Raw genomic sequence first — 136,521 nt, forward strand, 5'->3', positions numbered from 1 at the left:
TCTCTCTCTTCATTCTCTCTTTTGTGTTACTATAGCTTGGGCCCCATTGTGACATGGGCCTTGCTCCTGTAAAACTAATAATGATGGAGATTTGTGCAGGCTTAGCATTCTTTCCCCCTTTCAATGCAGGATACGGGAATGACGGGGGTTAGGGGGAGTTAGGGAGTGAGAAGGGTGAGGGGATATGTCCTAGTTTGAGAGGGAAAATGTTTTTTCACAGACAAGTGGCTCCTTCCCTGGAACACGCAACATGCTTTTATTCTTTCTGGTTGACCGCCTACATCATCCTTTCAATATATAACCTTCTCAGGAATGCATAGTCAAGGCACTCCCAGGGACTTTCTTACAGTACTGTCGTGGCCAAAAGTTTTGAGAATGACACAAATATTAATTTTTACAAAGTGTGCTGCCTCAGTGTCTTTAGATATTTTTGTCAGATGTTACTATGGAATACTGAAGTATAATTACAAGCATTTCATAAGTGTCAAAGGCTTTTATTGACAATTAAATGAAGTTGATGCAAAGAGTCAATATTTGCAGTGTTGACCCTTCTTTTTCAAGACCTCTGCAATCCGCCCTGGCATGCTGTCAATTAACTTCTGGGCCAAATCCTGACTGATGGCAGCCCATTCTTGCATAATCAATGCTTGGAATTTGTGGGTTTTTGTTTGTCCACCGGCCTCTTGAGGATTGACCACAAGTTCTCAATGGGATGAAGGTTTTGGGAGTTTCCTGGCCATTGACCCAAAATATCAATGGTTTGTTCCCCGAGCCACTTAGTTATCACTTTTGCATTATGGCAAGGTGTTCCATCATGCTAGAAAAGGCATTGTTCGTCACCAAACTGTTCCTGGATGGTTGGGAGAAGTTGCTCTCGGAGGATGTGTTGGTACCATTCTTTATTCATGGCTGTGTTCTTAGGCAAAATTGTGAGTGAGCCCACTCCCTTGGCTGAGAAGCAACCCCACACATGAATGGTCTCAGGATGCTTTACTGTTGGCATGACAGAGGACTGATGGTAGCGCTAAACTTGTCTTCTCCGGACAAGCTTTTTTCCGGATGCCCCAAACAATCGGAAAGGGGATTCATCAGAGAAAATGACTTTAACCCAGTCCTCAGCAGTACCTTTTCAGAATATCAGTCTGTCCCTGATGTTTTTCCTGGAGTGAAGTGGCTTCTTTGCTGCCCTTCTTGACACCAGGCCATCCTCCAAAAGTCTTCGCCTCACTGTGCGTGCAGATGCACTCACACGTGCCTGCTGCCATTCCAGAGCAAGCTCTGTACTGGTGGTGCCCCGATCCCGCAGCTGAATCAACTTTAGGAGATGGTCCTGGCGCTTGCTGGACTTTCTTGGGCGCCCTGAAGCCTTCTTCACAACAATTGAACCGCTCTCCTTGAAGTTCTTGATGATCCGATAAATGGTTGATTTAGGTGCAATCTTACTGGCAGCAATATCCTTGCCTGTGAAGCCCTTTTTGTGAAAAGCAATGATGACGGCACGTGTTTCCAAGCATAGTTGACAGAGGAATAACAATGATTCCAAGCACCACCCTCCTTTTGAAGCTTCCAGTCTGTTATTGGAACTCAATCAGCATGACAGAGTGATCTCCAGCCTTGTCCTCGTCAACACTCACACCCGTGTTAATGAGAGAATCACTGACATGATGTCAGCTGGTCCTTTTGTGGCAGGGCTGAAATGCAGTGGAAATGTTTTTTTGGGATTCAGTTCATTTGCATGGCAAAGACGGACTTTGCAATTAATTGCAATTCATCTGATCACTCTTCATAACATTCTGGAGTATATACAAATTGCCATCATACAAACTGAGGCAGCAGACTTTGTGAAAATTAATATTTGTGTCATTCTCAAAACTTTTGGCCACGACTGTATATCATGCATTTCCTATTTCCACAAATGAAACTCATTATGTAAAATGTATGCATACAACAATCATAACTGAATACAGGCATACATACACATTAACTCTAACATACAGTCCATACTGGAAATGTACTATATGCTGTCAGAATTAGCCCTCAATGTTTTTCCTACTCTCTTTACACATACAGTACATTCTCAAAGACAAATACTGTATACCCAAACTCAAGGATGGATGTCTCTCTCTATCTCTCTCTCTCTCTCGCTCTAGTTACAGACACATGGGGAAACAATATACCATTCTACACATCTTTCGGTCTTCTGTTCTCTCCCCTCCCTCCTTAGGGCTCCCTCCTCCCGCTCCCTCCCTCCCTCCTTCCCTCGCTCACTCATAGGCAGATGTGCTTGTCGTGCCAGCAGACTGATTTAACCCTCTCCTCAGAATAACTGATGCACAGACAGCTGCCTTTCACTTCCTCTCCTTGACTCCCCTAACTATTTCCCTCTTTCCTTTTCTCTCCACAGTAGCTCTATTCATTCTTTCTCCTCCTTTCCATTCCTCTTTCTGATTTTCCCTTGCAGTTTTCCCTGCTCAGACGGCTATAAAGACTTGTCCTGTAGCAGAGCTTGTGTAATCGCTGGCTTCACAGGCACATGAGAACAGGAGCCCCTGCCTCAACACCGGCCCAATAAGGAATACCAAGCACTGGACTGAACAACACAGCGTTGGAGGGAAGGACAAAACATAAGGCATACAAAGAAAAACAGGCCACCTTTTTTAAACTCCAAGGAAGAAGGATACAATACAGAATACAAGGACTGGCGGCAGAAGAGACGAAACAGTGTGAGGAGTACAGGAAGAGTTCAGCGTTAGACCATGCCTGGCTGTCATGTCCGGATACCGCTGGTGCTATGCATGCTGGTGCTGTCCTGTGGGTCAGGAGGCGCCCGGCGGATCAGGAAGAGAGGGCTTAACCAAAAGGTGGGGGTTAGTTAGAGCTGATATGAGTACCTACACTGTTGCTGCAGCAATGTGTGTGTGTGTGTGTGTGTGTGTGTGTGTGTGTGTGTGTGTGTGTGTGTGTGTGTGTGTGTGTGTGTGTGTGTGTGTGTGTGTGTGTGTGTGTGTGTGTGTGTAAGAGAGGGAAAGGCTGGTGTAAATACAATACATACTCTGTTTTAGCAGGGTGCAGAGGGGTGTAGTTTGAAGGTTTCACACTGAAAACAGTTTAGGAGCTGAGGTGAGCTCAGTAGAGGTGTGTATGTCTGAAGATAATGTGCTTGAATTCTATAAAAAAAACTCACACAAGACTACAAAATAGAAGGTACAGAGCAGGATGCGTGTGCGTGTGGTATGAGTGTATGTGTTTGTCTGAACCTGGTGTAAAGGATGTTAGGGTTATTGGGGCAGGAACTCAGTGGGCCTTAGCTCGTTAACTCAGCTCAGTGCAGGTTTGATTGATCATAGTTAACGAGGGCCGGTGCACTATGGTGCCCCCCTCTCTCTCTCTCGCTCTCTCTCTCCCTCTTTCTTTCTCTCGATCCCCTCCCTCACGACGGATGGCCAAACTGACATTCTTCAAGGACGCTGCTTCAAAGCCACTTTAATTGGAACATGCTGAGGTGGCCGTGACCTAATGCTTTATTCTCCTTCTCCCTCCAAGCCTTCCACTTCTTTCACTTCCATCACTCTCCATTCACAACTCCATGGCACCAGCATGTGCAACACCTGTTGCCTTCCCTTGCCTTTCTTTCTTTGTCTGAATAAGCCAGTAATGGTTGCAGGATGTTAGGTGAGCTTATCCGACTAGTTTAAATATTTGAGTTATCTTACCGTACAGTGGATGGCAGTCGGTTTCAGGTTTCAAGTTGTATTAGTCGTACAGTATGTACAGGATACACATGGTATACAACGTCCAACGAAAGGGTTCCGTCTTGACAATGCATCAACAATAAGAAATAATCAAATAATCAAATATGAAGATAAAGTAAATGGTTCAGTAGAACATAATATTATAATAGAGGAAGGCACAATATATAGTCCAATATTTACACGTGTATTGGGGAGGGTGGGGGGTCAGTATATAAACTGAGCAGTGTAATAAGTGTCTGGTAGCAGCAGTTGTGATGTGTGTGTAGCATGAATGTATGTATGTCTCTGTGTGTGTCCTGTGGGTCAGGAGGCGCCCGGCAGATCAGAAAGAGATGGCTTAACCAAAAGATGGAGGATAGTTAGAGCTGAAATGAGTACCTACACTGTTGCTGCAGCAATGTGTGTGTGTGTGTGTGTGTGTGTGTGTGTGTGTGTGTGTGTGTGTGTGTGTGTGTGTGTGTGTGTGTGTGTGTGTGTGTGCTATGGTGCGGAGAATCAGTGCAGGTGGTCAGTCCAGTTCAAGTGTTCAGCAGTCTGATGGCTTGTTGATAGAAACTGTCTCTGAGCCTGTTTGTATCAGACCTCATCCTTTGATACCTTCTGCCTGATGGTAAGGGATCCAGAAGTGCTTGTCGGTCGAAGGAAATTATTGCCCGGACATTCTGAGCTAACAAATTCGAACAGGAACCAACAAGACGCGCACCCTCCTCAGTGCTGCAATCTTATCTTGTCCCCTCAGGTCAGTAGTCGTAGTGTAGTGCTGGCTCAGATTAGTCCAGAACTGGGGCACTGGGTCACCTCAGGTCAGTAGTCGTAGTGTAGTGCTGGCTCAGATTAGTCCAGAACTGGGGCACTGGGTCACCTCAGGTCAGTAGTCGTAGTGTAGTGCTGGCTCAGATTAGTCCAGAACTGGGGCACTGGGTCACCTCAGGTCAGTAGTCGTAGTGTAGTGCTGGCTCAGATTAGTCCAGAACTGGGGCACTGGGTCAAATCCTTCTGGCACTTTGCTCCGCTGTAATTGCAGCTTAAACTGCAAAGTTCATAAGTGCCAAAGTTCTTGAGTGAGATGACTCAAATTAACTGCACTGTTTAATTAAATGATTTCATGTCATTGCCAGGCAGCCCCCAGTGACCCCTCTCCATTAGAGTGCCCACAGAGTGGTGTTTAATGGCTGAGGCAGGAACTCAGTATTGACTGCATGGACACCTTGTTGTGAGGCCATTTATAAGCTATTGTCAATATCATTGCCCTTGTCATTCAATCATCACACAGCTTTTGAAAGCCCTGGCATCTTATTCATGTAAACCCTTCCAGTGTGCTCAGTCTTAGCAATAGCAGCACTATGGTTTCATGAAGGCTGTGTGAGGAGTGGAGGAGTGACAGACAGTCATGCAGAAGACTGACCACAGAGAAACAGAGCATGGCCATTGTCACAGAGGGGCTCCTGTGTGAGAGCAGCAGACAGAGGGAGGGGAGAGATGGGAGAGGTGCAGGAGGCAGAGGGGCACAGGGTGCAGCTCTCTTTCTCCCTCCAGACCAGCAAAGTAGAATGAACAGCCGGCCAGCACAGCCGGCCAGCACAGCCAGAAACATGCAAACATTCTGCTAGCGTGGGGAGAGCATTTCAATAACCACAGCTGCCACTGCTTAGACAGCACCCAGAGAATGTTGATGCAAATTTTGGAGTAAAATCAAATCAAATCAAAAGTAAGTAACAAAAGCAAGGATTAATTTTTCTGCGTCATTTTTGGACAGAAAGTTTCTGATTTTTGCAATGTTACGTAGATGGAAAAAAGCTGTCCTTGAAGCAGTCTTGATATGTTCTTCAAAAGAGAGATCAGGGTCCAGAGTAACGCCGAGGTCCTTCACAGTTTTATTTGAGACGACTGTACAACCATCCAGATTAATTGTCAGATTCACCAGAAGATCTCTTTGTTTCTTGGGACCTAGGACAAGCATCTCTGTTTTGTCCGAGTTTAAAAGTAGAAAATTTGCAGCCATCCACTTCCTTATGTCTGAAACACAGGCTTCTAGCGAGGGCAATTTTGGGGCTTCACCATGTTTCATTGAAATGTACAGCTGTGTGTCGTCCGCATAGCAGTGAAATTTAACATTATGTTTTCGAATGACATCCCCAAGAGGTAAAATATATAGTGAAAACAATAGTGGTCCTAGAACGGAACCTTGAGGAACACCGAAATGTACTATTGATTTGTCAGAGGACGAACCATTCACATAGACAAACTGATATCTTTCCGACAGATAAGATCTAAACCAGGCCAGAACTTGTCCATGTAGACCAATTTGGGTTTCCAATCTCTCCAAAAGAATGTGGTGATCGATGGTATCAAAAGCGGCACTAAGATCTAGGAGCATGAGGACAGATGCAGAGCCTCGGTCTGACGTCATTAAAAGGTCATTTACCACCTTCACAAGTGCAGTCTCAGTGCTATGATGGGGTCTAAAACCAGACTGAAGCGTTTCGTATACATTGTTTGTCTTCAGGAAGGCAGTGAGTTGCTGCGCAACAACTTTTTCTAAAATTTTTGAGAGGAATGGAAGATTCGATATAGGCCGATAGTTTTTTATAATTTCTGGGTCAAGATTCGGCTTTTTCAAGAGAGGCTTTATTACTGCCACTTTTAGTGAGCTTGGTACACATCCGGTGGATAGAGAGACGTTTATTATGTTCAACATAGGAGGGCCAAGTACAGGAAGCAGCTCTTTCAGTAGTTTAGTTGGAATAGGGTCCAGTATGCAGCTTGAGGGTTTGGAGGCCATGATTATTTTCATCATTATGTCAAGAGATATAGTACTAAAACACTTTAGTATCTCCCTTGATCCTAGGTCCTGGCAGAGTTGTGCAGACTCAGGACAATGGAGCCCTGGAGGAATACCCAGATTTAAAGAGGAGTCCGTAATTTGCTTTCTAATGATCATGATCTTTTCCTCAAAGAAGTTCATAAATTTATTACTGCTGAAGTGAAAGCCATCCTCCATTTGCGAATGCTGCTTTTTAGTTAGCTTTGCGACAGTGTCAAAAAGAAATTTCGGATTGTTCTTATTTTCCTCAATTAAGTTGGAAAAATAGGATGATCGTGCAGCAGTGAGAGCTCTTCGATACTGCACGGTACTGTCTTTCCAAGCTAGTCGGAAGACTTCCAGTTTAGTGTGGCGCCATTTCCGTTCCAATTTTCTGGAAGCTTGCTTCAGAGCTCGTGTATTTTCTGTATACCAGGGAGCTAGTTTCTTATGACAGATGTTTTTAATTTTTAGGGGTGCAACTGCATCTAGGGTATTGCGCAAGGTTAAATTGAGTTCCTCGGTTAGGTGGTTAACTGATTCTTGTCCTCTGACGTCCTTGGGTAGGCAGAGGGAGTCTGGAAGGGCATCAAGGAATCTTTGGGTTGTCTGAGAATTTATAGCACGACTTTTAATCTTCCTTGGTTGGGGTCTGAGCAGATTATTTGTTGCAATTGTAAACGCAATAAAATGGTGGTCCGATAATCCAGGATTATGAGGAAAAACATTAAGATCCACAACATTTATTCCATGGGACAAAACTAGGTCCAGAGTATGACTGTGGCAGTGAGTAGGTCCAGAGACATGTTGGACAAAACCCACTGAGTCGATGATGGCTCCGAAAGCCTTTTGGAGTGGGTCTGTGGACTTTTCCATGTGAATGTTAAAGTCACCAAAAATTAGAATATTATCTGCTATGACTACAAGATCCGATAGGAATTCAGGGAACTCAGTAAGGAACACTGCATATGGCCCAGGAGGCCTGTAAACAGTAGCTATAAAAAGTGATTGAGTAGGCTGCATAGATTTCATGACTAGAAGCTCAAAAGACGAAAACGTCATTGTTTTTTTTTTTGTAAATTGAAATTTGCTATCGTAAATGTTAGCAACACCTCCACCTTTGCCGGATGCACGGGGGGTATGGTCACTAGTGTAACCAGGGGGTGAGGCCTCATTTAACACAGTAAATTCATCAGGCTTAAGCCATGTTTCAGTCAGGCCAATCACATCAAGATTATGATCAGTGATTAGTTCATTGACTATAACTGCCTTGGAAGTGAGGGATCTAACATTAAGTAACCCAATTTTGAGATGTGAAGTATCACAATCTCTTTCAATAATGGCAGGAATGGAGGAGGTCTTTATACTAGTAAGATTACTGAAGCGAACACCGCCATTTTTAATTTTGCCCAACCTAGATCGAGGCACAGACACGGTCTCAATGGGGAAAGCTGAGCTGACTACGCTAACTGTGCTAGTGGCAGACTCCACTAAGCTGGCAGGCTGGCTAACAGCCTGTTGCCTGGCCTGCACCCTATTTCATTGTGGAGCTAGAGGAGTTAGAGCCCTGTCCATGTTCGTAGATAAGATGAGAGCACCCCTCCAGCTAGGATGGAGTCCGTCACTCCTCAGCAGGCCAGGCTTGGTCCTGTTTGTGGGTGAATCCCAGAAAGAGGGCCAGTTATCTACAAATTCTATCTTTTGGGAGGGGCAGAAAACAGTTTTCATCCAGCGATTAAGTTGTGAGACTCTGCTGTAGAGCTCATCACTCCCCCTAACTGGGAGGGGGCCAGAGACAATTAATCGATGCCGACACATCTTTCTAGCTGATTTACATGCTGAAGCTATGTTGCGCTTGGTGACCTCTGACTGTTTCATCCTAACATCGTTGGTGCCGACGTGGATAACAATATCTCTATACTCTCTACACTCGCCAGTTTTAGCTTTAGCCAGCACCGTCTTTAGATTAGCCTTAACGTCGGTAGCCCTGCCCCCTGGTAAACAGTGTATGATCGCTGGATGATTAGTTTTAAGTCTAATACTGCGGGTAATGGAGTCGCCAATAACTAGGGTTTTCAATTTGTCAGAGCTAATGGTGGGAGCCGTCGGCGTCTCAGACCCCACAACGGGAGGAGCAGAGACCAGAGAAGTCTCGGCTTCCGACTCCGACTCGCTTAACGGGGAGAACCGGTTGAAAGTTTCTGTCGGCTGAATAAGCGACACCGGTTGAGCATTCCTACAGCGTTTCCCTCCAGACGCCATGAGAAAGATGTCCGGCTGCGGGGACCGTGCGAGGGGGTTTATACTAACGTTACTATCTGTACTTGCTGGTGGCACAGACGCTGTTTCATCCTTTCCTACACTGAAATGACCCTTGCCTAACGATTGCGTCTGAAGCTGGGCTTGCAGCACAGCTATCCTTGCCGTAAGGCGATCGTTCTCCTGTATATTATGAGTACAACGACTGCAATAACAGTAACACTCCTGTTATTGTGTCCCATCCAGGGGGATATAGTCTACTTCTGACATGTGTCTGGGCATGTTCATGAAGTTCTGAACTGTACTAAATCTGTACAGTTCCATTCATTTCCCTCGATGGGGACAGGCTTTTGTCAGGCTCTGAAATTAGATTGGCCCTGTAGATGCTCAGCAAATCCTTGGCCTTCCTGTTCTGTTTCTGCTCTGGGCCGTCTGCCTTGGCCTCTCTCAGCATTTTATGTCCTCCCCAGGTGATTCTCACACCTCTGTTTACCATGTCACAGCTACAGCTCTTTATCCATGGTAGCTATAAGGGAATGAATCCCATGGAATTGGGCTGTCTGTGTACTAAAACGTCAGAACGAACCAAATTGGAACAGGCATCCTAACTTTGCACATTCCAGCATTGTGGCCAAGTTCATTTACAGTATAGGCTATTCCAAGATGGCTGGACTCAATATAGCAGATAATCCCATTTATTGTAGCCAGTAAATACCACTCTTGTCTATGAGTAGGACAAAAATCAAAAATATTCGTAACAAATACAAAACATATGGCCTTGCCATATAGTAATATATTGGAAAAAATATTCTGGAAGAAATCCACGGGAGGTAAGGTATGTTTTATACTTGGTTTGAGTATACTGCTGGGTAGGTCATAGTTAATACACTTAGCCCACTGGCAGAGGTGGTCAGGTGATGTGGATTTTGATAGGCATTCTGAACGGTAATCCCAGTCAGATGATGTGAGCATGGTCTGGACATTACTGTACACCCTCAACTAGATTCAGCCGCAGGCCGATTTTTTCATGAGTGGATGGGTCAGGGGGCCGGAACATAGCTACAATTAATTTATAGACTGCAAATTGACCGCAAGAAGCCCAAACAGATATATCTGACTAAAACATAATTTCACCACCTCCCCAGCATTTGTCTGGCTACACTCCATCTCTTTATAGACTAAGGTCAGACCCTGCCAGCTGTCAGTCAGAGTCGGTGCAGGAAATGAACTAAGTGCCCAGGGGCCACACAAAGTCTAGAGCAAGGCTGGTCTAGAGACCTTTCACGGCACAGGAGAACTCTGCATGAAAGAGGCTGGATAATGCATGTAGTTGTATTACGTGAGAAAGGAGGCTGGAGAATACATGCAGTTGTATTACATGAGAAAGGAGGAGATACCGATCCAAATAGCATAGCCATAAGTATGACTAGCATGAAATAATCAGTGCAATCCATTTGAGCTGTATGACAGTATCACATTACACATAGTCACTGGAGAGGCTGTATGGTGTGCTTCCTGGAGTTCTCGGAATCAGGAAGTGTCAGATCTAAGAACTAGATACAATACAGACCTCAATGGCCTGATCCCAGTTTACATCACAGTCTGGAGCCAAATTTGGTTTCTGATTGCTTTAGACCACAGCTGTAGCGCTCAGCTTTGAAATCCCTGCTCTGGAAGACAAAGCTCCCAGTAAACACCGGTATAACAGGGCTGCCGGCATCTCTGTGGCCCAACAGGAAGATACCAATAAACAATAAATAAACAATGTGGGACTGAACATCAAACAGACACACGCAGCACGGCACAGTGCATCGCAGGGTAGGGCAGCTTGGCACTCAGACAGACAGACTGATAGACAAGATCCAGACACTACTTCCTCTGGTACTGAGATCTGAGGGGAAACGATGGGAACTGAGCATATAATGAACCATGGTCACTGTAACTCACATTATCCATTCACAGAGATAATCAGTCTCACTCTTGTACTTTGAACCTGGAGTTGCATTTGTAAAGATATAGGATGACGTGAGGATAAAAGTGAATGGCCTACTTTGCGTCCCATAATTATGTGTTGATAGGATTAGAATCATTTTGTAGACAACAGAATTATGACATTTGATTGGCTTCTCTTTGACTTTTCCACTGGTTTTGAGATACTATAGGTTAGGTTAATATGACTAGGCCTAGAAACCCTCAGGAGACAGACAGTCAGAAGATCTGAGAGATGCTTGTTCCAATCTGGCCAACGTAGACCATGGCTGCTAAAAGCACAAATTCTCAGAATGAAGAGAACCCTGATGAAGTCAAGAGCACAAAAGATTAACTTTAAGGAAGGTGAATCACTGTAAAGTACATAAACAATCTGGAAGTGGTCCTAAGACGTAGTCAATTGGCATCAAGATCAATACCCTAACCAAGGCACAGCCTGAGGACGCACTGTGGTCACACTGACAGGGAGGGCCAGAAAGTAGTGCCCCTGTGTGTTGCCACGCCAACGCTACAAGTTGATTCAGTCACTGAGCCGTGGTGAGACCCAGCACCCCACCCACCATGCTGGCAGCTGATGAAGCAAACGATTTGTGTGTTTATTACAAATACGCATTCTGTGTGTCACAAACACCCATACCAAACATTTGCTTTCATTTTTACGGTTGATTTGGAAGAGCAGTTGCTTAGTCTGCCATATAAACAGTGCAGTTTTAACAATTCTGTGCAGTCTGCAAGCGCATTAACTACTTAGTGAGAGGGCATCCACTTCGAGAGCAGCAGGATGCACACCTGAATTTACAGTCTCTGCTATGGAGCTCCATGCTATAGATGAGCTTTGGTTCTCTCTTGGCCAGACAATGCGGAACATTTGGATTCTGATTAACTACTGCTTGATGAAGGATGATAGAGGAGAGGAATATGTATTGGCAGCGTGAGCCTCCCAGATAGAGTCTGGTTGGCACTGTACAATACCTCAACTGCAACTGGAAACCTGACCTCACTGGATCTGCTGCTGGGCCAGAGCAGCTCCTCTGTGGAATAACACTAGAAAATAGGAAAGTGGTGTGGTTAAATGCACATCACATACAGTGACCACAAACCTAAATAAACCTACGTTTGACCTATGACCTCCTCCAGAGCTCACAGGAAGTGCAGCCTCTAATGGGCGAAGTTCAGCACATGGGTGCATGGAAATAGTTGTAGCTTATTGAACCAAGCAAAGCAGTAAGCACAGTCATGGCTGTATTACAGATCTGATTATGTAAGTGTTTCACAAGCTCTTTACAAGCAATCACAGACCACCACTGTTCAGGAGAGGGGGAGAATGTGTGTGGGTTTGAGACACAATCCCAGACCACCACAGTTCAGGAGAGGGGGAGAATGTGTGTGGGTTTGAGGCACAATCACAGACCACCACTGTTCAGGAGAGGTGGAGAATGTGTGTGGATTTGAGGCACAATCACAGACCACCACTGTTCAGGAGAGGAGGAGAATGTGTGTGGGTTTGAGGCACAATCATAGACCACCATTGTTCAGGAGAGGTGGAGAATGTGTGTGGATTTGAGGCACAATCACAGACCACCACTGTTCAGGAGAGGTGGAGAATGTGTGTGGGTTTGAGGCACAATCACAGACCACCACTGTTCAGGAGAGGTGGAGAATGTGTGTGGGTTTGAGACACAATCACAGACCACCACAGTTCAGGAGAGGGGGAGAATGTGTGTGGGTTTGAGGCACAATCACAGACCACCACTGTTCAGGAGAGGTGGAGAATGTGTGTGGGTTTGAGGCACAATCACAGACCACCACTGTTCAGGAGAGGTGGAGAATGTGTGTGGGTTTGAGGCACAATCACAGACCACCACTGTTCAGGAGAGGTGGAGAATGTATGTGGGTTTGAGGCAGGCAGGACCTCCTTGACCTCCTCCTTAAAGCTCCGCATTCTCAGCTCACTGGTCACGATAACAACACTCACCCGTAGCACACGTTCCAGCAGGTATATCTCACTGATCATCCCCAAAGCCAACACCTCCTTTGGCCGACCTTTCCTTCAAGTTCTCTGCTGCCAATGACTGGAACGAATTGCAAAAATCGCTGAAGCTGGAGACTTATATCTCCCTCACTAACTTTAAACATCAGCTATCTGAGCAGCTAACGATCGCTGCAGCTGTACATAGCCCATCTGTAAATAGCCCACCCAATCTACCTACCTCATCCCCATATTGTTTTTATTTACTTTTCTGCTCTTTTGCACACCAGTACTTCTACTTGCACATCATCATCTGCTCATCTATCACTCCAGTGTTAATTTGCTGAACTGTAATTACTTTGCCACTATGGCCTATTTATTGCCTTACCTCCTCACGCCATTTGCACACACTGTATATAGACTTTCTTTTTTTCTATTGTTTTATTGACTGTACGCTTGTTTATTCCATTCCATTCTGTTGTTTGTGTCACACTGCTTTGCTTTATCTTGGCCAGGTCACAGTTGTAAATGAGAACTTGTTCTCAACTAGCCTACCTGGTTAAATAAAGGTGAAATGAAAAAATATATACATTTTAAAAAATTGACAGTGTATCACATATGGAGATCTCTGGCTCATGTACACAGCCCTATTTCCCTCCTTATTGAATTACTCTTGAATTCTTCATCCCCACACATGTTGAGTACTGACAGGCACGACAGCTACATAACACTGAAAACATAACAAATAGAAGCTGATGGAAAAAGTTGCAACAAGTATGTTACAAAAAAATCAGTTACTGCCACCTGCTGGTCAAAAGGATAGGACAAGCACACTTACCATTATTTATCTTTGTAGGCTTACTGTAGCTATTATGTTGGAAATGATCCAGGTCTCTTTAAATTTCAGTCTCAGGATAATAGATTGCACATTTCTGTGCAAACAATAAAGTAATTATCTTATCTCATCTCCTCTCAGGACTATGAGTATCCGAACCAGCAGTCCCAGTCCACCCAGCACCAGAAGAACGACCGCTGCCCACCCCCACCTCAGATGCTGCCAGAGCGGGCCTGCGAGGTGCCCGGCTGCCGCTCTGACTCAGAGTGTGAGCGCCACAAACGCTGCTGTTACAACGGCTGCATCTACGCCTGTCTGGAATCAGTGCAGCCACCACCAGGTAAGCACCATAGATCTAGTATACAGTACACCTAACCATACTTATCGACCCATTTGACAACACACATGGTCATATACAGCGTGGGCATGGTTCTAACCATTGGCACAAGGATATGCAGTAAAGTACTGACGATATAATTAGGATCAAACTTTCCAATGACGCGTGTTTGTGTTGATCAGTGCTGGACTGGCTGGTTCAACCCAAGCCTCGGTGGCTGGGAGGGAATGGCTGGCTTCTAGACGGTCCAGAGGAGGTACTGCAGGGTGAGTAGCCTGGAACCATTAAACCCACCTGAACTCTACATCATCAGTATGTGTATTTAGTTGACCTCTGACCTGTGTCCCCCCTTCCCTCTAGCGGAGGCATGCAGCACCACAGAGGATGGGGACGAGCCCCTTCACTGTCCCACCGGCTACGAGTGCCACATTATCAACCAAGGAAACCCCGCCGTTGGCATCCCCAACAGGGGACAGTGCATCAAGTCACGTGGTAACTCTGGTAAGGTCAGATTCAGTCAACACTCATTCGATGGAGTTCTAAAAACTGCCATAAACTAACTGGAGGTGCTCTTTCTCTTCCAGATGGACGTCCCATGAGGCAAAAGTCCTACAAGGACTATAAGGATTACTTGGGTAGGTGTGATGATCAACTGTCCTGTATACTCAATCATTATACTGCATTTGGATCAACTACTGGGGTCTCTTTCACACGCCTGTCATTTCTCCACCATAGGAACTGGAAGCAGCTCTAATAATGCTGTGGCCTATGAGAAACACCAGCACAAACATCTGGGATGAGGTAGGTCTTACTGGGATAGAAAACTAGATCTAGATGGCATTTAGAAAAACAAAAGGACAGAATATAGCCTATATTATTTATTTTTTTAGGGGTAGCCTATATTATATAGCCTATATTATTTGCTAGGGCTGAGAATTACCAGGGACCTCACTATATGATATTATCACGATATTTAGGTGCCAATAAAATATGTATTACGATTTGATGTTCCAAAGATATTGCTCTCCATATGTCTGCTGCAGAGAGACGAGAGAGAGCATAAGTGCATTTGCTTTGATCAGTCATGGAAATAAAAGTGGTGAAAACATGTTGGCTCACTATTTTAAAAGATGGGGAAGAAGCTATAGGGTGAAAAATACAAGCATTTTGGCACAGGTACAGACGATTTAGCGCCAGCTAAAAATATATTGTCCAAAATAATATTGCTCTACGTAACAGTATCGATTTTCCCCTCATCAAAATGTTTTTCCTATGCCAGAGCTATCAAAGGAAAATCTAACAAGCTACAATAATTTCTGACAGATAGTACAGTGAGGGAAAAAAGTATTTGATCCCCTGCTGATTTTGTACATTTGCCCACTGACAAAGAAATGATCAGTCTATAATTGTAATGGTAGGTTTATTTGAACAGTGAGAGACAGAATAACAAAAAAATCCCCAAAAACGCATGTCAAAAATGTTATAAATTGATTTGCATTTTAATGGAGGGAAATAAGTATTTGACCCCCTCTCAATCAGAAAGATTTCTGGCTCTCAGGTGTCTTTTAGACAGGTAACGAGCTGAGATTAGGAGCACACTCTTAAAGGGAGTGCTCCTAATCTCAGCTTGTTACCTGTATAAAAGACACCTGTCCACAGACGCAATCAATCAGATTCCAAACTCTCCACCATGGCCAAGACCAAAGAGCTCTCCAAGGATGTCAGGGACAAGATTGTAGACCTACACAAGGCTGGAATGGGCTACAAGACCATCGCCAAGCAGCTTGGTCAGAAGGTGACAACAGTTGGTGCAATTGTTCGCAAATGGAAGAAACACAAAAGAACTGTCAATCTCCCTCGGCCTGGGGCTCCATGCAAGATCTCACCTCGTGGAGTTGCAATGATCATGAGAATGGTGAGGAATCAGCCCAGAACTACACGGGAAGATCTTGTCAATGATCTCAAGGCAGCTGGGACCATAGTCACCAAGAAAACAATTGGTAACACACTACGCCGTGAAGGACTGAAATCCTGCAGCACCCGCAAGGTCCCCCTGCTCAAGAAAGCACATATACATGCCCGTCTGAAGTTTGCCAATGAACATCTGAATGATTCAGAGGACAACTGGGTGAAAGCATTGTGGTCAGATGAGACCAAAATGGAGCTCTTTGACATCAACTCAACTCGCCGTGTTTGGAGGAGGAATGCTGCCTATGACCCCATGAACACCATCTCCACTGTCAAACATGGAGGTGGAAACATTATGCTTTGGGGGTGTTTTTCTGCTAAGGGGACAGGACAACTTCACCGCATCAAAGGGACGATGGACGGGGCCATGTACCGTCAAATCTTGGGTGAGAACCTCCTTCCCTCAGCCAGGGCATTGAAAATGGGTTGTGGATGGGTATTTTAGCATGACAATGACCAAAAACACACGGCCAAGGCAACAAAGGAGTGGCTCAAGAAGAAGCACATTAAGGTCCTGGAGTGGCCTAGCCAGTCGCCAGACCTTAATCCCATAGAAAATCTGTGGAGGGAGCTGAAGGTCCAAGTTGCCAAACGTCAGCCTCGAAACCTTAATGACTTGGAGAAGATCTGGAAAGAGGAGTGGGACAAAATCCCTCCTGAGATGTGTGCAAACCTGGTGGCCAACTACAAGAAACGCCTGACCTCTGATTGCCAACAAGGGTTTTGCCACCAAGTACTAAGTCATGTTTTGCAGAGGGGTCAAATACTTATTTCCCTCATTAAAATGCAAATCAATTTATAACATTTTTGACATGCGTTTCTCTGGATTTTTTTGTTATTCTGTCTCTCACTGTTCAAATAAAACTACCATTAAAATAATAGACTGATAATATCTTTGTCAGTGGGCAAATGTACAAAATCAGCAGGGGATCAAATACTTTGTTCCCCCTCACTGTAAATGCTGATACTCATCACAACAGATCAATGTCTTTCTCGTATCCCTCCTTAGAGCATCGGATACCTCTCCACAGAACCTCAGCTATCAGAGCCCAGATACCAAACCTCTCAACAGAACACAACCAAACCTGGTAACCTCACGGTGCGTTACATCTCTCATGTCTGGCCTGGGAAAAGGATGAAAACAAGGCTACATTTCCTACCTCTTCTCTAACTGGTATACTCCATTTTGTTGTAATAATGGTCCAGGCATGGTTAACACACAATACACTACTTTGAGAGATTTACACACACACACGAAACGTGTTGTGATTTAGTCATGGGTAAGGAATAATGGCGTTATGGTTGAAACAGAAAGGTATAAGACACAGTAAACATCGAAGCACTTTTCATTCCATCTCAAACTGGGAAATAAAACACGCCATTATTCTATACACTATCTAAGTAGATCCACTGCAAAACACTCCACAACCAGACACACACACACACACACACACCTGCCACCTAGGCAGACCAACGCTGATCTTTCTCCCACTAATAAGTATTTTCACCAATCAGATCAGCTCTGAAAAAGATTTGTGAAAAGAAATGCGATTGCTCAAAACTAGTGGAAAAAATATCAAAATTGGGCTGCCTGTGTAAATCCAGCCATTGAATCCTAACCCGAGGCCCATTGAGGGCTGGTCAATAGGAAATAAGAACCATGTGCTGCTGTTGGCCCGCTCACCTTCAGGCGAGCAGGATGAAGGTCCCATAAACACACAGGATTTATGGTTATCAGACTGAAACCCAGAACCACAAACAGACTCCATACATTCATGTAATAACTTCACAACTGCCCTCCACTCTACTGACAGCTTGAACAAAGCCTGTCTGTCTATCATAGTGGGAGAGCAAACTAGGCCTTACACCAATGATCACATCATTTATCAGAACATCGGAGAGTTCAAACTAGCGAAAGTGAATGAAATTGATCCTATTCCATACAGTATTTTCACAAAAATGTGCTTTAGTATAATAAAAAGTGAGTGTTTAGGAGTCCACATCAAGTATCCATGTCTGTATTTGAGTACTATATGAAATGGTGCTCAGTTTCAAGGCTGCCTCTTCTAACAGGAGAATAAGCTGGTCTACACACAAAGACTGAATTCCACAATTAATAAGCTAGAGGTATGAACATGATGTAACTCTGAGTGAAACAGTGATATCCAAATGTTGTCAAACTGGTGCTGTAATGTTGCTTTGTGTATTCTAAATAAACTTTGTTTGAGGTATGCTCAGCTATTTACATGAATAACTGAGAAACGTTACACTAAAACCTAACCATTAACGCAAAAGCACGATTTACCATTCTTGCTAACTTTAGGTGACTACCTTGGGGTAGATGACAAAACAGTCTGTACATTACAGTAAATATTTAATTTATTAATGTATCAAACAGTCTTTACAAAGCATGGGTCAGGGGTGAAGACACAGGCTGTGTTTCGATTCCCTCCCCTGCTACCTGAACTGGCATTCTTTTAAAATCCAATGAATGTATGTCCACCTCAGGGAGAAGGGTAGAGAATTGAAGTGCAGCCACAGACACACATAAAAACACACTTCTCCTCCATGTTTATGTGGCAAACTTTTTCTGTCGGACTGGAGCGGGCAGCTGAGATGTGATGGCCAGGAGAGGGCGCTCCACCACCACCAGAGACTGGTCATCCAACAGGCTCACACACAGCAGGTCCTACACAGGACATATCATAGGAACAGACACATGAATAAAACATACTGATTTGACCCGTTCTATTTACAGGATTTAAACATCACTGTATATAGGGTATATCCAACAGAATCCTGATATTGTCCCAGTTTGGGTTTGGGTTCTACCTGGCCAAAAAGAAGAGACTCTCACCTGGAAGGTTTTGCATATTTTGAAAGCATGGAGGTGACTGGGCCTCTCCTGCTCTGATAGGCTCCTGAGGGTGATCTGATTGTAAAACTGGGTCTTCTGGTCAGGGAGGGGCTGAGGGGGAGAGAAGGGGACAGCGTTAACCTCACAGGCCACTTACAGCAGGTGTATTCTAAATGTTACATTCAATATGATCCACACTAGGCCACTAACACCAATAAGGCCATTATGACAAGGACATTGATGAATAAACACTTGAAAGAAAACCAAAAAGGAAGATGCCTTTGGGAAATGCAGGTTTCTTACCAGACTTTGGTCGATTATGCAGAACATGTGCATGTCGTGCAGGACAACTTGATTTGGGTTTTTCTGGTTGAAGGTGACGTGGGTGACGGGTGTGTCCCGGTCTAACCACACGTTGTGGAGCCCCTGCTTCTGCAGCTTTCGGCTCCAGTCTGTGTACTGCTTCTCCACTATAGAGTACTCAAATAACTACAGACATACACCACAGAACAGTCAGCATAACTACACGTGTCAAGAGTACTAAACCCTAAACCTACAGGGGAAATGACAACAATTTCAACAAGATCAATCCTGTAAAAAGGTATAATTGAGAGATACTAATATCTACAACTGCAGTGGCAGTATGAGAGGTGGCAGTATGAGAGGTGGCAGTGTGTTTACCTGTTGGTCAGCGTGCACCATGGTCAGGTTGTTGGTGGTGGGGTGGATCCCCATGGCACTGGGACAGGAACCATAAACAGGTACTATACAATGGAGCTGGAACACAAGAACAGGGCCATGAGAGGCTGTCATCGGTAGCAGATTATACAACTTTTACAATGTTACTTGTAGTCTAACAAGCAGCTGTAGAGCCTGGCTGGATCAGTGGATAACCCACCCACCTTTAGTTTCTGTAGATTGTAGACGTGGATCTCACAGTCACTATTTGCGGCCGCCAGCCACTTCCCATCTACACTGGTCGTCATTAGGTGAATGGGCTGTCTGGACCCTGGAGAAGGAAACGTCACAGAGTGAGACCATGCTGCCACAATCAGAGTTTAGAATCGGAATTATACAAAAGAAAGCTTTGGTTTTTCAGTGAAGAACAACCAAATTAAGGTGACATATCGGAGGATCCACTGACCTGACTTGGGCTTGAGGGTGTGCACATACTTGCACTCAGACTGGGTAAGAGCAATAACGAGGACTGATGATTGGCTGGAGGCAGCAAACATCTTGGAGGAGTCCAAGGAGAAGCAGAGCTGGTGTGCAGAGCGCAGAACCTTTGGGAGTTTGGATACCTGGGAGGGGGTGACAAGTGAGGTAGTTCAAATATATTCAAAAAAATATATATATTGCTGGCTACACTATATATACACACAAAGGTATGTGGACACCCCATCAAATCAGTGGATTCGGCTACTTCAGCCACACCCGTTGCTGACAAGTGTATAAAATCGAGCACACAGCCATACAATCGCCATAGACAAAGATGGCAGTAGAATGGCCTTACTGAAGAGCTCAGTGATTTTCAACGTGGCACTGTCATAGGATGCCAAGTCCGTTTGTCAAATTTCTGTCCTTCTAGAGATGTCCCGGTCAACTGTAAGTGCTGTTATTGTGAAGTGGAAATGTTTAGGAGCAACAACGGCTCAGCCGTGAAGTGGTAGGCCACACAAGCTCACAAAAAAAGGACCCCCTCCCCAACCCCCGAGTGCTGAAGCGCGTAAAATGTGTCTGTCCTCGGTTGCAACACTCACTACCGAGTTCTAAACTGCCTTTGGAAGCAACTTCAGCACAAGAACTGTGTCAATAGCTTATCATAGCCAAGCAACCACACACTCCTAAGATCACCATGCGCAATGCCAAGCGTCGGCTGGAGTGGTGAAAAGCTGTGGAAACGCGTTCTCTGGAGTGATGAATAATAGTTCACCATCTGGCAGTCCAACGGACGAATCTCAGGAGAACGCTACCTGCCTGAATGCATAGTGCCAACTGTAAAGTTTGGTGGAGGATGAATAATGGTCTAATTGTTTTTCTGTTTTTCATTGTTCGGACTAGGCCCATTAGTTCCAATGAAGGGAAATCTTAATGCTACAGCATAGAATGACATTCTAGACAATTCTGTGCTTCCAACTTTGTGGCAACAGTTTGGGGAAGGCCCTTTCCTGTTTCACCATGGCAATGCAACCATGAACAAAGTGAGGTCCATAAAGAAATAGTTTTTCGAAGTGGAAGAACTGACCTCAACCCCATCGAACCCCTTTGGGATGAATTAATAATGGCATAGAAATAATGTCTGGTCCATTGGAATGATTGCAAATATCACCGTCCCTTGGAAAACTGAACACAATCCATGATCAGATTCCACAAGCTCAAATGACAATCAACAAGAACAGGATTTTATGAATTAGTCAAACAATGAGAAATCAAATCTGTAATGTTGACTTTAGATCACAATAGAGGAAATCAGTTCATAACCAGAGATCAAATAGTAGAAGAAATATCTCAATATATGAATACATTTTGTTGTCATTGCCACTACTGCCAGAGCAACACGCATGATACAGTAGAGGCGAGGAAGCTGACTTTATCCACATTCAGGATTTGGTAATACCTTGGTAATACTGATGTTATTATTGTCCGTCTGCAGCCTGTAGATACGCACGCAGGACACGGTGGAATAGGCTAGCCATCCTCCACAGGAGGACAGGGCACTGCAGCAGATATGATCTTCACCCTGGGGGGCAAAGGTCACAACAATACTACAGTTAAACAGCATTGCTTTAACATTATGAACTCAGCAAAAAAAGAAACATCCTCTTTTCAGGACCCTGTCTTTCAAAGATAACTTGTAAAAATCAAAATAACTTCACAGCTCTTCATTGTAAAGGGTTTAAACACTGTTTCCCATGCTTGTTCAATGACCCATAAACGATTAATGAACATGCACCTGTGGAACAGTCATTAAGACACTAACAGCTTACAGACGGTAGACAATTAAGATCACAGTTATGAAAACTTAGGACACTAAAGAGGCCTTTCTGACTATGAAAAACACCAAAAGAAAGATGTTTAGGGTCCCTGCTCATCTGCGTGAACGTGCCTTAGGCATGCTGCAAGGAGGCATGAGGACTGCAGATGTGGTCAGGGCAATAAATTGCAATGTCTGTACTGTGAGACGCCTAAGACAGCACTACAGGGAGACAGGACAGACAGCTGATCGTCCTCGCAGTGGCAGACCACGTGAAACAACACCTGCAGAGGATCGGTACATCCAAACATCACACCTGCGGGACAGGTACAGGATGGCAACAACAACTGCCCGAGTTACACCAGGAACGCACAATCCCTCCATCAGTGCTCAGACTGTCCGCAATAGGCTGAGAGAGGCTGGACTGGGGGCTTGTAGGCCTGTTGTAAGGCAGGTCCTCACCAGACATCACAGGCAACAACGTTGCCTATGGGCACAAACCCACCATCACTGGATTGGCAAAAAGTGCTCTTCACTGACGAGTCGTGGTTTTGTCTCACCAGGGGTGATGGTCGGATTCGAGTTTATCGTCGAAGGAATGAGCGTTACACCGAGGCCTGTAGTCTGGAGCGGGATCGATTTGGAGGTGGAGGGTCCGTCATGGTCTGGGGCGGTGTGTCACAGCATCATCTGACTGAGCTTGTTGTCATTGCAGGCAATCTCAATACTGTGCGTTACATCCTCCTCCCTCATGTGGTACCCTTCCTGCAGGCTCATCCTGAAATGACCCTCCAGCATGACTATGCCACCAGCAATACTGCTCGTTCTGTGCGTGATTTCCTGCAAGACAGGAATGTCAGTGTTCTGCCATGGCCAGCGAAGAGCCCGGATCTCAATCCCATTGAGGACGTCTGGGACCTGTTGGATCGGAGGGTGAGGGCTAGGGCCATTCCCCCCAGAAATGTCCAGGAACTTGCAGGTGCCTTGGTGGAAAAGTGGGGTAACATCTCACAGCAAGAACTGGCAAATCTGGTGCAGTCCATGAGGAGATGCTCTGCAGTACTTAATGCAGCTGGTGGCCACACCAGACACTGACCATTACTTTTGATTTTGACCCCCCCTTTGTTCAAGGACACATTATTAAATTTATGTTAGTCACATGTCTGTGAAACTGGTTCAGTTAATGTCTCAGTTGTTGAATCTTATGTTCATACAAATATTTACAAGTTAAGTTTGCTGAAAATAAACGCAGTTGACAGTGAGAGGACGTTTCTTTTTTTGCTGAGTTTAGAAGGGTCATGAACGGTCATGGTGGAAAAATTACGTAAAATGGTATTTTAGTGATTTCAAACTCTGTTTCCCGGGTCAAATTTTCTCAGAACATAAGGGAAGGGATAATAAACATAAAACTTTGATTTAGCTACATTTTCTGTGTCTTAATAGCCTTGTCAGAGGAAGTTTATTTTTTTGCTGAGTTTATAAGATTCACTGTATACTGTGCTCAGATAAGCTAAGAGGAAAGGCCAAAGGGTCTGGTGATCTTGGATGGTTCTACTGATCAAGTTGATATGCAGCAGCCATGTAGCTACCTTTCTCTTCAGAAGGAGGAGTTTCTCCGGCTTCCTCTTCAGAGGCAAGCGGTCTCCTGGCTTCCCTGAAAGGAAGACAGATGAGTCGTCAAATACCGCACACAACAACTATACCTACTAGACAAGTGTGATGACCACTGCCTTTTGTTTCAAAAGAGTCAACGATATTGACGGTATTTCTCCCATCTTCCTAGACAGTGTGTGTGTGTGGCTCTCACCATGTCCATCACTATCTCCCAGTCTCCACAGCTCCAGCTGACCAGGGAACTGGAAGAGCAGTAGTCCTGCCTTCTTTGCACAGGATACTAGATTCCGCTGGAAAAAAACAAAACAGGATCAAACCCAGCCTTAAGGCAATTCTATAATAATAAAAAACACATGTTCATAGTTAATAGGAATATTCCATTGAATTCACTATTCAGAATCAATGCAATGGATATTATTTGCAACAACTCTGACACCAGAGTCATTTCTGCCATTTCTGTACTCACGTGGGGAAAGTGGATCTTCCGAAGTCCTGAAGCGTGTGACATCTCATCAAACTTCTCCAAGAGGGGTCTCACTACAAGGTGGGTATCCATGCCTGAGAAAATAATGTATCCAGAATGAGTCTTTATGCAGTCAATATAAAGCAACATTTACTGTACTACAGTAGCATTTCATCTTCCTCCATTTGAGCATTAGTACTGACCTCCAGAGACGATGGCAGTCTCGATCTCAGCCAGGGCTCTGACATCATGTGTGTGGTTCTTGAAGGTCCTGGTTCTGACCCACTCCTTGTCCTGCTGCAGAGTAGGAGCAATGAACTGGAACTGGATCACAGTGCCTTCTGACGTCCCTGCCACCACACTGCTCTCGTCCTGTCAATCAAACACAGCCAAGTCAGGAAGGAAGCTCCATTCTAGTGAAACATAAACAGTAGTTGTGTCAAAGAAATACATGCCTTCAGACATGTCAACCTGCTCTATCCCCTCTGAATAAAAAGAGACAGAGTGCACCAATCCGGAAGGAGAGATAAGGTATTTGTTAACGCCAGGTGTCCATCACAGAGAAAATCCTCTCACCTTAGAGACAGACAGTGCCAGAACATCCCACTTGGTCACCAGGTGTGTTTTGACAAGCGTGCCGGTGTGTCCGTCCCAGACTTGGACCTTCCCAGCAGAGTCCCCGCTGACGACAGTATGGTCTGACAGGAAGGCCACGCTCCAGACTACTGTCTCCCGACTCTTAGAGCCTCCAAAGCCCCGGTCCACCAGGAGCCTCTGTACAGCATGACCTGAGACAGCAAACACTAGGGTTCAGGATCAAACTACAAGTAGCTACATGGACATCAGTGTACTGACAAAGACTGCAACTTAACGCCACAACCTCACTGGCCTATTGGAACAAGTATGAATTCATCACTACTGGTCGAATGTAAATTGATTATTCAAAGCAGATCATAGCTCACCAGTTGGAACATCAAAGACACGGATCATGTCCATCATGCCAGCAGCGATGTGTGTGCCAGAGGGGTGCCAGGAGAGGGATATGATGCGACCTGAAAGACAGGATTAGAACGTTTAACAGGGCTGCACTACAACAACAGGTTTAGTTCTCAACACCCATGGGCAATGTCCCTAATCCCATTGACAGTGTGAGTAAGGATGCCCATATAGCATAAGAAAGGCTGCAATCTAAGGAAGGAACACATTTTTAGACAATTGAATCAAATCAAATGTATTTGTCACAAACACATGGTTAGCAGGTGTTAATGCAAGTGTAGCAAAATGCTTGTGCTTCTAGTTCCGACCATGCAGTAATATCTAACAAGTAATAACCTAACAATTCCACAACAACTACCTTGTACACACAAGTGTAAAGGAATGAATCCGAATATGTACATACAAATATATAAATGAGTGATGGCCGAACGGCATAGGCAAGATGCAGTAGATGGTATAGGGTACAGTATATACATATGAGATGAGTAATGCAGGGTATGAAAACATTATATGAAGTGACATTGTTTAAAGTGGCTAGTGATACATTACATCAAGATGGCAAGATGCAGTAGATGGTATAGATTACAGTATATACATATGAGATGAGTAATGCAGGGTATGAAAACATATAGCAGCATTGTTTAAAGTGGCTAGTGCATTACAACAGAATGGCAAGATGCAGTAGATGGTATAGAGTACAGTATATACATATGAGATGAGTAATGTAGGTTATGAAAACATTATATAAAGTGGCATTGTTAAAGTGGCTAGTGATACATTTAATTACATCAAGATGGCAAGATGCAGTAGATGGTATAGCGTACAGCATATACATATGAGATGAGTAATGCAGGGTATGAAAACATATAGCAGCATTGTTTAAAGTGGCTAGTGCATTACAACAGAATGGCAAGATGCAGTAGATGGTATAGAGTACAGTATATACATATGAGATGAGTAATGTAGGTTATGAAAACATTATATAAAGTGACATTGTTTAAAGTGGCTAGTGATACATTTAATTACATCAAGATGGCAAGATGCAGTAGATGGTATAGCGTACAGCATATACATATGAGATGAGTAATGTAGGTTATGTAAACATTATATAATATAAAGTGGCTAGTGATAAATTGATTACATCAATTTTCCCATTATTAAAGTGGGTGGAGTTGAGTCAGTATGTTGGCAGCAGCCACTCAATGTTAGTGATGGCTGTTTAACAGTCTGATGGCCTTGAGATAGAAACTGTTTTTCAGTCTCTCGGTTCCAGCTTTGATGCACCTATACTGACCTCGCCTTCTGGATGATTGCGGGGTGAACAGGCAGTGGCTTGGGTGGTTGTTGTCCTTGACGATCTTTTTGGCCTTCCTGTGACATCGGGTGGACCATCTTACCTTTTTGTCTGTCCAGATTGCGCTCAAACTGTATGTGCTCTTCAAGTACTTCAAATAACTTCACTGTCCCATCTTCACATCCAATCTAACAGGTGAAAAACCAACATTTACAATGTTTTAATAGCAAAAAAATACACCTACAGCAGGCATACTTTGAATATTTCTGAAAATACATTGATTCTAGAGGGGTAACTGACCGCTAATTGTGTCCCTTGAGTATTGCTGATGATGGTCCAAATGGGGCCCCCATACGCCTCCATGGAGTACTTGGGTCTTAGGTTTTCCAGGTCATATTCTGCGATCTCTCCATTCAGGCCAGCACTGAAAAGGCGTCCTCCAACCCAACACAGAGACTCAATGGATCGGGAGTCTTTCCCTGGGATAACCTGCAGATCCAAAACAAGTGTTAATGGCAAGTTTAGCAACCACACTGAGGCAATTTCTGTCAACAATGTCGATCAACAATGGCCAAACGAGAGCGGTTCAAAGTCTTTTTTAAATGTGCTAGACTGTAATGACCAAACATTACAAAATGTTTCTTTACATTCTGAACATACCATAAAATAATTAAGTAAGCTACTAACTTTTTCCTGGAAATAGTGGTCAGTGAAGTTGAAAATCTCGACACTCCCATCCATTCGTGCAAGGGCTAGTCTCTCTGTGTGGGCATTGAATGCCATGGCTCTGATCGCTGTGGGCATGTAGTCGAAAAACCGAACCCGGTGCACTTTGAACTCCCCCATTGTTGCGTATCTAAGAAAACAGATACATGTTCAAATTAAAAAAGAGGATCAATAGTTTTGCATGTAAAACAGGAATGTTAGTTAACGTTAGTTAACTAGTTGGCGGATAAACTACCATCATGCTAAACATATAATTTGAAATGTAAGCCGCAACAAGATAACTATCAACTACATAACTAGCCTACTTGGATAAAGATAGCTAGATAAAGTTAGCTTACTATCTCACAATTTGGCCGGTTAGCTAGCTAAGCTCGCTGTAACATTACACTGAAAGAGCACAGCTTGCCTATCAACAAATAATTACATTATTGGCAAGTACCGATATATAATGAACATAGAAACAGTAAAACAAATACGCTTACTTGTATCGCCCCCTTCTTTATTATTTTCTTCAATTTCACCAAACGTTCATTGCTAAGAGTTTCAAACGTTGAATTACAGCAGACACCACGTTGGACACCTTTGAACCGGAAACCCTAGATGTAAGTGACTCGACTGTGCGCCGGAAGAAGGTGGTACATGTTGCTGGCGGGAAAAACATGAAAACAATCAGGATTTGTCATCGACAGAATAAGCGTTAACGCATCATTATATGTACCTAACAATGTCTAGTTAAGTGCCTATGTAGCATCTATCTTCTTCTCCTCACCCGCTCTGTGTTTTAGTTATCTTTCTGCGAGCAGTACGATGGTTCAAATAATCATAAATTCAAGGTAAGACTTGCCAATCATCTGCATTTTTTATAAATGGTCAATTCACAGGTTCTGTCTGTCTCGTCGCAGTATTAAACATTGATTTAGAATAGTGTACCTTACCTAGCTATTTATTTATTTAATTTCATAAGATGTTAATGAACAGAGTTAGATCTGTCAGCAGTATACCACCCTGCATCCCACTGCTGGCTTTCTTCTGAAGCTAAGCAGGGTTGGTTGGTCAGTCCCTGTATGGGAGACCAGATGCTGCTGGGAGTGGTGTTGGAGGGCCAGTAGGAGGCACACTTTCCTCTTGTTTAAAAAAATATCCAATGCCCCAGGGCAGTGATTGGACCCTGTGTTGGGTGCTGTCTTTCAGATGGTTAAACAGGTGTCCTGGCTCTCTGTGGTCACTAAAGATCTCATGGCACTTATTGTAAGAGTAGGGGTGTTAATCCTGGTGTTCTGGCTAAATTCCCAATCTGGCCCTCATACCATCATGGTCACCTTATCATCCCCTGTTTACAATTGGTTCATTCACCCCCCTCCTCTCCCCAGTAACTATTCCCCAGGTTGTTGCTGTAAATGAGAATGTGTTCTCAGTCAAATTACCTGGTAAAATAAGGGTTAAAAAAATAAAACATGTGAGTGTCAATCAGTCTTCTGTAGTGTGTTAAAGATTAATTTATGTTTAGTGACTGCTTGATGTCTAGTTATGTAATTGGCGAGTATGTCTGTTTCTACTCCCCTATCCATCGCTGTCCAGTGTGGATGGGACTGGTCCTGCTGAGTGGCTTCTGGTTGAACTCCAGGGGGAGATGGTGTCCAGGCAGAACTCTGGACTGGCTGGGAACCTGATGGGAGATCTGCTCTACACCAAAGAGGTACAGGACAACATGGCACTATAATATAGTGGTAGTACACTCTTCTCTTACCTCACCTCTTTCCACTCTGAGATGTTGTTTATTGTCTTCACCTGTATCCCCGCCCCCAGGGTGTGCCTGTGCTCATCGTGGGACACCACATCCTCTATGGAAAGGTGGTCAAACTGGAGAAGCCCTTCGCTGTCCTGATGAAACACTCCGGCCTCCCACAGGGGGACGAGGTTCCCATGGAAACCAACCATCAGAACCCCACCACCTACTCTGTCGCCGCCCTCATCAAGAAGAAGCTCATTTTCAAGACTCGCCCAAAGCCCATCATCACTAATGTGCCCAAGAAAGTGTAGTTAAGTACTTGGTCGTATGCATTAGGGCTCACTGTCGCAAAACCCTTTTTACTGAAAAATTTGACAAGTTCAGATTGTCTCTGTTTTAGTGTTCCGTTTTGTGCCTGATGACCCTGGTCACCTCTGTGGGAGGAAAGTTCACGCTGCACTCTTAATGACTTCAAATCCACAAGTATGGAGCACACAGTGAAAGACTGTATTTGGGACACACCCCTCTGGCTTGAGGTTATGGACCATCTGGAACTAGACTGTGTGCATATTTGTTTAGATATGTAAGTGGTTATGCTCCTGGAATTTGCTGTATGTGGTGGTGTATTAGTAAAATCAAGATATTTCAATCATTTTAGCATTTTTGTGACAGGATTTAACGTGTTGATATGCCATTTGTACTGTGTTTATTTTCAGATGGGAAAGAAATCAGTACAACAGTGGAATGAGAATGTTTTTATTCAGATACAAAAACATACAGTTTTTCAACCGCTGTACAAGTGTAAAAAATAAATGTTCTGATTGAAATTGAAATACAAAACCTTTTGCCAAAAACATGTTTTTTTATACTGCATTTAAATATGTTCATAATGAAATACATGGGTGGTTACAATACTTTATTTTCAGCTATTCTATACCAATGAAACTATATTTGTTATGTTGTGTATCAATAGCCATATGCTGTTGCTTGATTCTGAGAGTTGTTTTTTTTTACCATGCTACTGTGTTAATGTTATCTGTTGGTTAATTACTTCTACATGACAGTTACACCTACCTGTTCTAAATCTACGTATCATTCCTAAATGGTAATATAAAATAAGTCTTATCTCTCGTCCATGTAACTACACAAATACCAGTGTAGCAATGTTGAGCTCTAGAGACCAAACTACACTGAATTCACTGACCATGATGTGCTAGCTACATCATATTATAAACATGATGTAAACAGCTGTCGTTACATGAAATGTCAGAACCCCATAATTCCTTTTAAATATAAGCCGGTTCTTCACCCCATCATTCTTGCGCATCTTCAAAATATCTTTGAATATGTTCAGAAAATATATTACTTTGCAATATTCTTTGAAACATTGCCTTTTGTAAACATTGAATGATGTATGAGCTGAGCTGCCATGGCTTTTTGGTTAGGCTCAACAGTTGTTCTGCGGCATTGAGAGAATGCTTTGAAAAGTCTGGTATAGATTTTAGGTCACGTTAAGACTTATTGAATAGTTCTATAATTATATACAAACTAGTTCTATTATAAGAATGTTTTTCCATGTAAGATATGCCTACAAAATATGGGTGGACATCTACTGTCACTCAGCGTTATGAGACCCATTGATTTATTGTCAAACATGAGTGGTCGGAAACTGTCACAGCTCAAGGGCCTGAGTGTACATCAGAGGCAGGAAGTATCAAGGAAATCAAAAATGGCATTAAAGACAATATTGTAGACTGAGCAGATGTTCAGCCTGACAGATAGGCTACTATAACAAAGATTGTATATGATATCTACACACCATACAACTCAATTTCAGACAACAATCACAGTCATCTCTATTCTATTTATGCCTCTAATTTCTTCATGTTATCCCAATATCTATACCACTGTGAGTCTTATTACACAGTCACATTACATACACCCTTGAAAGTAGAGGGAAAGGTAGGCCACATATAGGTTTGAAGACAAGTCAGATGAGTAAAAGAGATCAGTTCGCTGTCTGTACACAATTCTAAACACTAAATTCAGTGTTCCTGCATTCTGTTCTGATTTCTGAAAGAGGGCCAAATGGGCTGTATGGGTGTGTGTTTAAGGGAAAGGGAGGTCCCTTCTTGGCATGCAGATAGAGGTATAACCATAAAAGTAAAAAACACAATTTTTACTCATGATGGCTAAAGGGGTGATAAGGGATTTATGTTTAAATGTAATGATTAAATAATTCTACCCTGAAACTTAACTATGTGATTATTAGTTTATGTAGCATGTATAATGAATAATTAAAGTACTAAATGTAAGTCTCATAAGGTTTAGTAGAGACCTGTGAGGAAGAGAAATGTATGTGTGTATGAGTGTGCCTAAGAGAATACCGAGAACAATTAGACTGTGTTTGACTCGACCTGGCGAGAACTGAGAAACCTATGATAGGACAGGGAGTACTTCTCAAGGTTCCTCTAATCTCGGGGGAATGGAACGGACAGCGCTGGGTAGTGATAAACAGTGGTGAGAACTCTGGGGAGGGATACAACTCACCTACTGTTCATGTGTATGTATGTGCGTAGGATATCTACTGTTTGTGTGGATGTATGTGCATAAGTAGGAAATGAACTATAAAATGAATGTCTCTGTATTATGAACTTCAGAACGTTCTCTGAATAAACTGTACGAACCTTTTGCATAAGCTGAGTCTTTGCCTAATTATTATTAACCCAGTGTCTTACAAACCTTGGGGATTAGTAAAAGTTTATTGATTGTTAGTTATTATCATTGGGATTGAAAATTCTCTTGACAAGGGGCCAATTCATCCAGCCACACAGTAAATCACTTCCCCCCTCTGCGCATGGCCACTTCCACCCCCACTCACACTCTCTGGCCTCTCAATGGCCTTGTGACTCCAACACGTTTTTAAATGCACCGCCTAAAACAAAACCCATTCATGACCGCTTAAATTGCGAGTATACTTGCATTCAGGAAATAACTTCAAAGTATAGCATTTTTGGGGGGAGCTGTTTTATCTGTTTAACCCCAATTTCAGTATGGGAAAAACTAAAAAAATGGTGTGTTCACAATTCATGGCCACCAATACTTGAATGAATTGCAAACAATCTTGTGTCTCGTGTCAAGGGACATTATTCCTGTGGTTAATGTTGAGGTTGCAGTTTTGAGCCCCAACAACAGCTAACTCTGATTTTCAGCCAAGACAACACTGCAAATGCATATGGATGGCCGCCTACCAAGTTTGTACTTTAATATCTATTCAGACTGTAAAAAGGGAAAGAAAGTCATAACACCTTTGATCTCCTCTGTGTGGTCATGGAACTATTCTGTACTGTCAAATTGACCTACTGCACCATTGGTAGAGAGAGGCTGAGCCACCCTGTAAACAAGCGTTATTTCTTGTGTCTTGTTTGCACTTTCAAGTTATGCAATTCTCACTGAATAAAATAATATTAACACAACTTAAAAAGCACAAGAACGTAAACTTCCACGACAGTATCTCCATTCTCCAACAACAAAAACATGTCAACTTAGACATGGCACCTACACTAATACCAATGGCCTTGATTAAAGGGGATCATGGTTTTCTATTTTCTTATTCTGGATTTAACAACTAATAACAGAATTGTGGAGTTAGTACTTGTATTATACTAATGGTAAGGCATGCGTCAAAAAACAAGTGGTCTTTGGTCATAGCAGTTTACATGATGGAATGAATGATGGATTATCCTCAGTTGGTAAATTATATCCTGTATTGAGCATTGATACTGTATGTAATGTGTATACAACGTGGCAACCATACAATAAAATGCCCACACAAAATTAACTGACTCATTCAATTGGATGTAAATATCCTTGCGGGCGATTGAAGATTGGACTATTACCATATGAGCTTTTATCTTGGGCACTGTTCAACAGCACCAAAAATGTATTTATGAGTTATGTTATGTATAAATGTTGGATTGTCTTTAAATTACTTTATTACAGAAATACAACTGTAGATCATTGTGTCACCTGATTGAGGCAAAGAGGGCCCTCCGTACATGTGTCTTACTGTCTCTATGTTCAGTTACTCCACTCATGCTGGAGACATATGAACACTGCTTCATACTGTTCATACTGACACATATACTTGTTTCGATAAGCCCAAACCTCCAGGCCTGTGTCATAGCGCTTACAATCTCTTGTAAACGGGTTGTTTGATAATGTACTTTATATCTATGGAAATCACCATGCCCTTGTAACTCATGACCACTGGTAGAGCACTCTACAACACATTCATACCACATATGTCCCTTAGAACCAGAGGTTTAGCACCATGGAGACAGAATGGCATGAGAGGGGTGGGGCCAAAGACTGGCTCAGCTGTTCCAGCAGCACCATTGAAACATTGACAATTGATCCATGTCTTATGCCTCTGCATACGGCAGGTGGTATTGCTCCTCCCTCTTGTTGCAGCGTTTGGCTACTATAGCCAGGTAAAGAACCAGCAGGATGACCCAGTAGCAGGCGTACAGGATGGCCCCAGCGATGAGTAGGGCTTTCTCTGTCTCACTGAAGGGCTCCTGGGTCTCACAGTAGATGGTGTATGCCACCCCACCCAGCAGCACAGCTCCCCACACTGTGACAGGCACTGCCCCAATGAAGTTCACCACAATCTTCCTCCGCCCTGACGTACCCCAGCCAGCCTTGTTGATAGTGAGCAGGGCAAAGATTTTGGCTGGCAGCAGGCTGGACATGTAGAGGAGGGAGTAGAGAGACATGAAGATCATGACCAGACTGCCCCTCAGGAAGCATGCGTAGGTAGCCTTCACCATGCCAACCAACTGCACTGTCAACAGGAAGAGAAGGATGTTCCACAGGCGCCCACGGTAGAACAGGTGGATCACAGTGGCAACCAGGAAGAAGGGGAAGAAGCCTGTCACCACAGACTCATAGGTCATCCAGAGGCTGTGCTTGTGGAACCAGAGAGCGTTGTACAGCCACTCCCTGAAGTAGGACTTGCTCCAGCGGGTCTGTTGGTTGAGCCAGCGGAGGTAGCGCGTTGGCGTTTCAGTCTGGCACTGGGAGCGAGCGGTGAACTTGGTCTTGTAGCCGAAGCTGAGCACGCGGTTGGTGAGGTGGCGGTCGTCACCGAAGCTGCACTTGCTGCCCAGGAAGGTCTGGTGATACCAGGGCTCCAGGAACTGCTGCAGCAGGGAGTTGCGGTACATGCCCAGGGGACCACTGATACACTGCACACAGCCAAAGTAGGACTGGCAGGCCCGCTCCACGTTGAAGGCCATCCAGTAACGCACACTGCTCAGGAAGGAGAGCCACGAGTCATACTTATTCAGGATCTGAAGGGAAACAATAAGAGGACAGGAGAAACTGTTGCTGATGATTGATTCAGTGTACTAGTATAGGAAGGAAGACAATAACACCAATGTGAAGGGTCTTCTTAGAGAAAGAAGTCTCTCACCTGAACATCTCCACCTACTCCCCCCACCTTTGCATCCTCTTCTAGAATCTTCAGCATCTCTATGGTGCACGCTGGGTCCAGAACTGTGTCTGAGTCACACACCTGCAAATGGCACACACATGGGGGCCTTATTTCTACCCTTATAATATAACTGACATGAAGCCAAGTTGGTGGTAATGTGTATTGGTTTTGACAGTGGATTAATCTGATTTGCTTATCCATCACACAATAGGCTATTGATCTTACTATTGATGTTATGATAGCTGTTGGGATCATACAGTATGTCTACAATACACACTGATGTGGTCTACATTAACAAATGAGCGATTAACTGTCTATTGATGAGTGAGAAATACTCAAGACAGCAGCCTAGGGCCACAGCAGGTGTTTCAGTTCCATTGTGTTTTATCAGATGCCAGTCAAGTTACCTGAGAGAAATTAGAGACTGCTGACAGCACACAGGTGTTCCAGAAGCACACAGGTGAGGGTCAGCTGAACAACTGAACTTCGAGCCTGACAATGCAGTAATGCACTGTTTATGGCTCAATGTGCATCTTTGTTTTTATAACAATCCACAAGCCCAGGAGCAATACAGAAATATCAGTCCGTTGCTATAATATGTAATAAAAGTGTGTGTGTGTTTTGTGTGTGTGAGTATATGTGTGTGTCTGCATGTGTGTACGTGTTCACAGCTTTGTGATATTGTTCTCTAATCGAAGAGCATCAAAACAAGGCCTTGTGCCAATGTCTTCGGAGACTCAGTCACAATGAGATTTCTATCAAGCAGGACAGAGGACACACTGATGCAAAATTCAACCACTGAGAGAGACTTACCTGCATATAGTCCACAGAGTCTCCCAGGGCTTTGAAAGCTGTGTACATCACCTCTCTCTTCCCTCCCCACTCCTGCATGATACAGGAGTAGCGACAGTTCCTCACCAGCCTGGCCACACGTGCAGCCTCCTCCGCATGCAGGGACGCTGCTCTGGCCCCCCCTCCGCCCACCCCTCCACCCCCGTCACTGTGGTAGTTCCCCTTCCACACCACGCTGCCGGCCTGGTCCGCTCCACCCATCACTTCCTGAAAGATGTCCATCATGTAGCCGTCCTCCAGCCTGTTCCCGTCCACCACCAGCACCACCTTCAGGCCGGGGAAAGAGATGTGGCGCACGCTGCGGAGGCACTTCCTCAGGTAGTCTGGGTCCTCCTGGTAGGCAGCGATGCACAGGGCCACGGAGCGCCGCAGGTGCTGGGGCCGGGCGGGGCTGCGCATGTGTCTGTGCTCCAGGAAGGCAAACAGGCTCTGGAGGAAGAGGTGCAGAGACAGGATGGCTCCATACAGGCCGAAAGACAGGTGATGCTGCTCTGTGTGGATGAACTGGTAGCCAGTCACGTAAGCCAGCAGGATCCCAAACAGGACCACAGCGGCGAAGAGGGTAGTCGTCACGATATGCAGCACAGTCCTACAGCGAGAGGGCATCTAGAGTGAACAAGAGAGGGATTGGATTCATGATTCCAGAAAGAACTGATGGACGAAAGACAGAGCTCATCCACTGTGCACAGACGTTCAACGTTTAGTTTTTATTTACATTTGGTTGAGTTGTCAACTAACGTGAATTCAATGTGAAATATATATTTTTTAACCATGTCAATGGATTTAGGTTAAAAAAAGACTACAATTACATATACATTTTAGTCATTTAGCAAACGCTCTGACGCAGAGCGATTTACAGTGCATTCATCTTAAGACAACCACATATCACATTCATAGTAAGTACATTTTTCGTCAATAAAGTGTCTATCAGCAAAGTCAGACCTATCAAGGGGGAAAGAATGGCAGTGTTACTTCACAAGTCTTTTTTTGTGGGGGGGGGGGGCTGTGGGATTATTTAAGATATTCTTTGAAGAGGTAGGGTTGTTGCAGATGTTTTCAGAAGATGGGCAGGGACTCTGCTTTCCTAGCTTCCGGGGAAGCTGGTTCCACCATTTGGGTGCCAGGACAGAGAAGAGCTTGGACTGGGCTGAGCGGGTGTTGCCCTCCCGTAGGGGTGGGAGGGCCAAGAGACTAGAGGTTGCAGAATGGAGTGCTTGGGTTGGGGTGTAAGGTTTGAGCATAGCCTGAAGGTAGAGAGGAGAAGTTCCTCTTGCTGCTCTGTAGACAAGTACCATGGTCTTGTAGTGGAGTTGTCAACCGTGATGGAGAGGTCTTGGAACAGGCTTCCCTGGGAGGAAGAGCAGCTCTGTCTTGTCGAGGTTGAGCTTGAGGTGGTGGGCCGACATCCAAGCTGAGATATGTGCCAGGCATGCAGAGATGCGCGACGCCACCTGGGTGTCAGAAGGGGGGAAGGAGAAAAGTAGTTGAGTGTCATCCCTTCCTTAATTACTTTTTTTCAAATTCAATTAGTTCTCAACTTTGATTCAACGTCATCACATTGAATTTTCCTGTCTTATCTGTCACACTCTTCATAACCAGTCTTCTTTTGAAACATAAATAACTATATGCACTGTTCATAACACTAAATATGTAAAGATTAAGATCTAAACATTATTTAAAAAATTCCAAATGAAAGAATGTGAATGACCCCACCTACAGAAAGCTGAATAAACCTGGGGAAACAACATAGCCATTTACAACCTTTAAACAATAAATGGAAACGAGACCAGTTCACTGAGTTAGACATCTGCTGTTGCCCCCCCCCCACAGGTTAATTACTTTAATTAAAGACCAGGCAGGGCATGGCCGGCACTCAGGAGTGGCCAGAATGGAGAACAATCCCCCCTTTCATTGATGAAATTACCTCCCTGTGCCCCCTGCTTCGGTTCTGCTGGAGCAAGACGGCCTTCATTCACAGACCTCATATCATAACATCCACTTGTAGGGAAAGCACTGGCAGAAATGGAATTCATCAGGTGAATTTACATCATGGTCCTCAGGCAGTTTACCACTCATCTTTTCTATACAACCTGCATTCAATGTAATAATTTACATTTACATTTACGTCATTTAGCAGACACTCTTATCCAGAGCGACTTACAAATTGGTGCATTCACCGTAATACTCTGTAAGCTACTTGTAGGCATTGTCAGTACTGTACACCACCAGGATAAGTAATACACTACCTGAACAGAATTTCCATAATATTACATTATTCCATTAATATTACACCATGCCTGATATTGCATCTAGAATTGCTTATGTGAAAGTGAGTGCAGATTAATTCAGTGTCCACTGACAACACATATACAGTAACTATTCCCCTCTGAGGGCCAGTCTATGATCTGGGGACCATGGGGGACAATAAGAGGGTGAGGCAGCCAGCACGCCATTAATACCCCCTGGGCATACAGGAGATGACAGACAGGCAGGCAGACTAATTAGAGGGCCACATTCACTTTGGTGGGGGGGAGGGGGGGGGCTGTTAGCAGTCAGGATTAGAGAAGAATAGAGAGGGGGCTCCATGTCAAACTCTATGGACTGAAAATCATGTTTCAGGTAGAAAGATGGACTTCCAAGTTGGACTGCACAGCCGATGACTAAAACAATGAATAAATGAAACAAAGAGTAGTTACTGTTTTTATGGCATCTTGAAAATGTAGAGTAGTTGAGTAGTGTCACTGACCCCTGATACAGAAATCCATAGAATTCCAGCCTTTGCAGTGGCACATCACCAAAACATACTGTATAATCACCTGGAATTTCTGGACCCCACCCTCTTTTTCAATCTCTCATTAACATCTCCTAAATGAAAAGAGAGAAGAGAGACCGCCCTGGGCACAAACTGATTAAATCATATGTTCTTTCAACGTAATATGTCAACGTATTGTGACATGGAATCCACATAGAAAATACATTGGATTTGAAAAAAGTCTTCAATGTAAACTGTTGTTTTGAGGGTGAAATTTCAACCACAGCATTATGCCATCATGGTAACCAATTGACAAACCTTCTATAAAATATGTTGAATTTGTACCTTTGAAACAAAATCAGTTCTTCAATGTAATATCTGCTAAAAGCAAAAAACAGGGAAGCACCTCCTACTGAATCTATCTACAGCTACCCTTTGGTCTCCCATCCAGGGTTTTAACCAAGCCCAGCTTTGCTTCAATATGTATCACTGACTTTTACCAATGTGCTATTGTGAGGATGATTGCTGAGATATATCCACTTATTCACCGTTGCTATCAAAGTCATTCCAAAAGGTAGATTTAACAGAGCAAATTAAATGTAACTATACTTTATCACTCATATATCATCAATGATGCTATTAATCCTATATAGCATTTGGAAAGTCATCAAAAGCTATTGTATAAATTCAACCCAGGGTTGAACTAAAAAGAGACAAGACATACAGGCCTAAGGTTTCAAGCTTTGGCTGATTTCAAATAGAATCTACAAGTTAGTAGTAATCTACAAGTTAGTAGTCAAAGTAATTTAGGAGACTCTTTATTCAGAGCAACTTACAGGATAAATTAGGGTTAACCTTTACTGCAGTGGGCTAAGTCAAGGTCACAGAGAGTGATTCTTGGTAGTCATAAAGAAATCTACTTTGAAACACACCTCACACACATGGTTATAGGCAACAACAAAAAAAGAAGACACCTGTACCATGTCAGATACAGAGTTGAAATGTATTACATTTTGGGTTTGCATCCCAGTATTACACTTTATACAGTACAGTACCAGTCAAAAGTTTGGACACACCTACTCTTTCAAGGGTTTTTCTTTATTTAAAAAAATATTTTCTACATTGTAGAATAATAGTGAAGACAGCGAAACTATGAAATAACACATATGGAATCATGTTGTAACCAAAAAAGTATTAAACAAATAAAAATATATTTTATATTTGAGATTCTTCAAGGTAACCACCCTTTCTTTGCCTTGATGACAGCTTTGCACACTTTTGGCATTCTCTCAACCAGCTTCATGAGGAATGCTTTTCCAACAGTCTTGAAGGAGTTCCCACATATGCTGAGCACTTGTTGGCTGCTTTTCTTTCACTTTGCGGTCCAACTCATCACAAACCATCTCAATTGGGTTGAGGTCGGGTGATTGTGGAAGCCAGGTCATCTGATGCAGCACTCCATCACTCTCCTTGGTCAAATAGCTCTTACACAGCCTGGAGGTGTGTTGGGTCATTGTCCTGTTGAAAAACAAGTGATAGTCCAACTAAACGCAAACCAGATGGGAATGCGTATCGCTGCAGAATGCTGTGGTAGCCATGCTGGTTAAGTGTGCCTTGAATTCTAAATAATTCACTGACAGTGTCACCAGCAAAGCACCCCCACACCATTACTCCTCTTCCTCCATGCTCCACGGTGGGAACTACACATGCGGAGATCATCCATTCACCTACACTGTGTCTCACAAAGACACGGCGGTTGGAACCAAAAATCGCAAATTTGGACTCATCAGACCAAAGAACAGATTTACACCAGTCTAATGTCCATTGCTCGTGTTTCTTGGTCCAAGCAAGTCTCTTCTTCTTATTGGTGTCCTTTAGTAGTGGTTTCTTTGCAGCAATTCGACCATGAAGGCCTGATTCACACAGGCTCCTCTGAAAGATTGTGTCTGTTACTTGAACTCTGTGAAGTATTTATTTGGGCTGCAATCTGAGGCTGGTAACTCTAATGAATTTATCCGCTGCACCAGAGGATTTTCCTGGGTTTTCCTTTCCTGTGGCGGTCCTCATGAGAGCCAGTTTCATCATTGCGCTTGATAGTTTTTGCGTCTGCACTTGAACAAACTTTCAAAGTTCTTGAGATTTTCCACATTGACTGACCTTCATGTCTTAAAGTAATGATGGACTGTCAATTCTCTTTGCTTATTTTAACTGTTCTTGCCATAATATGGACTTGGTCTTTTACAAAATAGGGCTATCTTCTGTTTACCACCCCTAACTTGTTGCAATTGCTCAAATGCAATAAGAAGGAAAGAACAAGGCACACCTGTTAATTGAAAGGCATTCCAGGTGACCTCATGAAGCTGGTTGAGAGAATGCCAAGAGTGTGCAAAGCTGGCATCAAGGCAAAGGGTCGCTACTTTGAAGAATCTCAAATATAAAATATATTTTGATTTGATTTGTTGAAGAATTTTTTGCTTACTACCTGATTCAATATGTGATTTTTCATAGTTTTGATGTCTTCACTATTATTCTACAATGTAGAAAATAGTAAAAAATAAAGAAAAACCCTGAAATGAGTCGGGGTGTCCAAACTTTTGACTGGTACTGTACATCACAGAAAACTGAAATAAAACGAAACCATTTGACATAGAAACACTGGATTTTCAGAGGGTTTAATTATTCATTTATTTGATTAATTATGAATAACATTCCACGTGTGAGGCCGCTAGAGAGCGATTTGGTCATTTTACTATGGGCTATGTGCCTTGCTCAAGGGCACATGAACAGATTTTTCACCTAGTCTGAATAGGGGTTCAAACCAGCATCCTTTTGGTTACTGACCCAATGCTCTTAACTGCTAGGATACCTGCCGCTAGGCAACCTGCCACCCCGTTTAAAGTTTGATTTGATTTAGGCCTATTAATTAACTTAGATTTTTGGTTGGAGACTTAAATCTCATACACCTACCAATTATTAATTTGTAGACAAACTGGAATTCAGTGGCACAGACCGAACTATCCAAGGATACATCTCCTTCAAATGATGATATTTGGTTGCATTGAGAACCAAACACAATTCAAAATCACTTTTGCAATAGAGTAAATATTAACTTGTCGACCAGTTAACAAACAATATGTTGGATTCAGGTGGGACTATCCGAGCAGTAGACACATCTCCGTTAAATGTTGATATTTGGTTGCATTGTCAACCAAACACAATTCAATATTACTCTGTAATACAATAAATGGCCTAAAACTAGGTCTATCTTACAAACTAACATAAAAGTATTTATTCAACTTTAAAATGATTAATACATCCTGGCCACATTTTGAGGTTGTTCTGACAATAAATGTGTTACGTAATTATAGAAAGCGTGCATGTTCAAGTGCATGTAGGTCTCTGGAAATCTTCACAATTGTTATAATAATCTGCGCAGAATCTCAAACGACATTAATCACTTGCACAATGTACTTAAATAATCTCAACTGCAATTCAAGACATTTAGTTGTGCTAGTAGATGAAGCACAGTGATAATACATGAAGTTGTTGTTTAAACAAAATATCTAACATTGTATTCCCATTTGAACTTTGTTGTGCTTTTAATTGGTTGAAAGCGCAGTGATATCGCATTCAACTGACAACTAAACCAAAAATCTGACATAGATTTTCCATTGGAATTAGTGCGTTTTGGTGCTTGAAAGCATACTGATAACACATTGGGAATTCAACAAACCTTTGACTGTCTGTGAGTGGATGAAAATAGTTTGTAATCTCATTGATCAAAGTATCAACCAAATATTACCCAATTATTGACATGGTGTGCCCAGTGGGACCCTTCTACTACAATGCACTTTCAAGCACTGAGTATAATTCTACATTTCGACAACAGAGTTGAGGGAATACCTGAACAATATTGTTAAGTCCTTAGAGTAGTGAGTGGTCAAAGGCAAGTACTCACTGTGGTGGTAATGGTGACAGCTGGAGAAGCAGGATTTCAGTTCATGATCAAGGCTTTTTCTGTCCCTGCTAGCTAAACATACATCTCCTGGAGTATCTCCTGGAGTATCTCCCCTATCTTGGATGTCCCATTCAAATGAAGAATCTGCTGTGTAATCCAGTGGCTCTAGGGTGAGCTGCAGTTCAGCATTCACAGAGGAGAGCCAAGCACAGGCACAGGTAGCTACTCAGGTCCCAGGTAGGTATTTGTAGGTGTAATGTGCCCCTCCAGCAGAATGAATGAATTATATTCTCAGGTGTGATGGCAGGCTGGTGCAGACTGAATGAGCATTTGGGCTGTGGGACAGGGGCCATCTACAGAGGCTAGTGAAGAAGGGTAGGAGGGAGGAGAGGAGGGAGGGATGACAGAAAGCAAAGGAGGGGGAGTGGATGACCATGTGAAGGGAGAGATGGATGGGGCAAGTGAGTGGAGTCTCTTGATAGCTGGGTTTCAACTTGACTCTTCATCAATCTACTCTATCAATACTGTAACTCCCACAGCCTTGCTTTCATGAGTCATGGTTCATCCAATCAGAGACAAGCCTGTGAATCAAATCCCTGGAGTTTTCTCTGAGAAACCCAGTGGACCAGAGATCTTTCTGCTTTCCATGCACAATAGACTCAGCTTCTTGCCGTATGTATTTAGTAATATTGTCACCATGACTCAGAATTTGATAATATATCATCTTCAGTTAGGCCAATTTATAACAATTCACATCTATTCCCCACTAGAGGGCTCTCTTTTAATCTCACAATACATTTACAATGGCTGAGGCACTTTCAAGGAGTACACAAAAAGCAGAGACTATATGGCAAAAATACTAATGGATCTCTTTTCTTAAATGATTGAATATAAAGTAATCGTTCATGTTCCCCCATACAACGAGACATGTGGTTGCAGTTGTCCCCCAGAGTTTTGGTAAAGCAGCCAAAGCACCTCTGTGGCAGACTGAGCTGAGGTAGTTGGTAACTGGGCCAGTTAGTTAAATAGAAACCACTGAGAAACCAGCACCGCTTCCCATGAGGCCTGATGGCAAATCCCAACAGGGCCTTTTCAAATGGCCACCAGACCCCAATTTGGAGTCGTCCAGTGATGCCATGGAAAGTCAAACAGTCAACGTTTTCCTTGGAGAGGTCACGTCTTCAAACGGAATTCTGAGGCGTTGCTGTTGTTTCTTTCCAACGTTCCGCCGCCAGCCAGGGAACCAACCACTGTGCTCTACCACAAAATACATCATTCTGTACCATACACTTTCAAAAAACTAACCTGACACAAGCCGACACACACACGCACGCACGCACGCACACACACACAAAGAGACATTCATCTCCTCATAAACAGAATGTGACTCATTCTTTACCCCATGACATACTCCCTCTATTTCTAATACTTACATACAATTAAACATACATATATTCTGAGATGGTAATGTTTGTTTCAAACTAAATGTTACTTTCTACCTTTCATCTGACATCCTTTTTTGGCCATCAGCACAGTGAACAAGCACATTTTCTCCATAAAATATTCTGAATACATTTGCTTTACACAAGGCTCTCTCAAAATTTTTATGTTTTTACTTACACAGAGGTTTCAGAAACGTACCATTCTCTCTCTCTCTCTCTCTCTCTCTCTCTTTCTTTCTTTCTTTCTTTCTTTCTTTCACACATAGTAACATAAAACATAGTATTGTCCCATACCTTCCTGATCCAGTGGACTGCTCAGGCTCTGTCTCCCCCACTGGAGTCACTCCTGCAGCTCCGTCAGGCCGCCTGTGTGTCCGTTAGTCCACCCCCGGCTCCCGGTCTGCCCCACTCAACCACACTCTGCAGCACAGCACACTACTTGTTCTGCTTCCCACTCACACTACATCTTTATTCCAGCTCGCTTAATTCGGGAGTCTCTCATCCAAAAATACAGCTCTACTTCACTCTCAGCCTCCTTCTCCTCCGCCTCCCCTGTCCCACCTCCCCCTGCCCCTCCTCCTCTCCCTCTATCTACCTGTACAGTCTCAGGGCATGAAGGCCCTCAGATCCCAGTCTCACCCAACAGCTGAGAGTTTTAGGCAGAGATAAGTGTACAGGAGGATAGCAGATGAGCTGATCCAATCCCTGATCCTGGTTGGATCTCACCCATCCGGTCTTGAGTCCATGTCTGCTCGGTGGTCTCTCCCATGGGCAAGCGGTCGGGCCACAATGTGGTAGAGGTTGGAGGTCTAATACTGGGTCTCTGTAGCCTCCTGCCTGCCTGTCCTTCAGTCGCCCTCTCTGTTTTGATCTCGCTTCCCTGCTGCAGTGGAAGCTCCACTCTGCATCCCTTTGCAGCACAGCCCAAATCCCTGCTCCCCTCTCCTCTGTCACACTGTCCCGGCTCGGTGCATAGCTGCCCAGACTGATGCTGCTTTTCCTCCTCTCCCCTTCAAGACCCCTCTACCCTCTCACTAGCTCCCCCTCCCTGTCCCAGCTCACTGCAGTGTAGCCAGCCTCCAACAAGACTCAGGACTGTTCAGGCAGACCCCCTCTCCTCTCCTCCACACTGCCTGGCTCAAAGCATCCTTTATGGGCTTATTTATTTACCCACCCCTCCTCTCCTGCGCCGGTGCTGCCGACAGCCTGCATGTTCGACACAGGCTGATAGACTGAGGGAGAGAAACTGCAGAAAGCTCTGACACACACACTCAGTACATCCTGTAATCACATACACTACTCAAGTCATACCCTGAACACCAAGTTACCAATTATCTTATAACACATACTGTATACAGTATACAACTGTGTCTGGTCCCACTTACTCTCTCACACTCACACTCCATCTCCTGCTCAGAGGGTGTGGCAGTACTGTAATTAGTGTAAGAGCCATTTCATGGATAGCAATGGCATGGGGCCTGTGGGGTGGTATGCTACCTGGCTGGCTGTGTTTCAGGGTTACTGCCCTGCGGTGAGCTGAGGTGAATCAGAGCATAGCATCACACTATCAGAGCATCCCTCTCACTGTGTGAATGTCCTTGGCAGTCAAGCTGAGGAGACAAACCCTGGCAGGCTGGCACACACATAATTTCTGCATTTCTATGTCCGGCTGCATGACTTACCTGAACCTCATGTTGCTTATAAAGGTAAACTCAGCCAAAAAAGAAACGTCCCTTTTTCAGGACCCTGTCTTTCAAAGATAATTCGTAAAAATCCAAATAACTTCACAGATCTTCATTGTAAAGGGTTTAAACACTGTTTCCCATGCTTGTTCAATGAACCATAAACAATTAATGAACATGCACCTGTGGAACAGTCGTTAAGACACTTTAAGCTTACAGACGGTAGGCAATTAAGGTCACAGTTATGAAAACGTAGGACACTAAAGAGGCCTTTCTACTGACTCTGAAAAACACCAAAAGAAAGATGCCCAGGGTCCCTGCTCATCTGCATGAACGTGCCTTAGACATGCTGCAAGGAGGCACGAGGACTGCAGATGTGGCCAGGGCAATAAATTGCAATGTCTGTACTGTGAGGTGCCAAAGACAGCGCTACAGGGAGACAGGACGGACAGCTGATCGTCCTCGCAGTGGCAGACCACGTGTAACAACACCTGCAAAGGATCCGAACATCCGAACATCACACCTGCGGGAGAGGCACAGGATGGCAACAACAACTATCCGAGTTACACCAGGAACACACAATCCCTCCATCAGTGCTCAGACTGTCCGCAATAGGCTGAGAGAGGCTGGACTGAGGGCTTGTAGGCCTGTTGTAAGGCAGTTCCTCACCAGACATCACCAGAAACAACGTTGGCCTATGAGCACAAACCCACCGTCACTGGACCAGACAGGACTGGCAAAAAGCGCTCTTCACTGACGAGTCGCGGTTTTGTCTCACCAGGGGTGAAGGTCGGATTTGCGTTTATCATCAAAGGAATGAGCGTTACACCGAGGCCTGTTCTCTGGTGCGGGATTGATTTGGAGGTGGCGGGTCCGTCTGGGGCGGTGTGTCACAGCATCATTGGACAGAGCTTGTTGTCATTGCAGGCAATCTCAACGCTGCGCGTTACAGGGAAGACATCCTACTCCCTCATGTGGTACCCTTCCTGCAGGCTCATCCTGACATGACCCTCCAGCATGACAATGCCACCAGCCATACTGCTCATTCTGTGCACGATTTTCTGCAAGACAGGAATGTCAGTATTCTGCCATGGCCATCGAAGAGCCCGGATCTCAATTCCATTGAGCACGTCTGGGACCTGTTGGATCGGAGGGTGAGGGCTAGGGCCATTCCCCCCAGAAATGTCCGGGAACTTGCAGGTGCCTTGGTGGAAGAGTGGGGTAACATCCCACAGCAAGAATTGGCAAATCTGGTACAGTCCATGAGGAGATGCACTGCGGTATTTAATGCAGCTGGTGGCCACACCAGATACTGACTGTTACTTTTGACCCCCCCCCTTTGTTCAGGGACAGATTAACAGAAATGGAATAGTCACGTCTGTGGAACTTGTTCAGTTTATGTCTCAGTTGTTGAATCTTATGTTCATACAAATATTTACACAAATTTGCTGAAAATAAACGCAGTTGACAGTGAGATGACGTTTCTTTTTTGCTGAGTTTATATCTACTGTTAGGCAAATTCCTTACAGTATTAATGTAACATCTCTCTCTCCATAGAGAATGATAAGCTATTTGATTAAGTGCCTCACACCATAACCATAACTGTATACATGAAATTTGATCTAAATAAAGATATAAAAATATATCGTCATGGCATGTTTAGATCGAAAGTATTTTCGGTACAGTCCTCAATTCAATACATTTATAATGGCAAGTATCACATAACTAGCCAACTGCTTACAAGAATTGACCTTGTTTATGGTTATGAATACAGGACTACAGTGCAAGCAGGGTAAGCTCATTGCTGGAAACTAAAAGTGCTGTGCTGGTGAATTCATGGTTAGTCCCTAGTGGCTCGGAGTCCCTGCTCCTGAGCTACTTTCAGCTCCACTGGGCCATCTGCCTAGAACACAAACTACAACAGCCTGAGGTCACCGTAAAGAACAACGCTCAAACAAAAGAACATGCACTTGTTCATACAAAAGGAAACTCATATTCCTTCATTTTATTTCACTGTAATGGGATTTTATTCAGAGGCACACACACACACACACTATCAGCTGATCATCATCACCTCTAATTTTGACCTCTAACCTCTGTTTATAAGATTCATAGGGACATACAGGTGTAGTTTCCAGAGAGGGGAAGTTTGGTGCCTCTGCAGAAGGCCTAGATCTGTCATTGTGATAAAATACCCTTAATTCCCTATGGTCACAATGATAGCATGACACAGACTGGCTTGGGGAAACTCCATGTACTGCAAACACTGAGAAAATGACCAAGAGAGGTAACTCGGTGTTGGTTGAGAAAGTCATGTTTTACACACAGTTCAGCTATCATTCAATGCCTGCCCTTTCACCTTCAGCGGGAACTTGGACAAAAAGGTGGAATGTTGTGCCCAGTCTGAAACTATCCCCTAGTTCCTACTCCTGGATACTCCTAAAATGTTCTAACACAACACTGGTTAGTTGGTGTGTGTGCGCTCTTCTGTGGGCTCATGTTCCTCAATTCTCATGGCAAAACCACTATCTTCTTCTCCAGCTTCTGTGCAGGGAAGATGAACCTCCTCATGACATCGTCAAGGTCCTCCAGAGCCAGCTGAGCATGGAGCACTGCGACATCATCAGTGTCTGAGCGCACCACCCACTTCAATGCCCGGTACAGGTCCAGCAGAACATCACTCAGGACCTGGAAGATTAAGAGAGACAAGAAAAGGTGAGAGAGAAAGATGAAGGGAGAGAGATTAGAGGGATGTATACAGAACTGAATAAGAGAGTGATCTCATAGAGACATAATGAGTGTGGTGTAGGTAGGTAATTAGTGTTCCTGGGAGCACAAGGTAGACACAGGTCTTCAGCCATCAGCTGTTTCTTCTCAAACACCAGGTTTTTTATTTATTTATTTTACCTTTATTTAACCAGGTAGGCAAGTTGAGAACAAGTTCTCATTTACAATTGCGACCTGGCCAAGATAAAGCAAAGCAGTTCGACACATACAACAAAACAGAGTTACACATGGAGTAAAACAAACATACAGTAGAAAAATAAGTCTATATACAATGTGAGCAAATGAGGTGCGAAAAGGGAGGTAAAGGCAAAAAAGGCCATGGTGGCAAAGTAAATTCAATATAGCAAGTAAAACACTGGAATGGTAGATTTGTAGTGGAAGAAAGTGCAAAGTAGAAATAGAAATAATGGGGTGCAAAGGAGCAAAATAAATAAATAAATAAATAAATACAGTAAGGGAAGAGGTAGTTTGAGGTTTGAGTCATCAGGTTTAAGGTCATGTCTGGTCTACCTAACTGATATTTTCACATGGACTCGGTGTTATTGCCACCACAACAGCGGCACACACAGCTACAGCAATTAACCAAATGACAGGACCTTGAGAAAGGCCTGAGAAACTTAACCAAGGGAAAAGTGTGTTGTGAAGACCAGTTACAGATTTGAAAAGTCCTACGACCAAAAGACAGCTAACTAGATATTGGCAAACGTCGTCGAGAACCAGGCATCTCTAAATCGGTAAGCCAGGTGAAGTCAATGGCAGAAAGTAGCGGGGGGGGGGGGGGTTCTTGAAATGTAACATTCAGTCAAAAATGTAGCCACTGGACCATTCTAATACAAAATTCTCCAGACTTTCAAAGGAGTGGACAATGTGGTTTGGAGCTATGCTACGCGGGACTAGATACTGGCCTATACGAAGGAATCAAATGGTCAGTAATGCAAAGGTCGGACAAGCAGCCTAGATAGAATGGAGAGTGAATAACCCTATAAAATAAAGGGGTAAAGTTAACAGGTTCGTTGTCCAAAGTGTACTGACCCTTAGCAACACATCAGTGTCCAGTCCTGGTCCTAGACAGTCACAGGAGTTAGCTGTTCTTTTTATTCAGCGTTTGACTCTCTGGTTGGACAGAGAGTATGTCATACAAGATGAGCATGGACTTTCCCCAGATAACGTGGTTGTTACAGTGCAAGTCCAAAACAGGATGCTTTTACTAAGTCTCCTTCCTGTTCTTGGTGAGAATCTGCCAACAGTCTGTAATCACACTGTGGAGCATGGTGACACAAGATTAGAGGACCAATTGTTTCAAAGAACAGGCTCTGAACAGATTCTACTGTTGAACACACCTGTTTTCACACTTCTACTAGTGTTTTCAGTATGCCGGCCAGTGTATAGCACTAGAGGTGATAATATGGACATTGTTTTCTTCCTCCACAGAAAGGGTTCCTCTACTAGCCCATATTGTTTTCAGCAATGTCCATATTTGGTGTACACATTCTGAGGCCCTGGCTACACAGGGATGTTGTCTACATGACATCTCTGAACTTTTGGTTCTACTGATACAATGAAACTAAGCGTACACACACGGTTAGCAGAGAACCAACTATTGAGAGATCAAAATAACCAGTATTGCCTGTAACCCCTTGAGTCTTTTGCCCAACGTTTTGTGTGCAGTCCCTCCTTCAATCAATTTAAGATATAGAACTCTGAAAATTCAGAAACTGTCACAGCATTAACGCACAATTTGAAGACTTTCCCAGGCAACTCATCAACAGTGGCCAGTCCCATCACACATTGTGGAAAATCCCTGGCTGTTATCATCTATCAGTTTTGTATTAGTGTGGGCTCTCCATTAGAGCCTGACCAATTGATCGGTTCGCTGACATTATCAAACAATATTGGCTTGTTAACGATCTCGGACGATATTTCCACCAATAACCAAAATTCAATAGATAGGGTGGAAAAAAGGGAATCTCATGCTTATCTGAACACTTGTGGCCATTCTTTTAATGTGTCAATATTGTCATAATGTAAGAAATCAACATTTGAAGCATATTTCTTTGACTTTTAGATGGCAATTTTGAGAAGCCTGTGTGGAAATGTTTTACTTTTTCCCATTGTAAAACAGTATATCAGCATATATCGGTATCTGTAAGTTTTCCCCCCCCAAAAAACATCGTAATCAGCCCAAAAACCATATCGGTCAGGCTCTGTTCTCCATAAGCAGATTGTTAACTCAGTTTAAACAATCAGGTTTGGGGGGTGGAGGGAATCTACTAATGGAAACCAATGTGAGTTACAGTGGCACAGGCTGGCACCAAGGTAACATACCTACCTACCACATCAAACACACACCTCCTGAGTGTGGAACCAGGTGCAATGAAATCAGTTAGTGTGGAAGCAAACCTACTACACCTGATTCACGTGCTCTAGGGTCACAGAGTGCAGCACACACCAAAATACTTCTGATGTAAAACCATTATTTCACTATAACTAAAAATATCCTGTCTGGGCAGTAACTCCATATTTATAACCATGCATGACATAATAACAGCTGAATTCAGGGAGCTGTACTGTACAACACTGGTACTTGCTGTAAACTGTGGTGTGTGTATTGAAGGTTGTGTGAGGGAGAGAATTATGATGTCTACAGAAAGGTATTCCGGGATAAACTATAAAGGTGGCTTTCAGACTGGTGTTCCAAATAAGGGAAGAGGAAATGACTGGTCCACTGTTTTCTTTAACTGCTTTCACATAGGAGTTACGGAATTTTGCCTGTAAAAAAAAAAGGACAATGTTTCTTTGTCCCCCTTAAAACAGGCCTACTTTTATCACATTCTTGCCTGCATACCCTTTTTATACCTCTCGTGTGCATGCTGGGGATGAGTGGTAGTAGTGGTGTGCAGATGTGGGAGGGTGTCCATTTCAATAAATCCATTTAGAATATACACGACCATTCAAAAAGTTTGGGGTCACTTAGAAATGTCCTTGTTTTTGAAAGAAAAGCATTTTTTTGGTCCATTAAAATAACATCAAATTGATCAAAAATACAGTGTAGACATTGTTAATGTTGTAAATGACTATTGTAGCTGGAAACGGCTGATTTTTTATGGAATATCTACATAGGCGTACAAAGGCTCATTATCAGTAACTATCACTCCTGTGTTCCAATGGCACGTTGTGTTAGCTAATCCAAGTTTATAATTTTAAAAGTCTAATTGATCATTAGAAAACCCTTTTGCAATTATGTTAGCACAGCTGAAAACGGTTGTCCTGATTAAAGAAGCAATAAAACTGGCCATCTTTAGACTAGCTGAGTATCTCGAGCATCAGCATTTGTGGGTTCGATTACATGCTCAAAATGGCCAGATACAAAGAAATTTCTTCTGAAACTCGTCAGTCTATTTTTGTTCTGAGAAATTAAGGCTATTCCATAAGAGAAATTGCCAAGAAACTGAAGATCTCGTACAACGCTGTGTACAACTCCCTTCACAGAACAGTGAAAACTGGCTCTAACCAGAATAGAAAGAGGAGTGGGAGGCCCTGGTGCACAACTGAGCAAGAGAACAAGTACATTAGAGTGTCTAGTTTGAGAAACAGCCGTCTCACAAGTCCTCAACTGGCAGCTTCATTAAATAGTACCCGCAAAAGACCAGTCTCAACGTCAACAATGAAGGGGCGACTCCGGGATGCTGGAGCCAGACACCGATTAACCAAATAGCCTAAACAGACGGAGATTCAGTGAAACAAAATGACATTGATTGATTTTCAGACAAGTCAGTGAAGTCACAGGCTTTTGGTTGGGAGGTGGTCTAGGCTACTTACTAAGCGACCGCGAGAAGAGCAAAAATAATAAACTTGTTAAACTACATAACATGGGAAAATGTTCTAATAAATTAAACAAGATGATCATGGGCAGCATTCACCTCAACTTAACATTTTCCCATCCGAATTGTAGCCTAACTAATATCCAAACTGAGATTTAGTAAAACTAAAATCAACTTTTTTTTATTTATTATGACATTTATTGATTTATCAAGACGAGTCCCCACACTTGTCTCAAAGCAGCGCGATGGCGCTGTCCCAATCTAAACGGTGATGAAATTGTTGTTTAGTTGACCACAAGCATGCGCAGACCAGCTGGCTGGTGTGTTTACGGGCATATTCAATCTCTCCCTATCCCAGTCTGCTGTCTCCACACGCGTCAAGATGGCCACCATTGTTCCTGTACCCAAGAAGGCAAAGGTAACTGCACTTAATGACTATCGCCCCGTAGCACTCACCTCTGTCATCATGAAGTGCTTTGAGAGACTAGTCAAGGATCATATCACCTCAACCTTACCTGACACCCTAGACCCACTTCAATTTGCATACCGCCCCAATAGATCCACAGACGACACAATCGCCATCACTCTGCACACTGCCCTATCCCATCTGGACAAGAGGAACACCTATGTAAGAATGATATTTATTGACTATAGCTCAGCATTCAACACCATAGTCCTCTCCAAGCTCATCATTAAGCTCGAGGCCCTGGGTCTGAACCCCACCCTGTGCAATTGGGTCCTGGACTTCCTGACGGGCCGCCCCCAGGTGGTGAAGGTAGGAAACATCACCTCCACTCCGTTGATCCTCAACACTGGGACCCCACAAGGGTGTGTGCTCAGCCCCCTCCTGTACTCCCTGTTCATCCATGACTGCATGGCCAAGCACGTCTCCAACTCAATCATCAAGTTTGCAGACGACACAACAGTAGTAGGCTTGATTACCAATGATGACGAGACAGCCTACAGGGAGGAGATGAGGGCTTTGGGAGTTTGGTGCCTGGAAACAACCTCTCACTCAACATCAACAAAACAAAGGAGATGATCTTGGACTTCAGGAAACAGCAGAGGGTGCACCCCTCTATCTACATCGATGGAACTGCAGTGGAGGTGAAAAGCTTCAAGTTCCTTGGCATACACATCACTGACAAACTGAAATGGACCACCCACAAGAAGAAAGCGCATCAGAGCCTCTTCAACTCAGGAGGCTAAATAAATTAGGCTTGTCACCTAAAACGCACAAACTTTTACAGATGCATAATTGAAAGCTTCCTGTCGGGCTGTATCACCGCCTGGTACGGCAACTGCACCGGCCGCAACCGCAAGGCTCTCCATAGGGTGGTGCGGTCTGCCCAACACATTACCGGGGGCAAACTATCCACCCTCCAGGACACCTACAGCACCCGATGTCACAGGAAGGTCAAAAAGGTAATCAATGCAGGTAGCCTAGTGGTTAGAGCGTTGGGCGAATAACCGAAAGGTTGCTGGATCGAATCCTCGAGCTGACAAGGTAAAAATCTGTCGTTCTGCCCCTGAACAAGGCAGTTAACCCACTGTTTCCCTGTAGGCCGTCATTCTAAATAAGAATTTGTTCTTAACTGACTTGCCTAGTTAAATTTAAGCCACTGCCTGTTTACCCTGCTATCATCCAGAAGGCGAGGTCAGTACAGGTGCATCAAAGCTGGGACCGAGAGACTGAAAAACAGTTTCTATCTCAAGGCCATCAGACTTTAAAAAGCCATCACTAGCACATTAGAGGCCGCTGCCTATAGGTATAGACTAGGAATCACTGGCCACTTTAAGGAATGGAACACTAGTCATTTTAATAATGTTTACATATCTGGCATTACTCATCTCATATGTATATACTGTATTATATACTATTCTACAGTCTCATTCACTTAACAATGCTTACATATCTTGCATTACTCATCTCATATGTATATAATGTTTTTCTATACTATTCTACTGTATCTTAGTCCGTTCTGCTCTGACGGCTATCGTCCATATGCATTTAGTCTTAATTAATCCCAACTTAGATGTGTGTGTATTGGGTATATGTTGTGTAATTTGTTAGATGTTAGGTATTACTGCACTGTCGGAGCTAGAAGCACAAGCATTGCTACACCCGCAATAACATCTGTTAATCACGTGTATGTGACCAATAAAATTTGATTTGATGCGGGTAGGTTATTGCTTCAAATGTTATATAAGGATTTAAATGCTTTGGGTGTTTCAGTAAGCAACAATTTGATACATGCCTTCAATTGCATTAGCCTACTGATTGGACTGATCATGTTAACATCATACTTTCAAAATCTTAGATAGCAAGCAGTCATCATCATGAATCAAATTTGCCCACAGGGACCGCCACACCACCTTCCTCTTCAAGTGAGCACAGCACAACAAGTTGCGTCCAAGAATGTATTGTATGCTGCTACATAAATTATGCAATATGCCAGTGAGATATGTATACTGTAGCTAAGAAAGTAGGACTAAATGTTAGTTGTGTAGTAATCTGTTAGTAGCCCATGTGCCTCACACTAATCATTTGGTCCCTTTCCTCCATCATAATTTAGCCTACTGTTCTGACTTGGTGGTGCACATGTAGCCTATAGCCTGTTTTAGAGAAATGTAATCATTGAATATTGTAAGAGCTTTCATTTTCTGATTATATGCCCCCTTTCTTTATCCTATGGTTCTGACTTGTGTACAGGCAGAATACTGTAAGAATGGCTCATATTCTGAATTCTGTCACTGTGTTTCAAAAGTGCTGAACAAATAGTTATATTGACTACGTCCATCCTAGCTCGCTCATTAATGCTTTACTCTAAATTACGGATTGCCTCTTATCCGCTCGTCGTTCCCTTATGCCATAGTTTGTACATCTCAATTGTCAGTAGAAACCACATTTGTTTAAGTCAGTCAGCCATATCAGCTGTTACTTTAAAAAGACAGTAAATGAGGCTGAATGAACTGATTCGCTGCCAGACAAGGCTCTGCTGATAGCCAGGTGTAGCAGTGGTAAGGATTCACTCCATGGTACTGAAAAGAAAGCTCTGATGTTGGGACAGGTTTATATAGGCCCTAACAGTTTGTGGGCACCGTTTGTCACTGTTATAGTTCAATTCATGTATTGTTGTGTAGTGGCTTTGCTGGCATGCATCAACAATTTGTGGGGAATTTGCCCCACCAAGATTTACATGCTAAAATCACCACTGACTGTTAGCATGAAAGTGATATTTGTTTCTCCATTCCAGCTGGCTCCAGGATTCCACATGTAGCCTAAACACAGTGATGTTCACCAAGACACACAGAGGTCTGCACGGGACTGATTTCTTCATCCAGCTCCCACCCACAGCTTTTCAAACCACTCCTGTCTGCTCTCGCTGGCTTTCTGTCCAACTCCCACCCGCTCCTGCAAGAACTAGTCCCACAATGTTAATTAGGTGCATGTGACGCAGCTCGCTTGCCAGCCATGGTCCCAATAATTTTGTGCCCTATAGGCAATATCAAAATGCTAAAAAATAACTGAAGAAATAGGTTACATTCAGTGGCGGTCGGTGCAGTTTAAGATGAGGGAGGATGATTATTTTTTTAATGAGCATGGCCTTATTTCTATTACAGCATATTGGATGACAAAGGAGCTGATCATGGACTACAGGAAAAGGAGTGCCGAACAGGCCCCCATTAACATCGACGGGGGTGTAGTGGAGCGGGCCGAATAAACACACGTTTGGACCATGATTGGTCTAAACCTGTTGTATTCGGCGCATGTGACCAATAACATTTGATTTGTCATTCATATTCCATTCACCCAATTCAATGTTACGTCGATAGGTTAAGGCTACTTCATGATTAAAAAAAAAATCCCTACACCCATCATGAGGTTGCTACAACCTAGCCTATGAATGAAAGTTTACAACGTAGGTGCACAGGGTGAAAGAAATTTGAGTAATCAAGGGGACAGACATTGACACATACCGCCTTGCACACTCTTGCCTGCATCTAGCTGATCTAGTGTGTAATCATTAGTCCAACAGTTTGAAACGAGAGTTTCTATTGGACAAATTCAGGTATGTTTATCCCTGTTCCATTTGCTTCCGTTTAAGAAAAGTTTTTCAACAGAATCAGCGGAATGAATACACGCAAACACAGTTCACTTTCATAGCAGCCAAATACAAACAGCATGATCCCTTTGATCATTGTATAATTCCTTCTCAAATCTACACGTTCTTCTCCTCTCACCCTTTCACTTCGCTTGTGGACTTCAGTGGACTTCACACAACTGTCTGACCAGGCGAAAAAAGCCTTTTCAAGCCAAACCTTCTGCTAACCGCTACACACAGCTTACATTGTCACCATATTAATGTCATTGTCAACATAGCTAATAGAACTAACATGTTAGTAAACCACCTACAATCATGTAGTACAGTCAGCAGCAAACAGTTTAGCAGTTCCACCGGGGCCCGCTGGTGTCAATACATTTATAAAACCAAAAGCTTACCTTGACGAGTTAGTGTTGGATAGCCATAGCCAGCTAGCCACCAAGTACTAAGTAATGTTTTGCAGAGGGGTCAAATACTTATTTCCCTCATTAAAATGCTAATCAATTTATAACATTTTTGACATGCGTTTTTCTGGATTTCTTTTTTGTTATTCTGTCTCTCACTGTTCAAATAAACCTACCATTAAAATTATAGACTGATCATTTCTTTGTCAGTGGGCAAACGTACAAAATCAGCAGGGGATCAAAAACTTTTTTCCCCTCACTGTACTATCAAAGAAAGAACAAAACCAACTCTACTTTCCTGGACTGAGAACCAACAGAGGGAGATGTGGAAATCCTTCTAATATAAAATGTATCTCCCCTAAAGTTATTAGAATAAACTGATCATTGCTATTCATCCTGAAAGTCCACAGAGATCAATGTGGACTTTTGTTCTTGCAAACCAGTACACACCTGATTCAACTAATCATTGACTTCAATTAGTTGAATCAGGTGTGTTACTGATTGATTAGAACACAAACCTGAACCCACAATGGATAAGAAGCCATGCAACAAAGACCATAACGCACACAACTTTCAATAAATGATCTGAAAGCTGATTCACATTTGCTGTACTGCTTTTATTGTTAATTAGTTCAACTTGTCTTGCTAAAGCCCATCTTCCTCACTACTGTGTATTAAAAAAGGTACAGGTGGTGGACCAAAAAACAGAATCACTTGGATGAATGAAAGACAACAATATGACAATTCCCCCACCCAAAGGTGCATAAGCAGTCTTCAAATTGTCATCTTCTTGGCTCTCATTTGTTCACATTTTTGTCCACCTCTTGTAGGTCTTCTATCCTTCAACCCTGATCTTATTCTTCTCTCTCTGCATCAACGACTACCTGTCCACTCCAAAAGTCTTGGAGAGAGTACAGAGGATTCTCTCGTGGTAAAGGCACCATAGCTAGATGCATAATATGCATACCTGTAGTTTTTGTGTGTTTTAACCAACAAATCTGAGAAAAAAAACATTGTTTTTTGTTAATTGAATATTAGGGATATCAACACACTATCCCCATGTGTTTCAATACAAACCAGGCTTAATATGAGCATACTGAGCCTAATAGGAGCATTCTGGGCCTAAAAGGAGCATACTTGGAACATACTGGGGTTAATTGGAACAAGTGTGATTTATGGTGAAAAAGACAGAAGAGCAAAGTCTACTCATAAAATATTTGGAAACCAATGGTCTGGGCTATAAATATAAAACTATATACTACAATATTATGCTAAATTAGTATTGATCATATTGAACAATATTTTTTTGTCATTTACACTCTGTATAGAGGGAGTGCTTTTTGTGCTACTGTACCCTTTAAGCCCAACTAATTGTCAATGGCATCTATGTATAACAATGCAAGGTTGATTTAACAGTAAAATTAGACAAAATGCTTTGAAAAAAAAATGTAAGCTGAGAATGCCTGAAATCTATTATCTTGTTGTAGTTCACCAATTTATGTTGCTACTGTGTAACTGTGACATGCATGTATGACTGCTAGCATGAAAAACCCATATTTCAATTGGCAAGAAATAGCAATGAACTCTCATGAAACATGCTATCATATATCAACACATTCTAAAATATCTGAAGATGTTATTTATCTGAGGGTAGCCTCAACACAAGTTTTTTTGCAGCTTTGAAATTAGCCATTAGTGAGAACTTACACATAAAAGTCAATACCTTAACAATAAAACAACTGATTGGCTTAGAATAAAATAAGTTTTGGGCGTAACAACCAAATTAATTAGTTGAAACGTAAAACAGCAGAAAAGTTTTTTTATTTTATACATTTTTTTTGCATCCAACGATGGAAGTGGGCTTAATGGGAAAGTGGGTTTAATAGGTATGCTTACCCTACCTTTTAGAACGATTTGCAGATAGAGACAAATAAATGGGCAAACATTGTTTATTGAAAAGACGCAACGTTCGCTCACCATGGTATGCGCATTGCATCTTTTCCTTTTTAATGATAATCACATTTTTTGACTGCACCCCGACTCACGTTAGTTAAGTGCCCACCACTTGTTTCCATTATCAATATTTATTTACCGACACGATAGTAAAACTATAGTGTAATCATATTTAAGTTAATTTCCTTGGGAAGATAACTGCCATGTGATTCACTGCCTATGCATAGGTAGTGGACGCATCAATTCGGGCTACAAGTGTAGGCATAATGAAAACCGCAAAATGTCATTACAAAACACACGTCTCTTTTCATTCATTAAATTGCGGATGCACAGCGCACTGTTGGGGTTTGGATGCTGGAATTATTTAGTGAGAGGACGAACATGCACAGGTAGCCTACAGGAGCCCCTTTTTGAAGTGACTTTTTGACAATCGGATGAAAACATAATGTGTTTGTCCCGTACCGGTAAGAAATAAAATCTACATATACCCCTACTTTTAATACAATAGGTAGTCCAATGTTAATGCATACAAAGCAGAATGACAACCATTTCAAAATATTCTGCAGGACAAAAAACCCTCCAAAGTTGTCTGACCGCCCGCTTCTGCCCGCAGTATGAGGACCGCAACGATCTCTGTCGCAACCCGCCGCCCACCAACACGCATCTCCACTCACTAACATGTCAACTACATTAGATTACATTTTGTAAGAGGTCATACCAATGACAATTCTTTACTTCTTATGACTGTTCAACAAATGTGTGTAGGAGTGCTCAACAAATTTGTGTATCCATGTGGTTCTTGTACCTGTATGAGTACAGACAACTGCTCTAGTACTGTACCTCGGTGGCTTTGTCGCTCAGGCCCCTGAGCAGCAGGGCAATGACGTGGACAGCAGCTCGCCGCACCTCTGCCTCCTTCTCTGTCTTTATCAGTGCCGTCAAACAGGTGCTCAACTAAGGAAGAACAAACACAGATAAATACACACTCTCAGAGGCTGAAATAGAGGATCTATAAAGGAGCAGTGACCTTGCCAAGGTCCACAGTGCTGTGTTTACTGCTAGTGCGCCGGGTTGATTAACATATTGGTAGGATAGACACACACACACCGACGGCAGGCTGGGATTAGGCTGTAGCAGAGAGCAGAGAGCCATGGCTCTCATGAATAGGCATCCCTGTTACTCAGTCTGACAGAGATGCGTATTCATGAAGCAGAGTCTGCAGTGCACAGCCCTCGCTAACAGACCCCTTGCCGTCAAAGCAGCTTTATTTAGGGCCCTGACCACTGCAGCAGGCAGACAGGCCTTCCACAAGCTGCCCTGACACACACACATTTCTGTCAACTCAAACATTGACTAGAGCGGACGAGCGTTTGAGTGAAGTGATTCCGGCCCTTCCCCCTCATGCTCTCCCCACCAGTGAAAAGCCTGATCTCAGCACTGAGGGAGGGGCTCTTTAGGAGAGGACACTCCAACACACAATACTGCTGAGCTGGGAAAAATGTGTCATGGGCAGAGGCACAGGCTAAGAGGGGCAGTAGGACAAGACAGCCACAGTTCAGTTCTCTCCCTCTGAAGAAAGTGAACCGTGACCTTTAACCTTGGGCAATACCTGCTGTTCCCTGACGCCGGACCCCTAGCTGAATCCCACCCTGACCCCAACCATCCTAAGGCTATAAGTGTAGACAACAGTACGCCAAGACAGGGGACATCTGGACTCATTAACAGATTTAAGAGAGGGAGTAGTTACGTTATATATATATATATATATATATATAATATTTTATATATATATATATATATATATATATATATATATTCAGGTTGATTCATTGACAGATTATTTTATTAGTCACATGCACAGGGTCACAGATGCATTTGCAGGGTACAGTGAAATTCTTATGCTCCGAGCTCCAACAGTGCAGGTACAACAGAAGTGAATGAAACAATACAAATAATAATACACTAAGTGTACAAAACATTATGACATTGACTGACCAAGTGAATCCAGGTGAAATCTATGATCCCTTATTAATGTCACTTGTTAAATCCACTTCAATCAGTGTAGATGAAGGTGAGGAGACAGGTCAAAGAAGGATTGTTAAGCCTTGAGACATGGATTGTGTACGAGTGCCATTCAGAGGGTGAATGGGCAAGACAAAAGTGCCTTTGAACAGGGTATGGTAGTAGGTGCATGGCGCACCAGTTTGTATCACTGCAATACTGCTGGGGTTTTCACACTCAACAGTTTCCTGTGTGTATCAAGAATGGTCCACCACCAAAAGGACATCCAGCCAACTTGACACAACTGTGGGAAGCACTGGAGTCAACATGGGCCAGCATCAGTGGAATGCTTTCGGGATGGCGTATCGCTGCAGAATGCTGTGGTAGCCATGCTGGTTAAGTGTGCCTTGAATTCTAAATAAATCACTGACAGTGTCCCCAGCAAAGCACCTCCACACCATCACACCTCTTCCTCCATGCTCCATGGTGGGAACCACACATGCAGAAATCATCCGTTCACCTACTCTGTGTCTCACAAAGACACGGCGGTTGGAACCAAAAATCCCAAATTTGGACTCATCAGACCAAAGGACAGATTTCCACCAGTCTAATGTCCATTGCTCGTGTTTCTTGGCCCAAGCAAGTCTCTTCTTCTTATTGGTGTCTTTTAGTAGTGGTTTCTTTGCAGCAATTCGACCATGAAGGCCTGATTCACGCAGTCTCCTCTGAACAGTTGATGTTGAGATGCGTCTGTTACTTGAACACTGTGAAGCATTTATTTGGGCTGCAATTTATTTATTGAGGCTGGTAACTCTAATGAACTTATTCTCTGCAGCAGAGGTAACTCTGAGTCTTCCTTTCCTGTGGCGGTCCTCATGAGAGCCATTTCCATCATTGCGCTTGATGTTTTTTGCGACTGCACTTTCAACGTTCTTGAAATTTCCCGGATAGACTGACCTTCATGTCTTACAGTAATGATGGACTGTCGTTTCTCTTTGCTTATTTGAGCTGTTCTTGCCATATTATGGACTTGGTCTTTTACCAAATAGGACTATCTTCTGTATACCACCCCTACCTTGTCACAACACAACTGATTGGCTCAAATACATTAAGAAGGAAATAAATTCCACAAATTAACAAGGCATACCTGTTAATTGAAATGCATTCCAGGTGACTACCTAATGAAGCTGGTTGAATGTGAAGAGTGTGCAAAGCTGTCATCAAGGTAAGAATCTCAAATATAAAATATGTTTTGATGTGTTTAACACTTGTTCGGTTACTATATGATTCCATATGTGTTATTTCATAGTTTTGATGTCTTCACTATTATTCTACAATGTAGAAAATAGCAAAAATAAAGAAAAACCCTGGAATGAGTAGTGGTCCTCACCTCCTGAGCCCAAGGCCCCAGGGCATAGTTGAGTCTCTGGCAGAGCTCTCCCAGGTTGGACAGGCAGCTAGCGCGGACACTGTGGTCCTCGTCCCTCGTCCCCCTCAGGAAGACCCCGATCAGGGGCCGGCCATGGTGGGGCGCCAGGTCACCTGAAACACAGGAAGGAAGATGATAAGGTTTGTATTCTTATTAACGATTATCAATACTGTACTATTGGCTGCCAGCAAAACTGACTACTGGCTGCTGACAGTGCTGAGGAAACTTCCCCACGTTTGGTCTGTCCTCCAATGCACCTCAGGAGGACATGGCATCACACTACCTGCCTATTGGTCCAGCTGGTGAAGTTGTTTTAATCTATACAAAGAGCTGACTCATTGTTTTTTTTTTTTTTTGTTTTTTTACAAAAGGTGGTTGCTAAATCGGCAAAGAAACTAAAATAGAGAAGACGCTTTACTCCTTTCAGTGTGTGTAAGTGTGTGTGTGTATGTGTATGTCTTACTAAGACAGCCCCCACTGACAGTGCAAAACCTGCTATATTCCACAACATAAAGCAGTGGGAGTGGAGCCATGGAGTTGGCCAGGTTGATGGGTGTCCAAGTAAGACTCAGATGGGTGGACTGGGCCGTGGTCCCAGCAGCTGGCCCAGTCAGACAGACCCACCATGAGAGGTATCATTCAGCCTGCCCTGGCCTCCACCATCCAGAAACCCATACACACCAGTTCAGCTGGCCACTCCTCAGTCAGAGCCATGTTTCAAAGGATGGTCTTTTATTAACTGCCTTAATAAAAGAGAAAACAGGTGTCGGTTTGTGAATGATTGTGTGTTTTATCTAGGTCAGCAGGCCTATATTTGTCCAGTTGCTACTCTCATGCTCCCCTTGCCCATTTACTACCATCTTTTCCTGACTCATTCTAGCTCCTTTGTCCAGTCAGTCAAAACTGTAACTGTACATTTACATCAGTCTCAGACCAAGATCTGACCTGGGCCGAAGAATCTCAAGAATTCCTTTGATGGAAATGGATTAATGTGCAATACACTGAAAAAGCAAAGGGAAAGTGTTAGTACTCGCTTACATGAGTGAGTGTTAAATTATTTTGAGGCCTATTTCAACAATGAAAAAGCTTTACCTGCAAGGATATAGCATAACATTTTAAATTCTTAACAAAAAATTTAAAACTTTGATTTTGTAATGGGTGCGTGCTGGTGGCAGGGAAGTCAGGTGCAGGAGAACGAACTTGGTATAAACGGAGTCCTTTAATAAGTGCTCACATAACTCGGAAAACCAAAATATACAAGATAATAAAAGTGGGTACAAAACCTATCGCGCACCAGAACATAACTTGCACATCACAAACAAACAATCACCGACAAGGACATGAGGGGAAACAGAGGGTTAAATGCACAACATGTAATTGATGAGATTGGAACCAGGTGTGATGTAAGACAAGACAAAACCAATGGAAAATGAAAAATGGATCAGCGATGGCTAGAAGGTCGGTGACGTCGACTGCCGAACACCGCCCGAACAAGGAGAGGGACCGACTTCGGTGGAAGTCGTGACAGTTTTTATCCCTCCATAGCATTGGTATGCTATGTTCCGCACTTCAAATAGCAATTACAGGCGCGCACCAAACAGTTTCCACAGGACCTGACAGAGATCAATACAAAATACTCACCAGAAAACCTTTTTGTATCATAATCAGTTCTATCATGGCAAAAATCAGACTTCTCTTTCACTGTTGCTGTTAGCCAAAACTACCTGAGAATAGCAGTCTGTCCGCTGTTGACCTCATTTTGCATTGTAGAGTCATTTCTGTATTATGAATTTGCATTCCGGCTATCCGGATATCCCAGAAAAATATAATAATATTACTTGAATAGTAAAGTAATTTCAAATGCCCATCTGTAGTACGTGGGGGGGAAACAAAAATAAGATGGGGTGCTAATATGGTTCGATTCAGAATATGGGGTTTGGCGGACGGGGGTATTTTCCCAGATGCATAAGAAAGGGGAGAGTGATCCAGAGGAGTGACAAAAGATTCCTGTGGGTATCTAATGGGGCGACAAACCAGCTGAGATGATGTTCTGTTAGGCTAGTGGAGCAGGGCCAATTAGAGACCGTCGCTGGTCTGTCTGGGTGCCTTTCACATCCAAGATAAGGGAGGGGAAGGGGGGCATGCCGAATAACCCATCACTTGTCCCGGGAAAATGGTACTATCGAGATCTGGCAGACAAAACCAGGGAGAGGGAAAAACCACAAACACGGAATTCTAGCAGAGAGGGAGAGGTTTCGACAGTCCCCTCAGTGTGGAACAAGCATGTACTGTCTGTTTTACGACTGTTTTATGACTTTATAACTATAATTGGGCCTCATACACCATTAACATAGACCAACACACATGTATGCATCATTCAAATGGAAACACTAACATGAGTAAGCAAATTCACTATCATTCATTCACATGTCCCTCACAAAACTACCTATGAATCTGTCAAAACCTAGTAAACTGTGTCATTGAGGCTAGCTGCAGGCGCTTCCTTCTCTGTGTGGTCAAATCCACACACCAAAAGATAATATTCTCATTGAGATAATGAGTCTATTGCTGGAGCCTCTCCCAGGATGTGTGGTGAGCAGGTTTTTAGTAGGTCAGTTAGCTGTGTTGATAATAGTCCACTCACCCATAGCCCTGCTAGCCCTCATCAGCACCTCTCCAACCTTTAGCCGTGTCTCCAGGGACCTCTCCTTCTGAGAGGATGGACCATTCTGGTACTCTTCCTGCAGGCGCAGCAGGATCCTCTCAGGAAAGAAGTCAGCCAACACCGCCAGGCCTGCAGGGAGGAGAGGGACACAGAATGGGTCACTGAGAAACTCTAAGCCCAGCAAAACCTATATACCATGAAGAAGATGGCCACTGCAAGTTAATGTCATTCCAGTTTCTAGGGCAAATTAGATGATACAACAGTTGTATCCTAGTTATACTTGCTCCAACTTGCTAAAGGAAAGCTAGCCGAAGCCAAAGGTTAATATCACCCCACAAAACTAGAGTAAAAGACCAAAGGTTTACACATGTAAGGTTAAGCACCACCTGGAGACCATTGACTTCCTACCTTGAATGGCTGACAGATACACAAACGTGTCCTCATGCGCCAAGTTCTCCAGGAAGAGCTGGAAGACAAAGCCATTACAGGACACATTACACCAAACTTTCCCATCTGACATCCTATAAAAATTTGAATTACACCACTACATCATTTTCTTCATGGTGCTTATAATTTGTCCCAAAACAACCCAACACAAAGAGAAGTACAATAGGAAGGAGATTAAAGAGGATCCCCACCCGCCACCAGGTACTGGACCCCCTAGGCTGAGACGGGGGGGTGCACACAGAGGGGGTGCTCATTACACTGAATACTAAATGAGATCCAGACGCAGTGTGATAATCCAGTCCCCTCAACCTCACCACCCCTCAGCCAGATTAACAAGTCCCCATAGACCACACTGCATTGCCCAGGGTCTCTGATCAACTTCCCTCATCTATTAAACATCCTCTCCACCCAAACAGACAGTAACCCCCACAGAGACTGGTTCTGCTGCTGCTGTCCACGCCTCCAGGGCCTGCATGAGTCTACGGTGTTAGAGGAAGACCCCTCTCAAGGGAGATGGAAACCCTGGAAGTCAGCAATGGAGGTAGAAAGATAGATAACACTGAATCAGAGGGAACCTATTAAACCCATGACTGCAATGGGTCCCCTGGTTGATACACAGTCAGACCACAGACATATTCTATAAGCTACATGCTATATCTACTGGTTCTCCACCGCTCTACTCACCGTGAGGACTTTCTCCTGATTCTGAAGAGCCTCCCTGTCTCTGTTCTGTATGGCCCGGGTTAAGGTTCTCAGGGCCACTGCTCTGGTGGGGACCTCAGGATCACATGCCCCGAGCAGGCAGTCTGAGAAGGCCCTACTGGGGGTGCCACTGGAGGGCTCACAGCTGCTACTGCTGCCACCCCTCCCACCTGACTGCCCCCCATCAGGAGCAGACACCCCTGCAGGACCCTGGCCAGCCCCAGATGATACCCTCTGGGATGGATGAGTTTTCTGGGCCAGACTATCACCAGAGCTGCTCTGTGTTCTGAGGTTGGGGATACAGGTCTGAATTGGGGCTCGGGTGTTAGGCGTTTGAGTAGCGTGTGTGCTGGGGTTGTTATGAAGGGTAGGTGAGTAGAGTCTTGTTTGGGAGACTTGCGAGGGACTTGTTTGGGTCTTGAAGTTTTTCTTGGTAGGCACGTTATTGTCCGTTTTGGGACTTTGATATTGAGTGGCTCGTGTCACGTTGTCAGGTTGGTAGGCACCGTGTGTGGCAATGGCGGTTCGCAGGTCTGAGGCCAGCTCCTGGATGACCACCTCAGGGTGCCTCTGGGAAATCTCCTCCAGTGGTGGGAGGAGCCTGGACATTGAGGAGTAGTCCTCAGCACTCAGCTGCGACAAGGAGAGAGAGAGAGAAACATCAAAACAAAATGCCACATATCATACAATATGATACCATACACATCTACAGTAGTATCAATGGTAAAGCCTGTTGCCTGAACAGAATGGTGTGTGTTCCCTAGCTGCGTGTGCAGTACCGGTGAGGGTCCTGACAGCAGGGTGGCCACCAGGCCCATTCCCATGCTGAGTGTCTGGGTCTCAACTGGACCCGCAGCAGCCTGGACCTGGTCCAAACCCACACAGGCCCTCTGCAGCATGGACACGATGAATTCCACCACCTGGGAGAGGACACACAGACAGACGTATCAGATACAAGACGGACAGACAGACAGACAGCTGCATGTATACAAACCACACATTTCCTACCATGAGGTGCATATTAAGTAGAGCTCTTAAATTCTCACACCCACAGATTTAAACATAAAAGTTTTAAAATGTCTCTGCAAAAACCCCTGGCTGAGGGCCCTCAAGATAAAATAGCTAAAAATACTGCTTATCAACTGAACTGAAGCCAGTTTATCAGAGAAGTTTCCTAATCTGAGAGTGAATGGTTTTCCTCAGGCAAAATGGCACAGCACTAGCCCTGGGTCTTTTACCTAATCAGAGATAGACCACACTATTCTTAGAGCTCTTAAAGTATTACTCATCATGCCCTCATTCCTTAATAAGGAGGCCCAGAGGACCAGTGTTCTGTAAAGCCCTGATGCAGAGGGAGAGACAGAAAGACTTAAAGTTAAAGTTTGATAAAAGCTCATCACAAAACTACAAGCGGAAAGATGGTGAACGTAAACTGAGATAATAGCATAAATGATGGGAGACTGAAACTTTAGAGTTGGAGATAAATAGTTAAGCAGTGAAAAGCAAATACTCAAGTCAATCAACTGTTGGCATCTGACATGATCCAATCTTGAACAGGAGCAAGGTTATTGAGTTTAGCTGTGGGGTGTATACCAGTAGTTACCTGGGTTGGCTTGCGCAGCAGTAGAGTGTGTGGTAGGCCCTCACACATGACAGCCAGCACCTGCAGTAGGGCCAGCTTCTGACTCCTCCCTGTAACGTTCCCTAACAGATGCTGCTCCAGCTGCAGTAGTGTCATGGCTGACGTGTCCACTTCCTGCTCCTCTTCCTCCTCCTCTGCAGCCCAGCAAGTCAGCGCCTGCCAGGGAAGAGAGCGTCCATATTTACACACCAACCCCACCTGGGGAACGCAGCAGGACAATACTGGCCAAAGCCATAGGCTGCCTCTCTGTCTGTGTCTCGGTGTCTGTCTGTGTCTCGGTGTCTGTCTGTGTCGGTGTGTGGTACATTAGCTACCTGCAGCAGCTCCAGGAAGAAGTCTCCAGGCAAGTCGCTATCCTTCATCTCAGCCAGCAGCTGGGCCATACACTCCACCCTCCACTGCTCCCCAGACACCCTCTCATAGAGAGCATCATCCTCATCACTGAGACATGAAGGGTAGAGGAGACCGACACACATGATGGGAGAGACACGGGGCATGATTGTATATTTAAATGCGTTTTTTCTAACATGACTGGATAGGGGCACTTGCAGTTTCCACTACATTACATCCATCAATCCCAGTCATCAGATCAGTGATAACAACCCTCCGCCCAATGAAGGGGTTTTACTAGCAGCTTCTCATATGGGAGCCTTGGAGACCAGTAATTGTGTGGTGTTGAATGCCAGTCACCTGATGGTCTCTGAGGGGGTAAGCTGTGCCCCTCCGTCACTACCAGGGGTGAAGTGGAAGCCAGGGGCCACCCCGCCTGCCCCTCCATCCAAGGCACACAGCTGCTGTAGGGTTGAGAGGGCTACAGGAAGCTCAGAGTTGCCAAAGTACCAGAGCAGGATCTCCTGACAGGGGGCACTGTGGAGCACACAGCATACACATACACAGGGAAAAGTTAGAAACGACCTAAAAAGCAGAGACTGATCCACGACAAGATACAGGTGAAACCATTGTTATATTGCTGAAGTGACCATCACAAATAGGGCTTAGTACTATATAGTCTCAATATCTGTCTGGCTAGTACTATATAGTACTAGCCAGATAGAGAAATACTCAGCAGTTGAAGCATTTCAATAACAGAGAACTGACCGTAGGTGGGAAGCATTCTTTTTGGTGAAGCAGTACAGATCGAAGAGAACAGGAATCGCTTCTCCCAGAGCCTTCAGCAAAGGAGCAGACGGGCTGTTCCCCACCACACAGATCTGAGCGAGAGAGAGAGATGGAAGGAGAGAGTGATACAGTAAATCTCTAGGTTTGGCCTTATACATGGTTGAGTTAATCGTCTGTGTTCCACTCACCTTAAACACGTCCTCCGCACAGCGCGTCAGCTCCCATTCCTCCACTGTGACCTGGGTTTGACCCTCCCCTGACAAATACAGAAATACTCAGTGGCTGGAGCCACCCAAACTGTGTCTGAACCTAGAGGTTCATGTTCAGCATGACGTAAGCAAGCACTTACAGCCAGCAGACATCTTTAATCGTGAGCCAGGATTTCCATAGCTTAAAAAAACCGATGAATTCAGCGAGGGACAATACCTACAGAATAGAGGATAATTGTTTTCACACACACATAATATATAGTAACTGGGGCAGGATTGAAATAAAACGTAGATACTTTTCACAACACAAAGAGGCTAAGGATGAGTCTCATAGAGTAGATGTGTCATGTGTTGGTTAATTGGATCAATGAGGAGTTCTTTGTTGATGCAGATTTGCTGTGTACTATCTATCTGTCAGAGCAGCAGCCAGACCACAGGCCTGTTAACAGCAGGGGGACATCCATATTCAATTAGCCCAACTTTACGGAGTGCTCCTCAAGCAATACCACAATTTACACACACAGGCATGGGCACCCATACATGTACACGCAAACAAACCCAAAACACACACGCACACACACACACACACACACACACACAAATACCAAGTGTCATTTTCAGAGTGGTAAGGACATTGACCGGCAGACTCTAGTTAAAAGCCAGTGGAGTCTATCTCTGCAGCAGTGTCAATTTTCCTGATGCACAGACCAAATAATTTGATAGAAAGCGGTGAGCAGCTGCAATCAGCTCTCATTAATATGGAGTTGGTCCCCCCTTTGCTGCTATAGTATCCTCCACTCTTCTGGGAAGGCTTTCCACTAGACGTTGGAACATTGCTGCGGGGACTTGCTTCCATTCAGCCACAAAAGCATTAGTGAGGTCGGGCACTGACATTGGGCAATTAGGACTGGCCCGCAGTCGGCGTTCCAATTTATCCCAAAGGTGTTCGATGGGGTTGAGGTCAGTGCAGGTTAGTCAAGTTCTTCCACATCGATCTCGACAAACCATTTCTGTTTGGACCTCGCTTTGTGCACGGGAGCATTGTCGTGCTGAAACAAGAAAGGGCCTTCCCCAAACTATTGCCAGATAGTTGGAAGCACAGAATTGTCTAGAATGTCATTGTATGCTGTAGCTTTAAGATTTCCCTTCACGCTACAGCATATAGCTGAGCTGTTGTTGCACCTAGATGTTTCGACTTCACAATAACAGCACTTACAGTTGACTGGGGCAGCTCTAGCAGGGCAGAAATTTGACGAACTGACTTGTTGGAAAGGTGGCATCCTATGACGGTGCCACATTGAAAGTCACTGAGCTCTTCAGTAAGGCCATTCTACTGCCAATGTTTGTCTATAGAGATTTCAGGGCTGTGTGCTTGATTTTATACACCTGTCATCAACGGGTGTGGCTGAAATAGCTGAATCCACTAATTTGAAGGGGTGTCCACATACTTTTGCATATATAGTTTAGGTAACTAATTAGTACATTTGTTCTCTCAGAGATACTGCACAGCTTGCACTGACCTGCCATCCGGCCACAGCGGTGAAGGGAACTGAAGAGGGGAGTGAGCAGGTACTGCAGGGCAAACATTGGGCAGTCCTGCACCATGGTGAGAGCCGCCCTGGTGGCCACACGCTGGAACTGCTGAGCTGTCAGCTTGTCTCTGAAGTGCAGGAGCTCCAGAATCTGACCATTATGACAGAATATTATTACCAGAATGAATCTAGAAATGATCATGACTTTTATGCTGGTATGTACAGCAAGTTCAATTTCCATAAATCTTTAAAAACATGACAGGTTCACCTGGGGGCAAACTTGACTGTAGTAGCTGTCTGAAGATAGAGACTGCTGAGGGCAGGCTGCTAGAATCCTGGCTACACCATCACATTTCCTCCAATCAGACTCTCCTCCTATTAGAGATAGAGGGAACAAAACGTGAAACTGCATTATTATAAAGCGGGTAAGAATGACACTTATGGGTCACTCATCACAACTGATAATACCTAAGAGTTTGGTAGATGTTTCTTGCCCATCTCATGGCTATCCCAGGGTTTTCTAAATGTTCCCGCTACGTCTCCAGCTGAGCTCACCTGCACCTCCCTCCAGGATAGCCCTCAACACAGACTGGACTCCATTGGGCTGCATCAGCCTCTCAGACAGCAGCTGCCCACACAGATGCCTCAGCCATGGGGGAGCCTGGCTCAGAGGGCTCCTATTGCCACCACTAGTACCAGGGCCTGGAGGGGCCTGAAAGGGCAGAGAGACATTTACATTTTAGTTAATTAGCAGATTCTCTTATGCAGAGCGACTTTGTTTATTCATCTTAAGATAGCTAGGTGAGACGACCACATATCACAGTCATAGTAAGTAATGCCCTTTTAGTGTAAGAGCTGTTTGGAATTTTGGCTTGCATGGTGACCTTAGTTAATAAACTAATAAGAAAGAGTTCTAAACCTCTTTGCCAATAACATATAGTTTCCAGTATCCCCTCCCAGACAGTCCTAGCAAAATTATTGCTTGAGAAATGCTCTATGCTAATGTATCACATGGGTATGTGTGAAACTTACTCCTCAGCCTGAAGTGTCCCCACTGTTTCAAAAGACCGGCGCCAGATGACAGGTCAGAGCAAGCTGGTAAGATGCTTGAGGAGCGTGGTCCCGAGTGCTAGCAAGGCAGGGGACCCGAGTTTGCGCCAGGTATGGCCCGATTCGGGAGGAAGTGGTACTCGCTAAGCAAGCAGCGTGACTTCCTTTACACTAAGAAGCTATTTGTGTTTATTTTTTACCATTTGAATTGAAAACACAGTAAGGTACTTAATTATTTCCCAGAAATAATTTGATATTGAGATAAAACAGTTGCATTGGACCTTTAAGATACTCTTTGAAGATCATACCAGAGTTACCATCAGCAGGGTCAAAAACAACCAGATGTTTACGGTTTTCAGGAAAAATGGAAAGAGCCTGCGGCGAGATTTCTGCTTTCAGACGTTAACAAGGTGATACTCCATCTTAACTCCTCCTCCACATTTACTGGATTGGATGAATAGTGCATTAGAGAACCTCCCTCCACAGTTTTTTCTCTCTAGTTATGATCAAAAAGAAAGAAAGGCTGCTCAGGCGTTTCTTTTACGCCTGCTACATTAGGTTACACCAGAGTAGACAGACACAGCACCATATACAAGTACATACTGACATGTAATGGTGTACATACTGACATGTAATGGTGTACAGACACTTCACTGCGCTCTACCTGTTTGGGACCGCCTTGGAGAATAAGCAGCTCTTTGATAACGATTGGCTGGTAGACTTTCCCCAATAGTTTTTGAAGAGCCTCCCTGCAGTTCTTGCATTCCTCCTTACTGATCTCCTACATTATCAAAAGAGAGATCATATGGATTTAGTGAGATGCAAAACCAGCTGTTCACAGCTGAGCCTGCTCGTTCCTCTGGTTAATACTTCCACCATCTAGTGGCAAAAGGGTGTTATGACAATCCTATCTGTCACAAGTTGAATAACTGACTTCATAATGGCAAATAGGCAAAACAGGAAACTACATGGGCATCTTATTTTGCTGAAAAACTGATATCCATATCCATGACATCAAGTTATAATAATACCATTCATATTCAAGATCGGCAGGCCAGAACAGTGAACTACCTTCTCTTCCCTAGTGGTGTTTTTCTCAGGGCGGTGGGGGCGGTATCCTAGCTGGCATAGTGCTGCCATGACATCTCCCAGGTGGCGAGTGTAGACCATTGTGGCCAGTGATGACAGCACAGACAGCTCCAGCAGAACAGCAGTGGTGGTCAGGAGACGGCGCTCAGGGACAGGGGCCACATCATGACACACCAACCCCTCCACCAACTTCCCAAACGCTGACCTGCGCCCCAGGGGCACCCCCACCCCCGGGGCCAGGTAGGGGCAGAGGCCCAGGGAGACAACAAATTGAAGAGCTGCACCAAGTGTCTTCTGTTGGGCCACGCTCAGCACGTCAGGAGTCAGTGGAGGGGCCATCTCAGGGGTCCGCAGTCTGGACATAGCTGGACTGGGGGCTTGGTTGAAGAGCTCTAGCTGGAGAGTGAGGTTACGAGCCAGGCTTAGCAACAGCAGCAGACACTCCTGAACAAAGCTCCATGTGATGTCCTCTGTATCGGCGCAGATCCAGGGCACCCCCGCCCTCACCTCCTCCCGCAGGCTGCGCACCTCGTACAGGCCCTTCTCCCCCTTCAGACGCTCCTCCAGCAGGGCCTGGTTGGCTTGGAGTGCAGCCATCAGTGCCTCCTGTTCAGTGTGTTGAGTACCATGCACTGTGGTCTCTGGAGGGGAAATATAGGGTCAGCAGACACACATACACCCAGACAGATTTAGTCAAAGCCCATTGATTGAGCTGATTTACCAAGCAAGCAAGTAACAGCGCTTTTTCTTCTGACATGGATAAAATGAAATGCAGTATGGCGGATCAAATTAAACGTAGACAGCGTTCCCGAATCATATGTGGCTAATCTAGCTAGCACTGTACACATATATGTTAATGAGGAACGTATTTAGCTAAATCACACTGAATGTTAACTTACCTCCGATAGGTTTAGTGAGGACACTAAGTGCAGACAGTATGGCTGAAGTCATATTTATGTTTTATTTCGCTACAGCAGAGGTCCTGCAGTTTTCACGCTACTCATTTTTACCCATGCTGCTAAAAACACTTGTCGCCGAAAGTATACGTAATATTGTGGGTAGCTCAGGAGTGCATCCGATTGGTCATAATTTCATAGATCTGAAAGCATAAAATAGGGATAAAGAAATGGCGGACGCCTAGAAGGAATTGCAGCCATGACGTTGGCTATAGATCAGGGACTTCAACTACGCTGATTCTCTATTTGTTTTATTTGTATGGCTATTAATGTAATAATGCAGCGCTTTCCTTTGCGCGGTTTTTTGGTTTAGTCTATATAATAACGTTATTATACATTATGACCCCCCTGAAGCTTAATCCATATTTAATCCTAAAGGAATTAACCTTGTCTACTGATCAAGTGGTTTATTGGTCAAGTGTATAGAAAATCTGTCATTCTTGAATGTGTAGGCTGGACTAAATAAAGCAAGAGGGGCAGATATTTCATTAGGCATATTTATTAAGGAATCAACAATAAAATCCCATAAATGATGCTACATTTCTATAAATGCATCACTACCAATCAATATCCATGGATATATATATATATATTATTATTATTTATTTTTTATTTTTTATTTAATTTAACCTTTATTTAACTAGGCAAGTCAGTTAAAAACAAATTCTTAATTACAATGACTGCCTACACTGGCCAAACCCGGACAACGCTGGGCCAATTGTGCGCCGCCCTATGGGACTCCCAATCTTGGCCGGTTGTGATACAGCCTGGATTCAAACCAGGGTGTCTGTAGTGACGCCCCAAGCACTGAGATGCAGTGCCTTAGACCGCTGCACCACTCGGGAGCCTGTGGCGCAGCTGATGGGAAAACAGCAACAGAAGAACACATTGATGTTGAAAGGAATAGGCTGGCCTATTAACAAAAGTCACCACAAACCATATATAAATAAACAGCTTGAGAACATAGCTAGTTCAATAAATAGTCAATCTGACATGACAATAGTCAATCAAATAAATACTATCTTGCAACATAAATACTGTACAAATAATTTTGTCTAATATAAAAACGCATGTACTCTCGATAGCTTATTATCCATAAGCATATTAAGTGTAATACTTTCAATAGCGTAAGTGCATTTTAAAAACAAACAACCAAATGTGAAACATGTCAGGACAGTTTGTGTAAAAAATGTCTTCTATGAGAGGCAATCATATCCTACTCCTAACACAGGTGCAGGCAATGGGCACTTTGACAAAGTGTGATGTAAGTGAGTATTTTTCTGGGTTGTTCAGGCATACGGTCTTCATCAAAACCATCTGGGTTTGCTCTATAGGCACAGAGTTATATGCATGATGTTGGGCCCCGTGGTGTCTGGGCCCTTTAATGATGAGGCATCCCTGGCATAGACATTCAGCAACAACAATCTTCTCAGGGAATCGTCCCTCCATGCTATCGATGCTAAGGGAAAAGTGGCAATCCAGTTATCAAAATAGCCAATTATTAATCAATAAATAATGCTATCCGAAAATGTATTTCCCAACCATATGGCATGCACATTTACTCAAATGATGTTACTGTCAGACTGATAATATTATGAATGCATGGTTAAAACAATGTTCGACCTATCAAAAGGTATTTACTTCGAGTAGAAAGAGATGCCTTACCTGTACCGCCAGGGGGAGACTGAACGATTGTTGTAGTCTACTGACTGTGAACGAAGCACAGTGGGGCAGGTCTTCTTCATACCCAGTTTGTGATACTGTGTTTCATCAATATGAACATCTGTCTGGTACCGGTTTCGGTGAAGGATCTTGAGAGCTCTATGCTCCAGTTTTTCTGTACTGAAGCATCCCTTATACTTGTGTGCCTCTGATGTCCATGTACATTTAGCAATAACAAGTCCAAGTAAAATTAGAGTCTGCAAAGGAATGATGAAATAAATTAATCAAAAACATTTGGAAATTTCCATTTGAATAAGGCCTACCCATAAAGATGGATCAGAAGGCAACCCAACATTAATTGAGGTGTATACACTTCATTCCATCAGGGCAGTCAATCTCTCACTTACCTGCATAATCTTGAAAAGGCCTGGCATGTTAAAATATCAAATATCTTGGTAGTAGAGGAGCCCAGGTGCTTTTGCTCGGTTTGTGCCATCATGCCCATGCTCCTACAGAATTTATAGGCAAGTCCACTATCTGCTTGGGGAAACCCGCATGTAGGAGGAAATGGAATATTGAGTTCCCTGCATCCTCTTTCCTACAGTGAGTGTCTACATTAAGATTACATCACCTGTTATTAAATTAATTTATATGAGCTCATGTGATTTATACTATAGCTTATACACATATAGATTTTTTTTATCTGATGTAATTACTATATTGACGCTGACGATAGATCTAATATCAGACAACCTGCATCCCCTAGTCATTTATGACTGACAGTAATCTTACTGATATGTTCTCAGTCAAGACAGAAGCTAGGAATTATGAAGAAATGTAACAAAACTGTTCATTAATACATACAATGCTAAAACTGATTCGATCTGCATCCATCTATAAATGTAGCCCAATTGTGGCTTATGCTACTACACCTTTTCACAGTTTTCTACTAATAATAAATGTAACATACTGTATTCAATTATACATTTTTTAAATTATGGTTAATTTAGTTGTTAGACCAATGGGCTTTTGCTTTGTTGATGATTTTGCTTTGTTCATCAGAGCATGATGCTTAAATTCTCATTACAGTATATTTAGCTGCTTCACTAGACAGCCTCATCAGCCTTCCTACAAGACCACAACTTTCTCCTGCAGCCTGGGTCTTCCCACTCTGATGCAATCAGTGGTTTTCATCAGGACAGCCACTTAAATGGTTTATTCTTTTTTTCAAGTGTATGATTATAGAGAACAAATTGACAATGATGTGAAGTATTGCTTTTTTTCTCCAGCTCTTCTCAATTGATAAACTGTTTTATTTGTCCCACATTTTTAGTTGACACAGGAGTGTATATTTGTGCGTTTGTGACAAAAGGCTTCTAAATAATCTATTTTGATAAAGCAAAACCATCTGAGCCTTTTCCTTCTCTCCACACCCCCCATCTGATGATTTTCCTTCACTACCATCAAATCAAATCAAATTGTATTTTGTCACATGCGCCGAATACAACCGTAAAATGCTTAGTTACAAGCCCTTAACCAACAATGCTGTTCACACTGAGCAAGTCGATGCCACAGATTCCCGAAAGTATTTTTAATTTGTGTTTTTCCTGATTTAATTCTTTCCAAAAAAGGTGGTTCTTGAACAGCATGAGGTGTTTGTACAGCAGTGAGAGATAGGCATACAATAATGCCTTATCAGTGCATTGTAATAAACTATCAGGTGAGATTGTCAAAATGCCAGGTATTCTCACCATCAAGCCAATACATAGGCAAAGAGAAATCTGGAAAGGACTCCACATGGTACAGTAAACTAGCAGAAGTCAACATGCTTCATTATAAATAGGTAGTTTTCTTTGTGATAAAGTAGAAGTTCCCTCCATCTGCAAGCTAATGAGCAGCAGATAAACTACTAGTGTGCTTCTTCTAATACATTCTGGTCATGATGAAACTGACCCTAGACTATCAATCTGCCGCTGAGTAACATGTCTAAGAGATACAAATTCACATCTGCCACTTTGAAAAGGCTCGGTGAAAAGATGAGTCTAGCCCAATAAGGGCAAGTACCATGAATTTTCCGATGATCAAATCCCTGCCCCAAAGAGCAAACATATTAAATCAATAGACTTATACAATGAAACTTTCCAATGCTGGTACCTTGAACTTTCCAATGTTTGTTTCACTTTCCAATAATCAACTGTTAAATCAGTAGACTTGCACCATTGACCAGTTCAGCTGGGCTCACATTTCCACCTTGACTTTCAGTAAATTATCATGACATGTCACCTACATGGAAACACATTTAACCTTAACCCTCCCGCTGTCCTCGGGTCATTTTGAGCCTCCCGCTGTCCTCGGGTCATTTTGACCCTCCCGCTGTCCTCGGGTCATTTTGAGCCTCCCGCTGTCCTCGGGTCATTTTGACCCTCCCGCTGTCCTCGGGTCATTTTGAGCCTCCCGCTGTCCTCGGGTCATTTTGACCCTCCCGCTGTCCTCGGGTCATTTTGAGCCTCCCGCTGTCCTCGGGTCATTTTGACCCTCCCGCTGTCCTCGGGTCATTTTGACCCTCCCGCTGTCCTCGGGTCATTTTGACCCTCCCGCTGTCCTCGGGTCATTTTGACCCTCCCGCTGTCCTCGGGTCATTTTGACCCTCCCGCTGTCCTCGGGTCATTTTGAGCCTCCCGCTGTCCTCGGGTCATTTTGACCCTCCCGCTGTCCTCGGGTCATTTTGAGCCTCCCGCTGTCCTCGGGTCATTTTGACCCTCCCGCTGTCCTCGGGTCATTTTGACCCTCCCGCTGTCCTCGGGTCATTTTAACCCTCCCGCTGTCCTCGGGTCATTTTGACCCGACACTACAGCAGTGAAAACAATCACCTCCATGATATTATGCATCTTGAAATTTGATGACTTGTCCTAGACTGACCCCAGTAGTGCAAAAGTGAAGGGGTACATGTCCTTACATGTCCAGACATATGGAGCAGTGAAAACAATCCCCTCTAGGATATTATTCAACTTGACATTTGATGACTTGTCCTAGACTGACCCCAGTAGTACAAAAGTGAAATGTTGCCTTTATTCATGTATCCGTGTAAGCTGTAGGAAACAACAGATACTAATATTGTCATGGGTACATGTCCAGACAAGTCTGTACATGTCCGGACATGTGGTCTTGTCCAAGGTGCTGAAGCCATGACTGTGTGTTTCACTGCTGAACAGGTTCTAGAACACAGTTTTTCAAATGTCCAGCAAGACTACTCTGATTCTGAGGAGGAAGTGGAGGATGTGTCAGAAGATGAAGATGGGGAGGAATACAACCCAGAGCACGATGCATCATCTCCAGAAGAAGAGGAAGAAAAACTCCCTCAAGCTGAAAGAGAGACTTTCCTGTCAAAAAATGGCAAAATCAAATGGTCCTCAGCAGCATAGCACAACCAGGGCAGAATGGCAGAGCATAAGGGCCTGGAGATGACCCCGGGACCCACAACGTATGCCGTTTCCCATGCCCATGACATGGCCTCGACATTCTACCTGTTCATCACACAGGCAATAGAAAAAAAATCATCCTGGACATGACAAATCTGGAGGGTTTTCGAAAATATGGAGACAGCTGGAAAGGGATGGATGAGACTGTCCTGCATGCCTACATAGGGCTGCTAATCTTAGCAGGTGTATACAGGTCCCGAGGTGAGGCTGCAGCTAGTCTATGGGATGCAGAGAGTGGAAGGGCGATTTTCCGTGCCACCATGCCACTCAAATGCTTTCACACTTACTCAAGACTACTACGATTTGATGACCGTGAGTCAAGACCTGCAAGACGTGCGACAGACAAACTGGCATCCATAAGAGAGATCTGGGACAAGTGGGTGGAAAGGCTACCAGTCCTCTACAACCCAGGGCCTGACGTGACAGTGGATGAGCAACTGGTTCCATTCAGAGGTAGTGTATATAGGTTATCTAGGTATATCTAGGTTTCTTCCTAGGTTCTGTCCTTTCTAGGTTTTCCTAGCCACCGTGCTTCTACACCTGTATTACTTGCTGTTTGGGGTTTTAGGCTGGGTTTCTGTACATCACTTTGAGATATCAGCTGATGTAAGAAGGGCTTTATAAATAAATATCAATTTATATCTCTTCTTGCCAAAGGACGTTGTCCTTTCCGGCAGTACATGCCCAGCAAGCCAGCAAAATATGGGATCAAGTCATGGGTGGCCTGCGACGCCAAATCCAGCTATGCTTGGAAGATGCAAGTCTACATCGGGAAGCCGACCCGTGGAGGCCCAGAGAAGAACCAGGGGATGCGGGTTGTGCTTGATGTGACAGAGGGGTCACAATGTCACGTGACAATTTCTTCACCTCTTATGAACTCGGACGGCAGCTCCTGAAGAGGAACGTCACCATGGTTGGCACAGGTCGAAAGAACAAGCCTGAGCTCCCACCTGCACTGCTTGCGTCAAAGGACAGAGAGGTCTTCTCATCAAGGTTTGCCTTCACGCCCACCACCACTCTAGTTTCCTACCTCCCAAAGAAAAACAAGAATGTGTTACTTCTGAGCACACTGCACAGAGGCTGAAATTAGCCATCACCAGGACAGGAAGCCCGCCATGATCCTAGACTACAACTGCAACAAATGAGGTGTGGACAACCTAGATAAGGTGATTGGAACGTACAGCTGCAAAAGGATGACTGCCCGCTGGCCCCTGGTCATCTTCCACAACATCATTGATGTTTCCTCCTACAATGCCTTTGTGACATGGAGAGAGATCAACCCTAGCTGGATGCCTCGTAAGCGCAACAAGAGGAGGGTGTTCCTGGAGCAGCTGGGAAAGGCACTTGTAACTCCATTCATCGAAAGAAGGTAGCGTCTCCCCCGCACAGACGCATTTGCATCAGTTGTGAAAGCTGTTCAGAGGGCCAGATCTCATGATCAACCTGAGGAGCCACTAGCCACTGCCCAAGCTGGGGCAAGTAAGAGGTGTCAGATCTGCCCACCAAAGGACTCTAAAACACATACTGTGTGCTGCAGATGTAAGAAATATATCTGCAAAGGCTGTGCACATGCATACTGTCACACATGTGCTCATTGGGGGTTTAGTCAAGGCGGGTCAGTTTGACCTGGAGCACACGGGGTGTATACAGAATATGAGGACAACGGGAGGGTTAAGATAGCTAGGAGGGACAACCACAAATCTCAGTCATTATTAAAGTCAGTGCTAGTAGGGGCAAAAAAAGTTCATTGTGAAGCAGAATGCATTCGTGATGTCCTTGCCCCACCCTTGAAAGCACCAAATTGTGTCCTGCCCATTGACATGCATACGATCTGCAGTAATCATGATGAGATAGTCCAGGTGCTTTAATTATATTTGGTAGTGAAAATGTATGTTAACATACAGTACATGAAGCTCCATCTCTTGTGAGAAACAATATGAAACAAGCGATTGAAGAATTGATCCATCAAAGTCATGTAGGATCGTGGAAACGTAGCAGAGTGAAGGTGTGGAGAGAAGGAAAAGGCTCAGATGGTTTTGCTTTATCAAAATAGTTTATTTAGAAGCCTTTTGTCACAAAAGCACAAACATACACTCCTGTGTCAACTAAAAATGTGGGACAAATAAAACAGTTTATCACTTGAGAAGAGCTGGAGAAAAAAAGCAATTTGTCAATTTGTTCTCTATAATCATACACTTGAGAGAAAAAAAAGGGTGCTTGTCATATGCTCACTATGATTGAAAACAGTATGTAAAATACACACTGTAAGATAACACAATGCACAGACCTAGAAGAAGAAAAGGTTAAGATGGTTAAGTTGTGACCACCATGAACAAGAGGTCCTTTGAGCGTGTTTGACGTTTCTCAGTCTGAATGAATACAGATGCTAAATGTTTGTACAGAGAACCAGTTGGGAGCCTAGAAGCGGTTTCCAGGATTTTTTGAATCAATTAGGGCAAGACCAACTCCAAACCCAAAATAACAAAAAATCTAATAAAAATAAGACATGAGAGATATGAGACAGTAAAAGGGGCAGACAGAGCGAGTGGATCAAAAGTATATAAATTCACCTTATCATTGAGACAATGTCAAGATTCTCCTTTCTCATTAAACAGACAAGAGAGAGCAAAAATGACACCCTGCTACTAAATTTCTTCAGTACTGTAAAATCATCAAGACAACCTCTCTCTGAGGGCAAACAAGCAAAAATGTTTTGGTGGCCATTTTGTTGAGGAACAATTACACAATAGCCTTTACATTTTGGGACAGAAACCTTTTTAAAATCTCCAGAGAACGCTAGGCGTCATTAATGGGATTGGTGATTTATGTCCCTTGATGCTTGATGTTGCCTGGGTGACGTGGGCAGACAGGCGGGCGGGCAAGGTGAGGGTTATTTCCCAGGGATCTTGGCCCTCTTGCGGGCGATGGCGTCCTCCACAGCTTTAAGCTGTTTCAGCAGCTCCTCACGACGGGACAGTGTGCTGCTAGGCTTGCCTGAGCCCGGGCCGACTGGGGGCTGCTTGCCTGAGCCCGATGACAACCCCCCTGGACCTTTCCCAGACGACTTGGGTGGTGGGGACAAAGGACGTTTTCTAAACAGGGAAATCACAAGGTTGGGTTTAGAGCCACACGCCTACGACAATTTACAAGGGTTATCATGGGGATACATCTACCAGGGTAGAGATGATACCTGTAGATTTGGCTCACATTGTATGAGTTTTCTACATGGTGTGGCACCATGGTCACATGCCCTATGTATTATAGGTGTTTATAAACTGGGTGGTTCTAGCCCTGAATGCTGATTGGCTGACAGCTATGGTATATCAGACCATTTGTATGGCAAAACATTAATTGTTTTAGGTTTATGGCCAATATACCATGGCTAAGGGCTGTGTCCAGGCACGCTGCGTCATGCATAAGAATAGCCCTTAGCCGTGGTATATTTGCCATATACCACACTCAGGCCTTATTGCTTAAATATCATATACTTCTGGGATTCCACTTTCGTGACTTGTTCCACATTCAAAACAAAGGCTTGTGGTTGCGCTAACATTTTAAAATGACATCACTACTGCAGTGGAGAAGGGCAGCACCAACAAAGAGGTGGCAGGTTAGGGTCGTGTGTGTGATCTGGGGTGAGAAGCAGCACAGAGGGCACTTACCTTTCTCCCGGTGGGGGCATGGGACGAGGGCCCTGGCCTCTGGGCCGGTCCATTCTAGGAGAGAGTGGGGGCCGTCCAGGCATCCTCCTGTCACCACGACCTGCAGGACATCGAGGGGAAGTTGATTACCAACAATACAACAGGGACGTGTGGACAGATCATAGAGAATGCAGCCTATTGTGAGGTTTCTCTGGTGTTGGATTTCCACATTTGGGTTTACTGAACCACATATTTGTGTGGTGTGCATGTCTGTGTGTGATTTCCTTGGGAAGAACACATTCATCCCTGACTTTTCTGGACAGTTTGAGGCCCTCACCTCTCTCAGGAGACATTGCTATCCTCTTGCTGAGGGGAGAGGTCGGCCTGTCCTTGTCTGAAGGCATGTATCGCTTCCTGTTACCCCGCTCTGCCTGCTGCTACAAAGTGAGAGAGAGCCATGGTTCGTCAGACATTCAACAAGCAACAAATGCAAAATGGAGTACATTAAATTGAGATCAAATCACATCTTCAATGGTGGTATTCAAATAATGTTAGTATATCAGTTAACCGAGAGTAAATGCTAGCGAAAACAAAAGTATTGTATACAGAGGCTTGATAATAATAATATGTCTACTTATTCAGTCTCACTGATAACATCCCAAGAGTATGAGGAAGTCAGACACTGACTGTCCTTCCTCAAAGTCAAAACCCCGTAATGACATCAGTGTCACAGGGTGTGATATTAGTGTAACTCGTATCTACATCTCCAGAGAACTTCGAAGACTCATCACTTGTAGTCTACCTGAGTTGGGGTAAGAGAAGTTGACTTCCAACAGTAATCCAGTATTAGTCACCTTGTTGAGGAGCGTGAGTTTGATGTCTTTGTGCTGGCCGTAACCTCCAGGGGGACCCACGGGGGGTCCATGCGGCGGGTGTATGGGGTGGCCGCCAGGACCATGGCCCCTGCTGCCAGGCCCAGACCTGGGCATGGGACCGTGAGTGTTTCTGGGAGGGAGGCCTGAGGGATCCATCTTTCGCCGGTCCTCCCTGGGGGGATGGGGCTCATCTTTCTTAGTGGGCTTCCCTGTGTGGAGAGCACTACGTATGTCACCAACAACCACTAAATGCTGCGATTGTGTTATAGCTGTGTCACACCAACCTAAACACAATACAGAGTGAGTCAAGAGTCTATAACAAAAGCCTGACCACTACCTTTGTCCTTGTTGGGGCCCCTGTCCCGTGGTGGGCCCCTCTCCTTGCGGGCATGGGGGTGTCCTGGGGTTGGGGAGCGGGAGCTGGCTGACGACACAGGGCTGGCCAGGTCGGCGTACATGTCATCTGAGTCAGCGCTCCTCACAGAGCTGCTGCTGGAGGCCGAGGACACGCTAGACACACTGCTCACACTCAGAGACCTGCACAGAGACCACACAGAACACAGGGAAAGAAGACTCAGTGCTGCGCCACAAAAACACATTGTTTACACGTAGTTTAACTCATACATCACAGTAAAAATATATATATTTTAGAATGAGAAAAAAGTAATGATTACAACACACACGGACAAGAGGGTAACAAATGAGTGAATGGTAGGGCAACATGGAGAAGAAATCAATCAAACAGATGAATTACAGTCAAGATGAATGAAGAGAAGCAGAGGTACAGGGAAAAGAAAAGGCTGATAAAATTGACGTAGTACCTGGATTTTCTACAAAGTTGACCAGTGGATAATAGCAAGAAGAGAGAAAGGATTCAATACATGTCCGTTTCAAAGTGCTTTACTAAACACCATAATTGCCAGCTTTTAAAGCAATCATATGTCTTTCTATATGTAGTTTGTTCAGTGTGATATGAAAAGAAACCAAGTAACAATCATATACACATCTTGTCGATTTGGAGGATTACCAATATCCTAATAATTAAGCTGTGGGCGGATAAGAGTACCTGTTCAAAGGAATACCCGTTCAGCATTACTTCCTCAGACGTTACGTTATACTTTATTCTGTATTTGTGTGTAAACCAGTGCAATGCTCATTAATCCTGAGGTGTAAAGTACTAAAGTAAAAATACTTGAAACTACTACTTAAGTAAAAATAGTACTACTTAAGTCGTTTTTTTGGTATCGCTACTTGACTATTTAAATTTGACAACTTTAACATTCCTACATTCCTAAAGAAAATTGTATTTTTACATTTTCCCCTGACACCCAAAAGTACTCGTTACATTTTGAATGATTAGCAAAGACAGGAAAATGGTCTAATTCACACACCTGCTTCGTTTGTAAATGATGATTGAGTGTTGGTGTGCCCCTGGCTATCCGTAATTTAATAATAATGGTGCCATCTGGTTTGCTTAATATAAAAATGTTATACCTTTATTTAACTAGGCAAGTCAGTTAAGAACAAATTCTTATTTACAATGACGGGCTACCGGGGAACAGTTGGTTAACTGCCTTGTTCTGTGGCAGAACAACAGATTTTTACCTTGTCAGCTCAGGGATGCGATCCAGCAACCTGGCCCAACGCTCTAACCACTAGGCTACCTGCCACCCCATTCCCAATATAAGGAATTTGAGTATATTTTAGCAATTACTTTTAGACTTTTACTCAAGTAGTATTTTAGTGGGTGACTTTCACTTTTACTTCTATTAAGATATCTTTACTTTTATGCAAGTATGACAATTGGGTACTTTTCCACCACTGCATTTACCCAGTAGTGGAAGTAGGATCTGTTATTTCTACCTGGACTTCTTGGATCCGGAAGGTGAGATGGATGCAGAGGAGGAACGGGATCTTGAGCGAGAGCTGGAGCCAGAGTAACTACTGCCACTCACACTGCCACTGACCGTCTGCCTGGAGCAGGGGAATAGAAAGACAGGAGAGGGGGGAAAAAGGTATATATTTGAGTTAATGAAAAGATCAGCATACTTTTAATAGTAGATTGTACATCACTGTAACAACGCATCAGTCCCATTGCATAATTGGCAAGGGTTTATAGGTCATATTCATATAATAGAAAACAAACTATTGTCCCTGTAGAGGAGGAATGGAGTGTGGTATCACATATGATGGAAGATTTTAGTCAGAGCAGGAGTGTTGTTGTAGAATGACTGTGAGAAGGCCACTTCTGGTGACTTTTTAAAATGACATTCTACTCCAAAATGCATGAACATTTAATTATGTTGCCACCAACTGAAATAGAACTGATGGGCGACTCTGCACTGTAGGGAGATTATGAGGAGCAAGCGGTGGCTGTGTGCCCGTGGCGCTCATTCGCTCCACTGCTCTCTCTGTTTACTTATATACATTGTAACGTGTCACTGATCTTAAAGGGATGCAGTTTGAAGTTAGTGTTAGCGCAATGACTTGAGTCTAGCACAGCTAGCTGTTCCCATAGACCTCCAGTCAGTGTGCTAGAAACAGCGCAAACGCTTGTTAGCGACTTCCTTTTAACTGCACACAGAGACAAATGGTGTCCATGAGTTCATGACTTAATTGCCAAAATCTCACCATATCCCTTTAAAAGCGCATCCCGGCAGATTTCTTTTAAATATAGGAGAAACACTAACATAAACTGACTGACAATACAAGTTCACCCGAGAGGAAAACCCAGGAAACAGCCTACAACAGCATGTCTTCAAGTCCTACTCATCTTATCAAGCTGTCCTACTCCTCTTATCAAGCTAACCAACTCTGCTTGCCAAACTAAGCAACATATAATATTTTGTTAAACCATGAACAGACAGAGTAGTGCCAGGTTATGGTTGTGGATTACAATCGGCACTACGTGAATAGTTCCATTGAAACTATTCTGACACCACAGGAGATCTGTGCAATCAATTATATTACTGTACTTCCGCGTCCTCAGAGCATGCGCAGACCAGCTGGCTGGAGTGTTTACAGAGATATTCAAATCTCTCCCTATCCCAGTCTGCTGTCTCCACTTGCTTCAAGATGTCCACCACTGTACCCAAGAAAGCAAAAGGTAACTGAACTAAATGACTATCATCCCATAGCACTCACTTCTGTCACCATGAAGTGCTTTGAGAGGCTAGTTAAGGATCATATCACCTCTACCTTACCTGACACCCTAGACCCACTTCAATTCTCATACCACCCCAATAGATCCACAGACGATGCAATCACCATCACTCTGCACACTGCCCTATCCCATCTGGGCAAGCGGAATACCTATGTAAGAACACTGTTCATTGACTATAGCTCAGCATTCAACACCATAGTACGCTCCAAGCTCATCATTAAGCTTGGAGCCTATCTCTGTGCAACTGGGTCCTGGACTTCCTGACGGTCCACCCCCGGGGGGTGAAGGTAGGAAACAACACCTCCACTTCGCTGATCCTCAGCCCAGGGGCCACACAAGGGTACATGCTCAGCCCCCTGTTCAACCATGAATGTGGGCACACTGCCTGCCACTGTGGGCACACTGTCTGCCCTCCAGGATACCTACACCACCCGATGTCACAGGAAGGCCAAAAAGATCATCAAGGATATCAACCACCTGAGCCACGGCCTGTTCCCCCCGCTATCATCCAGAAGAAGTCGTCAGTACAGGTGCATCAAAGCTGGGACCGAGAGACTGAAAAACAGCTTCTATTTCAAGGCTATTAGACTGTTAAATAGCCATCCCTAGCCGATTACCACCCGGTTACTCAACCCTGCACCTTAGAGGCTTCTGCCCTATATACATAGACATGGAATCACTGGTCACTGTAATAATGGAACACTAGTCACTTTAATAAATGTTTACATACTGCTTTACTCATCTCATATGTATATACTGTATTCTATTCTACTGTATTTTAGTCAATGCCACTCAGACATTGCTTGTCCTAATATTTATATATTTCTTAACTCCATTCTTTTACCTTAGATTTGTGTGTATTGTTGTGAATTATTAGTTATTACTGCACTGTTGGAGCTAGGAACAAAAGCTTTTCGCTACACCCGCAATAACATCTGCTAAATATGTGCATGTGACCAATTCAATTTGATTTGCCTGTTCTTGTGCCAAGTGACCATGTATAGTCGTAGCCAAAAGTTTTGAGAATTACACAAATATTAATTTTCACAGTCTGCTGCCTCCGTTTGTATGATGGCAATTTGCATATACTCCAGAATGTTATGAAGAGTGATCAGATGAATTGCAATTAATTGCAAAGTCCCTCTTTGCCATGCAAATGAACTGAATCCCCAAAAAACATTTCCACTGCATTTCAGCCCTGCCACAAAAGGACCAACTGACATCATGTCAGTGATTCTCTCGTTGAGTGTTGACAAGGACAAGGCTGGAGATCACTCTGTCATGCTGATTGAGTTTGAATAACAGACTGGAAGCTTCAAAAGGAGGGTGGCGCTTGGAATCATTGTTCTTCCTCTGTCAACCATGGTTACCTGCAAGGAAACACGTGCTGTCATCATTGCTTTGCACAAAAATGGCTTCACAGGCAAGGATATTGCTGCCAGTAAGATTGCACCTAAATCAACCATTTATCAGTTCATCAAGAACTTCAAGGAGAGCGGTTCAATTGTTGTGAAGAAGGCTTCAGGGCGCCCAAGAAAGTCCAGCAAGCACCAGGACCGTCTCCTAAAGTTGATTCAGCTGCGGGAGCAGAGCTAGCTCAGGAATGGCAGCAGGCAGGTGTGAGTGCATCTGCATGCACAGTGAGGCGAAGACTTTTGGAGGATGGCCTGGTGTCAAGAAGGGCAGCAAAGAAGACACTTCTCTCCAGGAAAAACATCAGGGACAGACTGATATTCTGCAAAAAGTACAGGGATTGGACTGCTGAGGACTGGGGTAAAGTCATTTTCTCTGATGAATCCCCTTTCCGATTGTTTGGGGCATCCGGAAAAAAGCTTGTCCGGAGAAGACAAGGTGAGCGCTACCATCAGTCCTGTGTCATGCCAACAGTAAAGCATCCTGAGACCATTCATGTGTGGGGTTGCTTCTCAGCCAAGGGAGTGGGCTCACTCACAATTTTGCTTAAGAACACAGCCATGAATAAAGAATGGTACCAACACATCCTCCGAGAGCAACTTCTCCCAACCATCCAGCAACAGTTTGGTGACGAACAATTCCTTTTCTAGCATGATGGAGCACCTTGCCATAAGGCAAAAGTGATAACTAAGTGGCTCGGGGAACAAAACATTGATATTTTGGGTCCATGGCCAGGAAACTCCCAAAACCTTCATCCCATTGAGAACTTGTGGTCAATCCTCAAGAGGCCGGTGGACAAACAAAAACCCACAAATTCTGACAAACTCCAAGCATTGATTATGCAAGAATGGGCTGCCATCAGTCAGGATGTGGCCCAGAAGTTAATTGACAGCATGCCAGGGCGGATTGCAGAGGTCTTGAAAACTCTTTGCATCAACTTCATGTAATTGTCAATGAAAGGCTTTGACACTTATGAAATGCTTGTAATTATACTTCAGTATTCCATAGTAACATCTGACAAAAATATCTAAAGACACTGAAGCAGCAAACTTTGTGGAAATTAATATTTGTCATTCTCAAAACTTTTGGCCACGACTGTGCATGGAGGTTGGTGATCACTTCCAAAGCGCACTACGTAAATGAAATGAACATAAAAGCACAAATATTAGTACTTAACTACTTTTCACATCCTTTCGATATTATAAACCACTAAAAGTGGAGATCAAAGAAAAGCATTCATACAGTAGCCTATTCAAAATGTACGCATGCATGGTATGAATTTAGGTAAAGGATCATGTCCCACTAAATAGAAGGAGTCAAGCAAAAGTGTAAAAATGCCATTGACTATGAATCATTGCTGAACAAAATGACTAACATAAAAAGTGTGGTCAAGTCATTTTACATGGGAGGACAATGTGTCTTTAGAGCTGCAGGACCACTGGACAAAAAGTTTTACATGAGGTTTTCCACAGGGAACACCACGCCACACAAAGTGTGAGCCTAGTGTATTCTACCAAGGCAGGCAGAGAAACCACAGCCAGTGGCTCGCCCCCACGCTGTCCTTTCCTTCCCTTCTACAGCACAGCACCAGACCTAGGTTCTTTCCGATGAAGGCCCAGCCACAGCGTCACCTGACCCTGAGACAGAGGATAGCTCTTCCACCAACACACAGCAATGCTCCCGGAAAAGGCCCCTCCTGATGCTAATCTAGCTACCATACAAAGTGTCTTTGTGAGCTGAGGGATACCGGTCATGCAAGTTCAATAAAAATAAAAAACACACCCACACACACACACAAATACGCCTGGTATTAGGCCTACCTGTGAAATACAGCCTGAAAATAAGGTAAACAACTTGATTTGCAAAAGATCAAAATGAGACCCAGTGAAGTCTCTAGCTAGTGGAGCAGCAACGGAGTTCACTGCAATAAGATAATATACTCAACAAAAATATAAACGCAACATGCAACCATTTCAAAGACTTCACTGATTTACAGTTCATATAAGGAAATTATTCATTAGGCCCTAATCTATAGATTTCGCAACTGGGAATACAGATACCAGAAAACCAGTCAGTATCTGTTGTGACCACCATTTGCCTCATGCAGCGTGACACATCTCCTTCGCATAGAGTTGATTAGGCTGTTGATTGTGGCCTGTGGAATGTTGTTCCACTCTTCTTCAATGGCTGTGCTAAGTTTCTGGATATTGGCGGGAACTGGAACACGCTGTTGTACACGCCAATCCAGAGCACCCCAAACATGCTCAATGGGTGACATGTCTGGTGAGTATGCAGGCCATGGAAGAATTGGGACATGTTCAGCTTCCAGGAATTGTGTACAGATCCTCAAGAAATGGGGCCATGCATTATAATGCTGAAACATTAGGTGATGGCGGCAGATGAGTGGCACTTTAGGAAACAGCAGAGGGAGCACCCCCCATCCACATTGACGGGGCAGCAGTGGAGAAGGTGGAAAGTTTTAAGTTCCTTGGCGTACACATCACTGACAAACTGAAATGGTCCACCCACACAGACAGTGGTGAAGAAGAAGCAAAAGGAGGCTGAAGAAATGTGGCTTGTCACCTAAAACCCTCACAAACATTTACAGATGCACAATTGAGAGCATCCTGTCAGGCTATATCACACCACAGGGCTCTCCAGAGGGTGGTGCGGTCTGCACAACGCATCACCGGGTGAAAACTACCTGCCCTCCAGGACACCTACAGCAACCAATGTCACAGGAAGGCCAAAAAGAAAATCAAGGACAACAACCACCCGAGCCACTGCCTGTTCACCCCGCTATCATGCAGAAGGTGAGGTCAGTACAGGTGCATCAAAGCTGGGACCGAGAGACTGAAAAACTCTATCTCAAGGCTATCAGACTGTTAAATAGCCATCACTAGCAGAGGGTGCTGTCTATATACACAGATTTGAAATCATTGGCCACTTTAATAATGTTTACATATTTTGCATTACTCATCTCATATGTATATACTGTATTCTATCCTATTCTACTGTATCTAAGTCTATGCATTTCTCATCTCATATGTATATACTGTATTCTATACTATTCTACTGTATCTTAGTCTATGCTGCTCTGACATTGCTCATCCATATATTTATATATTCTTAATTCCATTCCTTTACTTAGACTGTGTGTATTGGGTATATGTTGTGAAATTGTTAGATATTACTTGTTAGACATTGCTGCACTGTCGGAACTAGAAGCACAAGCATTTCGCTAAACACGTGTATGTGACCAATAAAATTTGATGACAATGGGCCGTTGGATCTCTGTGCTTTCAAATTGCCATCGATGAAATGTAATTGTGTTCATTGTTCATAGCTTATGGCTGCCCATACCATAACCCCACTGCCACAATGAGGCACTCTTTTCACAACGTTGACATCAGCAAAACGTTCACCCACACGACGCCATACAGGTGGTCTGACGTACTGCCAAATTCTCAAAAACAACATTGGAGACAGCTTATGGAAGAGAAATTAAAATGATATTCTCTGCCAACAGATCTGGTGGACATTCCTGCAGTCAGCATGCCAACTGCACGCTCCCTCAAAACTTGAGACATCTGTGTTATTGTGTTGCATGACAAAACTGCACATATAAATGCAACATGTAAAGTGTTTGCCCCATGTTTCATGAGCTGAAATAACAGATCCCCGAAAATGTCCATACGCACAAAAAGCTAATTTCTCTCAAATTGTATGCACAAATTTGTTTATATCCCTGCTAGAGAGCATTTCTCCTTTGACAAAATAATCCATCCAAATGACAGGTGTGGCATATCAAGAAGCTGATAAAACAGCATGATCGACACAGGTGCACCGTGTGCTGGGGACAATAAAAGGCCACTCTTAAATGTGCAGTTGTTTCACAAAACACTGCCACAGATGTCTCAATTTTGCTTACTGCAGGAATGTCCACCAGAGCTGTTGCCAGAGAATTTAATGTTGATTTCTCTACCATAAGCCACCTCCAACGTTGTTTTGGAGAATTTGTTATTACATTCAACCGGCCTCAACCGCATACCACGTGTAACCACGCCAGCCCGGGACCTCCAAATCCGGCTTCTTCACATACGGGATCTTCGGAGACCAGACACCCGGACAGCTGATGAAACTGAGGAGTATTCTGTATGTAATAAAGCCCTTTTGTGGGGGAAAACTCATTCTGATTGGCTAGGCCTGACTGCCAAGTGGGTAGGCCTATGTTCTTACTGGGGAAAACAGTGTTTGGTTTCCACCAGGCATAATGGGACACATCTCATCCAAAAAGTTCAATCAAGTTTGACAAAAAGCACCTGGAAGAACATCAAGACCCTTGGAAGAATGTTCTATGGACAGATGAGTCAAAAGTATAACTTTTTGGATGACATGGGTCTCATTATGCCTGGTGAAAACCAAACACCGCATTCCACAGTAAGAACCTTACACCAACGGTAAAGCATGGTGGTGGAAGTGTGATGGTTTGGGGATGCTTTGCTGCCTCAGGACCTGGACGACTTGCCTTAATAGAAGGAACCATGAATTCTGCCTGTATCAGAAAATTCTACAGGAGAATGTCAGGCCATCCATCTGAACGCTGAAGCCGAAGCACAGCTGGGTCATGTAGCAAGACAATGATCCAAAACACACAATCAAGTCTACATGAAAATAGCAAAAAGGTATACACATTTGAAATTTTGCAATGTCCTAGTCAAAGTCCAGACCTAATCCCAATTGAGATGTGGCAGGACTTGACACAAGCAGTTCATACTTGAAAACCCACAAATATCGCTGAGTTAAAGCAGTTCTGCATGAAAGAGTGGGCCAAAATTCCTCCACAGCGATGTGAGAGACTGATCAACAACTACAGGAAGCGTTTGGTTGGAGTCATTGCAGCTAAAGGTGGCACAACCAATTATTGAGTGTAAGGGGCAATTACTTTTTCACACAGGAGCATTGGGTGTTGCATACCTTTGTTTACGAAATAAATGAAAGAAGTATTTAACTGTTGTGTTATTTGTTCACTCATGTTCCGTTTATCTAATATTAGGTTTTGGTTGAAGATCTTTTAACATTCAGTATCAAAAATATACAAAAGTAGAGAAAATTTGAAAGGGGGTAAATACTTTTTCACAGCAATGTACATGAACTAACAGCTTCGGGGAATTAATGTAATTTTTTAATTAATTATATAGACTAGACTGAAAATACCATTATTACAATATTTTTTTCACTGGCCAAAGCGGGCCACTGACATGAATGATTAACTGGCCCGGAGGGTTTCCAAAACATCCCTAGGCAAGCGGGCAGCCCTGTATGTCGAGCCCTGTTGGTATACACCGTATATCATTGGAAAACCTTGAGATTTCAGGTTGGCTGTGTTGAATGTGACAAAGGAAGTTGTGATAGACAGACGGCCATCTCTGACCAAATGTGTACTTCTGTCCTACCTCCTGGGTGGGTTGTGCTGCTGCCGCTCCTTCCGTCGGCCCTCCCGCAGGTTGAGGGGTTTGCCCCCCTCCCGAGGTGACATGGGTCGGCCACCCTCCCGAGGAGGCATGGCTCGGCCCCCCTCCCGAGGCGGCATGGGTCGGCCCCCCTCCCGAGGCGGCATGGGTCGGCCTCCCTCCCGAGGCGGCATGGGTCGGCCCCCCTCCCGAGGCGGCATGGGTCGGCCCCCCTCCCGAGGCGGCATGGGTCGGCCCCCCTCCCGAGGCGGCATGGGTCGGCCCCCCTCCCGAGGCGGCATGGGTCGGCCCCCCTCCCGAGGCGGCATGGGTCGGCCCCCCTCCCGAGGCGGCATGGGTCGGCCCCCTTCCCGAGGCGGCATGGGTCGGCCCCTCTCCCGAGGCGGCATGGGTCGGCCCCCCTCCCGAGGCGGCATGGGTCGGCCCCCCTCCCGAGGCGGCATGGGTCGGCCCCCCTCCCGAGGCGGCATGGGTCGGCCCCCCTGACCATCCCGAGGAGGCATGGGTCGGCCCCCCTGACCATCCCGAGGAGGCATGGGTCGGCCCCCTTGACCCTCCCGAGGTGGCATGGGTCGGCCCCCCTCCCGGGGCGGCATGGGTCGGCCCCCCTGACCCTCCCGAGGCGGCACGGGTCGGCCACCCTCCCGAGGCGGCACGGGTCGGCCCCCCTGACCCTCCCGAGGTGGCACGGGTCGGCCCCCCTGACCCTCCCGAGGCGGCACGGGTCGGCCCCCCTCCCGAGGCGGCACGGGTCGGCCCCCCTCCCGAGGCGGCATGGGTCGGCCCCCCTCCTGAGGTGGCATGGGTCGGCCCCCCTCCTGAGGTGGCATGGGTCGGCCCACCTCACGGGGCTCGCGGGAATTGCCAGGCTTAGCCCCCTCTAGGGTGGGTTTGGGGGGTTTCCCAGGCTGGCCTGGCAGTGGTGGGCTTGGAGCCTTCTTGGGGGGAGCCTTCTCCCTACCAGGAGGGGAAGGTGCACCAGGTTTCGACGGGATGCTTGAGGATGATAAGGCATTGGTTTGTTGTTTGGCATGCAGCATTCACACACGTCACATCCATGAGGGAAAAACACATGCTTTGTTCAAGAGACAGTGATTCTACAGACTAATACTAGAAGCATGCTAGCTACATGTCTAAGATGAACAATACAGCATGTGCATTACATGCAAACTACCCTATTATTATGTAAGACTTTGAAGTACTAATATTGATTGACTCAGTATCTATATTGACTCGAAACATGAAAAGAAAAGTACATATGATCTGTGTGAGTTGTGTATGGAAGTGCACAGCACAACTGATGAATATACAGTATGTCTATGGATGAGTATAGCTTTACCCTTTGGGCCCTAGGGCCAGCGGGGCCGCTGCTTTATTCTTGGCGTTTCTCTGTGCTGAAGGGGTCGGAGAGGGAGACGAGGAGAACGACCTGGACCTGCAGTGAGAAACAGGAGGCCACGTTTAATACAACCCTAAGTCATCTCCGATCCATGATACATATCAGCTCTCTTATGGGAGACCTGAGATTACAGGTTACCATGCTCTCAGTGAATGGGTGTCCTATCCAACAGACAGTGTTGTGGGGGTGGACAGACAGACAGGCAGAGTGTGTGTTATGGACCTGGAGCGGCTGCCGCTGAAGGAGCTGTGCTGGGAGGAGTGGCTGGAGTACGAGCTGAAGGACGAGGTGCGAGAGCGAGACCGGGATGAACCGGAGCCTGTGTAGGAGGAAGAGCGGGACGAAGACCTGCAGAACAGAACCCACAGTTAACCTCACTCTTTAACACACACACACACAGAAACCCATAGTACTCAAGTAGATATAAATGACTGCAGAATAAAAACGTTGTTTTAAAGTGTTGATTTAAGGTGTTACCAGAGTACCAGACTAGAGGTAAGGCTGAATTGAAAGCTACCTAGAGGAGTTGGACAGTGAGACAGAGGATCCAGAGGGCCGGTGACGCCGGCGGCCCCGCGGTGGTGACCCGGACATGCCCGGACGTATCCTGGGGGATTTAGACCGGCGCCAGGGGTCCTTCCACTCATCTGGCCGCTTGGACATGGGCATCAGCTCTGTTTTGAGAGGCGGCTCCATCATCGGCCGACTGGGAAGAGGGGTTGAGAGAGGCAATCAAATCAATCACACGTTTAGCAATAAAGCATCACAAATGAATGAGACAGAATGATACAAAATAAAAAGGTTCAATACACTGTTTTCATTCCTCAGTTTATGTTCATTACATAGTATGGCATGACATCCCTTCAGTTATTCCCAGGTAAGAGAAACAAAGACACTGAAATCACAACATGATGCGTTGCAACATTCCTGGAGGAGATGAGCGCAGAACAAGCTGTCACGGACCTTATCTGATGACCCCCCAAAAAACTATTCGCACATTCAAAACATTCTGCACTAAAGACTGTTTCTGTGACGGCAAAAGAATGTTCAGTGACGGCACCAGTCCAGTCACTGACTGATTGGAGGTTAATTAAAGGGATGCGATGTTTCACTGTCCTCTCTGGAGAGTCTAAGGTATGGATCAGAGCTGTTTCAACACTGGGAATCTCTCCCATTTCCTCGGCCAAATATTTGGACAGGCGCTCAAACAGAAAGTCTCAACAAACCCAGAGCCAAATCTGATGCTGCAGTGTAAACACACAGCCTAGACTACATCATATGCTGATGCCATGTTATGCACTCATCTAGGCCATCATATCACAGTTCCAGTACTTGTACGGCTGGGTATAACCTAAATGTAGGCCTAACCTCTTTTGAATTGAAAGACAACAGCTCTTTGTTGCTTCTTGTGTGTGGCGAAGATTCCGGTATAGGAGTTTCCCAACCTGAACATTCGCGCTTTCATACAAAGCTAGTTAATAAGGTTTGTTTACCAGAATGTTTAAAAATAGGTGTGGGGGCCTCTCGAGTGGTGCAGTGGTCTAAGGCCCTGCATTGCAGTGCTAGCTGTGCCACTAGAGATCCTGGTTCGAGTCCAGGCTCTGTCACAGCCAGCCGCGACCGGGAGACCCATGGGGCGGTACACAATTGGCCCAGCATCATCCGGGTTAGGGGAGGGTTTGGCCAGCCAGGATGTCCTTGTCCCATCGTGCTCTAGCGACTCCTGTGGCGGTCCAGGCTCATGCACCCTGACACGGTTGCCAGGTGTATGGCGTTTCCTCCGACACATTGGTGCGGCTGGCTTCCGGGTTAAGCGGGCATTGTGTCAAGAAGCAGTGCGGCTTGGCTGGGTCGTGTTTCGCAGGATGCACGATTCTCAACCTTTATTTTATTTTGCGTGCAGGGTTCAACATTAACACGATGGCAAGTGGATCTTGTCAGTCACTGGCTCGACAGGGCCACTAACTTTACAGAGCATTTTTGCATTCCAGTTCAACATTTACTCTTCATTCGGAACATATTCAGACCCCTTGACTTTTACCAGTTTGTTACATTACAGCATTATTCTAAAATTGATTAAAAACAAATCCTCAATCTACAACACAATAATGACAAAGCGAAAACAGGTTTTTATAATGACAAAGCAAAAACAAGGCAGAGTTCATCTCAGCCTATGCTACCCTCCAGTCCCTCACCTTCTTGGCGCTGACGGAAACATGGATTACCACAGAAAACACTGCTACTCCTACTGCTCTCTCCTCGTCTGACCACGTGTTCTCGCATAACCCGAGAGCATCTGGTCAGCGGGGTGGTGGCACTGGAATCCTCATCTCTCCCAAGTGGACATTCTCTCTTTCTCCCCTGACCCATCTGTCTGTCTATCTCCTCCTTTGAAATGGAGGAAAAGTAGCCTCCCTGCGGACCTGGCATCTTTTCATGCCCTCCTCTCTACATTTTCTTCCTCTGTTTCTGCTGCTAAAGCCACTTTCTACCACTCTAAATTCCAAGCATCTGCCTCTAACCCTAGGAAGCTCTTTGCCACCTTCTCCTCCCTCCTGAATCCCCCCCCTCTGCGGATTACTTCGTCAACAATTTTGAAAAGAAGGTTGACGACATCCGATCCTCGTTTGTTAAGTCAAACGACACCGCTGGTCCTGCTCACATTGCCCTACCCTATGCTTTGACCTCTTTCTCCCCTCTCCCTCCAGATGAAATCTTACGACTTGTGACGGCCGGCCACCCAACAACCTGCCTGCTTGACCCTATCCCCTCCTCTCTTCTCCAGAACATTTCCGGAGACCTTCTCCCTTACCTCACCTCGCTCATCAACTCATCCTTGACCGCTGGCTACGTCAATTCCGTCTTTAAGAGAGCGAGAGTTGCACCCCTTCTCAAAAAACCTACACTCGATCCCTCTGATGTCAACAACTACAGACCAGTATCCCTTCTTTCTTTTCTCTCCAAAACTCTTGAGCGTGCCGTCCTTGGCCAGCTCTCTTGCTATCTCTCTCAGAATGACCTTCTTGATCCAAATCAGTCAGGTTTCAAGACTGGTCATTCAACTGAGACTGCTCTTCTGTGACACGGAGGCTCTCCTCACTGCTAAAGCTAACTCTCTCTCCTCTGCTCTCATCCTTCTAGACCTATCTGCTGCCTTTGATACTGTGAACCATCAGATCCTCCTCTCCACCCTCTCCGAGTTGGGCATCTCCGGCGCGGCTCACTCTTGGATTGCGTCCTACCTGACAGGTCGCTCCTACCAGGTGGCGTGGCGAGAATCTGTCTCCACACCACGTGCTCTCACCACTGGTGTCCCCCAGGGCTCAGTTCTAGGCCCTCTCCTATTCTCGCTATACACCAAGTTACTTGGCTCTGTCATATCCTCACATGGTCTCTCCTATCATTGCTACGCAGACGACGCACAATTAATCTTCTCCTTTCCCCCTGCTAATAACTAGGTGGCGAATCGCATCTCTGCATGTCTGGCAGACATATCAGTGTGGATGACGGATCACCCCCTCAAGCTGAACCTCGGCAAGACGGAGCTGCTTTTCCTCCCGGGGAAGGACTGCCCGTTCCATGATCTCGCCATCACGGTTGACAACTCCATTGTGTCCTCCTTCCAGAGTGCTAAGAACCTTGGCGTGACCCTGGACAACACCCTGTCGTTCTCCACTAACATCAAGGCGGTGACCCGATCCTGTAGGTTCATGCTCTACAACATTCGCAGAGTACGACCTTGCCTCACACCGGAAGCGGCGCAGGTCCTAATCCAGGCACTTGTCATCTCCCGTCTGGATTACTGCAACTCGCTGTTGGCTGGGCTCCCTGCCTGTGCCATTAAACCCCTACAACTCATCCAGAACGCCGCAGCCCGTCTGGTGTTCAACCTTCCCAAGTTCTCTCACGTCACCCCGCTCCTCCGCTCTCTCCACTGGCTTCCAGTTGAAGCTCGCATCTGCTACAAGACCATGGTGCTTGCCTACGGAGCCGTGAGGGGAACGGCACCTCCGTACCTTCAGGTTCTGATCAGTCCCTACACCCAAACGAGGGCACTGCGCTCATCCACCTCTGGCCTGCTGGCCCCCCTACCTCTGAGCAAGCACAGATCCCGCTCAGCCCAGTCAAATCTGTTCGCTGCTCTGGCACCCCTATGGTGGAACAAGCTCCCTCACGACACCAGGACAGCGGAGTCAATCACCACCTTCCGGAGACACCTGAAACCCCACCTCTTTAAGGAATACCTGGGATAGGATAAAGTAATCCTTCTAACCCACCCCCCACACCAATTTTTTTTAAACAAAAATAAAAAAATAAAAGATATAGATGTACTATTGTAAAGTGGTTGTTCCACTGGATATCATAAGGTGAATGCACCAATTTGTAAGTCGCTCTGGATAAGAGCGTCTGCTAAATGACGTAAATGTTTCTACAACTTGATTGGAGTTCACCTGTGGTAAATTCAATTAATTGGACATGATTTGGAAAGGCACAGAAGGACAACCATCTCTGCAGCACTCCACCAATCAGGCCTTTATGGTAGAGTGGCCAGACGGAAGCCATTCCTCAGTAAAAAGCACATGACGGTCTGCTTGGAGTTTGCCAAAAGAAACAAGATTCTCTGGTCTGATGAAACCAAGATCAAACTCTTTGGCCTGAATGCCAAGCATCACGTCTGGAGAAAACCTGGCACCATCCCTCCGGTAAAGCATAGTGGTGGCAGCATCATGCTGTGGGGATGTTTTTCAGCAGCAGGGACTGGGAGACTAGTCCGGATCAAGGGAAAGATGAACGGAGCAAAGTACAGAGAGATCCTTGGTGAAAACCTGCTCCAGAGCGCTCAGGACAGACTTAGGGGCGAAGGTTCAACTTCCAACAGGACAACAACCCTAAGCACACAGCCTAGACAATGCAGGAGTGGCTTCGGGACAAGTCTCTGAGTGGCCCAGACAGAGCCTGGACATGAACCCAATCTAACATTTTTTGGAGAGACCTGAAAATAGCTGTGCAGCGACGCTGCCCATCCAACCTTGAGAGGATCTGCAGAGAAGAATGGGAGAAACTCCCCAAATACAGGTGTGGCAAGCTTGTAGCGTCATACCCAAGAAGACTTGAGGCTGTAATCGCTGCCAAAGGTGCTTCAACAAAGTACTGAGTAAAGGGTCTGAATACTTATATAAATGTAAAATTTCATTTGCAAAATGTCTAAAAAACTGTTTTTGCTTTGTCATTATGGGATATTATGTGTAGATTGATGAGGAAAGTAAACTATTTAATCAATTTTAGAATAAGGATGTAATTTAACAAAATGTGGAAAAAGTTAGTGTTTGAATACTTTCCGAATGCACTGTATATTAGGATGAGTTGTGTTGAGAATACGGTATACATACACAGTGAGTAAACAACAATATATAAACAGAATATGAGGTGACCAGCATTTAATAACTATATATACACAAGGGACATTAGTCTCAACGTGCAGAGCTGAAAACCGGGAAGGTAGCTGGATAGTGATGGGCCTGGAGAAATGTAACCACTCTGAAATTCATGGACACCTAAAGGACTCTCAGACCATGAGAAACAAGATTATCTGGTCTGATGAAATCAAGATTGAACTCTTTGGCCTGAATAAAACCTGGCACCATCCCTACGGTGAAGCATGGTGGTGGCAGCATCATGCTGTGGGGATGTGTTTCAGCGGCAAGGACTGGGAGACTGGATCGAGGGAAAGATGAACAGAGCAAAGTACAGAGAGATCCTTGAAAGGTTACTGGACCTGTCGGGTCAGTAACTGGCCGATTTCGACTCATCCTTACCACATATGGGATGTGCAAATTCATGCTCTCTCCCCCATGTAGAAATTAGACTGCAACCACAGCACACATAACACGTACAACCAGGTACCTAGAGGCGGGACCAACAGCAGACTGGAATCCACAGATCTGTGCCTCGACACAATCCTGTCTCGGAGCTCTACGAACAATTCCTTCGACCTCGTGGCCTGGTTTTTGTTCTGACATGCACTGTCAACTGTGGGAACTTATATAGACAGGCGTGTTCCTTTCCAAATCATGTCCAATCAATTGAATTTACCACAGGTGGACTCCAATCAAGTTGTAGAAACATTAAGGATGATCAATGGAAACAGGATACACAATTCCTTCGACCTCATGGGTTTGTTTTTGTTCTGATATGCACTGTCAACTGTGGGAACTTATATAGACTTTGTCAAAGACTTTAGCCACCCTAGTCATAGACTGTTCTCTTTGCTAATGCACGGCAAGCGGTACCGGAACGTCTAGGTCCAAGAGGCTTCTAAACATCTTCTACCCCAAAGCCATAAGACTCCTGAACATCTAATCAAATGGCTACACAGACTACTTGCATTTCCCCCCTTCTTCTATGCTGCTGCTACTCTGTTATTATCTATGCATAGTCACTTTAATAACTCTACCTACATGTAGATATTACCTCAATTACCTCGACAAACCAGTGTACCAGCGCCGGTACCCCGTATATAGCCTCGCTATATAATTATTTGTTAGTTTTATTTCTTACTTTTTTTTAGGTATTTTCTTTAAACTGCATTATTGGTTAAGGGCTTGTAAGTAAGCATTTCACTGTAAGGTCTCCATCTGTTGAATTCGGCGCATGTGACAAATATAAATTGATTTGACTCAATTTCGAGTCTCATAGCAAAGGGGCTGAAAACTTGTGTAAATAAGGTATCTGTTTTTGTTGTTTTTTTGTATAAATTTGCAAACATTAAAAAAAATTATAATTCCGCTTTGTCATTACAGGGAATTGTGTGCAGTTTGCTGAGATGTTTTTTTTTATTTCATCCATTTTAGAATAAGGCTGCAACATAACAAAACGTGGAGAAAGTCAAGGGGTCTGAATACTTTCCGAATGTGTATGTGTACGTATATATATTTTGATTTGTTTACACATTTTTCGTTACTACATGATTCCATGTGTGTTATTTCAGAGTCTTGATGTCATCACTATTATTCTACAACCTAGAAAATAGTAAAAATAAAGAAAAACCCTTGAATGAGTACAGTCTGATATTTCAGACTGTACAGTTGAAGTGGGAAGTTTACATACACCTCAGCCAAATCCATTGAACTCAGTTTCACAATTCCTGACATTTAATCCTCATAAAAATTCCCTGTCTTATTAGGTCAGTTAGGATCACCACTTTATTTTAAGAATGTGAAATGTCAGAATAATAGCAGAGATAATTATTTATTTCAGCTTTTATTTCTTTCATCTCATTCTCAGTGGGTCAGTAGTTTACATACACCCAATCAGTATTTGGTAACATTGCTTAAAACTTGTTTAACTTCGGTCAAACGTTTTGGGTAGCCTTCCACAAGCTTCCCACAATAAGTTGGGTGAATTTTGGCACATTCCTCCTGACAGAGCTGGTGTAACTGAGTCAGGTTTGTAGGCCTCCTTGCTCACACACGCTTTTTCAGTTCTGCCTACACATTTTCTATGGGATTGAGGTCAGGGCTTTGTGATGGCCACTCCAATACCTTGACTTTGTTGTCCTTGAGCCATTTTGCCACAACTTTGGAAGTATGCTTGGGGTCATTGTCCATTTGGAAGACCCTTTTGAGACCAAGCTTTAACTTCCTGACTGATGTCTTGAGATGTTGCTTCAATATATCCACATAATTTTCCCCACTCATGATGCCATCTATTTTGTGAAGTGCACCAGTACCTCCTACAGCAAAGGACCCCCACAACATGATGCTGCCACCCCCGTGCTTCATGGTTGGAATGGTGTTCTTCGGCTTGCAAGCCTCCCCCTTTTCCTCCAAACATAACGATGGTCATTATGGCCAAACAGTTCTATTTTTGTTTCATCAGACCAGAGGACGTTTCTCCAAAAAGTACAATCTTTGTCACCATGTGCAGTTGCAAACTGCAATCTGGCTTTTTTTGGCGGTTTTGGAGCAGTGGCATCTTCCTTGCTGAGCGGCCTTTCAGGTTATGTCGATATAGGACTCGTTTTACTGTGGATATAGATACTTTTGTACCTGTTTCCTTCAGCATCTTTACAAGGTCCTTTGCTATTGTTCTGGGATTGATTTGCACTTTTCGCACCAAAGTACATTCATCTCTAGGAAACAGAACGCGTCTCCTTCCTGAGCGGTATGACGGCTGTGTGGTACCATGGTGTTTATACTTGCGTACTACTGTTTGTATAGATGAACGTGGTACCTTCAGGCGTTTGGAAATTCCTCCCAAGGATGAACCAGACTTGTGGAGGTCTACACATTTTTTTTTAGGTCTTGGCTGATTTCTTTTGATTTTCACATGATGTCAAGCAAAGAGGCACTGAGTTTGAAGGTAGGCCTTGAAATACATCCACAAGTACACTGTCAATTAGCCTATCAGAAGCTTCTAAAGCCATGACAATTTTCTGGAATTTTACAAGCTGTTAAAAGGCACAGTCAACTTAGGTTATGTAAACTTCTGATCCCCTGGAATTGTGATACAGTGAATTATAAGTGAAATAATCTGTCTGTAAACAATTGTTGGAAAAATTACTTCTGTCATGCACAAAGTAGATGTCCTAACCGACTTGCCAAAACTATAGTTTCTTAACAAGAAATGTGTGGAGTGGTTGAAAAACAAGTTTTAATGACTCCAACCTTTGTGTATGTAAACTTCCGACTTCAACTGTATGTATGTACGTACGTATATCATATATATGGGGCAATTCAGCAATTAGGATTTGTTATCTGTAATAGTTATGATAAATTAGGCATTGTTGCGATCTCTTGGTATATACATAAATACAGTACAAAAATGTAAAATGCCCATTCCTAGTTTCAACAAAGGATTGCGGCTTTAAACTATGTGTTGGGACCCAGCATGTGATAGGTGGGTCACGAGTTTTGAGAATACTTCTATAAATCACACATTTCCTTTTAATTTAAGTAATTGGAGGACTATTTGAGTCATGAGAGAATAGTCAATTTCTCATTTGGGTCTCAAGCCTAAATAGTTTAAGAACCCCTGGTCTAGTGCAGAGTTTCCCAAACTCGGTCGTTCCCCCCCCCCGGTGCAAGTATTTGGTTTTTGCCTTAGCACTACACAGCGGGATTAAATAATCCAAGCTTGATGATGAGTTGGTTATTTGAATCAGCTGAAGAAAAAAATAAAAATAAACATCCACGGGGGGGGGGGCTCCAGGACCGAGTTTGGGAAACCCTGGTCTAGAGAACATGATACCTGTAATAAAGGACATGCTACTCACTTGGGGGGCATGTTGGTATCGGTGGGGGACCTGGGGGGTCCTTTAGGCTGCTTGTCCTCCCCCTCCTTCTTCTCCCGAGGTTCACGTGGAGGCCGCTCCCTGATGGGTCTCTCCTTCTCATCACGCTTCATGCGATCCCTCTCCCACTCCTCCTTTCTGCGCATTCTCTCCTTCTCTCGCTCCCTCTCTCTTTCCCTTTCACGTTCTCTCTGCCGGCGTTCTCGCTCGCGGTGGTCCCGCTCACGGTCACGATGGCGCTCTCGCGGGTCCCGCTCACGTTCACGCTCCTAACGTTCATACAGGTGGGTTTGTAAACACACTGCCATAGACCTCCAGCAAGGCTCAACCTGCTTTACGCTTTAATAGCGCATTCAAGATTCTCTTTAACCAAAAGGCTTACAAGTAAAATGCAAATCCGACAAATTTAATATCGGTTGTGCATTTGTGTTTAAAGTTGTGTAGTCCTTGGGTGGTGGATGTCTCTCTGAGTGTACTTACACTGTAGTGGTAGGGCAGAGGGGTCTCTGTGTACTGCACTCTGAAGTTCTCATACTGTCCCCCTCTCCAGAAGGCCTCCATCTCATAGTCATAGTATGGATCAGCATAAGGGTCGTTACTGAAATGACATCACAAACGAGGACAAATCGAACAATAGAGATAAATAGCTGTGCAGCTATATACACCATCTATATAATTTAGGGTTCATTTTATTTGTATATTTGAACAAACCCATAATTAGACATGTATTGACAAATGAATCATAAGGCCTAGTGGTGTGGGGTGATCATTATAACTGACCAGCTGTTTTCTCACAGCAGAGCAGGAGCTGATAATCAAGCAGGGAAACGTAGAGATAAGAGATGCATGAAAAGAGGATGTTACTACCTCCCCTACATTGTACTTACGGATAGATTGGGTCTCTGAACTCCAAGTCACTACGGGGGAAGAAAAGGCCAAAAACGGTTTAAACAGAGAACATCGTCTAAAACAATTCTTAAAAACATCCACCAAGATTTTTTCTCTCTATCGAACCATAGCTCCTGAGCTTACCCTGGGTCTCTGATTTCTCTGGTGATGCGGTAGCTGCGTTCCCTAAAGAAATCATTCTCCTTGTCAAAGTCTCTCTCATCCTCTCCAATGGTCACGTTAAAGCGCTTCTCCTCAAAGTCTGGCTCCTGCTCTTTGCGTATGGTAGCTTTTTTCAACACCTAGAGGAATAGGACAATTTTTACACAAGGAAAGTCTGGGATTTCACCATAACCCGCTGACTGAACAAACCCAGAGGCTAAACACACATGCACACGTTTATTATTATAAAGACGCTTCACGAGCCAAATGTAGCAGGGGAACCCTCTCAGAAAACATGTCAATCAAAAAAAATCAACATACTCAAAATCGGCTGGTGCTGAAAAATAACCTGTACAGAAGAGGAGTACATATATGCTTGTAAGAGCTGAGAGGGTGTTGTACCTCTTTGGCATGTCTCAGACCCCTCTCCCAGGCACTCTCCACAGGAGGCTCCACTGGAGGAGGGGGTGGAGGGAGCTCCTCAACAGCAGGTCCACCCTGAGACAGGGAAACAGATGTAAACACAATACATTTACCCAATGCAGAAACACACACACACACACTCTTCAGGTCCAAATACAACGGGCCAGAGGTGGTGCATACCCAGGGGTTGCTTCCAGGAATGAGAGGGTGGGGTGCTCCAGGTGGTGCCCCATTGGGAGAGAAGGGGTCTGGCTTAGAGATGAGAGAGTAGTTGCCCTTGTCGTTGACCCCTGGATGGATGAACCTACAATTCATACTCCATGTGCAGTTACCTGGAAAAGAAAAACAGAGCTGTATCATTTTGAAAACAGATACATGGGAATTGGAAAAAGCATATTTTCATTGAATTCCAATACTTTGAAGTAAATTGTGTTTGGGTGTAAATTGACATCCATCATCGCTGTATGTGGCTTAGCTCCTAATAATATTCCATTACCACATTATCTTCATTTCAGTTATGAAGTACAATGCTTCCCCCTGCTGTCTGAAACAAGTGTCTTCAATATCACTGCTTCAAAAGGACCATTACAATGAAGAAGAGAAACGCCACACAGGCCACAGAAGCAGAACATCAGTGAAGCAACAAAACGCAAGGCCTGTGTTGCTGATCAAGTGGCTCACGATTTTACCTTCGGTTTTACCTTCATGATACGTCTCTGGTGTAGAATGGAATGCTCAAGTTGCACACGCAATGTTTGCACAGTGTAGTTTCGTCATAAGACGGGTGTTGTACACGCGAGTGGTGCACAGGAGAGTACGTTGAGGTACCTTTCATGAAGAAGCGGCAGACGGGCCTGGGTCTGACCTTCCTGTCCATGGGGTCCTTCACCTCTCCCTCCTCCAGGTCATCATCCTGCACAAATGGAACAGCTAAATATCAACCCGCTTAACCATGTGCATCCGTGAAGTAACCGAATGACACCGCTGGAACCCTAGGTCAGCGGGACAGGGTGCAATTTGTATTGCAGGGCAGGTTATTTGTATTGTCACATGGTTCTGACTCGGGCTGTGGCGGTCATGAAATTTTGTCAGATGGTAACCGTCATGCAAAATGACTGCTGGTCTCACTGTAATTGACCTTTAATTAACATAAACACGTTTAGCATCTTCATGCCTTCACACATACAAGTCGCTGACGGCGCCTCTGGAATGTCTACCCTTTAAAAAGTCTAGAATTTCTTGCAACTTTAGCTGTGAATAATACAAACCTTAGAATGTCTTATAAATCAAAACATATAAGGGCTGCATGATGCGAGTATATTGATGATTTGAGAAAGTCAAAAAAAGCTTGTGCTCTGTTCCTTGCCTCTGGCTGCCATCGCTGTTCTCTCATCATGTGGTCATATTTGCACCCATCAGACTATTCTCAATATAATCTTGTCTTTACTAATATGTGGAATTAGTTTCGATTTAAAATGGGCCATTATCAAATGTGCAGAACTGGGGCAAGGGAAAAAAAGACGTTATCCGTATGCACTCGAATAGCGAATGGAGGCTGCGTTTTACGGTAGTTCCTTGTTTCATCGTGCCGGGTAGGCTACTCTGGTTTTACAGTGGAGCAATGCGCTTAATACTAGCAGCTGAGAAATAAATCTAGTTGCAGTAGAAAGCTGGAATCCTCTTTTAAGTGGCAATTATCAAAACTCTGCGTTCCACACAGGATTGCATCAGTGGAGGCTGCTGAGGGGAGGACGGCTGATTATAATGGCTGGAACGGAGCAAATGGAATGGCATCAAACACCTGTAAACCATGCGTTTGATGTTTTTGATACCATTCGACTGATTCAGCTCCAGTCATTACCACGAGCCCGTTCTCCCCAATTAAGGTGCCACCAGCCTCCTGTGGATTGTATATAGAAATGGTTGGGCTGTTTGAGGAGCTGGTGATATTCTACCCAAACTATGTCAAGGGGTCTCCAAACCTCTTCCTGCAGCTACACAGTGCTTCATTTGGGAAAGCAACCAAGTGAAATCTGTTCAGGAACGCCGATAGTAACATGTTTACACAATGAAACATATTTCTCTCTATGCGCTCACAAAAAGGAACGAAGGTGAGAGAGAGAGGAGATGGAAACACGTGGTGGAGAGGCTATTCAAAATCAAATACTAATTCACTGTAATTGTAGGCTAACCAGCCTACTCTGTAGCCTCCCTGCACAATCAATGAACCAACAGCAGTGCCTAGGCCTATACATTCTTTCCCAGACTCATGGATAGTAATGTTGGAGCGTAGCATAAGGTAAACAGTCCATCCAGTATGTATAATAATACAGTCCACACTCAAAGGCAATTACTAGAATTTGTTTAGTTTTGGATTATAGGCTAGACCAATTATGTACCAAAGAATATGTGGTAGGCTATTAGGCTATGTATTGTATAATGGCACAATCATTATATTAATTCAGACTTTTTTCCCCAGGCTTGATCATATATAGGCGTATGCATAAGCTCTAATATGCCTATAGGTGTTCTACATGCCACGTCAATTGCTTTGAATGAATCATCACCTTAGAAAGTGCTGTCCATTTCCTTGTGTTTGGCTTTAAAACAAGATCCACAACGAACATGTTTTTCACTCAGTTTCAACCTGTTTTTGAACTTCTTTCTTCATATTGATCGATCACAGTGAGTGGGGTCAAACAATGCATCTTAACAGTGAGTTTTAAAAGCACAATACTGTTTTGATGATGAGTGTTTGATGTGATTTTCCATTGTACTTGCGTTGATGTCAGAGTGGTTAGAGCAGGGTTCCTCAAATTCGGTCCTTGGGACCCCAAGGGGTGCACGTTTTGGTTTTTGCCCAAACACTACCCAGCTGATTCAAATAATGAACTAATCCTCAAGCTTTGATCATTTGAATCAGCTATGTAGTGTTTGGGCAAAAAACAAAATTCCCAGCGTTAGGAAACGCTGGATTTGAGGGACAATAGTGCACTGCGTATCAGGTGCCTGACGGTCGTGAGCGAGTTTTGTAGTCCCAACGCATCAGTGCCATTCATGTACAGAGTGCATAGGAGATTACCGTGACGTGGAATTTGACTGTGGTCAATACACATGCCTGTTGGTGTGACGGTAATATGGTCACTGCAACAGCCCCAGTTCTGACTTTGCAGTCCTGTACTTGATCTGTTCTCCTGTTTTGCTTCCCTCCCTTATCTCAGTGTGAGTGGCCCTGCATACTCAAAGAAATCAGTCTCTTGATTAAAAGTATAATGCAGATTGAAGAGAGCATATAAATCACATTACTTACATCTATTTCTCCCTCATCAATCTCTCCATCATCCTCGTCCTTTTTGTCACGAAAGGAATCTCTCCTTCCTCTGTCCTGAGCCCTGGACTCTTCAGGCTTCTTAGGTGGACCGTCTTTCGGGGATGGAGGAAGGATTGGTATCTTCTCTTTCTTTTTGACGCTCTTGTCCTCTTTCTCATCCCCTTCTCTGGGTCCTTTCTCCACCTCGTCATCTTCTTCAGGCGCTAGAACATTGGGCTCCTCAGGAACCTCCTCGTCATAGTCCAGCTCATGCTCATCAAGCTCTCTGGACACAGACGACAACTCCTCCTTCATCTGATTCACCACCACCCTCCTCCTCCTCAGTCTCTCTTCCTCCTCTTCATCATCTATTTCTGCTGTCTCCACTGCCAGCTTCACAGATGGTTCCCCACTCTCATCTTCCTTCTCATGTCTGGACATCTCCTCAGTTAAGGGGGATGACCTCTCCTGCTCTGGCTCAGAATCAGGGGACTTAGGAGTTTGGCTGATTCGGTCCTCCTCCTCATCTGACTGGCTATCCTGTCGCTCCTGTCCCATCATTACCATACCCACTGACTCCTCCTGCTCTAGAATAGTATGCCTATCCCTTCCACCTTCCCCATCAGCCTCCTCATCCTCTGGGTCAGAGATACGCTCCTGAACTATCCCCCCATCTTCGTCATCATCCAGCTCAGAGTCCCCACCTTCACCACCCTCTTCATCTAAACCACCGTTGTCTTCATCATTCAGCAGCTCACTGTCAGAGAGCAACCTGTCCTCCTCCTCCTCGGGGGATGCCAGGAACTCGCTGTCAGAAATGCCCTTCTCTTCCTCTGGGGATTGGGGTGATAGGTTGGGGCTTTCAGGAGACTGGGAGGGGCTCTCAGGGGTGTCCATTGGAGAATGATCCACTAAAACAGAAGAAAGTATTTACTTATAGAATTGTCTGTTATTAAAATAGATACATTTGGTTTAATACACAAAGACAATGTCTCCAGGCAATATATAGATAACTGCCAAAATAAAGTGAAAGCATGAACCACCACATTTAACCACAGCAAGGTGACTGGGAAAATGGTTGAGTACAAACAGTCATGCCCTTCGTAAGGCAATCAAACAGGCAAAAAGTCAGTACAGAGAAAAAGTGGAGTCGCAATTCAACGGCTCAGATACGAGACATTTGTGACAAGGACTCCAGACAATCACAGATTATAAAGGGAAACCAGCCACGTCGCGGACACCAACATCTTTCTCCCGGACAACCTAAACACCTTCTTTGCCTGCTTCAAGGAAAATACAGTGACGCCGACACAGGCCACCAACGCTCCCGTGGACTGTGAGCTCTCGTTCTCCGTGGCCGACATTAGTAAGACATTTAAGCGTGTTAACCCTCGCAAGGCTGCCGGCTCAGACGGCATCTCTAGCCGCGTCAGAGCATGCGCAGACCAGCTGGCTGGAGTACTTACGGACATATTCAATCCCTATCCCAGTCTGTTGTCCGCACTTGCTTTAAGATGTCCACCATTGTTCCTGTACCCAAGAAAGCGAAGGTAACTGAAGTAAACGACTATCGTCCCTTAGCACTCACTTCTGTCATCATGAAGTGCTTTGAGAGGCTAGTTAAGGATCATATCACCTCCACCTTACAACACCCTAGACACACTGGAATTTGCATACCGCCCCAACAGATCCACAGATGACGCAATCATCATCACACTGCACCCAGCCCTATCCCATTTGGACAAGCGGAATACCTATGTAAGAATGCTGTTCATAGACTACAGCTCAGCCTTCAACACCATAGTACCCCTAACAAACTCATCATCAAGCTTTAGGCCCTGGGTCTCAACCCCGCCCTGTGCAACTGGGCCCTGTACTTCGACAGGCCGCCCCCAAGTGGTGAAGGTAAGCAACAACATCTCCACTTCGCTGATTTTCACCACAGGGGCCCCACAAGGGTGTGTGCTCAGCTCCCTCCTGTACTCCCTGTTCACCCATGACTGTGTGGCCATGCACGCCTCCAACTCAATCATCAAGTTTGCAGACAATAATAGTGGTATGCCTGATTACCAACGACGACGAGACAGCCTACAGGGAGATGGTGAGGGCCCTGGCGGAGTGGTGCCAGGAAAATAACCTCTCCCTCAACGTCAACAAAACATAGGAGCTGATTATGGATTTTAGGAGACAGAAGAGGAGCATGCCCCCAACCACATCGATGAGCCGAAGTGGATGAATTGAAAAGCTTAAAGTTCCTCGGCGTACACGTCACTTACAATCTGAAATGGTCCACCCACACAGACAAAGGGGGTAAAGAAGGCACAACAGCGCCTCTTCAACTTCAGGAGGCTGAAAAAATTCAGCATTGCCCCTAAAACCATCAAACTTTTACAGATGCGCCATTGAGAGCATCCTGTCGGGCTTTATCACCTGGTCTGCCCAACGCATCACCGGGGGAACATTGCTCTACCGGACATCTACAGCACCCAGTGTCACAGGAAGTCCAAGAAGATTATCAAGGACTTAAGCCTTAGCCTGTTTACCACGGTACCATGCAGAAGGCCAGTACAGGTTCATCAAAGCTGGGACCGAGAGGCTGAAAAACAACTTCTATCTCAAGGCCATCGGACTGTTAAATAGTCACCACTAGCCGGCCTCCACTCAGTACCCTGCCCTGAACTTTAGTCACTGTCACTAGTCAGCTAGCACCCAGTTACTCTAACATGCACCTTAGAGGCTGCTGCCCTATGTACATATTAATGGAATACAGGTCACTTTAATAATGTTTACATACTGTTTTACCCACTTCATAAGAATGTACTGTATTCTAGTCAAGGCCTATCCTATACAGTGCATTCGGAGAGTATTCAGACCCCTCGACTTTTTCCATTTTGTTACGTTATGGCCTTATTCTAAAATGGATTAAATATTTCCCCCCCCCTTATCAATCTACACACAATACCCCATAATGACAAAGCAAAAATGTTTTTTTTGTTGTTGACATTTTGCAAAATTATTACAAATAAACTGAAATATCACATTTACATAAGCATTCAGACTCTTCTATTCCATTCTTCCATTCTAAAATAAATTAAATAGTTTACTTTCCTCATCAATCTACATATAATAACCCATAATGACAAAGTAAAAACTGGTTATTAGAAATTTTTGCAAATGAAATTTTACATTTACATAGGTATTCAGGGGTGTCTTTGTTGAAGCACCTTTGGCAGTGATTACAGCATTGAGTCTTCTTGGGTATGACACTACAAGCTTGGCACACCTGTATTTGGGGAGTTTCTCCCATTCTTCTCTGCAGATCCTCTCAAGCTCTGTCAGGTTGGATGAGGAGAGTTGCTGCACAGCTATTTTCAGGTCTCTTCAAAAACGTTAGATCGGGTTCAGGTCCAGCCTCTGTCTGGGCCACTCAGAGATTTGCCCCGAAGTCACTCCTGCATTGTCTAGGCTGTGTGCTTCGGGTCGTTGTCCTGTTGGAAGGTGAACCTTCGCCCCCAGTCCGAGCGCTCTGGAGCTTTAATTCACTCAATTCATATTTCCCTCGATCCTGACTAGTCCCTGCTGCTGAAAAAGATCCTCAAAGCATGATGCTGCCACCACCATGCTTCACCGTAGGGATGGTGACCGGTGTCCTCCAGATGTGATGCTTGGCATTCAGGCTAAAGAGTTGAATCTTGGTTTTATAAGACCAGAGGATCTGAGAGTCCTTTAGGTGCCTTTTGGAAAACTCTAAGCGGGCTGTCATGTAACGTTTACTGAGGAGTGGCATCTGTCTGGCCACTCTACCATAAAGGCCTGATTGATGGAGTGCTGCAGAGATGGTTGTCCTTCTGGAAGGTTCTCCCATCTCCACAGAGGAACTCTAGAGCTCTGTCAGAGTGACCATCGGCTTTTTGGTCACCTCCCTGACCAAGGCCCTTATCCCCTGATTACTCGATTTTGGATGGTCGGCTAGCTCTAGGAAGAGTCTTGGTGGTTCCAAACTTCTTCCATTTAAGAATGATGGAGTCCACTGTGTTCTTGGGGACCTTCAATGCTGCAGACATTTTTTGGTACCCTTCCCCAGATCTGTGTCTCAATACAATCATGTCTCGGAGCTCTACAGACAATTCATTTGACCTCATAGCTTGGTTTTTGCTCTGACATGCACTATCAACTGTGGGTCCAATGAATTGAAATACCCTGATGAAAACAGCTTGTCTGTCGAAACATTGGATATTAGGTTATTTAATTATAGCATCTGAGCTCCTAGGGTGTGCAGCTCTCCTTTTCTTTTTCAATCAATTGAATTCGCCACAGTTGGCCGCCAATCAAGTTGTAGAAACATCTCAAGGATGATCAATGGACACAGGATGCACCTGAGCTCAATTTCAAGTCTTATAGCAAAGTATCTGAATACTTATGTACATAAATTAGCAAACATTTCTAATAACCTGTTTTCGCTTCGTCATTGTAGGGTATTGTGTGTAGATTGATGAGGATTTGTATTTATGTCATCCTTTTTGGAATAAGGCTGTAATGTATCAAAATGTAGAAAAAGGGAAGGGGTCTGAATACATTCCGAATGCACTGTATAACTACTGCTGTACATATACCACTCTTCTACTACATATTATATTAATATACTGTCCATAATGTCCATACTTCCCACCACACACACAGTTGAAGTCGGAAGTTTACATACACTTAGGTTGGAGTCATTAAAACTCGTTTTTCAACCACTCCACACATTTCTTGTAAACAAACCAAAGTTTTGGCAAGTCTGTTAGGATATCTACTTTGTGTATGACACGTAATTTTCCCAACAATTGTTTACAGGCAGATTATTGCACTTATAATTCACTGTATCACAACTCCAGTGGGTCAGAAGTTTACATACACTAAGTTGACTGTGCCTTTAAACAGCTTGGAAAATTCCAGAAAAGGATGTCATGGCTTTAGAAGCTTCTGATAGGCTAATTGACATCATTTGAGTCAATTGGAGGTGTACCTGTGGATGCATTTCAAGGCCTACCTTCAAACTCAGTGCCACTTTGCTTGACATCATGGGATAATCAAAAGAAATCAGCCAAGACCTCAGAAAAAGTTTGTAGACCTCCACCAGTCTGGTTCACCCTTGGGAGCAATTTCCAAACGCCTGAAGGTACCATGTTCATCTGTACAAACAATAGTACGCAAGTATAAACACCATGGACCCACGCAGCCGTCATACCGCTCAGGAAGGAGACGCGTTCTGTCTCCTAGAGATTAACGTACTTTGGTGCGAAAAATGAAAATCAATCCCAGAACAACAGCAAAGGACCTTGTGAAGACGCTGGAGGAAACAGGTACAAAAGTATATATATCCATAGTAAAACGAGTCCTATATCGACATAACTTGAAAGGCCACTCAGCAAGGAAGAAGCCACTGCTCCAAAACCACCATAAAAAAGCCAGACTACAGTTTGCAACTGCACGGGGACAAAGATCGTACTTTTTGGAGAAATGTCCTCTGGTCTGATGAAACAAAAATAGAACTGTTTGGCCATAATGACCATCGTTGTGTTTGGAGGAAAAAGGGGGAGGCTTGCAAGCCGAAGAACACCATCCCAACCGTGAAGCACGGGGGTGGCAGCATCATGTTGTGGGGGTACTTTGCTGCAGGAGGGACTGGTGCACTTCACAAAATAGATGGCGTCATGAGGGAGGAAAATTATGTGGATATATTGAAGCAACATCTCAAGACATCAGTCAGGAAGTTAAAGCTTGGTCGCAAATGGGTCTTACAAATGGACAATGACCCCAAGCATACTTCCAATGTTGTGGCAAATTGGCTCAAGGACAACAAAGTCAATGTATTGGAGTGACCATCTCAAAGCCCTGACCTCCATCCCATAGAAGATTTGTGGGCAGAACTGAAAAAGCATGTGCGAGCAAGGAGGACTACAAACCTGACTCAGTTACACCAGCTCTGTCAGGAGGAATGTGCCAAAATTCACCCAACTTATTGTGGGAAGCTTGTGGAAGGCTACCCAAAACGTTTGACCCAAGTTAAACAATTTAAAGGCAATGCTACCAAGTACTAATTGAGTGTAAGTAAACTTCTGACCCACTGGGAATGTGATGAAAGAAATAAAAGCTGAAATAAATCATTCTCTCTACTATTATTCTGACGTTTGACATTCTTACAATAAAGTGGCGATCCTAAGTGACCTAAGACCGGGAATTTTTACTAGGATTAAATGTCAGGAATTGTGAAAAACAGTTTAAATGTATTCGGCTAAGGTGTGTGTAAACTTTCGACTTCAACTGTACATATACATAGTCCTGACTCCGACATTGCGCGTCCTAATACTTCTAAATTCCATTATTTTACATTAGTGTGTATCGTTAGATATTACTGCACTGTTGGAGCTAGGATCACAAACATTTTGATACACCTGCAATAACATCTGATAAATATACTGAGAAAAAATATATAAATGCAACATGTAAAGTGTTGGTCCCATGTTTCATAAGCTGAAATAAAAGATCCCAGAAATGTTCCATATTTCACTCCAATTTTGTGCACAAATTTGTTTACTCACAGTTAGTGAGCATTTCTCCTTGGCCAAGAGAATTTTTTGCCCTATCAATAAGCATATCAATAAGCTGATTAAACAGCATGATCATTACACAGGTGCACCTTGTGCTGGGGACAATAAAAGGACGCTATAAAATGTGCAGTTGTCGTCACACAACACAATGCCAAAGATGTCTCAAGTTGAGGGAGAGTGCAACTGGCATGTTGACTGCAAGAAAGACCCACCAGAGCTTTTGCCAGAGAATAGAATGTTAATTTCTCAACCTTAAGCCACCCCCAACATAATTTTAGAGAATTTGGCAGTACGTCCAACCGGCCTCACAATCGCAGACCACGTGTAACCACGCCTGCCCAGGACCTCCACATCCAGCTTCTTCACCTGCGGGATCAACTGAGATCAACCACCCGGACAGCTGATGAAACTGGGCGCAGCCATAGGTGGGCATAGGCCCACTCACTTGGGAGCTAGGCCCATATGTCTGTCAGTAATTCTGATTGACAGGGCCTAGCTCCCAAGTTGGTGTGTCTATGTCCTCCCATGACTGCACCCCTGCCCAGTTATGTGAAATCCATGGATTAGGGCCTAATGAATTTAGTTCAAATCAAATGTATTTATATAGCCCTTCTTACATCAGCTGATATCTCAAAGTGCTGTACAGAAACCCTAAAACCCCAAACAGCAAGCAATGCAGGTGTAGAAGCACATCGGCTAGGAAAAACTCCAGAGAAAGGCCAAAACCTAGGAAGAAACCTAGAGAGGAACCAGGCTATGAGGGGTGGCCAGTCCTCTTCTGGCTGTGCCGGGTGGAGATTATAACAGAACATGGACTGATTTCCTTATATGAACTCAGTAAAATCATTCATTGTTTCATGTTGGGTTTATATTTTTGTTCAGTATACAGTACCAGTCAAAAGTTTGGACACACCTACTCATTCAAGTGTTTTTATTTTTACTATTTTCTACATTGTAGAATAATAGTGAAGACATCAAAACTATGAAATAACACATATGGAATCATGTAGTAACCAAAATATATTTTATATTTGACATACATCAAAGCAGCCACCCTTTGCCTTGATGACAGCTTTGCACACTCCTGGCATTCTCTCAACAAGCCTCATGAGGTAGTCACCTGGAATGCATTTCAATGAACAGGTATGCCTTGTTAAAAGTTAATTTGTGGTATTTCTTTCCTTCTTAATGCATCTGAGCCAATCAGTTGGGGTGCTATACAGAAGAGAGCCCTATTTGGTAAAAGACCAAGTCCATATTATGGCAACAACAGTTCAAATTAACCAAGAGAAACAACAGTCCATACTTTTTAAGACATGAAGGTCAGACAATATAAAAAATTAAGAACTTAAAGTTTCTTCAAGTGCAGTCGCAAAAACCATCAAGAAATATGATGGAACTGGCTCATGAGGTCCGCCACAGGAAAGAAAGACCCAGAGTTACCTCTGCTGCAGAGGGTAAGTTCATTAGAGTTACCAGCCTCAAGAATTGCAGCCCAAGAAATTGATTCACAAAGTTCAAGTAACAGACACTTTTCAACATCCACTGTTCACAGGAGACTGCGTGAATCAGGCCTTCATGGTCAAATTATAGCAAAGCAACCACTACTAAAGGACACCAATATTAAGAAGACTTGCTTGGGCCAAGAAACACGAGCAACAGGCATTAGACCAGTGGAAACCTATCCTTTGGTCTGATGAGTCCAAAGTTCAGATTTTTGGTTCCCAGCGTGAAGCATGGAAGTGGAGTGATGGTGCTTTGCTGGTGACACTGTCAGTGATTTATTTGGAATTCAAGGCACACTAAACCAGCAGGGCTACCACAGCATTCTGCAGTGATACACCATCCCACCTGGTTTGCGCTTAGTGGGACTATCATTTGTTTTTACACCACCAGGCAGCGTAAGGTTTATTTGACCAAGGAGGGTGATGCATCTGATGACCTGGTCTCCACAATCACCTGACCGCAACCCAATTGAGATGGTTTGGGATGAGTTGGACAGCAGAGCGAAGGAAAAGTAGCCAACAAGTGCTCAGCATGTGGGAACTCATTCAAGACAGTTGGAAAAGCATTCCAGGTAAAGATGGTGGAGAGAATGCCAAGATAGAGGGTGGCTACTTTGAAGAATCTAAAATATGTTTTGATTTCTTTTTTTGGTTACTACATGATTCCATGTGTTATTTCATAGTTTGTCCACTATTGTTCTACAACGTAGTAAAAATAAAACCCTTTAAATTAGTAGGTGTCAACTTGACTGGTACTGTATGTGACCAAGAAAATGTGATTTCATTTAAATTATCAATATAGGGAGTCTATCCATTTCTCGATGGAAGTCGTCAAAGCGCGAATTTGAGCTAGTTATCTGATTGCATATGGCTACAAAGTTCGTAATAAGATACATGCATGTAGGGAGTGCATCTGCCATATCTCGAGAATAGCGCAGGTCAATAAGTCTGTCAGAAATAATTACATATTGATATTAAATCAAATAACATTTTATTGGTAAGTTACCTAGCGAACGTTCGCTAGCTAGCGAACGTTAACTAGTTATGTTTCAACTAGAGCAGGTGATCATAGCTGCCTTCAACACAATTCTCATAATAAAACTGGGGGACTCGGTGTTTATAGTATAACAATGTCGTAGCTAGATAGATAGATACGCAAATTTAGAGGCAACTTCAGCGCAGTAGGACGAAAAGATGTATCGTTAGCTTACAACAACAATGCTAACGTTAGCTAGTTACCGGGTGAAGCAGGCCCGAAAACTGCGAGGGCTATACCAGACAAGAGGCTAACGTCTGATTTGTATTTAGAAGATGCCACAATGAGTTAAACAAAGGTTTAACCAACCCATACAACTGAAAAGCAACTTTATACACGCAAAATACCACTTTCTGGTCTGCTATCGAAGCATGCTTGTCTGTTCAATTAACAATGCAACCCTCCCCCTACAAACACCAGTAACGTTAGCTAGATAAACTTGAAATATTTTCAGTCACCTTTCCAACCTGAACCTCGTTGAAGACAGGCGGCGTTAAGAACAACCCCGTCTCTCTTCCTCTTTGTCTGAGGCTCTACAATAAATAATGGTATGGTTATTTATCTGCTATGCTGGAGGAAATAAAAAAAACCTACACGATACAGTGAGAGCGGCCATTGCAGTGACGTCATCAAAATACGACACTGTCAGCTTAAGCCATAAACGGGCAACGTTATTGTGCTTTGGCGCCACCGTGTGCTCAATATTAAACTTGACTTCAATAACGTCTAAACAAAAAACTCCGCAATGATTTTTTTTATTTTTTGTGATAGACTGCATCCAATTTGCTAAGTAGAGTGTTGGAGGCTATTTTGTAAATGACATCGCCTGTCATCAAGGGAGTACCCCAAGGCTCCATCCTAGGCCCCACGCTCTTCTCAATTTACATCACAACATAGCTCAGGCAGTAGGAAGCTCTCTTATCCATTTATATGCAGATGATACAGCTGGCCCCTCCCCGGATAATGTGCTAAATGCTCTACAACAAAGCTTTCTTAGTGTCCAACAAGCTTTCTCTACCCTTAACCTTGTTCTGAATACCTTAAAAAACAAAGGTCATGTGGTTTAACCTTGTTTTACGAGGATGGTGGTGTTAAAGATTTTTGACCTATTTGTTCATCTGGGTTATCTTTCTATATCCTATGTTAATATTTGGTTTAGCCTTTCCCTACCCTTAACCTTGTTCTGAACACCAAAACAAAGGTCATGTGTTTTGGTAAGAAGAATGCCCCTTCTACCACAGGTGTTATTACTACCTCTGAGGGTTAGTCACCTCATACAAGTACTTGGGAGTATGGATAGACGGTGCACTGTCCTTCTCTAAGCACATTAAAGCTGCAGGCAAAAGTTACATCTAGACTTGGTTTCCTCTATCATAATCACTCCTCTTTCACCCCAGCTGCCAAACTAACTCTGATTCAGATGGCCATTTTACCTATATTTAACTAGGCAAGTCAGTTAAGAACAATTTCTTAGTTTCAATGACAGCCTAGGAACAGTGGGTTAACTACCTTGTTCAGGGGCAGAATGACAGATTTTTACCTTGGGGATTTGATCTTGCAACCTTCTGGTTACTATTCCAACACTCTAACCACTAGGCTACCTGCTACCTGCCACCCCCCGCAGATTACAGAGACATAATTTATAGATCGGCAGGTAAGGGTACTCTCGAGCAGCTAGATGTTCTTTACCTTTCGGCCATCAGATTTGCCACCAATGCTCCTTATAGGGCACATCACTGCACTCTATACTCCTCTGTAAACTGGTCATCTCTGTATACCCTTCGCAAGACCCACTGGTTGATGCTTATTTATAAAACCCTCTTAGGCCTCACTCCCCCATGTCTGAGATATCTACTGCAGCTCTCATCCTCCACATACAACACCCGTTCTGCCAGTCACATTCTGTTAAAGGTCCCCAAAGCACACACATCCCTAGGTTGCTCCTCTTTTCAATTCGCTGCAGCTAGTGACTGGAACGAGCTGCAACAAACACTCAAACTGGACAGTTTTATCTCAATATCTTTATTCAAAGACTCAATCATGGACACTCTTACTGACAGTTGTGGCTGCTTTGTGTGATGTATTGTTGCCTCTATCTTGCCCTTTGTGCTGTTGTCAGTGCCCAATAATTTTTGTACCATGTTTTGTGCTGCTACCATGTTGTGCTGCTACCATATTGTTGTTATGTTGTGTTGCTACCATGCTGTGTTGTCATGTGTTGCTGCCTTGCTATGTTGTTGTCTTAGGTCTGTCTTTATGTAGTGTTGTGTTGTCTCTGTTGTTGTGATGTGTGTTTTGTCCTATTTATATTGTATTTATTTTTAATCCCAGGCCCCCGTCCCCGTAGGAGGCCTTTTGCCATTTGGTAGGCCGTCATTGTAAATAAGAATTTGTTCTTAACTGACTTGTCTAGTTAAATAAAGGTAAAAAATATATATAAACTCAGCAAAAAAATAAATCTCTTTTTCAGGACCCTGTCTTTCAAAAATAATTGGTAAAAATCCAAATAACTTCACAGATCTTCATTACAAAGGGTATAAACAATGTTTCCCATGCTTGTTCAATGACCCATAAACAATTAATGAACATGCACCTGTGGAACGGTCGTTAAGACACGAACAGCTTACAGACGGCAGGCAATTAAGGTCACAGTTATGAAAACTTAGGACACTAAAGAGGCCTTTCTACTGACTCTGAAAACACCAAAAGAAAGATGCCCAGGGTCCCTGCTCATCTGTGTGAATGTGCCTTAGGCATGCTGCAAGGAGGCATGAGGACTGCAGATGTGGCCAGGGCAATAAATTGCAATGTCCGTACAGTGAGACGCCTAAGACAGCGCTACAGGGAGACAGGACAGACAGCTGATTGTCCTCGCAGTGGCAGACCACGTGTAACAACACCTGCACAGGATCGGTACATCTGAACATCACACCTGCGGGACAGGTACAGGATGGCAACAACAATTGCCCGAGTTACACCAGGAACGCACAATTCCTCCATCAATGCTCAGACTGTCCGCAATAGGCTGAGAGAGGCTGGACTGAGGGTTTGTAGGCCTGTTGTAAGGCAGCTCCTCACCAGACATCATCGGCAACAACGTCGCCTATGGGCACAAACCCACCATCGCTGGACCAGACAGGACTGGCAATAAGTGCTCTTAACTGACGAGTCGTGGTTTTGTCCTACCAGGGGTGATGGTCAGAATCGTGTTTATCGTCGAAGGAATGAGCGTTACACCGAGGCTTGTACTCTGGAGCAGGATCGATTTGGAAGTGGAGGGTCCGTCATGGTCTGAGGCGGTGTGTCACAGCATCATCGGACAGAGCTTGTTGTCATTGCAGGCAATCTCAACACTGTGCGTTTACAGGGAAGACATCCTCCTCCCTCATGTGGTACCCTTCCTGTCGGCTCATCCTGACATGACGCTCCAGCATGACAATGCCACCAGCCATACTGCTCGTTCTGTGCGTGATTTCCTGCAAGACAGGAATGTCAGTGTTCTGCCATGGCCAGCGAAGAGCCCGGATCTTAATTCCATTGAGCATGTCTGGGACCTGTTGTATCAGAGGGTGAGGGCTAGGGCCATTCCCCCCAGAAATGTCCGGGAACTTGCAGGTGCCTTGGTGGAAGAGTGGGGTAACATCTCACACCACGAACTGGCAAATTTGGTGCAGTCCATGAGAAGGAGATGCTCTGCAGTATTTAATGCAGCTGGTGGCCACACCAGATACTGACTGTTACTTTTGATTTCGACCCCCCCCCCCCCCTTTGTTCAGGGACACATTATTCAATTTCTGTTAGTCACATGTCTGTGTAACTTATTCAGTTTACGTCTCTGTTGTTGAATCTTGTAATGTTCATACAAATATATACCAATGTTAAGTTTGCTGAAAATAAACGCAGTTGACAGTGAGGACGAGTTTACAGTTGAAGTGGGAAGTTTACATACGCCTTAGAAAAATATATTGAAATTCCGTTTTTCACAATTCCTGACATTTAATCCTAGAAAAGATTCCCTGTCTTAGGTCAGTTAGGATCACCACTTTATTGTAAGAATGTGAAATGTCAGAATAATAGTGGAGAGAATGATATATTTCAGCTTTTATTTCTTTCATTACATTCCCGGTGGGTCAGAAGTGTACATACATTCAATTAGTATTTGGTAACATTGCCTTTAAATTGTTTAACTTGGGTCAATAATTTCGGGTAGCCGTCCACAAGCTTCCCACAATAAGTTGGATGAATTTTGGCCCATTCCTCCTGACAGAGCTGGTGTAACTGAGTCAGGTTTGTAGGCCTCCTTGCTTGCACACACTTTTTCAGTTCTGCCCACAGATTTTCTATGGGATGGAGGTCAGGGCTTTGTGATGGCCACTCCAATACCTTGGCTTTGTTGTCCTTAAGCCATTTTGCCACAACTTTGGAAGTATGCTTGTGGTCGTTGTCCATTTGTAAGACCCATTTGCGACCAAGCTTTAACTTCCTGACTGATGTCTTGAGATGTTGCTTCAATATATCCACATAATTTAATTTTCTTATGAGCCATCTATTTTGTGAAGTGCACCAGTCCCTCCTGCAGCAAAGCACCCCCACAACATGATGCTGCCACCCCCGTGCTTCACGGTTGGGATGGTGTTCTTCGGCTTGCAAGCCTCCCCCTTTTTCCTCCAAACATAACGATGGTCATTATTGCCAAACAGTCCTATTTTTGTTTCATCAGACCAGAGGACATTTCTCCAAAAAGTACGATCTTTGTCCCCATGTGCAGTTGCAAACCGTAGTCTTGAATTTTTATGGAGGTTTTGGAGCAGTGGCTTCTTCCTTGCTGAGCGGCCTTTCAGGTTATGTCGATATAGGACTCGTTTTACTGTGGATATAGATACTTTTGTACCGGGTTCCTCCAGCATCTTCACAAGGTCCTTTGCTGTTGTTCTGGGATTGATTTGCACTCTTCGCACCAAAGTACGTTCATCTCTAGGAGACAGGACGGCTGCGTGGTCCCATGGTGTTTATACTTGCGTACTATTGTTTGTACAGTTGAATGTGGTACCTTCAGGTATTTGGAAATTGCTCCCAAGGATGAACCAGACTTGTGGAGGTCTACCATTTTTTTGGGGGCTGATTTCTTTTGATTTTCCCATGATGTCAAGCAAAGAGGCACTGAGTTTGAAGGTAGGCCTTGAATACATCCACAGGTACATCTCCAATTGACACAAATTATGGATTTTTCCAAGCTGTTTAAAGGCACAGTCAACTTAGTATATGTAAACTTCTGACCCACTGGAATTGTAATACAGTGAATTATAAGTGGAATAATCTGTCTGTAAACAATTGTTGGAAAGATTACTCGTGTCATGCACAAAGTAGATGTCCTAACCGACTTGCCAAAGCTATAGTTTGTTAACAAGAAATTTGTGGAGTGGTTGAAAAACGAGTTTTAATGACTCCAAACTAAGTGTATGTAAACTTCCGACTTCAACTGTATATACATTAAAATCCTACATTGGTGTCAGGAAATGATTGTGGACTACAGGAAAAGGAGGACCGAGCATGCCCAATTCTCATCGCCGGGGCTGTAGTGGAGCAGGTTGAGAGCTTCAAGTTCCTTGAAGTCCACATCACCAACAAACTAACATGGTCCAAGCACCAAGACAGTCGTGAAGAGGGCACGTCAAAACCTATTCCCCCTCTGGAGACTGAAAAGAGTTGTCATGGGTCCTCAGATCCTGCACCATCGAGAGCATCCTGACGGGTTGCATCACTGCCTGGTATGGCAACTACTCTGCCTTACGACGGCAAGGCACTACAGAGGGTAGTACGTATGGCCCAGTACATCACTGGGGCCAAGCTTCAAGCCATCCTGGACCTCTATACCATGCGGTGTCAGAGCAAGGCCCTAAAAATGGTCAAATACTCCAGCCACCCTAGTCATTGACTGTTCTCTCTGCTACCACATGGCAAGCGGTACCGGAGTGCTAAGTCTAGGTCCAAGAGGCTTCTAAACAGCTTCTACCGCAAAGACATAAGACTTCTGAACATCTAAATCAAATAGCTACCCAGAATTTTTGCACTGCCCCCCCTCCCTCTTTTACGCTGCTGCTACCATCTGTTATTATCTATGCATAGTCACTTTAATAACTCTACCTACATGTGTTACGCCCTGACCAGGTGAACTCTTCTATTTTGGTCAGGGTGTGGCATTTCTATAGTTTATTTTCTATGTTTTGGTATAGCCTTGCTTTGGGGCATATTTCTATGTTGGGTTATGTCGATTCCCAATCAGAGACAGCTGTCGCTAGTTGCCTCTGATTGGGGAATCATATTTAAGTTCCTTTTCCCCCCACGATGTTTGTGGGTTGTTGTCTCTTTGTGTTGAGCACGTAACGTATTGGCAGTTTTTTCTTGATTTTGTGTACGTGTTTTATTCAGTGTAAGAATAAACATGTGTTCGCTCCCAGCTGCGTTTTGGTCCGCTTCTTCATCACCCGACGCCAATCGTTACAGAACAACCCACCAAACCAGGACCAAGCAGCAGAGGAACGAAGAGGAAGGATGGACATGGGCCGAGTTAAGGAGGAGCATTTCCAGGCCGATGGAAGAGTTTAGGGAGACCGAGAGGCATCCCCAATAATTTTTTAGGGGGGGGCACAAGGGCTGTTTGACGGGGCAGGAGCTGCCCGCCAGTCAACAGTCGTCGGAGCTGCCCGCCAGTCAACAGTCGTCGGAGCTGCCCGCCAGTCAACAGTCGTCGGAGCTGCCCGTCAGTCAACAGTCGCCGGAGTGGCCAGACTGCGCTGAACTGCCGGAGTGGCCAGACTGCGCTGAACTGCCGGAGTGGCCAGACTGCGCTGAACTGCCGGAGTGGCCAGACTGCGCTGAACTGCCGGAGTGGCCAGACTGCGCTGAACTGCCGGAGTGGCCAGACTGCCCAGACTGTCCCGAGCTGCCAGGCGTCCCCAGTCCAGTCCGGCCCGTCCCTGCTCCCCGCACCAGGTTGGTGGTGCGTGTCCCCAGGCCAGTCCGGCCCGTCCCTGCTCCCAGCACCAGGTTGGTGGTGCGTGTCCCCGGTCCTGTCCGGCCCGTCCCTGTCCCCCGCACCAGGCCCACGGCGCGTGTCCACAGTCCGGCACGGCCTGTGTCCGGTCCACCGGTGACCAGTCCTGTTCCGGTCGGCGGCTCCGCTCCGGAGCCTGAGCATGCCGCTCCACCGTGGTCCAGTCCGGGCCAGAGGGGTAGGGCTAGGGTGGAGGCAGGGGGAGAAACACGCCCGGGGCCAGAGCCTCCACCGAGGGTGAGGCGCCCACCCGGGTCCCCCCCCAATAGACTTTAGGTTGGTGCGCCGGGAGTACGCACCGTTGGAGGGGGGGGGTACTGTCACGCCCTGACCAGGTGAACTCTTCTATTTTGGTCAGGGTGTGGCATTTCTATAGTTTATTTTCTATGTTTTGGTATAGCCTTGCTTTGGGGCGTATTTCTATGTTGGGTTATGTCGATTCCCAATCAGAGACAGCTGTCGCTAGTTGCCTCTGATTGGGGAATCATATTTAAGTTCCTTTTCCCCCCACGATGTTTGTGGGTTGTTGTCTCTTTGTGTTGAGCACGTAACGTATTGGCAGTTTTTTCTTGATTTTGTGTACGTGTTTTATTCAGTGTAAGAATAAACATGTGTTCGCTCCAAGCTGCGTTTTGGTCCGCTTCTTCATCACCCGACGCCAATCGTTACAACATGTATATATTACTTCAATTACTTCAACTAACCGATGACTCCACATATTGTACCCCCTGTATATAGCTTTCCTATTGTTATTTTACTGCTGCTCTTTTGTTATTTGTTACTTTTATTTTGTATTTTTCTTTATGTGGGGCGGCAGGTAGCCTAGGGGTTAGAGCATTGGAGGAGTAACCAAAAGGTTGCAAGAACGGATCCCTGAGCTGACAAGGTAAAAATCTGTCATTCTGCCCCTGAACAAGGCAGTTAACCCACTCTTCCTAGGCTGTCATTGAAAATAAGAATTTGTTCTTAACTTCTTTGGGATAGGGGGCAGTATTTTCACGGCTGGATAAAAAACATACCCAATTTAATCTGGTTACTACTCCTGCCGAGAAACTAGAATATGCATATAATTAGTAGATTTGGATAGAAAACACTCTAAAGTTTATAAAACTGTTTGAATGGTGTCTGTGAGTGTAACAGAACTCATATGGCAGGCCAAAACCTGAGAAGATTCCATACAGGAAGACCCCTGTCTGACAATTTGTTGTCATTCTGTTGCATCTCTATCGACATTACAGCATCTCTGCTGTAACGTGACACTTACTAACTCTTCCATTGGCTCTCAGAAGGCGCCAGAAAGGGGACTGGGGTGTCTGCAGTCTCTGTGTCACGTCCTGACCAGTAAAAGGGGTCATTTGTTATTGTAGTTTGGTCAGGACGTGGCAGGAGGTATTTGTTTTATGTGGTTCGGGCTGGTTGTGTTAGTAGTTGGGTGTTTGATTTATTATTCCGGGTTTTGGGCACTGTTCTATGTTAATGTATTTCTATGTTTAGTCTAGTCATTTATATTTCTATGTTTAGGTAATTGGGGGTTGGACTCTCAATTGGAGGCAGGTGTTTTCTAGTTGCCTCTGATTGAGGGTCCTATAAATAGGTATGTGTTTGTGTTAGTATTTGGTGGGAGATTGTGCTTTGTATAGCTTTGTGCCTTACCGGCCTGTTATTCGTCGTTGTGTTTTGTATACATATTTGCTTTGGGTATTTCCTTCTTTGTCCGTAATAAAGAAGATGAGTGTACATATGCCCACTGCGTCTTGGTCCTTACCCTACGACAACTGTGACAGAATCTTCCACCAACCAAGGACCAAGCAGCGGGGTAAGGTGCAACGGAAAAATGATATGGACTATCAGGGGAATTGGACATGGGAGGAGATTCTGGACCTTGGCACCAGGCTGGGGAATATCGTCGCCCACCGGAGGAGATAGAGGCAGCCAAGGCAGAGCGGCGCTGGTATGAGGCTTTGTACGCGCCGAAGGGCGCGAGAGGCACCCCCAATAATTTTTTTTGGGGGGGGCACACAGGTAGTTTGGCTGGGCCAAGGGTGAGCCCTAAGCCAGCTCCCCGTGCTTATTATGGGAAGCAACTGGAGAGGAGAGCGCCGGAGTATGCGGAGTGCGCATGATCTCGCATATGCGCACGCACAGTCCGGTGCGAGCGATCCCAGCCCTTCGTAAGTGCCGTGCTAGAGTAGGCATCCAGCCTGGAAGGAGGATGCCTGCACAACGCATCTGGCCACCAGTACGCCTCCTAGGCCCAGGCTACCCTACGCCTGCTCTACGCACGGCAACCATCAGGTCTCTGCACAGCCCAGTTTGCCCTGTACTAGCACTCCGCTTGTGCAGGGCTGCTAGTTCCATCCAGCCAGGACGGGTTGTGCAAGAGGTGCGCTCCAGACCTCCAGTGCTTACCCATGGCCCGGTATATCCAGTTCCTGCTTCTCGTGCTGACCCTGAGGTGCGTAGTTTGGCGTCTCCTAAACCAGCACCACGCACCAGGCCTCCAGCGCGTCAGCCCAGTCCAACTCAGGCTGTTCCCGCTCCTCGCACTAGCCTTAAAGTGCGTGTCTCCAGTCTGGTAGCTCCACTACCACCCCCACGCATTAGGCTTCCAGCGCGTCAGCCCAGTCCTATTCAGTCTGTTCCCACTCCTCGCACTAGCCTTAAAGTGCGTGTCTCCAGTCTGGTACCTCCACTACCAGCCCCACGCACTAGGCTTCCAGTGCGTCAGCTCAGTCCCGAGCTTCCGACGACAGTACTCCGTCCCGAGTGTCTGACGACAGTGCCCCGTCCAGAGTGTCCGACGACAGTGCCCCGTCCAGAGTGTCCGACGACAGTGCCCCGTCCAGAGTGTCCGACGACAGTGCCCCGTCCAGAGTGTCCGACGACAGTGCCCCGTCCAGAGTGTCCGACGACAGTGCCCCGTCCAGAGTGTCCGGCGACAGTGCCCCGTCCAGAGTGTCCGGCGACAGTAACCCGTCCAGAGTATCCGGCCACAGTACCCCGTCCAGAGTATCCGGCAACAGTGTATAGTCCGGAATCGAATGAGACGGCCTAGAGTCCGGAACCGAATGAGACGGCCTACAGTCCGGAACCGAGTGAGACGGCCTACAGTCCGGAACCGAGTGAGACGGCCTACAGTCCGGAACCGAGTGAGTCGGCCTACAGTCCGGAACCGAGTGAGTCTGCCTACAGTCCGGAACCGAGTGAGTCTGCCTACAGTCCGGAACCGAGTGTGTCTGCCTACAGTCCGGAACCGAGTGTGTCTGCCTACAGTCCGGAACCGAGTGAGACGGCCTACAGTCCGGAACCGAGTGAGACGGCCTACAGTCCGGAACCGAGTGTGTCTGCCTACAGTCCGGAACCGAGTGTGTCTGCCTACAGTCCGGAACCGAGTGTGTCTGCCTACAGTCCGGAACCGAGTGAGTCTGCCTACAGTCCGGAACCGAGTGAGTCTGCCTACAGTCCGGAACCGAGTGAGTCTGCCTACAGTCCGGAACCGAGTGAGTCTGCCTACAGTCTGGAGCTCCCAGAGTCAGCCAACAGTCTGGAGCTCCCAGAGGACAGTCCAAGGTCTGTAGTGACTGGCCTTCGGCAAAGGTATTCAGTGGGGGTGGACTGGTCAGGGAGGGGAGCTTTTCGGCGAAAGCACATTTTGCAATATTCTGAGTAGATAGCTCGGCCATCACAGGCTAGCTAATTTGACACCCACCAAGTTTGGTGCTCACTAAACTCAGAATTACTATTAGAAAAATTGGATTACCTTTGCTGTTCTTCGTCAGAATGCACTCCCAGGACTTATACTTCAACAACAAATGTTGTTTTGGTTCCAAATAATCCATAGTTATATTGAAATAGCTGCGTTTTGTTCGTGCGTTCAGGTCAGTATCCGAAGGGTGATGCGCGAGCTCATTTCGTGACAAAAAAAATCAAAATATTCCATTACCGTACTTCGAAGCATGTCAAACGCCGTTTAAAATCAATTTTTATGCGATTTGTCTCGTAAAATAGTGATAATATTCCAACCGGGCGACGTTGTATTCATTCAAAGGCTGAAAGAAAAAAATTGAGAATTGTCATGAACGCGCATCTCCAGTGTCACTGTCCCCAGGCTGACCACTCACAAACAGAGCTGCTGTACTTCGCCCAGAGACTGCAGACACCCCATTGCACTTTCTGGCGCCTTCTGAGAGCCAATGGAAGCCTTAGAAAATGTCATGTTACAGCAGAGATGCTGTATTTTCGATAGAGATGCCACAGAAGGAGAACAAATTGTCAGACAGGGCACTTCCTGTATGGAATCTTCTCAGGTTTTGGCCTGCCATATGAGTTCTGTATTACTCACTGTTTTCTATCCATATCTACTAATTATATGCATATTCTCGTTTCTGGGCAAGAGTAGTAACCAGTTTAAATCGGTTACGTTTTTTTATCCGGCCGTGCAAATACTGCCCCCTAGCCCCAACAGGTTAAATAAAAAAATTTTTTTTTAAAAACTGCATTGTTGGTTAAGGGCTTGTAAGTAAGCATTTCACTGTAAGGTCTACACCTGTTGTATTCGGCGCATGTGACAAATACGATTTGATTTGAGTGGGATGTGCTGTCCCATAGGTGATGGACTTGTGAAGGTGAGGTGCAGGGCTAGACCTGCTGTGTTAATTTTAGGGAATAATGTACATTGTAGGCTACAAGCTAGTGATTACCATCAGAATAACGGAACCCTGTATGAAAGCCTCCATAGCTGAGTCAAAAATAATTGTAGGCCTTGATGACTGGCTGAATTATCTATAGGAGTCTGTATTCCTGCATGCAGAACAGCATATTTTAGGATTACAGGGGTTAATGATTAACAAAACGCCATAAATTGGGTCCAGTTTAATGCAAGTGAAAGATGGAAGAACAGTAGTAGCCTAGGCTATGTGAATGACAGCACTTGGGCAGCAGTTCAACGCAAGGGGGAGACATGAGCCATGATGAAAGCATGCGGTACTTAGAACGTTGAAGAGGCTGTGAAGGCGCATCATAGCCTCATTGCTGGTCCGCGAGACTGTAAATTCTCTTAGACAACAGAAACAGTTATTAGCTACACAGTATTCAAGGTGAATAACAGAGCTGAAAATAATCTGAAGAAACAAGAAATTGGGGGAAGTGTGTCCATGCACATCAATCATCAAGAATGGATATAAGGTAGGTGCGCAAATGTTGTGGTGGACTAGTGCCAGAGACGTGCAAGGGATCAAAGTTATTATTAACGGCATAATTCATTCACATTGTTTGCCTAATACTTTACTGCAATTTTCCTGCAAAATTCACCACTAAGTATTAATCATCTCTGGAAGATGCCGCTACAGCAGGGTTCTGTGGAATATCTTTGTGGGTTTTGGTGACAGTATGATAGGCTATGCATTTGAGAATGACATGTAGTAGGAGATTGTAGCTGTTTATTATTTTGTGGATAAGTCTCTCAAATAGACATGACGACCTGATAAGCCTATCACATCTAATTCTCAGTAAAGTTAATGCTGAATATTGACAAATGAATATTTATTTATGAGTTTGAGTATATATTAATGAGTTTGATGATTAGTTAATGTAATTGATTTCAGTAATTATGCAGATCCGTATGACAGTATTGTTTTAGTTAATTTACTTGGACATTTGAAGTGACAATACTCCTTGATGCCCTAAGATTGTGATAAGCCTCTACGAGCCACCTATTTTAAACAACTTGTACTGGACTCCATGGATTCTCATGCTGTTGTCACAGATACTGCTATTAAGCGCAGGCACAAAAACACTGACAGATTGACAAACAAGTTCCAAATTGCTTCTTCCATTTATGACCATACTGTCAGGGGACACAAAATCTGCAACAGCTTAATTCACGTCACATGACTTAAGTTACCATCATGTCATTTCCAATACGATCAGAATTAAAGTTGCCATTCGTCATGACACAGCAAGGCAATTGAAGCCCAGAACCCAGAGCAATAATGACTCTCACGATTGTGTGTTTCGCAGGGATGAGCAGAGCAACCGATGGCAGCAGAGAGTACAAACTGCAGAGAACACTGTAAAGATGCATGTCATTAGATGAATATGCAAAATTGAAACAATGGAATTAAAACCTTTAAATGTAATAGTCACAGCAAGGTATCTGTTGTTAGCAGATAAGGCTTACTTCCATTTTTTAAGGACAAACTTAGTAGTTTATTAAACAGTTCGTTAAAGGAACAGCCTGCAGCTGGTAGATGATGACGTACTGACCACAATACAGAATTATTTTTCTCCCAATCATCTCTAGTCCATGAGCCAGGGGGTTTGGTTGGGCTCACTTGGGCCGATGATGTTTCATAGTGATTTTCTTGAACGTCTCTAAAGTTGATAAATGTGTGATTGCAGTGAAGCAATGGTAGCTTTCTCTGTGTTATCACACTTCTTTCATCCCTCCATCCCATTCAGTTTTCCCATAAGAATTTTACCCTATTACAAACAATGTCAGTATATAACAAAATCAGAGGAGGCTGGTGGTGGGAGCTATACAAGGACAGGCTCATTGTAATGGCTGGAGTCAAACATGTGGTTTCCATATGTTTGATGTGTTTGTTTACATTATTCCATTCCAGCCATCACAATTAGCATGTCCTCCTATAGCTCCTCCCACCAGCCTCCTTTGAACAAGATATTACTCATGTATACCCTTTAATTGTACATTATACCATTGGAGAGCTTAGATTCACAGCTATCCATCAGACACATTTTTGGAATGTTCAGGTCAACAGAACCTTGACCTTTGAACTCTAGGGTACATATAATTACCTGTATAAATACACTGCTCAAAAAATAAAGGGAACACTTAAACAACACAATGTAACTCCAAGTCAATCAAACTTCTGTGAAATCAAACTGTCCACTTAGGAAGCAACACTGATTGACAATACATTTCACATGCTGTTATGCAAATGGAATAGACAACAGGTGGAAATTATAGGCAATTAGCAAGACACCCCCAATAAAGGAGTGGTTCTGCAGGTGGGGACCACAGACCACTTCTCAGTTCCTGTGCTTCCTGGCTGATGTTTTGGTCACTTTTGAATGCTGGCGGTGCTTTCACTCTAGTGGTAGCATGAGACGGAGTCTACAACCCACACAAGTGGCTCAGGTAGTGCAGCTCTTCCAGGATGGCACATCAATGCGAGCTGTGGCAAGAAGGTTTGCTGTGTCTGTCAGTGTAGTGTCCAGAGCATGGAGGCGCTACCAGGAGACAGGACAGTACATCAGGAGACGTGGAGGAGGCCGTAGGAGGGCAACAACCCAGCAGCAGGACCGCTACCTCCGCCTTTGTGCAAGGAGGAGCAGGAGAAGCACTGCCAGAGCCCTGCAAAATGACCTCCAGCAGGCCACAAATGTGCATGTGTCTGCTCAAACGGTCAAAAACAGACTCCATGAGGGTGGTATGAGGGCCCGACATCCACAGGTGGGGGTTGTGCTTACAGCCCAACACTGTGCAGGACGTTTGGCATTTGCCAGAGAACACCAAGATTGGCAAATTCGCCACTGGCGCCCTGTGCTCTTCACAGATGAAAGCAGGTTCACACTGAGCACGTGACAGACGTGACAGAGTCTAGAGACGCTGTGGAGAACGTTCTGCTGCCTGCAACATCCTCCAGCATGACCGGTTTGGCGGTGGGTCAGTCATGGTGTGGGGTGGCATTTCTTTGGGGGGCCGCACAGCCCTCCATGTGCTCGCCAGAGGTAGCCTGACTGCCATTAGGTACCGAGATGAGATCCTGAGACCCCTTGTGAGACCATATGCTGGTGCGGTTGGCCCTGGGTTCCTCCTAATGCAAGACAATGCTAGACCTCATGTGGCTGGAGTGTGTCAGCAGTTCCTGCAAGAGGAAGGCATTGATGCTATGGACTGGCCTGCCCGTTCCCCAGACCTGAATCCAATTGAGCACATCTGGGACATCATGTCTCGCTCCATCCACCAACGCCACGTTGCACCACAGACTGTCCAGGAGTTGGCGGATGCTTTAGTCCAGGTCTGGGAGGAGATCCCTCAGGAGACCATCCACCACCTCATCAGGAGCATGCCCAGGCGTTGTAGGGAGGTCATACAGGCACGTGGACGCCACACACACTACTGAGCCTCATTTTGACTTGTTTTAAGGACATTACATCAAAGTTGGATCAGCCTGTAGTGTGGTTTTCCACTTTAATTTTGAGTGTGACTCCAAATCCAGACCTCCATGGGTTGATAAATTGGATTTCCATTGATTAATTTTGTGTGATTTTGTTGTCAGCACATTCAACTATGTAAAGAGAAAAGTATTTAATAAGATTATTTCTTTCATTCAGATCTAGGATGTGTTGTTTAAGTGTTCCCTTTATTTTTCTGAGCAGTATAGTTTAAAAAATGAAACCCTTATACATTTGTAGTGGTTCTGAAATGTCATAACATTACCTTTCAAATTATATATAATCAACTTTGCTATCAGCTACAACTATTGTTTAAAAATAGCCAATTGACATTAGAATGTCGGAAGATTAACTATTGAATTCCATGTAGTTGGGTAGCTATGTTTTTGGATTATGTTTTTGGATTATACATTTGGTGATAGAGGCACAACATTTCACACACACAGCCAGAACAGGGTTTTAAAAAGATTTGTAGAAACAGGGCCATCAAAGGCCAAACAACGCCAAACAACACAATTTTGTATGACCATAATTGTAGCACGCCCAATAATATCTTTAAATGTTCATAGTGATGTAGAATACACAACCAAATGAGCCAAGTGCGACAGATATGTAAAGATGTTCAATTATTCACAGAACTGTGGTAAGAATGTTCCCAAAAACCTGTCCGAATCACTCATTTCTGTATATGTTTCAATACGTAATTGCAATACTTTATCTTCAAACATGTGAAATGGATTTAAACATGGGCTGATTGTTAATCATTTTAATGTTATCCTTTAACTGAGGACTATGAACCTGCCCCATACATTCCATTACATTGTAGTAAAAATCCAATGTTGGGCCTGTTGAGGCCAATTATATTACTTTTAGTATTCTAGTAACAGACCAATCTGCTATGGCCCCATAGTAAGAATACACCTTAATTGAGTCAAACTATGTGTAATGGTTTGCTGCTCTCATCATCAAGGTACTAGGTTAAACGTATTGGCATTTTATGAAAAGAGTTAATAGGATAACATTTTTATATGTTTGAAGATTAAATGTTGCAATTATGACATATTCAGAAATCTGCAATTCACACAGCTTTTTGGGCACATTCTTACCACAGCTCTATAAATAATTTAACATCTTTATATCTGGCACACCTGGCTCAATTGGTTGTGTATTGTACATCACAATTAAAATGTTAAGATTTTATTCGGCATACTACAATTATATTTCATACAAGTAACATACCCTGTTATTGGTAATGATGAGAAGTTAGCATGTCTTGGGGGTATGGTCTTTGACACTCTAACTATCAGACTCATAATTATTCACGATTCATTCAGGATTATCTGTAATCTTGGTAGCATCATTTACATGTTTGCAATTTTTGTCATTTAGCAGATGCTCTTATCTTAAGTGCCTTGCTCATGGGCACAGACAGATTTTTTTCACGTAGTTGGCTTGGCAATTTGAACCAGCGGCCTTTTGCTTACTGGCCCAACCGGTCTGCTACCTGCCGCCCCTAGAGATCAAAGGTATCATGATATCCTAGAGCTCAACGGTCAAGGTTCTGTTGACCTGAACATAACAAAAATGTGTCTGATGTATAGCTCTAAATCTTTCCAATGATATACAGTTGAAGTCGGAAGTTTACATACACTTACAGTGAGGGGGAAAAAGTATTTGATCCCCTGCTGATTTTGTACGTTTGCCCACTGACAAAGAAATTATCAGTCTATAATTTTATGGTAGGTTTATTTGAACAGTGAGAGACAGAATAATAACAACAAAAATCCAGAAAAACGCATGTCAAAAATGTTATAAATTGATTTGCATTTTAATGAGGGAAATAAGTATTTGACCCCCTCTCAATCAGAAAGATTTCTGGCTCCCAGGTGTCTTTTATATAGGTAACGAGCTGAGATTAGGAACACACTCTTAAAGGGAGTGCTCCTAATCTGTTTGTTACCTGTATAAAAGACACCTGTCCACAGAAGCAATCAATCAGATTCCAAACTCTCCACCATGGCCAAGACCAAAGAGCTCGTCAAGTATGTCAGGGACAAGATTGTAAACCAACACAAGACCATCGCCAAGCAGCTTGGTGAGAAGGTGACAACAGTTGGTGCGATTATTCGCAAATAGAAGAAACACAAAAGAACTGTCAATCTCCCTTGGCCTGGGGATCCATGCAAGATCTCACCTCGTGGAGTCACAATGATCATGAGAACGGTGAGGAATCAGCCCAGAACTACACGGGAGGATCTTGTCAATGATCTCAAGGCAGCTGGGACCATAGTCACCAAGAAAACAATTGGTAACACACTACGCCGTGAAGGACTGAAATCCTGCAGCGCCCGCAAGGTCCCCCTGCTCAAGAAAGCACATATACATACCCGTCTGAAGTTTGCCAATGAACCCGAAATGATTGACCCAAGTTAAACAATTTAAAGGCAATGTTACCAAATACTAATTGAGTGAATGTAAACTTCTGACCCACTGGGAATGTGATGAAAGAAATAAAAGCTGAAATAAATCGTTCTCTGTACTATTATTCTGACATTTCACATTCTTACAATAAAGTGGTGATCCTAACTGACCTAAGAAAGGGAATTTGTACTAGGATTAAATGTCAGGAATTGTGAAAAACTGAGTTGAATGTATTTTTCTAAGGTGTATGTAAACTTCCCACTTCAACTGTATGATTAAAGGGTATATGTGAGCAATAACTTGTTGTAATGTATACTGATATTTGATTTGATGTATTAGTCTTACTGGGGTCTGACATATAACGAAAAGACATTACAGACAAAATACTTTACAATTGACATAACTTTAACAACATTAACATGCTGTTAATGTTACTACAATATTCCATCTGTGTTATTTCATAGTTTTGATGTATTCACTATTATTCTACAATGTAGAAAATAGTACAAATAATGAAAAACCCTGGAATGAGTAGGCGTGTCCAACCTTTTGACTGGTACTGTACATGTCAGTACATACAACAAGTAGGCCACATAGGGGAGAGACGTTGTGCCATGAGGTGTTGCTTTATTAGTTTTTTTTAAACCAGGTTTGCTGTTCACCTGCCCTATATAAGATGGAAGGGAGTTCCATGCACTCACGGCTCAGTATAATACTCTACGTTTCCTTGAATTTGTTCTGGACCTGGGGACTGTGAAAAGATCACTGGTGGCATGTCTGGTGGGGTAAGTGTGTGTGTCAGTGCTGTGTGCAAATTGACTATGCAAACAATTGACCATGACAGTTTATAATCTAAGGTAACACCAAGTAATTTAGTCTCCTCAACTTGTTCAACAGCCACACCAATCATTAATCTGAGGTCTAGAACTTGATTTGTAGCAAATACAATGCTCTTAGTATTAGAGATGTTCAGGGGCAGTTTATTACTGGCCACCCATTTCAAAACAGACTGCAACTCTAAGGGTTTCAGTGATTTCATTAGCATACAGGGACACACATGCTTTGTTTAATGCCAGAGGCAGGTCATTGGTAAAAATAGAAAATAGTAGAGGGCCTCGAGAGCTGCCCTACAGTACACCACACTTTAGAGAAGCTTCCATTAAAAAAAACCTATTAGATAGATAGCTCTGAATTCACGATATGGCAGAGCTTGAAACGCCATAACACATAAGTTTTCCCAACAACAGGTTCTGGTCAATAATATTTAAAGGCTGCACTGAAATCTAACAGTACAGCTCCCACACTCTTCTTATGAATTTATTTCAACCAATCATCAGTCAATTGTGTCAGTGCAGTGCATTTTGAGTGCCTTTCTCTATAAGCATGCTGAACAATTTATTTACAGAGAAGTAGCATTGTATTTGGTCAAACAATTTTTTACAACAGTTTGCTAAGAACTGGCATCAAGCTGAAAGGTCTGCTGTTAGAACCAGTAATGGCCGCTTTACCAACCTTGGGTAGCAGAATGACTTTGGCTTACCTCCAGGCCTGAAGAGAAAGACTTTCCTTTCGGCTAAGATTAAAGATATGACAGATAGAGTCAGCTACCATCCTCAGTAGATTTCCATCTAAGTTGTCAATGCCAGGAGGTGTCATTATTATCAATAACAATCAATACTTTTTCCACCTCTCCCACACTAACTTTACAAAATGCTTTTCTTTCATATTTTTTTTTATGCATGAGTACGATGGCTCACTCTTCGTTGTTAGCATTTCCTGCCTAAGTTTGCTCACTTTGCCAATGGTGGTGATCAGTGGTGGAAAAAGTACCCAAATGTCATACTTGAGTAAAAGTAAAGATACTGTGGTAAA

At 44.3% G+C, this 136,521-nt stretch overlaps 7 protein-coding genes across 10 annotated transcripts; 2 read left to right on the top strand and 5 right to left on the bottom strand.

The window, feature by feature from the left end:
• The first annotated feature begins 2,295 nt into the window (after nucleotides 1–2,295).
• On the top strand, nucleotides 2,296–18,149 carry wfdc1 (WAP four-disulfide core domain 1). The gene is made up of 7 exons (XM_029757820.1): nucleotides 2,296–2,861; nucleotides 13,749–13,947; nucleotides 14,127–14,210; nucleotides 14,305–14,445; nucleotides 14,529–14,579; nucleotides 14,680–14,745; nucleotides 16,922–18,149. The coding sequence occupies exons 1-6, from the start codon at nucleotides 2,757–2,759 to the stop codon at nucleotides 14,742–14,744; spliced, it is 645 nt and encodes a 214-aa protein (XP_029613680.1). The 5' UTR covers nucleotides 2,296–2,756; the 3' UTR covers nucleotide 14,745; nucleotides 16,922–18,149.
• A 124-nt stretch (nucleotides 18,150–18,273) lies between these two features.
• Nucleotides 18,274–27,471, bottom strand: utp4 (UTP4 small subunit processome component). The gene is made up of 17 exons (XM_029757818.1): nucleotides 27,319–27,471; nucleotides 26,798–26,966; nucleotides 26,411–26,599; nucleotides 26,214–26,298; nucleotides 24,783–24,872; nucleotides 24,397–24,608; nucleotides 24,024–24,192; nucleotides 23,824–23,915; nucleotides 23,551–23,647; nucleotides 23,333–23,397; nucleotides 21,387–21,509; nucleotides 19,914–20,070; nucleotides 19,672–19,778; nucleotides 19,451–19,546; nucleotides 19,073–19,258; nucleotides 18,770–18,880; nucleotides 18,274–18,601 (listed from the first exon to the last, which is right to left on the bottom strand). Exons 2-17 carry the CDS (start codon nucleotides 26,954–26,956, stop codon nucleotides 18,485–18,487), a joined length of 2,055 nt encoding a protein of 684 aa, XP_029613678.1. The 5' UTR covers nucleotides 26,957–26,966; nucleotides 27,319–27,471; the 3' UTR covers nucleotides 18,274–18,484.
• LOC115196859 (CTF8, chromosome transmission fidelity factor 8 homolog (S. cerevisiae)) lies at nucleotides 27,468–31,263 on the top strand. The gene is made up of 3 exons (XM_029757821.1): nucleotides 27,468–27,669; nucleotides 28,415–28,532; nucleotides 28,643–31,263. The coding sequence occupies exons 1-3, from the start codon at nucleotides 27,644–27,646 to the stop codon at nucleotides 28,874–28,876; spliced, it is 378 nt and encodes a 125-aa protein (XP_029613681.1). The 5' UTR covers nucleotides 27,468–27,643; the 3' UTR covers nucleotides 28,877–31,263.
• Nucleotides 31,264–31,316: 53 nt separating this feature from the next.
• On the bottom strand, nucleotides 31,317–43,569 carry LOC115196860 (hyaluronan synthase 3-like). 2 transcript variants are annotated; one of them, XM_029757822.1, is made up of 4 exons: nucleotides 43,361–43,569; nucleotides 34,876–35,520; nucleotides 34,042–34,143; nucleotides 31,317–33,919 (listed from the first exon to the last, which is right to left on the bottom strand). In XM_029757822.1, exons 2-4 carry the CDS (start codon nucleotides 35,518–35,520, stop codon nucleotides 32,990–32,992), a joined length of 1,677 nt encoding a protein of 558 aa, XP_029613682.1. In that variant the 5' UTR covers nucleotides 43,361–43,569; the 3' UTR covers nucleotides 31,317–32,989. The 2 variants fall into 2 exon arrangements, with proteins under 2 accessions (XP_029613682.1, XP_029613683.1); XM_029757823.1 differs by lacking the exon at nucleotides 43,361–43,569 and adding an exon at nucleotides 41,625–41,805.
• A 3,144-nt stretch (nucleotides 43,570–46,713) lies between these two features.
• LOC115196861 (transport and golgi organization 6 homolog (Drosophila)) lies at nucleotides 46,714–72,752 on the bottom strand. 2 transcript variants are annotated; one of them, XM_029757824.1, is made up of 18 exons: nucleotides 72,604–72,750; nucleotides 71,687–72,345; nucleotides 71,280–71,396; nucleotides 70,121–70,277; nucleotides 69,834–69,940; nucleotides 69,554–69,716; nucleotides 68,013–68,080; nucleotides 67,804–67,916; nucleotides 67,396–67,572; nucleotides 67,020–67,146; nucleotides 66,667–66,861; nucleotides 65,843–65,983; nucleotides 65,046–65,696; nucleotides 64,323–64,380; nucleotides 63,894–64,043; nucleotides 61,211–61,362; nucleotides 58,660–58,773; nucleotides 46,714–47,436 (listed from the first exon to the last, which is right to left on the bottom strand). In XM_029757824.1, exons 1-18 carry the CDS (start codon nucleotides 72,653–72,655, stop codon nucleotides 47,260–47,262), a joined length of 3,378 nt encoding a protein of 1,125 aa, XP_029613684.1. In that variant the 5' UTR covers nucleotides 72,656–72,750; the 3' UTR covers nucleotides 46,714–47,259. The 2 variants fall into 2 exon arrangements, with proteins under 2 accessions (XP_029613684.1, XP_029613685.1); XM_029757825.1 differs by lacking the exons at nucleotides 46,714–47,436; nucleotides 58,660–58,773; nucleotides 61,211–61,362; nucleotides 63,894–64,043; nucleotides 64,323–64,380 and adding an exon at nucleotides 64,793–64,883 and having other exon boundaries at nucleotides 72,604–72,752.
• A 1,087-nt stretch (nucleotides 72,753–73,839) lies between these two features.
• LOC115196669 (interleukin-17C-like) lies at nucleotides 73,840–74,819 on the bottom strand. Its single transcript, XM_029757511.1, has 3 exons — nucleotides 74,730–74,819; nucleotides 74,326–74,579; nucleotides 73,840–74,119 (listed from the first exon to the last, which is right to left on the bottom strand). Exons 1-3 carry the CDS (start codon nucleotides 74,754–74,756, stop codon nucleotides 73,870–73,872), a joined length of 531 nt encoding a protein of 176 aa, XP_029613371.1. The 5' UTR covers nucleotides 74,757–74,819; the 3' UTR covers nucleotides 73,840–73,869.
• Nucleotides 74,820–79,835: 5,016 nt separating this feature from the next.
• LOC115196862 (zinc finger CCCH domain-containing protein 18) lies at nucleotides 79,836–117,608 on the bottom strand. Of its 2 annotated transcripts, none has more exons than XM_029757826.1 (19): nucleotides 117,434–117,608; nucleotides 107,842–108,752; nucleotides 105,360–105,444; nucleotides 104,712–104,863; nucleotides 104,511–104,606; nucleotides 104,091–104,248; nucleotides 103,946–103,975; nucleotides 103,539–103,656; nucleotides 103,041–103,327; nucleotides 94,284–94,472; nucleotides 93,989–94,114; nucleotides 93,707–93,802; nucleotides 92,350–93,363; nucleotides 84,181–84,291; nucleotides 82,655–82,854; nucleotides 82,297–82,526; nucleotides 81,780–81,879; nucleotides 81,464–81,563; nucleotides 79,836–80,893 (listed from the first exon to the last, which is right to left on the bottom strand). In XM_029757826.1, the coding sequence occupies exons 2-19, from the start codon at nucleotides 108,736–108,738 to the stop codon at nucleotides 80,692–80,694; spliced, it is 4,191 nt and encodes a 1,396-aa protein (XP_029613686.1). In that variant the 5' UTR covers nucleotides 108,739–108,752; nucleotides 117,434–117,608; the 3' UTR covers nucleotides 79,836–80,691. The 2 variants fall into 2 exon arrangements, with proteins under 2 accessions (XP_029613686.1, XP_029613687.1); XM_029757827.1 differs by having other exon boundaries at nucleotides 80,651–80,893; nucleotides 81,780–81,876.
• Between the last annotated feature and the right edge of the window lie 18,913 nt (nucleotides 117,609–136,521).

This window comes from Salmo trutta, chromosome 7 (genome assembly GCF_901001165.1).
Source record: "Salmo trutta chromosome 7, fSalTru1.1, whole genome shotgun sequence".
In the NCBI taxonomy this organism is placed as follows: Eukaryota; Metazoa; Chordata; class Actinopteri; order Salmoniformes; family Salmonidae; genus Salmo; species Salmo trutta.

Bases quoted from the DNA above. Each gene is read 5' to 3' on its own strand.
- wfdc1 (XM_029757820.1), top strand. From the start codon at position 2,757: ATGCCTGGCTGTCATGTCCGGATACCGCTGGTGCTATGCATGCTGGTG. The intron at 2,862-13,748 runs GTGGGGGTTAGT...ATCTCCTCTCAG, and splicing joins AGAGAGGGCTTAACCAAAAG to GACTATGAGTATCCGAACCA. The intron at 14,580-14,679 runs GTAGGTGTGATG...TCTCCACCATAG, and splicing joins GGACTATAAGGATTACTTGG to GAACTGGAAGCAGCTCTAAT.
- utp4 (XM_029757818.1), bottom strand. From the start codon at position 26,956: ATGGGGGAGTTCAAAGTGCACCGGGTTCGGTTTTTCGACTACATGCCC. The intron at 24,873-26,213 runs GTAAGATGGTCC...CCTGTCTTTCAG, and splicing joins CAATCTGGACAGACAAAAAG to GTCGCATCATATCCCTCTCC. The intron at 20,071-21,386 runs GTATTACCAAAT...ACCCCCTCCCAG, and splicing joins ATAACATCAGTATTACCAAG to GTATCCAAACTCCCAAAGGT.
- LOC115196859 (XM_029757821.1), top strand. From the start codon at position 27,644: ATGGTTCAAATAATCATAAATTCAAG. The intron at 27,670-28,414 runs GTAAGACTTGCC...ATCGCTGTCCAG, and splicing joins CAAATAATCATAAATTCAAG to TGTGGATGGGACTGGTCCTG. The intron at 28,533-28,642 runs GTACAGGACAAC...CCCCGCCCCCAG, and splicing joins ATCTGCTCTACACCAAAGAG to GGTGTGCCTGTGCTCATCGT.
- LOC115196860 (XM_029757822.1), bottom strand. From the start codon at position 35,520: ATGCCCTCTCGCTGTAGGACTGTGCTGCATATCGTGACGACTACCCTC. The intron at 34,144-34,875 runs GTAAGTCTCTCT...TGCCATTTGCAG, and splicing joins ACTCTGTGGACTATATGCAG to GTGTGTGACTCAGACACAGT. The intron at 33,920-34,041 runs GTGAGAGACTTC...GTTTCCCTTCAG, and splicing joins GAGTAGGTGGAGATGTTCAG to ATCCTGAATAAGTATGACTC.
- LOC115196861 (XM_029757824.1), bottom strand. From the start codon at position 72,655: ATGACTTCAGCCATACTGTCTGCACTTAGTGTCCTCACTAAACCTATC. The intron at 71,397-71,686 runs GTAGTTCACTGT...TTGATAATGTAG, and splicing joins ACACCACTAGGGAAGAGAAG to GAGATCAGTAAGGAGGAATG. The intron at 47,437-58,659 runs GTACAGTACTAG...TTAATCTTCCAG, and splicing joins TGAGCGACAAAGCCACCGAG to GTCCTGAGTGATGTTCTGCT.
- LOC115196669 (XM_029757511.1), bottom strand. From the start codon at position 74,756: ATGCCAGGCCTTTTCAAGATTATGCAG. The intron at 74,580-74,729 runs GTAAGTGAGAGA...ATTCCTTTGCAG, and splicing joins GCCTTTTCAAGATTATGCAG to ACTCTAATTTTACTTGGACT. The intron at 74,120-74,325 runs GTAAGGCATCTC...CTTTTCCCTTAG, and splicing joins GTCTCCCCCTGGCGGTACAG to CATCGATAGCATGGAGGGAC.
- LOC115196862 (XM_029757826.1), bottom strand. From the start codon at position 108,738: ATGGACACCCCTGAGAGCCCCTCCCAGTCTCCTGAAAGCCCCAACCTA. The intron at 93,803-93,988 runs GTCCATAACACA...TTCTCACTGCAG, and splicing joins TTCAGCGGCAGCCGCTCCAG to GTCCAGGTCGTTCTCCTCGT. The intron at 81,880-82,296 runs GTGACTAATACT...CTCACTTTGTAG, and splicing joins AACTCACGCTCCTCAACAAG to CAGCAGGCAGAGCGGGGTAA.